This window comes from Pempheris klunzingeri, chromosome 3 (genome assembly GCF_042242105.1).
Source record: "Pempheris klunzingeri isolate RE-2024b chromosome 3, fPemKlu1.hap1, whole genome shotgun sequence".
Lineage (NCBI taxonomy): Eukaryota > Metazoa > Chordata > Actinopteri > Acropomatiformes > Pempheridae > Pempheris > Pempheris klunzingeri.
This window is the reverse complement of record NC_092014.1, coordinates 10,699,724-10,843,902: the sequence shown is the minus strand read 5'-3', so window position 1 is coordinate 10,843,902 and position 144,179 is coordinate 10,699,724. Positions and strand designations below refer to the sequence as shown.

Sequence of the window (144,179 nt, the reverse complement as noted above, 5' to 3'; positions counted from 1 at the left end):
TGCATGAAACCACATGCCTATTCTCCGGTTGCTTTCCTCGACTCTGGGCCTTGAGAAAGCACTTTATTTTCCCTTACCTAAAATGGTCTGGGGTGCAAAAGAAGCTCTGATTCACACATAGCTGGCTGTGTTATTTTTAATTTATTGGACAAAGCCTCAGCTGTGGAAGTCATCAGAGAGATTCTGGTGGTTCAAGCATACTCTAATGCAGCCTGGACTTTGTATTAATAGTTAAAACTCAACAGCACAATCAGATCACCAAACCAAACAACATTTAGGCCTCAGTAACAGTCAGCTCTCTGAGTTTCTCACTTTACTCTCCCAGTGTTTTCAGTGGATGTCTACAGTGAACAGGATGCCTAGAGGCACCGCATTGAAGATGTAAAGGTTCAGGAGCATTAAGTGCAACAAAATCCAAACAAAATGAGGTGGTGTAATTGCATGGAATACTAATCTTCATTAACATTTTAGTCATTTCCATTTGGGTATTGCAAGTGGTACAAATGCATGCATATCAAATAGTTTGTAATGTTAATTTTCACCTCTCATATTTATTTTTACTTATCATGCAGTAATGTGGACCACAGGGGAGCCTATTGTTTAATAGGAAGGGCAGATATAATTTCAGCACACTGTGTTAAGACACAGGGAGTTGCATCTGGTGAATGGTCAATATCCTCGATCGATGCTGTTCAAATTTGGGATGCCATAGGGCCTGACAGCTATGAATTGTATTATTTTGGGTAGAGTGAAGAATGGATGGAGTGGGATTGTTATGTTGTGGGAATTTAAGCCCAATATTTATTTTCTGTACATACACGATTTAGAGTGTGGGGTATGAGGCTTTTCTTTTGGGTCAAATCACTGCAGGCGCATAAAACTTTAGTTCCTAAATTCTATAACAACTCCACATATAATTTAGAAATATACAATGCCGGCTACGTAAGGGATTCTTTTTGGTTTTATTACTGCAGTTTCTGGCAAAACTACAGTACATGTTTGATTGGGCATTGTGATAAAATAATGATGAGCGAGTTCGTATTTTCTCCATCTTCAGGAAAAAGTTCATCTGTTTAAGAAGGGAAATAAGACTGAAGCATTCCAATATGCTCTAAATTGGGAAGGAAGACAATTAGACTGGCTTGTGGCTGTCAGTCAACCCACTGTTGCAAGGTGTTCTATGAGGTGAAATCAAGCAGACGAACTAGGGGAGAGGTGGTGTAGTGAGATGGAGAGGCCAGGCAGCCAAGAGGCTACACTAGAGTAGCCGAGTGCTGGGGAGGGAAACACCATTGTACTGTTCGTTTGGAGACATTCTGTCAAAGCCGGCCCAGGCTGACACCTTGGATCACAGTTTGATAGACGGAAGAGCAGCTCTCACTGACTAGGTCCTATTAAGGTGGATGTTTTCAAAGTTTGGGCCTGGCACTAGGGAAAAAATAGGAAGGACACAGAGGGGAAGTGGAGCCTGAGTGGAGCTGACATGCTTCAAGACCCTCTTCCCCAAACGCGCAGTCGGGGGTCAAATCGCTTTCCTTCCTTTGCCCAGACTGGCTTGGTGTCCAACTTACTGAATGTCTAATGGAGAGAGAGCTGGTGATAGCCACACAATGCTTCACAAACACACCCAAACACACACTCGAACAGTCGCACATAGATATTATCAACATGCCAAACTACAAAGCATGCATGGGCGCGTGTTAGCACGTGCTCGCAAGCGTTCATGCACGCATAGATGCACATAGCTGCATATGTAGTTTTGTATTCTATAGCGAGAAGACAGAGCTGTGTCCAGTAGGATTAGTGTATGTTGGTTTCCGTGCAAGACTGTTTGTACCCCACTGCAACCCCCTCTCCTGGATCAATGCCCTCCCGCTGTCACAGTGCAGTGAACGGACAGAGGCAGCCAAGAGAGGCCTGCTAGACCTACAGAGGCACAAAAGCATTGAGAGGTAGTTTGAGAGGTTGCGGAGGGCGGTGGACGGTGGGGGCAACGCTTGAATGTGTGTGTATGCGCACTGCTAGTCGTCAGAGAGGGGCGAAAGCAGACACACTGCACCTTGACCACCTATTATGAAGCTCTTTGCCGCGATGTCAAGTGAAAGCAAGTTAATTGGGTGAAGCTGTAGAGCATGTTAGGGCGGTGGTTGAGGGCTTGCCGGCTTGACAGTTGAGTGTCAGCGGGACCCAGTCAAGTGTGGCTGAGAGACAGAGCCCTGTCACCGGGCCTAAAGCAGGGCCGCTGGGGCTGTTAGGGAGAGAGACCAACCCCTCCCTGCACGCACGCACACACACACACACACACACACACTCACACAGACAAACACCACACACATAGAGCCAATTACATTCACTCATCCCCTCTGGTGCACGCCCACACTCTGTCACAAATGAAGATTATCTTAGAGAGAGTTGAATAATTACCTTTTTTTTTTTTTTTTTTTTAAGTTAAAGACTTTTAAACATGGTTTTAAACATTTAACCTGATGAAAGAAATGTGTGTCCCAACTCCAACCCTTCCTCCAGCCAACCGCCGCTGCCACACTGGCTCCACGGCCGGGTCTCTCTTTCATTCTATATCCTTCTTTACACAACTGCTGACTGACAACCCTTCTTAACTGTATTGTACTACTGTGTCAGCTCACTGAACAAGTGTGTCGCTGAGCAGCGGCTCGCTCTCGTTCTCCGGCTCAGTGGGTGTGTAGCCTACTGTGCTGCTGGGTTCGCTCACTGAACGACTCATGGACTCATATGCACTAACATGCAGGTGCAGACGTCCAGGCTACCAAAACAAAGAACAGAGATGCTCAGATTACAAGACACACAGTGTGACTTCATTCTCTGACCTGGACACCGTTGCTCCACTAAAAAAGGCAAACAGCTGTTTAATGCTGTATTAATGTCATGAATGTCATATATAGGACTTGGAAATTTTTTTTAAATATATTTTCTAAGAAAGGTTTGCACAGCTCATGGTGCTTATGGGATAGAAATAGAAAAAAACATTTTGGTGTATGTTAGTTATTTTTAATCCGTTTTATAGGATTATTTATAATAGCTATATCTGAAGAAATACTCCTAATATCGCCAATGAAAATTCCTTGAAAATTCTACGTGTCTCTCAATTTTTTCTCAATATTTTCAAATGATCAAATTGCTATTTTGTATGGCAACTTAATTAATTTATATCCTTGTTATAATGGTTTTATTTTAAAATATATCTGTCAAACACAACCCTTTTCTACAGTTACAAAACCCTAACTGAATCCTACATTGACTATATTGAACATTATGCCCATTTAAACGGATTTTCTCTCAATGTATTCTCTAATTTAAAGGAAATGAGTGGGGGACCTGACAAGTTATTGACAAACCTGAGCAGAACTTAACAGAAGAGGCCCCAAATATTCACCGTTAAGCGATTCCCCGGGGATGATTATAGAGCAGATAGTGTCGGAGGGTTGTGGGATGCCCATTTATCTTCCTAAAGCTCACATTCAATCTCCATCACACTGTCAGATGGAAATGAGACCCTCTCTTTTGTACCATTCACACCCTCAAAAGTGCTACACTGTGATCTCTCTCAGTATGACAAAAAGACCCTAATTAGAGAAGATTGAATGATAGATGAGAGGAATAGGGCCGTGGCCCAGAGATCATTGTGTTTTATACCATGATATGTCTATGGCTGTAATATTTGTGCTGGGCAGTGTGGGAATCATGGCAGCAGATCCCCTGCCATGGGTGTCTCAACATACTCAACGATCCATAATGTAGGCCTTATGAAACTGATGGGCCAGAACACAGTCTCTATTCTGAAAGGCACAAAGCATTTGACAAGGTTGTTAGGACTTTGTCTGGCCACAGTCACCGATTAGGCTAATCCTTTGCATTCGTGTAGGTATCAAGCAGTTCAGAAGTATAGAATATATGTTCACAGCTCTGCCCCCAAGTTAAAAACTACATGCTTTTTCAAGGTGTTCCCTAATATTCACTTAAGTCATAAAGTGATGAATTAATGAAATAAATCTATTTTTACCCAAATGTCGGCAATTGACTTTAGAATAAGGATATTTGGGATATTAGAGATCAAATCCACCCCTGCAGCTAGACACAAGCCCATTGACACTGAATGAACCACCACTTGCCTCAGGTAGCTCTTAAATAATTATGTTAATTTGATTATCCCACTAACAGTACAATATTTACGAAGTAACACATCTCACAGAACCACACTGCTGAATTTAGGTAGGAGTGATCCTAAAAATATTTTTTGAAACAAAGTAGTTGGATAAGCTTCATTGGACAGGCCCTCTAATTGGTCTTTGGCACTTCCTGAGCGTTTCATATAAACCATGCAGCTATCCTTACATTCCTCACGAGTATCACCTAAAACCTGAGCATCAGCTTAATGCAATCAGATACACTTATAAAATCTAATTCCTCAAACATTTCTACCATTGTCCAAATGTACGCCCCATGTCTAACTCTACTTCATGACTCCCTACTTCTCTACTAACAGCTTTGTAAACTGCTTAAAGGACCATTACGTCTCCTTGCTTCCTCTGTCATAATGGGTTAAATGTGCTATAAGAAGTTAAGTCAAGCAGTTAAGTTAAAAGGCTATAAGCAGTGAAGTAATGAACAGTACCTCTGTGATAAAATACTTTTTCATTGCCATCTCTGAATTCTTTTATTTTTTTTTTTTAAATCCAGGTATTAACAGAAACAACTATAAATCAACATTATGTAAAAGTGCATTCACTTCAGTATGCAGAATATTGTATTGTGCATTGATTATTTCAATCACCACAAAACTACAGTATTCACAGTACTCCTTGGAAATTTTATTCAGATGTGTCATTGACATTACATTATAAAGCTCATTATTAGGGATATTTATTACATAAAACTTGATATTTTGTAGATATTTGTTATTCTAAGTGTCAGTAGTTGGCCTTGTTGCTCAGTTATTTGTTTGATTTTAATTTTAGTAGTTATGATATCCTGCATCACTCCTTGTCTTAAGGTGAGTTTACGATCGTGGCATAATAAAAGAAAATCATCTACTTTAAATTTACTGAAACTAAAACTGAAACCAAAACCCCACTGAAACTATATACAGTACCATATGACAATGTAATGAATTGGTAGAAAAGGTAACAAACAATGATACAATATTGAGGTCACTATAATTGAATATTAACAATGTTAAACAGTTTTTTTTAACCATCATTACTAATGATGAGGTTGCACAAGATTTAATTTGATAAGCTTACGCTGTAATTACTGGACGACTTATATTTAGACTACTGTGCTGTGTTATTTTCTTAATTACATAACAATTTTAAACATTCGAATTAATGTAATTATACAAAAGCTGTGATGTCACAAGAGACCCAATGTATCTATTTTCCCCAATATTTTGTAATTAAAAAAAAGATAAGTTTGGGGTCTAATTTTTTAGAAGTTCCTAACAAAGAAAAAGGGGTGAGAAAATCAATAAGCCATTTTAGTCTCTATCTATCAAAGCGGATTCCTTCTTGTCTGTTTTAAAGTGGGGATGTGGCACTTTAATAGGATAGCGCGAGGCTGTTTGAAATGTATGCCAATGATTCCTGTCATTTCATGGCAGCCCGGCCATGGTTCACTGAGCGCCCACTTCTCCCCTGTCAGCTCGACTGAAGACAAGCATTTAGTTGCAAACTTTGAGCAGGTTGCGCAAACCAGAAATGATGTGACTGCTACTTCCAATCCCCATCCTTCTCTTTCATGCTGCAATGCCACTGGCGGTCAAAGAAAGGGGAGAGGAGTGCTTTCCCTCATTTAACTGAAGAACATGCTGATTTAGTAAAAACCTTAAAGGTGAATAGACTAAAAGGGGGTTGAAATGACAAGAAAAGACGATGGACAGTAGAGGAGAGGGTGAAAGTACGAGAAGTAAAAGGAGGTAGAAGCTCAGAACAGATGAAGTCAAAGGTTAACAGTTGACCTCTTGTGCCATATGTCTGTCTACCAGCTTTGCTGCCTACTTTGATAACCTTGTTGCCATTATATTAATTAAACTAAACAACCAATTTAGGTTTGTATACTCTCTCGTGCTGTTATACCCAGAGATCACCTTTCATTTCTCATGCATGGCCAGCAGCATTTTCCAGATATTGATATAATGTCGCAGCCACGCATTTTTTTTTTTTAACAACTCCTGTGTCTAAACACTGGGCCAGTAAGTCAGTATCAAGTAGCCCTGCTGGCTAGCTGACAGTTTGTGTGCATCAAGGCCACGGCCCTGTATTTTCTGCCTTGTAGCACACCAAAGTAAAATCGCTTGTCAGGCCGAGGTGTCTGTGAGCTGACAAGATGCCCCAGTGACATTTCAGCTCGAAAGAGCAAGTGTCTTGCAACCGAGTGGTCAAATATCAGAGAATAGGTCAAGCAGGGCGGAGCTGAGTGCTATCCGGAAGGCCAGTCTCTACCAAACGCCAAACGCCCCCTTGACTTTGACAAGTGGGACTGCTGGGGGGTCAGTGAGGGCAGCGAAGGGGCGGCTGTGCGACGGAACAAAGTGATGTTCTGTTGGGCATGGCCAGACAGTGTGCACCTTATTGGCTTCAAAAGGGAAAAGACATTGACATTGATTAATCTTCTTAACCCTCTTGAACATGAAGAGAGTGGTGGGGAGCTTAGAGTAGAGGGGGTTTGGCAGCCCCATAAGATGGGCCACTCCAGTGGTTTGTACGGAGCATGGCCCCCTGAAATGTACTCTGACATTCATTAGAATATCTTTGACACCTATCATGGGGGAGCCAGCAAGGCTAGAGGAGGAGAGCAGTGTCTCCAGTGATCACAGTCACCCCCAAAATCTTTTAGATTTTGTCATGTGAATGAAATCACTCCTGGATAAACATGGAAGTTAATCAAGAGAGGACATAATGCCGTACGTCGGCTTTACCAACACATGGCTTAGTGTTTATGATGCATACAGTTTACTTTATTGCAGTTTAGTTAACTTGAACAACATGAATTAGAACAGAAACTTACATGAAGTCTGGTGAATTGTGCATAGATATGGTTGGATTTTTGGCGTCCATTCACACTGATGCAAGTAAGTTGTCGATGAGACAAAGAAGCACCTGAAAATAGTGCATGCCTTTGCATACAGTAAGGTGTCAATTCTAATGGCAAGTTGTTGCTCTAAATACATAAAGCCTCTACCTTTAGCTTATGCCTTTGTGTTTTGTGTTTTTCCACTGTTTTTCTGTTTTTGTTGAATTTTAATGGAAACAGAAAGAGAGAAAGAGAGAGAGAGATAGAGAAAGAGAGAGAGCATGTGTCAAAGTCTTGACAGCCATCAAGGCAATACGGCAGTGCTGACATAAATATTTAACACCGAGGGGCAACCTACAGCATGTCATGTCACGGCCGTGATTAGGGTGAACGGTGACCCCCTCTCATATAACATGGTTTCATGTTGGAGAGTGGCGGGGGGGCATGTGTCAGCGCTTCATAGGCTCCCTATCAGAGGACGGACGATGCTCCCTTTAACCCTCATTTCCATGAAGCCATTCCTTTGGAACAGTGTTCCCCATAGGTTTCGACTCCCTACCTGCTTATTCTCCATCTCCAGGTGGTGCAGAATGAGCTGCCGCTGAGACTACAAGATCAGGCCTGTTCAAAGTGTGTTTACGTGTGTGTGCGTGTGTGTGTGTGTCACTCTACTTGACATCAGACCTCTTAAGAGCCTGATGGTGTAGGTCCAGGGAGAAGAGCTGTTTATCATTCAGCCAACATCATTTGGTTGTTTCTCATCGATTGGTTCAAAAATGTTTTTCCAATGTTATGTCATTGTTTGCAGGCCGTCAAGGGTGAGCCCCCTGTGAATAATTCCAACCTTTAATTGGAAAGAAATCCATACATGGAACTTCACTTGCACACAGGATCACAGTACCTTGAAGAAACAATTACAAAGCATAGAGAGGTAATCAATGGCTAAGCCACGCCATGAAATGTCACCAGATGAAAGTGATATGGTCCTGTAGTATTAGCATTTATTAATGGCTTTTTTCCGAAGTATGGAAGGAAATAAAGTACACTTAGAGCTAGCACGAAAGGCAGTGAAGATTGAAGCATTAAAAATATATATGTGTATGTAAATTAAACCTCATTTGTAGTGCGCAGAACCTCAGTTAATGAATTCACCTTAGCAGCTGGTGTCTTACAGCACTTTCTTTTTTACCCTTTAACCTTCTGGTGTTTATACAGTGCTTCTTCTAATCATCCGTTTAAAACATTTGAATGATAATAGAATTGGCTGACACAATCATATGCAATTATGTATTCTCTAAACACACCTACAGCCTGATAGAGAGGCAGGAAGACAAAGAGAGAAAGAGAGCGATAGTAATGAGCTCTTTTTTTTTTCTGAATCCTTGCAATGCAACAGGCCACAGCTGCATTAAGTTAAAATTTATTCAAGGTTTATTGGGGTCAGGCCTCCCCACTGTAAGTCAACATGTTCATCATACTAATATGTTAACCTCCACTATTGATTTGTTACTCTGGTTGCCCCAGAAGAAAATGGATAATGCTAAAATGCTAAAAAAACAAAAAAGTTAGTATTCATCAAAGGATCTGCAAAACACCAAATAAAAAAGTTTATCACTTATCAAACTGAGACATATTCTTCCATATAAACTGTGTCTGTATTAAAGACAATAAAAAACTGCAAACAAAAGAGTTACCTCTAACTAGGTAAAAGCCTTGTGATTTGATGGCAAAAACATAATAATATGTTTGTCATAGTCAAAAAAAGTAGGACAGAAGCACTTGACACTATATAATCTACCTTCAGCACTTGGGAGTTTACTCCTTTTCCAGTAGGCTGAGCTGATAGCTCTTCCGGTAGATGACATATTACACCAGTCCTGTGGTCATGCCCAGGCTCCATCTCTCCAGTTCTTTGTTCAGTCACAAATCATTCTGTGGGCTCCCTTAAGTGCATCTGTGTTTGTTAAGTGCCGAGACCATAGACCGTGGTGTTAATCCAATTTGCCCTTAACATTTTTTCGAGCAGTTGCCATGTGGTTGGGTGGTTAAAGGAGGATAGTGACACACCTGGGAGAGAATGAAATAACTCTCCCAAGGTACAGGAAAGGGATGAACTTGAAACAAACAACACAAGAGGGGATGAAGATGGGCCGTGAGTGCTGTTCACCTGTCCCTGTAGTCGTTTACACTCAGACACACACACAAGCACATACACACACACCGTCACATATAGTGAGAGACAAAAGTCTCTGATTAAATTTTAATGGGAAGCCCTTTTAGGCCAGCCCTATTGTCTTTCCCATTAAAGTCTCGGGGATACTAGTATCTCTCTAGTGAACGGTGACAATAGAAGGCCCTCATATGCTTTCCTCCCCACCTCTCTAGCAGGGAGACGGAAGTGGGATGTTATTATTATTTCATGCCTCAGAAGAGTCCAGTGCTCACTTTAGGGCTTGGTCACAGCGGTGGAGCATCCTGCTCAGGGAATGCTCTGAGAGGTGCTCTGAGTGCACACACTATTGTTCACTTCAGGTTCTGTGCCATTTTCTTACATGCCCTCTGAGCGGAAGAGAAGCGTTGTTATTTCAGCCTTGTTTCGCATGGTAAGACAAGAAAAGCATTTAGTGCTCCAGATGAGGTCAAAGGTGGCAGGCAGAGTAATGGACAAGCATACTGTAAAATCCTGTCCACAAGGCCTAAATTAATGCAGCAATATGAAAACAGTAAGTACTTAAATGCCAACTAAATTTTACAACTGTGTTCACAAGCTTTTAAGTACAAAGGCTGAAGTCCTTGTACAAGAGGGTACAAGGGACTTCACAGAAACAGGTGATTCTTTGGTCCCAGTGCATATACCTACATAAAGACCTCCAGTTTCTGGTTGGTAAATTATCTGGTATCCACATTATCTGGTTACAAGTCAACAGCATTTTGTCTTGAGTTTCACGCCCACTCGCCAACCAGACTCCACTTACTGTCAGTGAAGGTCTGCCTCATTAATGTTTTTAACTGCTACAATCGAACTGCCAAATAAATCACATCCTAAAAGACTGAGTCAGGAAACACGGAATGCAATAAAAGTCCGGACAAAACATTACTATGCCAATGAAAAAGTCCCAAGTTACATGTTTACTTATTAAATAGAAGTAATGACAACATCTCAAGCTTGTCCTGCCCTCATCCTTCTGAACTGGTCAAGAGCGCTCCTTCTTTTCCATCAAAGAGCCCCAGTCTACGTTGTCATTTTGTCATGGAGAGGTCGGCACAATGCAGAGAATGGTGGATGGTGCAGACCAAATGAATTGCTCCAACATAATGGAGAACAACTAGTTTGAATAGCGGTTATGCTCTCTTTACCTGAAGAAGAAAACAATGGCAGCTGGTGGCAGCTGGATTCAGCTTGTTAACTGTTGGTGGTGTTATGATTGATTTCTGATAACCAAAGTGAGAATGGAGAGGCAAATGACCCAAATATAGCTAGCTGAAGTTCCTGTGGAGTCCTTCCTTCTCTACAGAGAGCCTTTAGCTTCCAGTAGGCTCCCCAGACAAGATCAACCCATCTGTTTAAGTCTGAGTCTCGAATCAGAAACCAGTTTCATTTTAGCACTGAGGTGTTGTGTGTCGGTATCTCTACAGTGGGGAACTGAAATTCTCCATTGAAGCCTTACATGGAACCATTCTGTGAGTAAAAGTTTGCAGTGTGTTGCATAAATATTGTCATATATTGTAAACATCTAAAACTACAAGATTATCAAATACTTAGTTTGGAAAAGGACTTTTATTTCACTTCAGAAAAGTCCTCAAGTCCTCCTTGGAGTTCCTTTATACTAAGCCCATGCTCCAAAGCATCTGATAAAAGTTTATTGATGTTTACATCTGATTACTTGGGAGGCTATGGAAGGCATTTTGTTCATTACACTACCCTAATAATTGAATTTCTGGAATATGTGGATGGGAAAAGGGCATCTTGAGGTGTAACTGATGGTGTAAAATGGTTTTGTAGTTCTTTATAGAGTTCAGCTGTATGACACTGCAGAGCAATCATTGTGGCTAATGGCTCCTGGTAGATGGCAGTTCATATCATTATAGATTCACTGTCATGTTTGAATTTGCAGACGCCTTTGGCTTTATTCAAATGCGTATTCATCCAGATGTATGAACATGTGAAAGGTGACTCATCAGACCATATTGTCTATTATTCAGCTTCAAATTTGTTCATCTGTAATAAAATGAAATAAAACAAACTAAAATCCTGCTTTGGGCATGTTAAACACTCAAAGAAAATCAGGAAGGAAACAGCAGCTGCACCTTTTATAATCACAGAGAAATTGCCAGAATGGCAGAGTTCAGACTCCTGTCACAGACGGCTCTGATTTGATCAGTAAGGCATTATTTAATTTAAAGTATAAATTGTATTCACTCTTTTTTTATGATATAGATGGAATAGCAACGATGATCTGTCTTTTTTAATTGCAAAGAGCAAATATAAATCGTTGCGATGCGACCACACCTTCAGTGTAAATGCTGAATTATAAATTTATGTATATATTCCTCTCTTACAACCTTTCAGCAGCCGTTGTTTAGGGAGTTTAGGTGTCTGTGCATTCTGAAGACATCTGAGGGTATAATTAACGAAAAATAGACTAGCTGTGACCTTTGAGCAATGTGATTGACACAGATAGACAGTTACAATCTTTTAACCTTCAGAAATGTCAAGATTAACCTAAACTCTGTGGCTGGGCCCGTTGACACCTGTCCTCCCCGTGTTCCCAGCCTGCATGCCACAGTATGAGTCTCCTTATGTTTACTATCACCATATTGATTTGTTTGTGAAGAGGCTATGGTGCTCATTAAATATTCACAGCTTGTTTTTTCCCTTTCACCATCACTTTATTCTAAAAAGCAATTTGTCTCCTTGACTCTTTATAAGTCATGTTCAACTTACAAGTTGTAGAAACATGAAGGCAAATCCTTTCCACCATTAATTTTTAAATCTCTATTCTTTTGAATCTCTAAATCCCTTTATCTCCTTTGGCAGTTAGCTCATTTTGTCTGGAGCAGTGCTTCAAATAATAATGTGAAAAGAGGCCCCTCACACTTACAGTTCTGATAACTATCACTGTCTGTGCAGTTACTCTGTACTCCGAGGTAGTTCATAGGAGGGACTATCCCGTCCACCCTTGTAATTGATTCATAGGATCATGCTATGATTTTCTCCACAGTGAAAATTTCAAAGACTGAAGATATCACAGCCAGAGTCAACTTCATCCACACTTCTGTCAACCAACTCAAAGTTTCCTCATCTTTATTTCAGAGGGCGGCGAAACTTTTGTCTTTTTCTGCTCGTTGTTTGTTGTTTTGTTTCAACCGAACATTGTTAAAAACAGCGGAAAAGTAGCTGAGGCAGATTAAAGCACTCTTTTTTTTTTTTAAAACTTTTTTTCTCATTCTTAATTCCGATGTTCCCAGTAGAGCGGAGACTGAAGTCTTTGCTGCCGTCAGAGTGATTAGGTGTGGCTGCGGAGGCCAGCTTCCTACCCCCGTCTTCAGCAGGTCCTAATTTCATGTGAGTAGCTGAAAGGATGTGTTTGCGTTTATTTGCGCCTTTTATGTCGAAAAACTTCAAAGGGGCCCCTCTCCTCTTCACCTATCATCAATGACAGATAGCGCATCCTGGGAGAGAGAGGGAATCACTATCTTTCTTTATTTATTTGCTCTCCATCTGAAGATGAAATACACCACACATACACCACACCCCCTCCCTAAAAAAAATAAGGGAGCATGGAACTGATATTAAGAAGGCTGCAGGTGAGGGGCGTCCGTTAATATGTTAATGTAATCCTCCTGTTGGGTGTCTCCAATCCCCTGAAGATGGGCAGTAATCAGTTTGTTCCTGTCTGCTGGCTTTCTGGGAGGGAAAGGCGGCACTAATCAGAAGTGGCGTAGCACTCGCAGATGCCAGGCAAAGGGGAGGGGAGCAAGATGACACCTCACGGATTTATTACCCCCCAATCTCCATCCTGAGCTGGGAGAATCCTGCATAAAATGAGCAAAATAAATAAACCTAACCACCACATTAACTAAACATGGCAAATGAAAGCCCTGGAATTCTGAGGCAAGAGACACCTCTGGAGTTTTGTCTTTGTGCTTTGTGCATATGTAAATTATTGTCCTCAGTTCAGTGTTACAGTTTCTTTATCAACTTGATTTCCTCTACTGTGCACTCTAGATCACAATATGATTCATTTTTTCCCCTTGGCCATGATAGAATAAATGAGGGACAGTATAGCAGAGTAAATATAAATATGCTCATTTCATTTTAAACTGGATGTTTTTTCATCCTATTTATTACCGCTGAACTATTTTAACCGTATCTCCATTGCGTTTAGCTGACTGTTTAGGCCAATTAAGTAGTCGACTCTCCATCATAACAGTCACTATGTGGATATACTGTATATGTACAGTATTTTACTTCATTAGTTAGATCATAATTTTGATGTAGTTAAAATTGAGTTGCTGTATACTTTCTCCATGTACCCAGTGGCAACTCCCTGGGGTACAAGAATCCCTGAATCTGCGATCTTGGGTACAATATTACATCTTTGGGGGTATTCCGCAACAATCTTTCCCTCTTTTGTTCCGTTGTTTATGTTTTGTTTGCATTATCCAAAGTGATTTAACCCCACACTATGTATTTTGTTTGTTAGGCCGTGCCCCTAATAAGTTTTGCAATTGAGCCTCACATTAAGGCTTTGACCTTTCGATGTAACTAAACTGGCCTTTTCACCCACAGACATTCACCTTTGACCCCTGTCATTCTCAATACTCCGAGGCAGGTTATGAATTTAGTATTGATTATATCTTGTCTAAAAGATGTTTGAATATTGAGCCCTTTTTAGTTTGTGGTGGATTGAATGGGAGATTACACAGTCAATGAATTGTCTGTGGAATACGCGTCTAGTCGGGCAAATGTTTCATTATACAGGTGCATTAGGCCTAAGATAGTTTCGAATATGTGACTTGAGACTCATCCATTTATTTACCATCAGCCTCATTAATTATCCTTAACAGTTTACTGACAGGCAGAGAGGTATACTGTAATAACACTGTTTTTTTTTAGGAAACAACGTGAAACCCTTGATTTCAAAGTTACCTTTGCACGGCTGAAGGGGTGGTTGCTCTTTGTCTCTATCTGTCCATCTGTTTGTCAATGTGTCGGTCTCACTTTTTCTCTTCTGTGGTTAGTCAGTGAGCTGTGGAGTTCAGCAGTATGTATTTGTAGTGTGTGTGTGCGTGTGCATGTGCGTGTGTGTTTCCGTGTGCTCAGGTCCATGCTACACACACACACACACACACACACACACACACACACACACACACGGTGTGTGACAGGACAGGGCGGTAAAGGTCAGTGCGATGAGTTCAGGAATGACAGGAAACAATGAACCTTCCTAGGTCCAGTAAATTAACCCATGTCACGGGCTGCTCATTCCTACTGATCAATACTGAACACTTTGCTTTCAGAAAATGAGGGTCATCCTCCTTGGGCCCCAGCTTCCCGGGGGACGGACAGGAATGCTGATAAAACAATCACCATAAAGAGTTCCAGACTCACAGCTGAAGAGAGAGAGTGTCAGCGTGTGTGCTAAGAGCCACTTGCTCTCCTCCAACCCCCCTACCACTGCTAGCACCGCTCTGACAGAGGCACGGTCGATAAAGTGGATTTGAGATATAAATGTTTCCCAGAGCCCTCTCCATCACTTTGAGACACCTGCAGGCCAGGGCACAGTGACACAAAGGGAAGCTCTGTTCTACCATCTCTGTCGCCCCATCAGAGCAGCCTGTTTAGAAAGTTAGTCCCAGAATGATGCGTGTACAGCGCTGCAAGTACGGCTCGTAATCTCTGACTGCTTTGGTACTTACTTTTATCTCACGCTGAATTTCCTGAAGTAATTGAAGAGCTAAAAAAGTCCTTTGAGAGCACAATGCTCGGGAGCCACAGGAGTTAGATAAAATGTCTTGAAAACGGAAAAAGTATACACAGCATCCCAAGTGGCAGGCACAGTTTTATCCAACGGTACCTTCCTTTTCAGCCACAGCAGTGGTGTGGCACGAGGGACGGGAACGTGGGTCTGTTGACTGGAACACTGGTCAGCATGTTAGTTCAGAATAAAATGACCCTATGGATTGTCATGAAATATGGTTTAAGGTCCACAGAGGATGAATCCCAAAAATTGTGATCCCTGACTAGCAACTAGCACCACCAGCAAGTCAAAATGTTTATATCTTTTTAACACGGGTGATGACATGATTGATTTTTTTGTGATTAATGACAGCAGCGCAGGCTTGCATGCCGCCCTTAACACTCCAGCTTCATGGTTTTGCTTGTGTGGCGCTGCAATAGCAATACAAAGGCTAAGAGTTATTCATATTATTTGTATGATTGCATTATTTGCAATATGATATAGGGACAGTGAGTGAGCCTTTTTCTGTTCAAGGGCTCTCCAGATAAAGACTAATCAGACTGTTCACCCGCATCAGGGTCGTTACTCGCAGCAGTGTGTCATTGAGCATTCCCACTTACATTATAGTATTCGAACGTTAGCATGTTAGCATGAAGGCTGATGATAGTTGACTGATGAAAGTTGAAAAGTCTGAATGCAGAGCTGAGCTTGACAGATGTCCACTGTACACAAGATAAACCTCTTCGATGTAGATTTTCATTTCTCCGCTTCTCTGATCTGATGTTCATTTTTCTTGTACTATTTTCATACTGAACTTTACTTCTCTCCCCACTAGTAGTGAGCATATAAGAAAACAGTCGTGTTTCTCTTGCGTTCTGGTGTGTAATGAGCATTGCAGACACCCAGGGACTATACTGTGGTTCGTCTTTAAGACTTGTTTCTCTTTTAATGTATCTACTCTTTTGCTCCTCCTTTCTTATTTTTGTTGTGTGGTATTGACATCACAACAGTATACTTTTATGATTTTCTCGAGTCTGGTAGCCTGGCATCACTATTATTTTCTGCCATCTTCCACTCTCACGACACACACACACACACATATGTGTAGAGACTAGACACTTATACAGCCAGCCACCGGTGCCTCCTGACCTCAGCTTGCGGTCGCTGCTGGCTGCCCAAGGCATATTAAAGGCTTAGATAAAGGGAGCTGGAAACTGGTTGGGGCTGGCCCATCGGCCCGGAGAAAGTGCTTGGAGCAGCAGATGCAGTGGCGGCTCAGGGAGCCCTTTTTTCCATTAGGAGTCATTTCCAGGTCCACCCTCAGCCAGTGACAAAGTGGTCTCCGCGTCTTCATTTTCTGCTGATCCCGAGTGAGCCGGAGGGAGGGAGGGACTGTCATCAGTTACTTCTGCCGCCGCCCCCTAATTGCAGCCAACTGTCGATGCGTGCATTTGGACCTTTTTCAGGCCTACATTATTTATTGGGAGAAAAATATTGTATTGATTTTGGATGGCATGGTGAGGTATAAGTGATGTTGCTAAAGAGCTGACAAGACACTCTATAAACTTTTATAACCGTGTCATAGCTGTACTTTGCTCACATAAAATTAACACAGTTGAATATAATGTAGGACAAAGAATAAGTGCGTTGCAGGGAATCACAAACGTGAATTTTCAGTACTGCTGCCAGATTTAACTTCACCCTTTCTAGTTGTCACAGCACTACTGTGACGTCCACATAAAAGCGGCAAATTTGTGCTTTGCAGTTATTGTACAATATTCTGCTCCTAACCAGAAGAACCCACAGAGATATTCAACAGTGTTTCTGAGAAAGCTTTCAAAGTCAGAAGTAAATACCAATCACAGCCCAGTTAGTGAATGGTGTGTTTACTCAATCCGATGTAGGAATGCTTACTGTTGATGTCTGAGAAGACCAATAGTCAGTCACTATTTATAAAACCTATGCCCCTAATGAGTGGTGACACATTCATCCAATTTTCTGAAAAGTTATTTTGTTTTTTCACGTTTTTACTAAATAAACACGGTTGTCCCCAGAGTATCATGAGTGAATTCAAACTTTTGGACCATTTTTGTTTTCAATCTTTTTGCACTGAAGAGACTAAACCTTTCAGTCCTCTTTTAAGACATGCATCTACAGTCCTGTCGATCAGTTGGAGAGTGATACCAGGTTGGAACTGAGCGTGTTTTACCTATTGGCAAAGCAACGCGGTACAGTATGTACTATTTGCAAAAGCTTAATTCTCGTCTGTGTATGAATGTTTTGTGACGTTGGTTTTATTCCTCCTTGAATCTGCATATTACAGGCTTAGACAGTAATGCTTGCAAAGTAGAGAGTATTTGACGTTGACACGGTCATGGAGTAATTAAATGCGTAGACAAGTTAATGAACTAAGAACACATCACCTTTTATTTTTTTGTATTTGTCTGTATCACATACCAGCTTTGTTTTGCAGGGCGTTACGTCAGACTGGCTGCACAAACGCGTTCAATTCTAACTGTATGTGCTGTAGAGATCTCACCACTTTATCAGAAATCTGGCTGCTATTTTTATATTTTCTGAACTCCTCAGCTTTGCACCTTACCCTCTACGTGAGTATGAGTGGTGTTGTTTTTCAGCACATTGACTTGCCATACCATCTAATTCCCTCCAGTTGGGTCACATTATAGAAATGTGTTCATGATCCCTTTCCAATGCAGTGACCTCATTACCTGTAAAGACTCCTAGTAGATGTGTCAGCGCATTAGAGCTGTTTACTGGCGTAGGGGCAATAAGGCACAAGGCCTTATTTTGGCACCAGCTGTGGGCACTCCAGGAGTCCCAAGAACGGTGCAAACAGCCGGAATGCCGCTCTGCATATTGAGAATCGGTCCAGGATTCATAATGAAACACATACATGTGGGGAGTGACACGCATAATCCAACTCTAATCTTTTCAGACGTTTTAACAAGGCTGACAAGTCACATAAAATCAAAGGAACCTCACTATAAAATTCTGCATATAATAGTTAGCAAAGCTTTGTGAAAGATAAAAGACAAGAAATCACATTGTTACTGAAAACACAACTGTTTGCCAAACTACCACTTTCTTTTGTTTTACAATAGTTTTCTAATAAAACAAGGCCGGCTTTCACAGGCAAGGGAGGGCAAGGGCTTTGTAAACCACTTTCTCCCTCCCTTTCTCTCTCTCAATAAAGACCCTGTGCCTAGCATACCTGCAATGTTTGATTCCATGTAATTGAAACAAGGCGAGAGTGGGGCCTTGCCAGCACATGGCCTCACCATTTAAGGTAATGTTTGCACTGCTAAAGCGGTTAATGAATCCAAGTCTTGGGAGCTGGCACAGCGACTCCCCTCACCAGGGCCTGAAAGCGCCTCAGGACGCTGTCCCCTTCCCTTCCACACAGCTGTGAAAAGTTTAAAAAGCCCGACCCCATAACATGAAACGGTGAGGGCGAATACAACTACAATTAAAAAGGGGGGAAAAAATATTACTTTGGCATCCTGAGGTCATTATCCGCAGTTTATTGCCATTTGTACAGTGCTTTTATTTTGCTTTATATGAGGAGGATTGGCCTTTAATTGCAGCGTTTGCTTGTTTTTCCTTGCAGTGTTTTTAATTTCTGAATGCGTGTATGCATTGGGGGGGAAAAAAGCGCGTGTACCTTCAATGACCCCATGAGTTCCCCCAGCAGAATAATGTATCCCATCTTAAACTCTCTGCTCCCGGGATTCTCCACAAAAATCATGACAGGGAGAGAAGGAGACAATAAGTTTCTTCAAAATGTTATACTCATAATTGGTACTAATTTCAGGGGAGATTTGGTAGTCTGAATGTGTTCACTTGCTGACCCTTAAAAGAAAGGCAAGTCTTTCTTTCAGTGTCTTTTTTTTTTCTTTGGAGCGAGACATGAATTGTTTATTCCACAGTGATGTGCAGCACACAGGGTAAATTATAAGTTGATGTGATAAAGATCTCTGGATCACAAGAGATTCAGATTCAAGGGCCAGACCAGAATATTTGAATTTGCTATGGTTTATTTGTTTGATTTATGGAGAATGATTTAAATTCCATCCAAGAGCAGCAGTGCTACATTTTAAATACAGCTTATTTCTGTGATGAAGTGTAACACAACACAGACTCACTGCACACAGGACCAGACCGCATTCGGCCAACGATACAACAATTACATCTGTCCCAGGAATTAAGAGCACATTTGAGACCACAAGCCACAAATACGTTTCAGAGGAAATACTACTTTTCAGCTATGCTACCTTTCTTGTGTGGCTTGCTCTATTGAGCCTTTTGAGAGAAGGGCTTAATCCACTAACTAGACTGGAGAGCACCCTAACTAGTCTAATCCAGGGGCTCTCCTGGGCTCTCCCAGGTACTGATTGACTGATTGGTGGAGATGGATGCTATCTGGTGTAGTGCAACTCCACTGGGCATTTAAATGACATTAACGTTGCTGGATAGGCAGAGAGAGGGAGAGCATTATGAACTATGAATGATGGTCTCCTGACAAATCAGTATGTGCCATGACAAATGCACATTTGATAACACTCTCCAGTTGCTTCTGTCAGCAGGGATGACAAATGTTGCCACTGTGTTTGTCAATTCCTTAGTAGTTTCTGGTTATTTTACATATTTCCTCCATATTTGTTGCTAGTTCATGCTGTAGCCCAAAATGTATTTTTAAGCCCTTCTGAAAATTCAGACAGCAACAATGAAAGAAAAGATCAGCGTCTGGTTTGAGCAGAAAATTATAAAGTTGTTCAAATATTTTTATTATCTGCTGTAATTTGTTAACAAAACTGAATTTCTGATCGATGTATCCTGTCCATACCATACATCATAAGTCACGTCTCAGGTTATTCAAATCTGTTTTTTTTTAACATTACATTTTACATTTTTTGAGAGTTAACTCTGTATAACATTTTGTCATTATCCATAATGAAATTACCCAATATCCAGCAAATAGTGTAAAGCTTGCATGTAAATATTACCAATAATAATCAAATTCAGTCATACTAAATTAGCAGTGATTATCCATAAAGTATTTTTTTAACTCATATTTCTCAAATTGATTATTATGTTATATGATAGTAGGATTTCATGTAACGGTTTGCTTTTAACATTTATGCTACAAATACTATAGCAGCCTACCTTTGAATTATTAACTCTTGATTTCAAAAATAGTGCATTTGAACACTAAGAGCCTTTTTTCAGCAGATATTTCACACAGGTATTCGGAGCTTGAAGCAAATCTAAGATGGGTGGGATTATATCCAAGAGATTCCTCCCTCCAAGATTTCAGTACCTCATAAAAAATGTCTCTATCCTGTGCTCAGAACTCATTAGAAGAGTTTGTGACCACTGGAGTGTGCGAGCTCTCGCAGAGCTCAAATCGTGGAGGCACCACTGATGTAATTAGAGATTGGTTCACATAGCACGTTATAGTGGTCTTTCCTTTGTGGACAAAGCAGCAAGAACAACTTCATCTGGCATTGTAATTTAAAGTAATTTTACTCCCATATTTTTTGCCTGTATTGAAACAACAATTGAGATAATAAAAAGGAACATGTACAGCTGGACCATAATTGAGCAAAGCAATATTGGACCCTAATTAAATTATACCCCTCCTCTTTCATAGTTAAATGATAATCATCACAAAGATTCACATGCCCATTTGCTAATAGATATGTTGAAGTTATTAAAGTAATCAGCTGCAAAGGAAATCCATTCAGAATTGATTGTAGAATATGCTGATTGAGGCATGGTATTATTTGGAGGTTGAGTCCAGTGTGGGAGTGATCATTAAGAGATCCTCCAAATGAATGGGAATTATCCTTATTCTGAAGAGGGGGCTTACAGGACTGAGGGCTTCTCACTGAAACAGACCTTAATTAAGAGCTCCAGTGTTATTATGAAACAGTAGCAAAGACTCTCTGCTACAAGAGGATTCCTTTCTAACTAAAGTTACCCAGATACAGACATAGGCAACTTATATTTTCAACAGGTAAGAAGGGAGGCTGAGCATTACATCAGTTTCAACAATGGAGCAATTTTGTATTTCCAAACTTCAAGAGCAATCTGTCCTTCAGATTCCCTGGGCATGCCGCTTCTCACGGTTAAAATGTTTTTTTTTTTATTTTATTTGCACGCACCTTTTTCTATTGTCTTGATCCGAGTAAAAATCAATGCTGATTAGCTCGGTAATATGATTATATGCATCTGGAATTGATATTTACTCTTAAACCAGTCAATGCCAGTTAGGTATGAAACCATGCATTCCTTCACACTAAATCACATTAATACCTAATCATCCAGAATGAGGGAGAAATTCAATTGGTGACAAACTCAGTTTAAATTACTGGTTTCTTTTCCAGTTTTCTTTTAAAACTAAATATGTTGGAGTCAGGTTGATATTTTTTAGAATAAAAAGCCTCTGCAAATATAATTCAAAAAATGGTGTATGATTCTGAGAATTATTAAAGTCTGCGGTAATTGCAGTTTAAAATAAGCCAAACATCTAACACAATTGTCCTTCATTGCTTTGACAAAATATCATAGTTTGCCTTCTTGGTAGGTTGTAACCTTTGCTGTTTGAGGGCTTTGAGAGAAGAGAAGATGTGTAAAACAACTATGCAGACCGTGTAATTTCACTGACTTATTTAAATAAACTCCAGGTAATTCAATATCAAAATCAACCCAAGAAAACGTCTGAAGTAAACCATTCTTCACATTTTTAGAATATCCATTAAATCAGAGCGAAGACAGTTATTGTTCTTTTAACAGTAGAAGCAACAGCCTGCGCCTCGTTTTTATCTTGCTCTATTCAAACCCTGCAGATAGCAAAGGAGAACAGGGTACAATAGCATTTCAGACCTATCTGCTTTGCATTACTTTACCAAGAAGCGCAGCTACCTTTTAAAATTCACAGGAAGTCCAGACTAGCAAAATGCTCAGGAAGAGGGGGAAAAAAGGCGAGGGTACGCATACAGTACAGTCTAATGAGATCTGTTTTTCTGGCCCATTTTATACCCACCTAATCACACGCTCAAATAGATTCTGTGAAACCCCATCTCCCTTTGAAGACACTCCCACCACTCATGTGATCTGATTAGTATTTAACATGAGATACCAGCCCAGGCCAATTATGAGAGCTGACCACAATGTTCCAGTCATTCGATGGGGTGGAGATTCAGTGAGGTGGAATCATAATTTAGGGCAGTTAAAGACAGACCCTTGGATCAGTGGCTCCCTTAATGCACTGTAAAAAAGGTGGCCCAATTAGTGCCTACCCAAGAGCGCTCTTAGTCTATCCTGGCTTTGCATGTGCCAGTAAAATGATTAGTTGCCAAATCCTGTATGGGAGTTTCTTAATCTTTTGTAGCCCTTCACAACTCTGTTCGTAATTCTAGGGGATGATTGCTATAAATTGCGAAGCTATAAATTGTCTTTGGAATGTTGTTTCCTCGTCTTTTCCCTTTTAACAGCAAACATTGTGCGTGATCATGATATCAAAATAATTTTTGGATGATCAACTGAAAGACTGCACATTTCACAAGATTACATATGTGTCTAGGTCTGAACACGTTACAGAATTTGTAACCTTCTGAAAAAAGACAGAAATATACTCATCTTCTTATTCCGATAAAGGGTCCTTATTAGTGAATAAGAAAAGCAATACATCTCATCAAGTTATGTTGTGTTCTCTGTGAAGAGAATAGTCAGAGATAGTGGGTCCAGAAGAGGGTGCCATAGATCATAATCCAAGCATGCTCTTCCTTTTCTTTTGCCTTCTTCTCTATCCACCGCGGTGCTGTCTGGTAACACACACACACACTCACACACTCACTCATAGATCTGATCGAGTAGGGTAGCACGCTCCTACGTAGCTGCCTATTCTTCTGCAGAGTTCATAACTGTCAGCTCCTAATTCAGTACAGTAGAACAATGTTAATTATCATCAAACAAGGCTGGAGAAAGGGAGGCAGGGGGCCACAAAAGGAAGAGCTATTCGGAAAATAAGAAAAAATGTATTTTAGCTGTGAGGAAAGTAATTATGCTTTTATCCTCAACAATATTTTTTTTTCTTTTCTCATCTTCTCTCTCTGTCTCTCACTCTCGGTCTCTCTCTTTCTCCTCCAAACCAGTGTGTGTACTCTCCCGCAGGACCTAGGTGAGGAGTTATTTCTGCATCTGGCTTGAGGTTCCACCGAGCTTTTACATAATCAAATCAATATTGCTATGATTCACCCTCTGGCAACGACTACCTCGTGCAAGTTTCACTGGTGATGTTTGGCAGCTTACGAGATAAAAAAAGACAGAGAATGAGAGGAAAAAAAACCCTTAGTTAAAAATCTGTGGGCTATTGATTTCTTGCCTTGTTGGTCCTCTCCCTACCACCTGGCTTCTCATCGCCCTCTTTTTCCTCCCTCTCTCCTTTGTTGTGTCCTGTGTGTTCCAGGTGTAATTTTTCAGTCAGGTAAATAAAGAAGTGGTCCGACAGTGAGGTGGGGTTCCAGGCCAAGGAGGGGCCTGAGGTGTGGCGAGGTTTCTGTCTGGGCAAACCCACCGTGCGATCCATCTTGATTCGTTGACGGGCTATAGACAGGAGCAGCACAACAAACGGAATCCTCAACTAAAGCAAATATGACAGCCAAATGTTGAAAAGAGACACACAAAAAAAACACACCCACCGATATCTAAAACACAAAGACTAAGCCCTTGAAAATACTACAGTGAAAGGCAGATCTCGGCACTAGTGTTTCACTCGTTATTGAGCTGGGGTGGTTGAGGAGAGCCGCAGAATGTTACATATCATTACACGGCGCTGGAATGACATGATGAAAAGCAACAGAACTCGCTGCACTCCCAAAAAATCAGCAGCGAGCATCAGAGACAATTCAAACCCACAGTTGAAACAATACATAAAAAGTGTGATTAAGTTTGCAGTATATCTCCACAAGAAAATACCAAGGCTTATCAAAGCCAGCATGAGGGGTGAAACTCAGACTCTCTATAAAGTGTGTTTCGTTTTAGTAGCGTGAAGTGAGCACATTCAGATATCCTCGAAGATGATGCTGTATTTTTTTTTTTTTTTTTACCTTCTTATATCTTCATAAATCATGCCCAAATATGACTTATTTAAAGGTTCACGGAGAGCTTGAAGCTCCTCCAGCCTTTTCATCTTAATACACTTGTGCTGTCTGGACAAGTTCAGTGCAGTCCTGTTAGTTGCCGCACCAGAGCATAAATCCTTCCTCTTTGTCACTTTGATCAGGCTCCCTTCCTTTCCTCAAGTGTCCATGACGAATGTGAGAGGGTGGGGGACAGCGGGTGGAGAGGGAGCACGGGGTGAGGTGACAGGAGACGAAAGGAGGAATGAGAGAGTGAGTGTGTGTGGTGGGGGGGGGGGGGTTGCATATAGCATATATCGCATCGCATTGATTCGGTCCATTTGGTGGACTGAACATGAACCCAATAATCAGATCTTGCTTAAGCACGCGCTTCCTCAGTAATTGACTCTCGCATATTGATTAAGATGTTGATGTGTCCCAGTCCTGCTCCCGTGCTAATGCAACTGAGAATGAGCCTGACCCCCCCACCTCACTTGCAACACTGACACATGACACACACACAAGCAAACACACACACACACACACACACACGTACATGCATGAACAGGCACAATACACATGCACGTACTGACACGCCAACAGAAACACACACGCTGCCGGAACAAGGCTGTCATTGGGCTCAGTCTAATAGATAAAGCTGTCATGCCGATGCTGCAGTGTCTCACAGGGCCAGCAGACCAAATTAGCCAGTCAATAATTTATTTAGAATAAGCAAAGAGAAAGAAACACTGACAGAAAAGTGAACAACACTGGGTGGAAATGGCAGCAACATACAAATTACTGGTGGATTTGATTGTTGCTCTCAAAAGGTCAGCCGTTCAGGTTGGCGTCTATTTTTGTCCTCCTTTACTTTTCTCCCTCCTTGCTTGTTAAAAACATTTTATTTGAGCAGAAAATATGTACCCACCATACAATGGATATTAGATATTTAATAGGCAAGCTTGACACATTGATTTGTTTACTGTACATTGTAACTGTGCATGTACTACATACGTTGTGGGATTTGATGAACGGGTTCATGTAAATAAATAAAAACAGCTAGTACAGTACAGTCCTCTCAGATAAAACAATTATTAAAGTAGCAATATCCACTGCATTTTTAATTTTACTAAAGAAGAAAAATTAAAATTGCATGTGGCAACTCCGAAGCTGCTGTTACTGTGATATAGTACGTTCATGGTTATGATTCTTTGGCACTGTACGCAGACTTGAGAAAGTGCATCCAGAGGTTACATGAGGGCATCCCACAAGATGATGATATTCCACCTTCTCCACTTCTCTTTTTTAGTCTTGCCATCACAAAAGAAGTTTTTATTGATATTACAATTACAGTTAAAACCACATTTCTTTTTTCTTGACTGATAATGAATCTCATCCATTGTCTCACTTTTATATACAAACGTCTGCTATCAGAGTAATTTCAAAGATGCTATAACAACATAAACACACAGTGTGTCCAAGTGGCTTTAAATTTTTTAGCACGCAAGTTTCAAATATTCACAGTGTAAATGTTAGTTGGTCAGTTCATTACTTTTTTCTCCATATATATTTCAGGAAGCTTAGTAGAGCACAAATGTGTCAAAAAACAAAATGTGATTCTTAGTACATTCACAAGGAAGTGCTGTTTTTGCTTCTCATCAAACGCATATTATCATTAAACATTTCATTAGTTATATGGCGGACATATTTGTCCAACATGAAATCGCTTTTTCCTTGAGGGCATGAGCATGGCTAAGCTGCTCTTCTTACACATCCTTCACTGGTGACCCGAATGCTTTTTATACGTGTACATGCTCATTTTTAAGGTTAATTTGTATGTTGTTGTTTTTTCTCTTTTCTGTTTTTGTTATCTGTTTACATTTTAACAGATTGATTTTAACAAAATATAAAAACATTAGAGCATTGACAGAATTGGGTCTAGGAAGGCTAGGTCAGTGGACTGCAGGTTCATTTATAGTTTTGTGGGAAGCTTTTCATTGAGAGCGGAAAAAGAAATAATATTAATTCAGCCTTTGTAATATGCTCTATGGTTATACTTAACATGCAGTTTGCAAAGATCTCTATAGGGTTGGTCTGAGATCCCGTCACTAGTGTCTGCTTGTAACATAATGCCAATAAACAAATGTTAAGATTAGCAAATTACAAATCATATAATGATAATATAAAATGATGCGACCCTTAATCACAGACTGTCATGTGTAACATTTGATATGGATGTGAAACAGTTTGACTCTTTGCACGTAAAGCTTCTGTCTTGCAGATAACTGAATATATTACCCTCACTCTGATATAGTTCATCCACAGTTTCAGTGTTGCTGCTCCTCAGGTTTTGCATATCTCCCATATGGCTATGCTTATGAGCTCTTGAATGACAGTAGTATCTGTTTTTACATTGTGTTGTTGGACAGCGTAGATGATTCTTGATTTCCATCACCTTTGAAAAGCACACAACCACTCACACTTACCAGCACAGCTTCTCAGACTTAACTATTCAACAATGCAGGGTTACAGTGGCAAAGCATACAAGCACTCTTGTTTGATATTAACCCTTATCTTGTTGGGACTGCAAGTCCCATGACAAGAAAAAATGTTGCCAAGGATCTGCTAGAAAAGCTCATTGTGTGTTTGTGCCTTTTGAAAAGCAGAATGCAAGTGTGTATTTCTGTGTGTGTGGCCTTCAGGCCTCTCCTAGCCCGCTCCTGCCCCAATGGGAGGGCTGCCTGTAGCGAGGTGAACCATCACTCTGAACCACCCACCCCCTCCCTCCTCTCTCCCTTACTCCTCCATCTCTCCCAGGAGTGGACCGACACCTCTCCGCTGGCCAGAGGGAAGACCAGCACCTCTCCTGGGCCTCCTTCTATGTCTCCAATCAGCCTGCGCTGCCATGGCCCTAGGGCTGCTGCAATGTGATAATCTCTGCCTTTTGCGTTATGCATTGCCCTGATGAATTCATCTTGTGACCACCTGGCACTCGCTGTTAGGAATTCAAGTGTTGTTTTTGCAGCAGAGGCTGGGGCGAATGCTGTGAGGGACTGTTTTCTGACTGTCAGAGAGACCCTCTTCTCCTCCCTCCCCCTTCTCTTCATCTCTCCTCCTCCAACATCGGCAGAATGTTTTAACCTCTCAGAAGACCCTGGCGTATCTGCTGTTGTGGTGGCAGGAGTGGGATTCTTCACCTCAGCAGGACCTGTGTGGGAAAAAGCCCTGCTTGGTATTTAAAAACGGAAGGGCTTTTTGCTGTAAGACAAATTGAAACGCAGGAGGCTAGAGAGGAATGTGGCTGTCAGAGTCAACAGCTGCTAGTTTTTCGCTATGAATAATCACTGAGGTTGACCCATGGAAGCTGAGGATTGTGTAACACATATTTCACAAAATTAAAGGTCAATGCAAACATGTGGCGAAGCTTGTGCCCCATAACTTTTGACTTTCTTCAAAGCTGCTTTTGTGACCTCAATTAAATTATGGAAATAGAAACTTGAGGCAGACAGAATCACTGTTGTGTTTCAGTGTCGGGTTTTATAATACAGGTTCAATCGAAATAATGAATTAATAGATGCATTTTTCATAAACCTTCAGCAAAAATGTGAGCCCTGATGCTGAAGAGTCCAAATTTAAATACGGTCTCACATGTACACTATGTAGTCACACTGCACTTGAAATAGCTTGTGGCTCAAAACATTAGAATTTCATATTTTCTTCTTGGTTGCTTCAGTGTGTGCATGAGAAAGAGAGAGAGAGAGTGTGTATAAGCAAGAGAGCAATAGAGTGTCCATGTCCTTGGCATCACACCAAATCTATAATTTACACTTTTACATAATTGGACTTTGCCTTTGCTGCTTATTGATTTTGCATCCTCGTCTTCTCATTTTCTCCAAGTGACAGAGCAGCATGGGTAAATATTTTAATAAACCATTTGGAAAAATAGCTAGGCACTTCAACAAGACATGTCCTATGTCTCAGAATGAGAAACACAATGAGAGACCACCAATGTCTGATGGCATACACACTGCAGAACCCAGGCATGTGTCAGTCCTCTTGATTTCACACTCATTTAATCGTATTTCGTTCGAGCCAGGCCAGGACACTAAACAGACATGGTTCTCACCACTGGGTCCATGAACAAGACATTTTTTCAAACCCTCAGAAATGTATTTTTCCACAAAATGAAAATAATCAAATGAAGGTTCACTTTGTTTATTATGCCTCGTTATGTTGTGCTGTAAGTGGATATGATAAATTGTGCTATATACCAGGCGTGCTTGCCAGGAAAATCTGATAAGAGAAATATTTACCCCCAGAGTTCTGCCCGTAAACCATCAGTGATGGATGACCAAGGACAGAATACGACATTAATTTGCCAAACAGTGTAATTTTCACCCCAAAATCCACAATGAAATGTCCCCTTTGTTTCCACACAATTCTGAAATGCTCTATATTTGTAATTTCTATCTATTGTGTTTTTTAAAGAGTTTAATACAATATTATGAACATATGTCTAAAATTGTACTTTTTAAATAAATATAGTAATAAAATGGTTTAGAACCATCAGGTCTAAAAAAAAAACAGTGACAAAACCACAACAACAAAGGCAGTTTTCACATTTGACATGCTGTCAAAAGAAGTTGCAAGAGACAGATTTTAAATAGTGTTAAAGTCCCTAGTTTTGTAGTTTCAGCACTAAGTCATCTAAGACTCAGACAAGTATGATACATCTTAAGGCCAAAGTTCCAAGATGAAATATTAATCAGAGAGAGGTAGCTTGCCAGGCTGCTGTCACTCTCCTATCATCCACAGGACTTTGGACTTGTTAGCCAGGTAGCTACAGGCAAGGCCCCATGGCAGAAACTATACAAGGAGTTGCTGAGTGGGCAGGTGTCTTTGTGAGAAACCTCTCACTTGTTTTCCTGGACTAACTGTTTGTATTGCTGTGCCTCTGATCATGAAGGGTAACCTTAATCGTGGTGGGTGAAGCCAATCTTTGTGAGCTGTCATTAAAACGGCCCCCACGGGCATGGTAGTGCGGTAGTAATTTTGCACTCAGGGCTACTGAAGTCGCCATCTAAAGAATTACTCCTTTTTTTTCTTCTTCTCAACAAGCTGGCTTCAAATCTCTCCCATCTTAATCCTCAGAACAGTGTTTGATTGAACATGACAGCACTGTAACTAAACTTGAAAGGGGGATCAGAATACATGCTGCTGTTGTGACTTTTTTGGAAGTAGCATCAGCTACTTTTCAGAAGGTTGAGGAACCACAATTTGCTGAAAGCTTAATGCTGAAATAGATGCCACACACGATTAAGTGTATCGAGCAGATCAGGGATCAGACGTCCCATCAAGGTTACTGCAGTCCGCTGACTAGTTGCCTCTGGTTGTCCCAAGACCAAGGTTGAAGCACAGGGGAGATCGCACCTTTGCAGTTGTTGCACCCAACACTAGAACAGGTTGCCTTTGCATGTTAGACTGGCCCTTACACTGCCTGTTTTTAAATCCTATAGTATTTTTATTCCTTGGCTTCAGTATAAAAGTTGTCTTTCTTTTACTGGTATTATTGCTTCTACTATTTTATTTTCCTTTTGTCTTTTAAACTGATCTTTGTGTTCTTATTGTGTGGCTTTATGGTTTTTCTATTCTGATTGTACCAGCACTTTGGTCAGCTGTTGTTTTTACATGTGCTGTGTAAATAGATTTGGATTGGATCGGAGAACAGCAAGGGCTGCCATTTTGTTCATCTTCTTGTTGGATTTAGTAGCTACTGTTTTCCTTTGTTGCCTCACGTTTGAGGCGGTGTAGAAAATAAAAGTAGAAGCTCAGGACCAAACTGTGATGGACTTGGGGCAATTATACTTAATTGGGTGCGATTGGTTCCCTTTAAGCTTGTCCACTCGCTTCCCAGTTGAGACCAGTTGTGACTTGGCTGGGAGTGACGACTGGAATAACGCCATTGCTCCTGGCATCTGATGAACTTTCACTGAGCACTGGCTCGCATGGTTTCTCCTTAACCAACCCCCAGACACACTGTGACTACTGCTTTAATGCTGCCTAGTTCATAGTTACAGCTGCGTACCTTTGGAAAAAACTAGACCAAGGAATACCAATTGAAGGATTTATTAAAATCAACGCAGTTTAGTTTAGTAAAGGATCTATATATTAACAAAATATGATAGATCAGTGATCTTTATGAACAGCATACATTTCAAAATACTGAATTTGGCAAGTGTCTATGTGTGCATTAGATCAGGACAGAACAAACTCAGTATACTGCTGATTTCTAGTAATCACCCACTACATTGTGCGTTCTCATTTAGGGTCTTCCTCCTGCTCCTCCATGCTGCTGCAGACTAATAAGCTTGTCCTGTAATCACGTTAGCCGCCCTGTCGGCCCCAGCCAGGGGACCTAATTGGGACAGAGCCTTGGACAAAGTGAAAATTAATAACTTTTGTCAAGCTCCTGGCGCATTGTCTTATGAAGCAGCGCAGGTCAATTAGAAAGCGTGATACGATAAGGTCCAAGCAGCAGAGGAGAGCTGACTCAATTAGGACAGGGACTGGACTGGTGAGCTGGGAGTCAGAGAGGGAGACGGAGGGAGATTTCATCCCTAAACTGCACGTTAATGTGCTGCAGAAATGGACTGTTAGTTGCATTTAAATGTCTTTTGTAAGTTAAGGGGACATGGCATCATACAGATCCACTGGAGACATGTACTATCTGGAAACATTTTTCAATCTCCACACTAAACAAGATGTAATGGTTTTAAGCAGCTGCCTTACTCTGTGTGTGTGTGTGTGTGTGTATTTATGTGTGTGCATGCACGTGTGTGCGGGTGTGTGTGTGTTTGTAGAGAGCTTGTGGAGCTGTCACTTAGATAGACTGTTCCCATGCAAGCTGTACAAGCCCCTGAAGCATGTATCAGTGATGCGCATCAAAGGAATTGTGTGAAAGCCTTTATAGTTATAATAGATGGGCAGACGCCAAAGTGGAAAACTCTTGATGTTTTCCCATCCCTCTTTTATTTCTCCCTCCTGAAAATGATGTGTGGGACCAAGTCCAGGAAGAATGTCAGCGAATCAGTGGCCAAGCTTACTGGAATCAACTGCTTCCTTTCTATTTTACACCACCACATCATTAACGGTTTGTTTGTCGTTAAGCTTTATTACGTAGCCCACGACAGAAACATGGAAAGCTTCAAACTTGATCTGAGCATGCACACTGTCTCTCACGACTGCCTCCTTCCTCCCCCTACATGTGCTAATGATTCAGACTATCTCAGGGCTGCCACAACACATGTAATTTAATTATCAGCTTTACTTTGTGTCAATAGTGTCTGCAAAACACAACCAGCTCAGCAGCAGCCAAGAAGTGCAGGGCTGCAGATAGTTTTCTCCGGGGAGGAAGAACACACTTATCTTTGATTCAACATATTGTCCCTGTGTTTCCTCTCATCCCAGTACCTGCCTCCCATGTTGATTCCCGTTGTTCAGATACTGATCTTAACCTGTGTCAAGTTTTCTCTGAGTGTGACACAACCTACTGCTGCATTGTTGCACTTGTGTTGCAATATCTTTGGACCATGTGTGGCAGATAGCTGGCCTGACTGATGGTATCTGGGCCAAATTTTCAAATCTTCTTTCAAGCTATTTCCAAAACTGGAGGGAAGTTCTCAGGTGACCAGCACTGAAGTAAATGGCTCAAAAATATATGAGTGGGAAGCTAAGGGCCATTGACAAGGTGTGGCATGGCTATGATACTTCATCTACTAGCACTAGAGTACAATGCCACTCTGCATGAAGTCACACCCACAGCTATGGATGGCTCTCTGTATTATGGGAGAGGGTACAGTACCAACACTGTAACAGGTAAATTGTGGGATGCACTGTACATTGCCTACCGGGAAATAGCTGTCACCATGGATACCACAGACGCAGTGCTCACTCTGCTTTTGTTTTATACCATAGTGTTTCCAGACAATTTGTAACATTGACACATGGCAAGTGAAATGCATCTAGTGACAAAACATTTTTATCCAAGCGTTCCACTATACTAATGAAAATCTATTAAAGGGTTACGCCCATGACCGAAACATTATTTGACACAGTAACTAGGCAGAACTTAATTGTATATGATGCCTTGATCTGACACTTGCACCTTTGCTTGAGGGTAGTGGGGTATCATACTGTGAATAAACACTGGAGCAGACCCATTGCTGAAAGATTCTTTTTCTATTTGCAGGCACTTAATATGCTGAACCATACAAGCAAATGTGCAAACAGAGACAGATAGTGCAGGGCAAGGCCAAGTGGCCAGACAGAACGGGATTGAGCACACAACTTCATACCTTTGCTGTGCACTTGGGCGATTAAACGATAGTGAGTTGATTAGAAGTGGAATGAACTGAACTGAATTGTGGTGTACTAAAGTGGATTGAAGTGAATTCAATACATTGATGTGAGTTTGACTTGTGAGAAATAAGCTATTCCGAACAGTCAATTAGATATGGTGTTACTAAAAATGTTTGGCAAACCACTGGTATGTTGTTGTACAGTAGTCCCTGTTCTAGAGGCACTGCTGAAGCTCCTTATCCAGCACCATGAAACCGATTAAATTGCCAATACATGGTCACATAATGTGATACTGTACGCATCGTGCTGTAACATGAGGCAGATGTCTCAATCTGTACTTTCCAAGTATCCCAATTGTTAGCAATTCAATCTTGGGCTAACCTAGTAAGCCGTCCCTCCTGCCACCACATTATTGTTTTCTCCCATCACTGTTCCTTCTCATGGAAGTTTCAACTCCCTTTCATACAGGTAATGCACACAAATGGGCCTTTAATACTATTCACAGTCCCATCCTACATTCCCTCGCTTTGTCATCAGTTTGCCTTCCCTTTAAATGCATTTCTGGACCTTAAGCAACACTTTATTGTGGCGTGTTATTTTGTCCAATTGGATTAAATGGACAGTAACTAGGAATCCATTTGAACCTGATCCTTGCTCAAGCTTCCCCAGCCAACTCCATTAACTGTCATACTTGTCCAGAAGCTCTCCTGTGCAATGGCCAAATGTGTAAGTTGATGCATCATCAATAACAATGCTGCACAGTCTTTAAAAAGTAAAACCTTATATTTTACATCTTTCCACTGAGGCAGCAGATCAAATCAGCAAAAGCGCAAGCCCTGCTCTAATATGTTTAAACACTGATGAGACGCAACTCTAGACTCCCCTGAATGGGACCACGGCACTCTCGCTCTCAGTGTCTCAGCGTAAAGTGGTCTCATCCATGAAGTTATGAGTGTAGATACAGACACTGGTGCTAGTTTACCCACATTAGAGGCCCCTTATCAGGGCTTTCGAGACCCAACCCCTTCTCACATCTCCATCATGAAATACTTTTCTTTCTTATGGAGTTGTTTCCCTCATGGAGCTTTGAGAGGGGAGAGGCAGAGACTCGGGCGTACGAATCCCTGTGGTGCATGCTGCTCTTTGGGCTTATTCCATGGATCTCCCCCCGCTGCCTGTTGGGACTCTCTCTTGATGCTGTGGAGTAAGAGGACACCAATGCCCTGAGCAGCCTCTCAGATTTATTGAAACTTCATGTCCCGTCCCGGTAGCTCATTTGTCAGGAGACCTAATTTACACTGGCCCTTAAGACTAATTGCAAATTTGCGAAAAAATGCTGATGTCGTTGGAACTGAAGAGGGCTTTTCTGCCCCTCCCTCAGTGTCCCTTGCCATGCATTTGCTAATGTGTTTCATCTGTAGAGCATAAAATAGACACTGTTTCTTTCCTGTGTGTGCATGAGGGGGAGAGAGAGAGAGTGGGAGAGTGCAAAGAGAGGCCGACAGTAGTAGGGTGTGTGAGAGAGAAAACGCTCCAAGATAAACCCCTAATGGGACCACTAACAAACAGGAAATCGTGACAAAAACACAAACATTATTTACTGTTTAATTCAATTCGGGAGACCAATGCCCTCCCATCTTCCATATCAAGTCATCAAGGCCAGAAACAAACCCCAAGACATCAGGCCACATGGCATTGTCTATATTTGGCAACCAGCAGACACCACATGACAATTAGCAGTACAATTATCTCAGGCACTGGGTAGCTCAATGTGCAGATGGCAATTGCTCCTAATGAGCGGACTTCTTTCAAGGCAGAAGATATGCATATGAAATATAAAGGGATCTATATTAAACTGCAGTTGTATGCATTTATTTTTCCTAAAATTGCATATTTCTACATTTCAGCTCTGTATGTATTACATCTGTCTCCATACAGACTTGGCATGACCGCATATTGTTTTATGGAAATGTCATAAAAGAGCAGATTCCTGAAGGTTCTGCAAATATTCTCCTTAAATGTTTCAGGCAGTAAAAAAAAAGTCTGAGAATAAGGAAGATCTGTTGTTAAAGAAAGATCACAGTTTCACCATGACCGTTAGATTACATTTCATTTATATGTTTTCCAACAATAATGTTTATATCCTTAAGAGGGTGTGAAGTATTTTGGGCTAAATGGCAGAGATGTGGTGTGCTGTAGTTTTGAGTGCTGTGCAGATGTGAGTACAGAGCACATGCTGCTTGATTTGAGGGATAATATGCAACCACATGACTCAATCAGGAGATCTCCTCCCTTCATCAAGGTTTTGACACATTCAGCATACTTTGTGGCCGTTTGCACATGCAAATATTTAGAAACTGACAGATTCTTGTCATGGAGAGCATGTTTCAGGAAATCTCCTCTGCATGTGTGCACACTTTTTAAGTGGAACCGTGTAAAATTTTGAGTTGTGGGTTTCCAGTAATTTTTTTTTTTTTCGCATCTCTCATTGATTTGCCTTTAGTCCTTGCAAAAGTCCTGAAAGACGTCTTGCACAAATACAGCACACTTTAAGACACACAGAAAAACCTCCTTCCTCTTTTCCTAACATGTTTTGATGAAGTAGTTTTGGCACAGCGGTTACACACATGCACAGAGCAAAAAAAAAAAACTGTATAAGGGGAGTTTGAAGGGCAGAGCAATTATCTGATTACAAAAAACATTATATGTCAAAAAGAACAACAACATGTAATTGGCTTGGTGTGTTAGAGCTGCAGAAGGCCAGATGTAGAAAGGTGTGCATGCCTGTCAATGTAATGGCTAACAGCTTGACCACATAGTCCATAAGGCCTGCACCAGGAGGGCTCAAACAGCAATAAAATCCAATGCTAGCATTTGTTAGTACTAGACACTCCAGTTTGATTGGTAAAATTCACACTCTAATGGGCTTATAAAGGATTTCTTGGGCCCAGAACAATGAGCTGGAGGGCTAGAGCAGTGCCAGGTCATGGACACCCAGCGATTCACAACATCCCCCCCTTCTGGGCATGCTTAGTTTCCCCCATATCCACCAGTTACCCTCTGCAGCTCTGTTTAAAAGCCAGTCGGGATGTTCCAAAGGTATTTAATAGTGGTGGTGGTGGAGGTGGGGGGTGGGGGGGATTTCTGGACCTCCCACACTCAGGTTCAACCTCAGAGCCATGGCTTTTCTGTTTCGCCCCACCCCGTCTCTGCATCTCTCTCTCTCTCACTCTCTCTCTCTCTCTCTCCCCAACCATATGTGTAAGTGTGCAAAAAAGGTCTTTAACCAGGGGCACCTTTCTTATGCACCTTGCCTCATTGCTCCCCTTTCTGGTGAAGACAACACAGAGGGATAGAGAGCCCACACATAGGGAACACATTTACCCAGGCAAAGGGCCAGAGCATTGCATTCCCATGGACCTGCTAGGGGAAAGAACTGCAGAGCACATTTTACGCGTAAATATTCAGAATTGGATGTGGCACATCCTCTCTTTTTTTTCTTTGTCCTTTTTTTTTTTCTCCTTTCTGTTTCTCATGTCTCATCCCCCTCACTCTAATCAGGCTTCCATGTTTTGACTGACCATGTTGGCCATGGTGGCCAAGACAGGAGTAAAACAAAAGCAGAGAAGGGCTTTGGATCCATTTGATTTTGATTTGTATTGCATCAGGAATTCAGACTTACATTTTATGCCTGTTGTGCGCAAAGACAGCCATCTTTACCTCATGGTTCTGATATTCGGGGGTATGCAGGAGGAGTGCACTCCCTCTGTGAAACCATGTGTTTCTGCATGTATTTGTTTTTGTATATTTGTGTATATGTCTGTCGAAATGTCAGTTGTGACTTAAGGCCTTAGGGCTTGTTTTGTTTATGTCTTATGTGTATAAGATTTGTTTCCTCTTGAGGCCATTGTGTGTAGTCTCATCCCCAGTTCTCCTGAGATACTGATCTCTATTTTCATCTTTTACACATGTAACTGGCACTAATGACTGCTCTGTTCCAACTGTACACATACGACTTCATTTATTTAATACTGCTTGCCTAAAACCCTCCATCAGGACCCATCTTTGGCAGATGTCTGTCAGTTGTTTGTTGAGGCTATCAGTCATATGTATTTGATGTAAGGCTGTGTTTAATACATGCGGCAAAACCAATTGGCCACTAGGACCAACAAAAGTTGAACTTGAGTTAGTACTGTATTTGAGTGAATGTGAATGTCTGTTTCTGTTTGTAATAGCAATTTAGTGGAGTGTTTATGCGATCTCAATCTTGGTGTGCGTTTCTTTCTCTTCCCCAGTGGTGGTGATGGTGGCAATGGTGGGATTATGGAGTGGGTGTTTGCTCCTTTTCAACAGTCTCTCCACATGGCCTCCTGCCTCCTTTGTCTTTTTATAGCCTCCTTCTGGGAGACGCTGCACTCTCCCCGAATGCAACACAAGCCAAAACACCTCTCAGTTCCTTCGCCAGAGCCCGTTACCGAGGGAATACTGCTATTCCTCCCCTACTTTTCTACACACACCTTCTCTCATCTCTCATCCCCCCACCTCCAGTCCCTCTCTCTTCAGCCTGGGCTGGACACAGATTTTTGTTTTTGGAGCATGAGCATCAGGGTGATATGTGAGTCATAGCGTTGCACCTGAAACTCAAGTCTTGGGTTTCAAGTATGACAAGTTAACCTTACGTGATCTTGAATTATTATAGTCCCCTTTCAGTCACATTCATTTCATCAACCTCATTTTGCAGTGGAGAGAATGTGGATCATTCTTTGCACTATGAAATCGTTCAGACAACTTTGGTGATTTATCATAAAAGTATGCTGACCAGTATGTCCTGTATCCCATAGTCTGCTCAATGTAATTTACTGTTGTCAGCTGTCCATCATTGTTTGAGAGAGAGCTTCTCTCTAAAAATCCAAGTGGTTGTGAGCATGATATAAAATGTTACCTCAAGATAATTTTGATGTTAAAGAAACACAGCAGTGATATTGTCAGTGCCGGTGGGGTTAATTTTTTTCCACCAATTGTACAGTAGCACACATTATGATTCTACATTGATTTCCTACTTTCTATATAGTATGAGAATCAACATGCAGAGACTTAGGACAGGCAATCCATCTCAGAGAAAGATTTTAGGCCTTTATTTTTTTGGTTAGGCAAAATTAGCTTTATGTTGTTACATAGTTGTGAGCATGGAAACTTCGCTTGGTAATGTGTTCATCGATGCACCAACGTCCACGTACGTGTTAATGAGTATTACATTTGTGTGCTATGTTAAAAAGTTAAAGCCATGCCTCCTACAGAACAAATGGTGAGAAAATGACCTGAGTCATTCCTTTTGTTAGAACGTAGAGCTAGACTGATAAACTGGCCAAACCAGTGTATTGGCTGATATAACCACAAAAAAGGATATTTTTTAACTTCCAGATATGGATATCTGTATTGGGCCTAAAAAAAATCCAGTATCAGCTGGGTTACATCACAAAGGTTATTAGTTGAAGGTGCACTTTAAAATCGTCGCGTGTGTTGGGACACTCGCATGCAGTCACTAAGTACTGTGAGACGACTTCATAAAATAATAAGTAATATACAATAACGCTCTGTTAAATTAATGAATGTAACAAAATGAATGGAGACCAGTGGCTGCCCAGTGTGTGCAAGAATAGGCTACAGCCCACCGTGACACTGCACAGAATGAGAAGACTTAAAAAGAATGGATGGATAGGGGTAAGTAAGTAAATGTAACACCATAGCAAAATGAATTTAAAAAAGCTATTGCTGCCCAGAAGTTTGACAATGTATCAAAAAAATAATTTTGTGCCTTTGAAAGCGGTCAACATGCAGTAATATCAAGTATATGTGTAATTAATGGGCTGTAACAAGCCTCTACGGCTGAAATGCAAGTCTTTTAAATGTTTTCCTTTGTTTTCCACACAGGCCATATTAACCACAAAAGCCATTACTTAGGTTTGGTATTTCATGTGTCTATAGTTTAGATAACTTATTGCCCCTGCCTCTGTGTGCTGGCAGCTTTGCACACCCAGCCCATTCCTAACCGGCCCTGGCCTTCTTCCTGTCTCTGTCCCTCACCACACCCAACCTGCACCCCTGTGTGGCATCAGACTTACAGGCGTGCCACTACACTGACATGGTCGTTTGTCTTCTGACCGCCATGGCATATGGAGAGGGCTGGCATTGCACAGATGTCCACTAAGTGCTGATGAAGGGAGTGAAGAATGGATGTGCTGGGAATGAGAGGATCTTTGCCGGTGCTGCTGGAGCCTGGTACTGCTCTGCCCTGCTGGTGTTATTAACTTTACTGTACTGGGGAGGGGGGCAATGAGGCTATTCAATAAAGTATGTGTTTCCAGATATCTTGGAAAGTGAGCGAGCATATGTTTGCCTTTGCTCTCTCTCTACATCTGTCTGTATCTCCCTGCTTCTATCTGTAATACGTGTGTGTGTTAGTGCAAGCGAGTGGGTGCTGCCTGGTGGAGCTCTAGTGTACTGAGGAGAAGGAGGGTGTGGATTAAAGCTGTAGGTAGAGCAGAGAGAGCCTGAAAAGAATAATTTGCAGCTTAAGGCCAATAGCTTCAAAGTCATGAATCCTCATGGGTGAGCCAGCCAGGCTCTGAACCTGTCAATGGTAACTTACTCCTCGGATAGCACGCCAAAGACTTCAATAATGACATCACCCAGGCATGGGGGTAGAGGATGGGAGCTGGGGTGGGGGTAAGGGAGAGCTGAGAGACAGGCCAGCTTTCAGGGGTGCAAGCGCGGCCCTTCAGAGTACTTTGGAGTCCCACTTGACGAGTGCTTTGCAGCTGCCTGATACTGGCCATGTTGTTCTCCGCGCGGATTGGCCACAGAAGCCACCAGGGTGGCTTATCAGATTTATTGAGGCTTAGCGGTTGACGTTCAGAGTGTGTATGTGTGATGAAGTGTGTGCGTGTGTGTGTGGAGGAAGGACCGGGTGAATAGGGAAAGGGTCATCCTTCTAACAATCCACTCGTCCCAGTTAATTTAGACAGCACCCTGGGGTTTGACAGTGAAAAGGCAAGACTTTGCACCACCCCTCACTGGAGTCCTTAGGACTTGAGCCCAGCAAAGCACTTATGTAGCTTCTCACACAAAGTCTACCTTTTTTTCCCCCCTCTTAATAATGCTGTTGTAGTCATAGTCGTGAGGTGAAATTAAATTTGACAGAGCTGTATTTATCTCACCATGTAGATCTACTGTATTTTATACTATGGGCAACATGATCAAATTCTGTACTGTCTAATACCACAGTCTGTCTGCATCCAATTGGTAAGTTTACCACAAACTAATAGGATGTGGATGTGTTACCTTGAATCGTGGTGTTCTTGGAGAAGAAAGAGTGCACCGCAATCTTGTCTCTGTCAGATTTCCCAAGCTTAGGTTTCAGACACACACTTCAAAGTCCTTCTAATGAGTGGAAAAACATTGCCGGCTCCTGCACGACATTAAAGAGTGCCATTTTTTTGTGTGCGTTGTATTTCACAAGCTTTCCCTTCCAAATGTTAGCAACTCATTTTCACCTCCAGCACAAACAAACAGTAAAGTATCACCTATTGTAGCCAGTATCAAAGGCAGCATTTGTTAACAATAAAATGCTGGTTTGAAATAACTCCAACGCAGATTTTTGTTCTCAGACTCTGGCCAACATTTTTTATGCCACAGAAATCAAAAAGGGGAGAAATGGCTTGGAGAAAGAAGGCAATATATAAAGCACGTCAGGGAACTGCCAGACAAACTACACGTAACATACTTCATTTTTATTTAATTGCTCAATTGCAGAGGCTTTGTTCTTGCTGCTGTCATCTCTTCAGTTATTTTTCCATTTTGATCGGCACTGTGTTGTTTGCAGAACTTGGCCCCTATTAAAAGCATATCGAATTTGGGACGTGCTTCCCAGCCTCCGTAACAGATATGGAGAATCGATAAGAGCATAACAAGGCTGTGACAGAATGGCCCCCACCCCCGCTCTTCTCATGTCTAAAAGGATGGCTGTGTGACAATGGGTCTCGCTCACGCTCCTGAGATCCTTTCCAGGACAGATCACATTATCTGTTGGGTGGCATAAGCGGCCATTAACCCTTTGGTGACACTGTGGGCAGTGCATGGTGCCTAAACAGGGTGTTTAATTAAGAAGTTCCAGCCAGTGCGTGTTTAAATACACCAAGATCTGAACGCACTAGAGTGTTATGTTTCTGTTACAAGTTATTTTGACAGCAAGTTTCTGGCCTCATCAGTATCTGTTTCTCCACGGTCTCAGTCGCCTCGGCCGCATTTAGCTCCCTCAGCATCAGTACCAATTCCATTTAGGGGTAAAAATGTAAAATTCCCCCTTGACTCATTCCCAGGTGGTGTTTGTGAGGGAGAGAAAGAGAGGGATAGCGCAGAGAGACATACAGAGAGAGACGGACAGGATAAAAAATGAGCAGCGGGGTTTGTTCAGGTTCAAGATGCATTGTGTCTGTTGGCAGCTTGTTGGGCCAACATTGTTTGACGTTCTACCCCTAGTGCGTTTGTGAGCCTTTGAGGGCTTTATGGCTCGGTGTGACTCTGCCGCCAATAGGTTCCAGATGCCGCCGGTGTGGGAACCGGGGAGTGGAGCAAGAGGGGAGACAGGGAAGAAGCATAACCAGGTGTGACCTATTGCAATCTGGGATGTTCTCCATGGATATTCGGACTAATATGAGTATGTATGTGTGTGTGTGTGCGTGTGTTAAAGAAACAGGGGAATGAAATGTGTTCTCAATCTGACAATGGACAGACAAACAGACAGGTAGACGGTTTTGGACACACAAAAACACTTATGCTTTAAAAATGCTAACTTTTTTTTGTTAACTGCATGCTTCAGTCCTTTAAGTAGCCCGTGCACACATACTCTGCCAAGGCACGGAGTTCATGGTTTGAGTCGCGTTGTTCAGCACATTTGCTGCTGGCACCAGTGAGGTCCAACATATGGCAGCACTCTGAGCCTTCAAGCCTGCCGTTGGGGCTCCGAACAGAACCTTCCAGCTCCACAGTGGCCTACTGTAAGGGAAAATTGTCAGCAGGACCATTTAAGGTCCCAAACCACAAGCACTGATAAATGTCTGCATTTCTCTATGTAATTACCTTCAATCCGGTGTCCCTTTTCCAAGAGGCCAGGAAGGAAACAGCAGAGCTTAGAACAGCAACAAAGCTAAACTGGTGAAAAAACAGAAATGCTCTAAATGCTGGCTACATGAAGTATGATTCTGCTGCGTGTGTTTGAAAAAAAAATAGGGGTGGGAAGAGGTGGAGCTGAGGACAGCCAATGTGTTTTTAATTTCAGAAAAGGTAAAATATACTAGAGGGGAAATATGCATTGGCAAAGTCTACGGTCAGTGAGGACAGCATAAGTTGAATGTCAGTTATCTAAGTACATCGCAGGTTTTTGCATTTTATTGTTTATATCAGTGTGGTCACAACATATAGACCTTATATGAACAAAACAAACACTGAAAAACAAAAAATGTGCATGTTGTTTGACACGCTGACATTATTTTCTTGTGGTATATATGTGAACTGTTATTAAAAGTTCTTGGGTTTTACCAAAAGCAGCTAGTCATGTGTGCTCATACTATTTAAAAAATGAAACACCAAAATATAGTTTCAATTCCTACATGATCACACAGTGGGGTTAAACATCACCATTTTATTATATACAAAGTTGATGAGGAAATGTGCCTGCACCATCTTTGACAAATTTTTATAAGATTGTAAGTTTGTTTAAAAAGCTTGCAGGGATTTTGGAGTATGGTAATACTGAGCAGAATTGTTGTGGGTGTGGGTTGTCATGTCATTTTTGAGACACTGGCTGGGAATCTTTTGTTTTTGTTGTTTTCCTTTTTTGTACAAGGCAAAACACTAAACCGTGTCGTGTTAGTCAGAATGACATATTAATATTAGGAGCCTTTATTCATATGAATTTTAGAATAGTTGCAGAGTGCTATCTTTGGAAAAACTTTTCCTGTATAAGGTTTTTTATAGCAAAATGGTGCCTGCTACTGTTCTCATAGGGCTGCTACTGTTGTCGATAATCCCCTCCTCTTCAATCCATCATCTGCAAAGTAAACACAGGCCACCCCCACCTGTGTCTGACTTAGAGGGGTGAGGGCCCGTTAACCTGCTCACACAGGCCACTGGCTTGGGCCGCAGATTCCCCGCCTCTCTGTTTAGATTATTTCCACGGAGGCGGGTGACTCTCTTGTGTCACTGATAAGAGCGCAGTAGGGTGGTGGCAAGAGGGTCAAACCACAAGGGGAATAAAAACTCAGGAAAATACCGGAAAAAATATCTTTATCCCCTGGAAAAAGTACTTTTCCCCCCAAACTTCTTCACCATGGCGCAAGGCTATTACACTGATAGAAATTCTTCTCCCTCCTCGACAGTCTGGCCCTGAGTACGCAAGGGGCCAGAGTCTTAGCCACATCTCAAGCTAATTTACAAAGATCCCGAATTATTCTCTTATCTTGGGCTTTAAAGGTTGTAAGGTTGATTAACAAGGCTCTGTCCTGTTTATCAGTTTGGGGCTGGGTGTGGAAAATAGCCTGCGATAAGTGCACAGACCATTAAACATTCTATTTCCCCTAATATTTGTCGGCAACCATCTGCTTAACTGATCTCCCTTCACTTTAATTAAAAGGGATTCCCGTCTTGTTGGGGTCATTATGTGCTGGCGGACGCCAGGAGAGGGGTTTGTGATGAGTTCAGCGTTCCCTCTGTCCCTGGGTTGCCAGAGGGCTTTTTTCATCCTCCCTTCCACCCTCTTCTGAGTTAACCCTTTCCTGTCCTGCTGCACTTCCACCTTGTTATTTAGCGGGTGAAGCAGGCTAAAGAGTTAGTAAGTCCAACAATTCTAAAAGCGATCCAGTGTCTACTGGTGCAAACTTTTCTTTTCACTAGGGAAGTGTATAGATATTCACACTATCTCCCTCAACTCCGCAGCGTGAGACCATGGCTGTAATGGTTTGATTTGCCCAACACTAGTTGGATCGATGCGGCTGTTTACAGTTTCTCCCTCTCTCATCCCTTTTGTCTTTTTTCTAATTTAGTGTTCCCAAACCATGGACAGGGGTCTGAGTCTGTCTGCTGTGCTTGCATCTTGGCCCTCCTCCCCACTCTCCATCACTGTCCATTGATGTTTTTTCCCTCTCTTTCTTTTCTACTCTTCCTCTCTCCTTCCTTGGTTGGTCTTGGAAAAAGAGCTGCATGCCTCCACACTTCTGGACAAGACTGATGGCTCGTCAATAGCATTAGCCAGCATTGCAGGCCTCACTGGTGTAGAACCAAATCAATAAGGCCCAGTAAAAAGTCTTATATTTGTATGCGGTCCATCCCAGCCAAGGCTCATGTTACCAGATGAGTTTTTATAAGAATTCAGGAGTCACCATCTATTTTATTCCCATTTAATTTCACATTTCCTCTGCAATTCACTAACATTTATAAGTGCCTCTGTTCACAGTCATCCAGTCTCTTTCAGAATAATTATGTATTGTACCCTTCAAAAAGTTGAAAGAAATGTCTCTGTTCATTGTTACATTAAATATGGATATTTAAATTTAGCAGCTCTGGGATAAAGCAGTGACATATAAAATCTTTTCTGCTGGTTCCCTCTAAATTCTGGTAATTTACCTTCTAATTATACTGTGCAATTACAATCAGTTAGTCCTCAATGAAAATTGATTTCTGCTTTCAGTGCAGTGCCTGGTGTGTGTGTGTGTGTGTGTGTGTGTGTGTGTGTGTGTGTGAGTGTGTGAGTACATACATTTTAAATGACTTTCACATGTTGGAAGAAACAAAAATCAAAAATCACATATGGGAATTTGAGTATATATGGTTTACCTATAGAATTGTTTGCCTGCATCTCTCTGACCTTCACATACTCACTCACCTGTATTGACTGACAATTGTATACAAAAACACATACTGACTATATAAATGTAGTGTAAGTATTAGAAACTGCTGCAATGCTCTCTGTGTCATATCACTAGGGTCACTACTTCATATTTCCTGATATTTACTATTATATATCATATATTTACTATTGATATGACTGGCAGTTCATTCTCTTCCTTTGTGCAGTTTTTGTATCTCAGTTCCAGACCTTAAAAGCTATAATTTTCATTTGCATTAAAATCACATAAACAATTGGCATTAAGAAGCAGACTTAAACATCATATTATATTATATTGTATTGTAAACTATCTTCAAATATTTTGTTCTATCAACTTAAATCTATCAGTTAAGTGTTTTGCCTTCTGCTTTTATGCTTCAAGTTCAAGCATGTGTACACCGTGTAATATTACAGTTTTACATAGAGTAACATGCTGTCTCAGTGCCATGCTATAAGTAGTTACCTCAGTAGATATCACCTTACAGCCTGCTTCTTCTTCATCCCTGTGTTTAATGATATTTGCTTCTTCTCTCTGCATTGGAATTGGCTGTTTTTGACAGTACTTGTTTCCTCCGACAGTGAAAAGAAAAGCAGGTTTGTTTAACTGGTTATGGTACGTGCTACATGTAGACATTTGCAGCCGAATGGTGTTTTGCAGGCGCCATTGACTTTGTTTTGAATTCTTAGAATAACCTCTGTAACATGTTGTTGTGTCTCAGTTTCACTGTTGCTTGGGGTTGGAGAAGAGAGCAGTGTCCTATATATTTGTCCTATATATTGCACTTGCCTGTAAATGTGAAGGTGAATGCGAGGTAGTGATTTGTCTTTTTCTCTGTGAGGCACTGGTCTACAGAGGTTTACAGTGCTTGAGGAACCAGTCTGATATTTTATTGTAAGTCAGACATAATAAACACTTGTTTGCTTTGGAAACTTGATTCTGAAACATAGCATTTGAATTTAAACATTCAAAAATAAAACACAGAACCAGCAAGTCACTGACAGACACAGGCTCTTCAGTGCACTGACTCTAAGGTCAGACAGATGGACTTATGGACATCTTTGCCCTGTCAACCTCTCCACCGCTGGCAGCACCCTTTCCAGTTCAGACACAACAAAGCTCGTCCAGGCTGGCTCTCTCCCTCTGTCTGTTTGTCTGTATGTATTCTCCGACAGCAAAGCGCTCTGCCTCTCAAAGGTCAGTGGAGGGCCGGTGTGTTTGGCAGGCCAATCGATGGCCCGCCGCCGTCAGAAACGCGCTCAGTTATGTAGCATGGAGGTCATCCTAGTGGTGGCCAGCGCCCGCCGCTTCCCTGGTGGGAGGTCGTCGCCAAGGAAGTGTGTGTGTCGGTGTGTCGGTGTGTCGGTGTGTCGGTGTGTCTAAGATGGGTGGCTGAGGATGTCTGTGAGAAGTGGGGGGAGTATCTTTTACTCACCCTGCATATAATCAATACCACCAGTGCTATTATTCTGAAAGTGTGTGTGTGTGTGTGTGTGTGTGTGTGTGTGTGCGTGCGTGTGTTGCGCAGTTATCAACAATGACAGGGGATCAAGGAACTGGTGTGTGACAAAGAGGAATGGTGTCTAATTCAAGGTCAATAAGGCCTGTGTCACTCCTGCACTTTCACAGAGGGGAGGGAGGAGGCATTATGTTCCTGTTGGTTACCAGAGCAAACATGACATCCCTGCTGGAGCTCATATCAATTTGTAATTTGACCCCCAGTCAAAGCAAATGATGTCAACACAGGTCGCTTTTGCAAAATGACCCTGCATTTGTCCATTGTCAATATCTGCCTTCAGTGTCACATCACTGTTCCATTGTTCAACCATTTTCTCTTTGACTGATGTTAGAATTTATAGATGTAACATTCTTAACTTTATGTAGAGTAATATACGACAAAATTGGTGGTTTGCTAGTACTCAAAACATTCATCCATTAATCCATTAGCTATACCACTTATCCTTAGATGGTTTGGCGGGGGCCAAACTGTACTGGTTGCCAGTCAATCAAACGGCTGTCACAAAGAGAAAGATTACCATTTACACCTACATTCACGTCTACGGGTAATCTAGAGTCACTGGTTAACCTAACCAGCATGTCTTTGGACTGTGAGAGGAAGCCGGCGTATCTGGAGAGAAATACAAACCCCACACAGAAAGGCCCCAGCCAATCGGCCAGTCAGCAGGTTCAAGCTGTAACCTTCTTGAAGCTTTTTCATTTATAAAATTTTTAATACATTTTACACATTTCTGTTTTTCAGAATATTCTGTGCTTTATTATACTAAAAATTTAAGCCAATGTTAAGTACGTGTAGTGAATATTTTACCCCAAACATAGAGCCTTCACCGGTGAATTTAATTTAATTTCAGCATATGATCAGACAAAGGTGCTGTATGTCCTTTGTTTCCTCCTTTAGTGACCATCTTACTAATTTGCTAAGACCAGCAGCACCTTCTCCTCATGCCAGTACATCTTTTAATAACTCTATTAATCTAATCGTCCACTAATTGGTCAAGATAGCCTTTTCCCTTGTGATTTTTATCATAAGGTAATTAAAGAGCCCAGTAAAACCTGCTGAAATCACAGTGTCTTGTTAAAATGGCTTGATTGACACATTGTTTCGGGGCTCGGTCATTTTTTTACTTTTTTTTTTACGCCATAGCTTAAATAAAATTTTCAAAATAACACACTGCAATGATTATTTACCACTTATTAGGCCACTGTAGGTCCAGGTCCTTCACATTAAATAAAATATGATGACAAAATGCCAGTGACTGATAAATCTTTAATATAAAAATTGTACAAGAATTCTGATACAAATTACAAGAGGTATTTGGACAAAATATGAATAAAATTCCATTTACATCCCAAAACCCTTATGCATTTTATGCAAAAACCATAGACAGTTATGATACAGAAACAAATACAAGAAAGGCAAAAAAGAAAGAAAAAAAGAAACAAGAGTCTTTTAAAAAGAGGACAGTTTTTTCCTCCTGTCTGCAAATGGGAAACACCTGTTTAGGTAACATACAGTATTCATGAGGCTTCCAAATCACCATTTTGACACCAAAGTGTTGTTCTTTGCAGAGTGACTGTGTAGCCATGCAACGCTGTCAAGTGCCAGTGCCATAACACAGACTTTTTAAGACACAGACACAAATGCATTGGATACATAAAAACACAAGTGAAAACAAAAATCTAAATTCACCAGGTCTTCAAGCTTATTTATACTTCAAGACTGTAAAATATAATTGGCACAATGGAAAACATTAGATGAATTTACAGTATTTTTTTTTCAGGATTATTGACATTTCACAGGTTCCAGTTCAAATTAATGAGGGTATTTCTTTTGGAACGTAACACATGAGACTGAAGCATCTATACAAACCCACGTATGTGTATTTTTCTACTGTCTGCATATTTCTTATGATGTCCCGTCAAACATTTTAATCCCACTTTGTTCAATGAGCTACATTAACTGGACAGTTTGCATGCAGTGTCACCTCTCGTCCTCACTGCTTACACCTATTGTACTCACTCACTCACTCACTCTGTGACATGAACAAAACGGACAGTGATTAACAGGTCAGCTGCTTCAACTGTTTGCCGTCCCCTTCTCCCTCTGTGTGCTATGTAGAATTACAGAATAATTGATGCCTGACTCTCCTCTAATCAAATATTAAAGATTCACTCCAGTGGTTTGGGCCAAATAGGTGCTCTAAGTGACATATTCCTGCGGATCAACAGCCCGGTCACTAGGTAGCAGAATGCACCTGGGCCCATGTGGTTGGAGAGGCAAAAAGACAAAGACTGGATTGGGGGCTTTCTCCGATGAGAGGGGGAAATTGGTGGTCATTTCTCAGAGGAGAGGAGAGTGTAGAGGAGAGGGGAGGAAATGAGAGGGGTGGCTCGATCGCTCTCCAGCAGGCAATCAAGAAGAAACTGGCGATGAGTCCTGGGGAGTCCTGGCCCTGCTGCTCTCTTGCTCTCTCCTCTCCCTGTGTTCCTCTCCTTCTCCCCTGCCTTGTTAAGTGACTGCCGCAAGGCTCCAGCCAAACCACTTTCTAAGCCCAGTCCCTTTCCACCATCTCTCCCTTCTCTCTCTCTCTCTCTTGCCGTCTGTCTCCGTGGCTATGCTAGACAGTTGTTTGCATGTTTTCTCAGCTCTGTTTCCAGCTTCTTGCAGCTCTGAGCTCTGCTGGCATGACCAGCGCCATGCAGGACTGATGAGGAGCCCGTAGGAGGTAGGAAAAGGGTGTTATAAGGGAATCTCGTCTATGATATTCAGTTTTCTATCTTGCACACACAAGTACACTTATAGAGAGGTCATGCACTGCAGCGGCTGTATGAGAAATGGACAGAAAGGAACAGGAAATAAAGAATGTTTTATAGTCTGAAAAACACGACTGAAAACTTAAGATGACTTTTAATATGTTGGGTATGCACAACTCTTAATTCTAGAGAGTTCAAATCAATCTGTGAGCTTATGTTATTTAATAGATTCTCTTAATTAGTCACTGTCCTTTTTAAATGAAATGTCTGAAATCATTAGTTATTACATATGTGCTATTACTAATAAGAGCCATGGACTTCCCATGCCTGACTTAATGCTAGCTCACACCAATCTCCATGATGGAATGTACGTTTTCTGTGTAGTGGCAGCAGCTGTAATGTTAATGCTAGATGGAGAGCTTCATTTCCTGTGGTGAGGATACTCTTTATTATTCTCTGCCCCTATCTCTGCCATCACCAGAGGTTAACAAGTCATCTAGTTCTTGTCATCCTTCTGGCCTGTAAGTAGGAAGCGTGTGTGTGTGTGCAGATGTGTGTGCTTGTATGGTTGTGTGTTAGAGAGACAGCTGTCAGCAGGGTTCCTGGAGTAGCACTTTTTTATTTCTGCCAGAGCGAAGGCCGGGGGGATTGAATGAGTGAATGAGGCAGCAAGCGCCTCAGTGAAACCCACTCCTGGGAGAAGGCAGGGGTTCCTCTACTCAATTTTCCCTTCACTTGGGATAAACAGGCAATTACCCATCCCTTTTTCCTATGCCATGGCCGTCCGGTGAACTTAAGCATACACTATTAGTGTGTGTCCCTGTAGGACCTGCGCTGTGGGGTGTGGAGGTGGTAAGTGAGTGGCGGGTTGAAGAAATGGGTAAGGCGGCTGTTAAATGACTGTGCTCTGACAGACAAAGAGAAAAGCAGAATCAGAGAAAGGAAGTGAATTGAATTGAGTCACCAGTGACCCTGAATAAGAATGAGCACACATAGAAAATTAATGGATGAATTGAATTCAGCTAAATTGAATGAGTCAATTGAATTGTTCAGAGCACACAATCTCTTTCCTTCTTTTTCTCTTTCTGTCAGTGTCACGGTCTTGTCAGCAACCTTGGCGCCTGGCAGTGTAACGAAGTGACAAGTGAGTTATTAGACAGAAGAAGCTGGAATGGCAGGGACGCCTCCAGGTAACGGAGAAGCAGCACATTTTTAATGATCGTTGCTGTCATCCTTTCCTCCCTAGTCAGCCTTCCACCTCCGCAACCTTTCCATCAGCCTCAGCTCTCTTGTCTCGCTCTCTTTATTTCTGAGAAGAGAGGACTTAAAACTGCATGTGTCATATAGGTGCAGTCTTAAAAAAAAGGACATGAAATATTTTACTAGAATAGGTCATGTCTATATTCCAAAATGGCTTAAGTAGGAAACAAATGAAACTCAACATTGTTATGGATGTATGGTGTTGTGAATACTGTACAGCACACCACAAAACACTGCATATTTTCCCTCTGTGTGTAGCACCAGTCAAGTAAGAGAAGATCTCTTTGTATAGTAACACATGACATTGCTAATACATTGATGAAGAAGTCAAACTGAGGAACAATCTCTACTTTTTGTCTTTTTACAAAAAATATTCTTATACTGGACAAAAACAGCTCCATGAAGATATGTCACCCACCAATAAATACCCCTTCCCTTGGCTACTTTGCCCAGTTACTGGAAATACTTGTACCGTGAGACAGTCGTGGACATGTTAAAAATGGCTGCTGCCAACAGCCAGGAAAATGGCAACATTTTTCATAGAATACATTTGCAGCCGACACTCAGCAATGGAAACCAATACAAAAAATATCACAGCAAAAGATTTAAGACTCAAGTGCATCATATCAATCCAATGGGGCATGATTTAAGTACAATGTCACACTGAAAGAGCTTTTCTTAAGCAAAAACTGTTGTTTTGGTCACAGTTGAAAGACTATTTTCATCTTTTTTTCCCAGTTTTTTCTTTTTTCAAATCTATTGGACAATCATTTTTCATTAAGATTCCTCTTGTGAGAACAAATGTGAGTTCTTGCATTGATAAGTTTGTTTGATAATGTCACAATAATGTCATGCTTTACACAGACTACCCCACTAAACCTCTGAAGTTATTGTGATCATACCTGGCACTCATACACAAATGAGGAGAGACTGTATCTATATTTAACTCATTTGTGTTTGTGAAACAGCAGTTTATATTCAGTCACCTGGGTTGGTTATGAAGCAAGACACTTTGGAGACACTTTCTAAATACATTGTTTAGCGATGGGGGAAGATCTCAGGTTTTGGCAAGATGTTGTGAAACTGTGTTTGAAACTAATCACGTGCAAAAAGAAACTGGCACAAATATGTTGACGGTACTGTCATTTCCCTTGGCACTGTAGCCATCATTGACCCCAAACAACACCTAAACTTACCATTGCAAAAGTCCTCATTATAATAATATTACACATCCCCTTGAATAGATGCAAAGTGCAAAAACTGAATTGGTATACTAAAGCTCATAAACATAACAGACAAAAAAAATCAATAGAAATACAGAGGATGATATCAGTGTAGGAGCCTAAAAAAGCATGCCGGCAACCTCTGAATATCTAACAAGTAGATAAAACAAGCCACATGATATTCTTTTTTTCCTAGGACTCAGTTTAAAACATGTCTTTGAAGCTAACATAAATGAGTCAAGCTAGTAAGATGCTACCTCTTTCTTGCCTATAGCTGGAAGTATTGTACTGGACTGTAACATAAAACCATAAAGAGAGAGAAAAAAGAAGCAAACAACCATCAATACAACTCTTTTACACCAAAAGCCTCTTGGGACATTATTTACAAATGACGCTTTCATGCTTTTGTAAGGGGTTCATTTAAAAGCTATCATTACACAAATACAACAAGATTTTCTTTTTTTTTTTTTTCAATACTATCATTTCTGCAGGCAAAGTCACAAATAAGAGTTTGAATAGATTCTTTGGAGACGGACATAAAAACAAAGTGGGGAGACGTCAGAAAGGAAAGATGGAGGGGCTTATGAAAAAAACAACTGGAGTTTTGTTATAAAGCAAACTCCATGCTCAAGAGCGTCATCCTGTTTTTCCAAAGAAGGAAAAGTCAAAGGTCACAATAATAAATTGTATTTAGAGTCAATGAATTTTATAGAGGGACATAGAAATGTCTTGAAATGACTTACAGAGGACGGGCAGGAGGCATACAGGCATTTAGCTTGTATTTGATGGCCCTGGGCTGGGGTTAAAAGCTAATTTGAGGAGGAATAAGGATGAGGAATGAAGGGAGGAGTGGGCAGATTGACAGCAGGGTAGAGTAGCAAGTCATTATTCAGTCTATTATTGTAGAGAAGGGCATGTTTTTATGGAGGTTGGGGTTCTGAGAGTGTCGGTTACGGCTGCGCACAGAGCTGAACACCATGTTGCAACCGGGAATTTTGCACTTGTGCATCTCGCGCAGGTGCACAGTCTTGTAGTGCACACGCAGGGTCCCTTTGTTGCTGTACATTTTGTGGCAGATGTTGCAGAGGATCCCACCGCTGCCACCGTTACTGCCCCCAGTAGATGAAAGGAGAAACGGTGAGGAGGAGGGTTCCAAGCCCTCACCATGTCCTTCTCCTCTTAGTTCTCCAGTCTCATCCCGATGCCCCCCTGCAACCCGCCTATCAGCACGCTGGGTGCAGTCCTCCCCCTCACTGTTGCCCTCCTCCTCTTCCTCTTCTCCCTCCTCCTCCTCCAGGTCATCCAGTAGGATGCCTTCATCGCTGCCCTCATCTGACTCATGTGAGGAGTGGATACTGCTGCTGGATTGAACACTGGATGTGGTGCTCAGGTCCAGCACCATATAGTCGTCTGGCTGGCCCCGGGAGAAGCCGTTGGTGTGGTGGTTTCTAAGGTTTTGGTTAAAAGGGTGGGGATACTCGATGCTCATGGGGGAACGGACACTGTGGTTTAGGCCGGTGGGCCCAAGGCTGGCGCCTCCGATGCCCATCCCGGCCATAGGGTCCAAGCCCATGTGGTGCCCGGCGTAGATCTTGGCCAGTAACTCGGCTCGCAGGTCCTTGGGCAGTGGCGTGAGTTGGGGGTCCAGGACAATGTCGTCCAGCTCTTTGGTCAGCAGTTTGCGGTGCAGGTTGATGTTGGAGCTGTGCCTAATGTGGAGAGACAGTAATAGCTGTAAATCAGATGGCTGCCAGTGTATGTGGGAAGTAGATTATCTCTCAAACATAAGGTAGCCACAGTGTTGAAATACATGTGTTCGTACTTCCAATAGGTCATTTTTATTGTTAAATTATTTTACCTCTATTAAATGATACCAGGCTATAAATATTACGTTTCTAAGACCCATTACATTGGTTGAAGTACACATACGGTCACACAGAGACAGAAATTCACCAAGCAGCTCCCCTTGAAAAAGTGCTCTAAGATCAGAGACAGAGAGAGAGGGAGAGAGAGAGAGAGAGAGAGAGAGAGAGAGAGAAAGAGAGAGAGAGAGAGAGAGAGAGAGCATCCTGCTAGTGTTTACCACTGTCAGCATGTCTGCACTGCACAGCCCTCAAATCCAATAGACTCTGACTCAATTAAATACTCCACCATATTGAATGGGAGTTTATCAATTGATTCGAGCTGTGGTAATGTGATAATCGAGGGGAACTGGATAGCATATTAGCACTAGGCCCTGACAGCATTATCGCATTCGTTCCCTATTGGAGGTGGCTTAATCGAGCACCTCAATGAACATGTCTTTATGTAGCCCTGGATTTAATTAAGATGGGCATTTTTTCCCAAACAAAAAGCAAATTGTATCACACAGTGTGCTACAGCTAATGAAAGAAACTAAGTAACAAGTGCCATGCTTAAGCCAGGATATGATTAGTGAGGATTTCAGCTAGCATACAAAGCCATGCTAAAGGATGCAAGGTGAAATGGGCTTGAAAAATCGAATTCAATGCTTTTTCGCTCCAATTTCACAGCTGCCAAGTCGGACTAAGAAAAAGGGGACCCACGGCACACATGTCACAATAAAACTGCATAACACAGAAAGGAAACTTAAGCAACTAATGACCGATGTCAGATACGACATACACAAGGCCCATTCCTCTCATATCAGGTCAGCACTTACATCAAATAAGAAAAATATGCAAAAACTGAGTGCCTTTAATGTGAAGGGTTTCCATGCAGGGAGGGCACATGTGTGTAAAACAAAACAAAAAATTAAAAAAAAGAGGAGAAAACGGTCATCCTTAGCAGGACGGGCAAAAATGGAGTCACAATGGATAGTAGAGCTTACCAGCAGTGGCAGGGTTGATGCAGTCAAAAAGGGTCCCTTTCCTTTAATTATTTACTTCCCTATCCGACATTGTCCTGCAAGAGGTAAAAATACATTCATTTGAGGGACCCTTTTCTGTGAACCAGGCAACCAGGAGCCCGTCCACTCAAGCATCGTCAGCATTGAGGAGAGAGAGCGTGGCAAATCGATTGGCCGTGGCTGTCACTTGCGAGTGTGTGTCTTTGCACGTGCTTTTGACCGTTTGTGTGTGTGTGAGGCGAGTTGTGTGTGTGTGTGTGTGTGTGTGTGTGAGAAAAACAGAAAATATACTACTTCCACATAGTGGGACTTCGATCAAAAGGACTATATAAATCCTTTGTTCTTTTTTATCCTTTGATAGTACAGTTGCACCCATATGGTGTTAGCTTATGGCTAAAATATGGGAGTCATGATTCAATGTCTGTGGCACTGCATCCCGGTCTAGTCAAATACATGTGTGGATGCTTGGCTGTGAGAGGTCAGAGTGTTTAAAGATAGTCTGAAATGTGCCTTAATCAGTGATCAATACATATGGAAATGGGCACAGTTTCTGTCAGGTTTCAACAGGCTTTGATATGAACAAGGGCCACTTTTGCTCAATTAAGCCTGAAATTCAGGATGCTGTTGATGATGCTCAGGTAGGCAGGTCCTTTGCAACATGTCTCCATCTCTATAACAACACCTTCTCACTGCTAATAAGCTCTAAGTTAACCATGTCTATCTCAGTTTTAGATATTAAAGTCAAACATGCTAAATATCATGCGGTAAGTAGTCTGCACTATATCTACAGTAGCCATTTTAAAAATGCTCAAAATGCACACCACATTGTAAGAATATTACAACAACAATATTTAATGAAATATATTCACATTTGCTACTTAAGTGTTTTTATCCATTTTACATATATATGAAAATAAAGTCAGATTATGATATATCATTAGTAACCAATGGTAAATTATTTAATCTGAGGGGCTAAAAAGAAGAAAAACAGTCCAGTTTATGGTCATTTGCATAAACATCATTATTTAACTCCAATGTGTTGGCGATGCATTCTTTACCTAAATAATCAAAACAAAAATAAGTCAGCTGAATCCACACACAAGTGCATCATGCACTCACCCCTTCATTTATCAAATTTAGACTTTCTGCCCCATTTCCCACTCCCCTTCATCACTTGACTTCAGTATGCTCTATCTTGCCTCCCCCAAACCCAATTCCTTAGTGCACCCCCTAACTCCCCCACCCCCACCCCCTTACTCCATCTCTACCTCCCTGTTGGCCAGTAATGTGGCTGGCAAACCAATTTGACAGTCATCTTTGCCCAAAAGATGGGGGAGGCCTCCAGAGAGCCCATTTTTGACTGTGCAGAGGAGGCAGAGCGAGTGTGCGCCTGTCCCAACCGGCGTTAATCATCTTTAAGTTTGTCTGATGGCCCTTGCCCTTGTTTGTGTGTCTGTGTGTATACGTGTGTGTATGATGTCTAAATGACTCATAATGTGTAAATGAGATTGAAGGCTGAATAGTATTAAACTGACACAAGTGGTTCTTTGTCTTTTCTGTAATTTGGGGTGTGTTATGAGGTTTTAGGTGTGGGAGGACAAGAGTGCTAGTAACATTTATCACTCTCTGTCACTGGTACATCTACTTTGCATTGTTTCAGGCTGTTCAACAGCATAGGCTAAAAACAAAGATATAACATAACATATCACATTAAAAACATTTTTATTAACAAGTTATGATTTAAAATTAGATGAAATTTCTTGTAGTTTCACAACTATTCTATTGATGGCATGTTTGCATGGGCATGTATACATTATTTATCTAAGAAAGAAATTATTCCTTTTACTCTCCTCAAAATACATAACAAGGAACCTGTTAGGATAAACCAAAGGGATTCTGTGTTTTAATCAGCAGATTTTTTTCACTAGGGTGAGTGGCTTTTGCTAACATATTCTCTCTATGAGCAGCGTGCCCTTTGTTTATAAGAGACAAACAGAGAGCTGATTACGAGCTGGGCCCACATGCCGTGAGGGGACTGAGTGAGAGAGAGTGAGGGAAGGAGGGTGGAGGAAAGAGACTCTCCAACATAATTAACCTTCACTCTCTCCATTTGCAGTGGCCCGTGCAGGGACCACGGGCTGCGTTCTGCTGCACCATGGGAATGTGGAAGAGGGAGGACACCTACTTGCTGTAGCGACATAGGAGCATGTTAAAATGTTGGAGGGAAGGTTAAAAAAAACAAAAAACAGAAGGATAGGATGATAAAAAATGAGATAAGAAAGGCAAGTCCTGTCAACGGTTTAAAAAATATGATTAACGAGGCCAATAATGGTGATGATTACTGGTACGCGCGGTCTTTCCAGCAGTTAATCATGCAGCTTCTTCCACACTTCTGCAGACGCTGCTCGCTCCCCACAATAAATATGCAATCGTTTACCTCCGTGCAACGGGCAGCCAAGAGGCTGGGATAAAACACCCCACTGTAAAACCACAATACACACACACTCTTAAGTTGTTCTCTGTCTTACACTCAAAAACACGCACACTCCATGCTTATTCACGGGCACATTAAATTATCCTTTTCTGTATTCCTGAGTGTGTGTATGTACAGTATTCATTTGCACTTATGTGTGTGTGTGTGTGTGTGTGTGTAAAACCCTACAGTCTTATAAATAGAACAACGATTCAAACAGAGCAAACACCAGCGATACTTTTTTCCGTGGCAGTACATTTACAGTGTGTCCTACTCTGACAATGTCATTGGCTCTTGGTTGTTTTTCTCGGTAGATCAAATGACCTCTCCTCCTTTTTCTTCTTCATTTTGATACGGGAGCTTTTGATGCTGGTGTCTGATGGGGTGTTTATGTGCCTTTGCCTTTTCACTCAGTCAGTGGGCTAATCAGATATGCAGAGGTACTTGGACTGCTTGAACAGCTGCTCGGGAAGTATTTACAAAAGGAAGCTGTGCAGGGCTGCATATTAAAATCAACAACAAATTACTTCTGCTTTAACTTCCCCTTTAACTAAAGTGGATGTTATTATTCTAATGGTTCTTTTTTATTTTAAAGAATGATTTATTCAAAGAGAATTATTTTGTGTTAAGTGCATGAACCATAGGAAAGAGTTGCTTGTTTGTCATTACTCACAAGACTGCTGGGAAAAATAAAGTTGAATGAATAGAGTCTGATTTACCTAATTTACTCGTAATAGACATTATTTTATGCAAATATCTTTTTGCATAAAGTTTCTTAATCTTATCAGTGCCAATGCTCCTATGAAAACAACTAAATTAGATTTCCAATTTATTGCTACTATAACACTCAAACATACATTATGTCAGAGGATTATCCAGGGACAGATTTGATGAGAGCCTGGCTTTTGTATTGACTCATCTTAAAGCCCCAGGATGCTATGCAATGCCCTTCTTTCTGTTGTTTTTCCCCGGTTTGAACCATAGTAATATGTCCCATATGCTATCAGGAATTTATCCCCCACAGAAAAAGTATGGAAACAATAGTGTGCTTAGGTCTCACCCACCCAGAGCTATGCTATATGAAAGATGCATTATGTTCAGAGCAGCAATTGTCCCTCCTTGCAACAAAGTTATCTCTATCTCCCATATGTTCTGCCACTTTATGTGTTTGAATGCCATTTATATGCTGGTGGTGCTCATCATGTAGTCAAACTGTCACACACATACGCGCGCACGCACATATCCGAGCTGACACAGGAAGAGCATGAACATAGAAAGAGCTCATGTTAAGGTGTTAGCTTTTTTTCTATGCTCTATGGTCTCCTCTGTGCCTGGCTAAAGCACTTCACTCACCCCTTCTGGCTGCACACTTGCCTTTCTATGCCATCTTTCTCCCCTCTCCTATTCTGATTATAAATTTGTCTTCACACTGTTCCCATCTCATTTAGTTTTCCATGAACCATCATTGGGTCATGACAGTAGATTCCAGTATGAAAGGACTAATTACATAACTGACAAAAAAGCCATACAACTGCAGCTTTGAAGCTGTAACTGTTTGATTTGCAATATCCACTGTAGCACCAATATGAATCTGATCAGTATCTGCTGATTATCGATGGAACTTTACTCAGCATGAGTTTCAGGAATGTTTTTTTTTTCAGCTTATAGAAGTCTTCCGTGAAGTCAATGTTTTATCATATTAAATTAGCGTGCTATAGAACTCTTCTTTTGCTATTTAAAAATTCAGACAAGGCAGGTAATTGTTTATATCCAACAACTGTTTTACAGCATTAGGAAACTAAAAGCTGAAAAAAATGTCTCTGTTATGTATTTGTACGTACCGCTGTGTGCTTGCATCCGTGTGTTTGTGTGTGCGCGTGCATATGAGTACAAGTGTGCGTAAGTGGATGTGCATACGTGTGCATGCAAATGTTACATAGCAGGCCAGTCATGCCTAAGGCATTCTCTTTTCTTGAAGTCTTGTCAAAAGAGGGATGCCAACATAGACACCAGTGGCAGTACACCACACTGAGGCATTACGTGCTGTTATAATACTTGCTGTCATCTTGCTACTGTTGGCACAGCTGCATCAGATGAACAGCAGGTTTGCACCTTCACTAACACTAACTTGTCTAAGTCCCAGAATGACATGGTCTATATACATGTGGCTTATGAACAAACAGTGGTAGGAACAGATGCCATCAGAACAGCAAATGTAATAAAACACTTTGTGTGGAAAAGGAGCAGTGAGTTTGGGTGGAGGGAGAAAATCCTGGTGGAGGAGCAGATGATGACACTGTAGGTTGCAACTTGCCCCTTCCTTAACTTACTCCCTTAGCCCCTTACTTAGGAAAGTATCACTTGTCGTGGATGTGACAAGATTAATCTTTTTTTTTTGAGGAGTGGGAGTGAATTTACAGTTTGCATCAAGGGCCATTTTACACTATGTGCCTGTTGTGGCAAATGATTATTTACATGACTGGCAAAGGGCATTTCACCAAACCAGAAATGTTAATCCTCTTTCAAGACTGAAAGAGAAATTCTACCCATTAGACATGAAACGATGCTGGCTAATTTAACACTTAAAAGTTCTCCTGTCATGCAAAAAACAGTTGTTTGTTATGGCATCAATCTGCTGCCAGTGCCGCTACAGTATATATATCCTGCAGAGTGAGTGTGTAGGACTGATATGTGCTAACAAGCCCAGGTGAGTATGGCTAGCCTCACCTCCTAATGCGCTAATAAATGCAGTGGTTTGACAAACCACTGTCTATGTTAATATATTCGCCTTCACCTCCCTGTGACAAGGTGAGGTAGTGAGGGCAGGTAAACAGCACACTGCAGCTGCAGGGTTGATTAAATGTGTGTGTATGTGTTTCTCATCCTGACACCCTACGCCTCTGAACTTTGACTTGACAAGGAGCAGATGTCCCTGAATCAATTTAGTGTTGAATTAACTTACAGATGTTAAGTGATAGCCTATCCAGGTAAATGTCACACAGTAATGAAATACTGCAGCTAATTCTTATTTTAATATGAAATAAAAAGGAATCACACAAAATGGTCTGTGCTGTAGATTCATGTTGTACCATAATTTTGGTTATAATATAATGAGATGAATTAAACATTTCCATTGAACCTACCTGTGACTGTCACAATTACATTGAAATAAAATGGTTACATTGCCAAATTGTAGCACTAACCTGTCTCGGCTCCGCCGGGAAGGGAAGGCAGCGTTGCAGCCAGCCACAGTGCACACATGCATCTCTTTGAGGTGCACATTCTTGTAGTGCAGTTTCATGCTATAGGAGCTCTTGAAGCTCTTCTTACACACATAGCAGATCTTGGGGTCAGGACTTGAGCATGGGTCTCCCTCTGGTGATTGAGAAGAAGGGAATTTGGGTGGGCTGGCACCATAGCCCATCGAAGAGATGAAGCTCTCGTGCAGAGCAGCCATGCTCGCAGCGGCAGCAGCCGCTGCAGCCATGCCTCCATTATAGAGGCCATATTGGCCCATGCAGAACATGTCATAAGTAGGATCGTTGAGTTCTTCCTTGATCTTGATAGGGTGTTGATGAGGGGAGGGTGAGGAGTGACCCTTGCCTTCCATTTCCTTTCTCAAATGGGCTTCCTCACCACCCTCATCGTCCTGTTCCTTCTCCAGACCCCTTCCACCCCTGATGTGTTTTTGTTGTTCCTCCACATCTATCAGCTCATCACGGTAGAACATCTTGGAATCGGAGGTTTCAGACTCATTTTCAAAGTCTCTCTCGTGGTCCTGGTCCTCAGAGGTGAAGCTGTCCATACAACGCAGCTCGTTGGAGCCTTGAAGATCATTTCCACCCCTGCTGTCACTGCCAGTCCCTTCTCGACATTCATCTTCACTCTGTCTCATCATGCCTCTCAGAGCTAGACCAGGGCTCATCTCATCCTGAGAAGGGGATTGCTGCCCACTACCACCACTATGGTTCCCGTTACCATTGCCACTGCTGCTGTTACAGTTACCATTCATTTTGATACTGTTGTGAAGAAGGGATGACTGGTGATGGTGATGATTATGGTGGAGGTTATCATCCTCATCGTCATCTTTGTCCTCATATTCATCTGCCACATCAATTACTTCCTTCTCAATCTTCACTGGCATGCTAGATTTTCTAGGCTTCTTTTTGGGCGTGGGTTCAAAGTTGCTAGTGGCGAGGTCGTGATTGGTACTATGTGTAGATATTCGGTGGGACATGGGTACTGCCTCAGACATATGAACATTATTGTTAGAAGCCGCAGCAGCTAGGATGTGCTGTTGTTGGTCCATTGGGGTGGTACTGTTAGTGGTGGTGGGCAGGATGGGACTGGTGGGCAGTGACACTGGAGGACTGACAAGGTCTGCAGGGGACAGTAGTGTACGGTAGAATGGGGGCACTGGCTGAACTGGCTGCACTGATTTCAGGGTGGGGAACACCAGTGGGCTTTGCAGGGGTGACTGAAGCATAGGGTCTACTGGTGGAGTAGTGAAGCCCAGTGGTGGCCTGCCAGGGCTGGTGAGTGAGAAGCCACCGTTCTTGGTGCTTGAGATAACAGGTGTACCAGGAGTTGAATTGGCACGGATGAGGTCCTTGTCGCGGTTATTGCGCAGCATTGGCATGTGCAACCGTGGATTGGGATTGGCACTGTGGCGGTTGCGGCTGCGCAGTGAGCTGAAGACCATATTGCAGCCTTCAATGGTGCAACGGTGTTTAATCTTCAAGTGTACAGCATTATAATGTATCTTAAGCGTGCCTTTGTCATAAAAGGTTTTGCCACAAGAGTTGCAGCACACACGACCCTTGCGTGAGGTGGATCCCATGCGCCGCATGCGATGCATCTTGGAGGAAAAAGAAGCATGGGTGATGGTTTTAGAGTGCTCATCCTTCACAAAGTGGTGGTGGACATGGTGGTCACTCAAACTGTTGGGTTGCTGAGACTGATTTTGAGACTGCGGTTGCTGCTGCTGCTGCTGCTGTTGCTGGAGTTGTGTCTGCTGTTGTTGAGCCTGCTGGGTGGAAGGGGTTGGTGAGATGGGTGATGCCCTGTTGTTGGGCTCTGTCTTGGGTTCAATGTTGTTCATGGGTCCTAGAGCTCCACGGCTTGGGCTCTGGCCTGTGCGGAAGGGTGACAGGGACACTTCTGACTCACTGGTGTCCACCTGTTCACCTTGGTTTGGCAGGCTGGGCTCCCGGAGCCGGAGAGCAGACTGTTCCATAGGCAAGCCATTGGGGGGCAAGCCAAGCATGGGAGCAGAGACTGGGTTGATGTACTGGAAGGGCAAGAGGAAGGCTAGGCTGTTGGGGATATTCTCAAAATGGTGAATGCTGGATGGGCTACTATTTTCCAGATGTGTCAGAAGCCCCGGGCTACGGGTCCTGTTGTTGCTTTCAATGAATGTCCTAATCCCGGAGTCTGTCTTGGAGGAAGGAACTGTGACTGCCTGACCTTCCTTCTCCTGAATGGCCATCAGCTCCACAATGGACTTGGTCTCACCAAAGCGCAGGAACTGCTGTAGGGTGATGATCTCCTCTTCTCGGGACATGATGGTCCAGCGATCCAGCACCTTGCCTGCAGCATCCTAGATGCCCCAGAAGAGACGAGAGAGAAGACAAAAATACAAACCATTATTGATTGTGCATAATCAGTGTGGACAAAGGAGAAGATAGAGCAGGGGTTAGTTTGTAAGGGCAAGCTTTTCTGCTCATGAAATTCAGAGGCTCCTGAAGCGACAAGCAACTAACAGAGCTTTGTTGAAAATCTCCCCCCTCCACTGTCCTGTTTTTCTACAAATCAGCCCTGCGAATGTGATCATTAATCACATAGTGATGGAAGTTGGCAGGAGTTTAATTGAGTCTCAAGCAAACAAATCAAAAGCACTGAGGTGGGGAGATTAGCGTGTCTCTGCGACTTCCAACATTGTTGGGATGTTAATCTGTGAGACTGGCAAAAACAGCTTTGTAAAAGATGTGAACTCTTGCTGGGACTCCCTCTGTACACAAACTGTACCTAGGGATATTTATAAAATTGTGAGAGCCAGAAAAAATGGCTAACAGAAATAATAGAATAATTAATGCAAGCCTCTAATCGGACCTTGGTTGGCAAGCATTTTTACTGGTATGTTTTCTATCTCTGAGGCAGTGACATGCTCAAAGGAGGATGGGACTTGTACACCGTGTTTATGGGAATGGCCTTGGACATTCAAAGAGCAAAAACTCATTTTCATTTAAGATTGTGTTTGAGTATGTCCTAACAGTGTAAATGAGCTTGTGGTCCTTTCATTTGGCAGGCTGCATACTTATCATGCTCTTGTATTAGTGAGGCCTAAAGGATGTATAAACCGTGTTACTATTAATCATATCAATATGATAGTACGGTTCAAAGGATGCACAACCAGCATCGCCTTTAATACTGATAGTTGATGGTGGCAGAAATATAACATAAAATGAACAGTATTAACAACAGATAATTTATAGTGCTTGGTATTTCCACTTCCTTGTGATTGGTGAGAAACAAGCTTTACATCCCAAATGATCAAAACTACTCCAAATGGGACGTGGGCAGTATTCCAAATAGAGCTCTTTACTGCCTAGTGCGTCTTATTAACAGCTGAAAAATAAAAAGCTTAGACTCATTGTAAATGTGCACATTGTCAAACATCAATGTCCTCTTGTATGAGCCTACATCTCACAGATGTAGTGATGGCAGAACTGTTAACAAAATTATCCTCATAGAGTAACTGCTGACACTGCTGTTGTTACATAAGATGGTATAGTATGCTTGAACAAGACAGAAATGGGGAGAGAGACAGAGAGACATAGTGTAAATACTTCTTTTCACACACAGGTTCCTGGGGGACCAGGCACAAGTGACATCAAGGGAATAAAGCAAGCGATGACAATTAGTCACAGTGAAATGGTAACATTTCATATGTGCTCCTAGCTGCTGGCATCTATAAAAGATAAATGGCAACTCTGGTGAGTAAAAAGCTGTAAAAACCAACATCACAAAGCACAAAGGGCCTGTAAGGAAAAAACAGAAGATAAATGTTTAAAGAGAGACAGCAAAAAAAGAGATAGTACTGGAGAGACACAGAGGAAGAAGAGCAGAAAAACAGAGAAAATAAAAGTGTGAGTGTTTTCATATCATGCCCTCAGATATACTGGAGAAATAGATTCTTCTGAGACGAAACATCAATAGTCACTGGGGTATTTGTTGTTAAATATACATTAAAAAACATTTTACACTTTCATTCTGTGTGCGCTCTGGAGTTTTTTGCCCGAAGGTATGACTTTAAATTCTAGCTTGGGCACTGTTATTTCATACTGCATGGCCATCTGGGCATTAGTACTTCCATTCCATTTAATTGAAACAAAAAAATGAAAGCAAATTAGAAAGTGAATCTTTAAATAGTTCCACAACCATATTTTTAAGATATTGTAGTTCTAAGAAGTGGATCAGTCTTTTAATATTTTCTAAAGGTAGCCTACAGTTACAACTCTGATTAGAAGCTTGAAAAAATCAAAAGCGATTTAAGTGTATTTCTCTCATGAATGGTGTCTCTGTTTCATAAGCAGTAAATAGCAATACAGAGTACTTAAATTTTTGAGATCATTGGTAGACCACATTAAATTCAATTTAAGCCACTTTAAAACATCTTAATATCAATTTCCCAGCTGCCCCACTTTGATGTTTACTTGTCAATTTGAGATTGAAATAACATTCATGAGAACCACACGCTCCCAAAAAGGATGCCATTTTAATGGGAGTTCCATGAATTAATGCTAGGGATTATTCTGAAGTTTATGATAATATAAACTTGAGAATAATCCAATATAATGAAATAAAGCTACAAGAGCTTTGCAGGTTTATACACATAAACAAGATTGCTTGACCAAAGTTGGTCTCCAAACCCACATGCAGCTATCCAGCCGTGTCTCAATCAGTGACTGAATCAAACAGGGTTTAGACGTGTTTCATTCTCTGCTAGTCCTATCTTGTGCCTCCATTTCCCCACTCACAAAGTCAAACAAAAGCCAAAACACAATGACATAGGCCGAACTGCAACCCATTAGTGTTAGGGAGGGCCAGCCAGCTGTCAGAACAGGTCAGCAGTTCTGCTATGCACTGGACCCTGTCTGAGAGGAGGCTATCCAAGCACTCCCCGTTCACTGGTCAATTGAGTTTTGGAGGTCAGTCAACAAGCGTTTGGGCTGGGGTCGGACCTTGGAGCACGGAGACGAAACAAATTCAAAAATGGAGCAAATCAGTCTAGAAAAGGATGTGAGGGGACAAACTTGATTAAAGCTCATTCCATGTGGAAAGTACTACTGTTTTTTTTATGCCAAGAAGCATTTCAATACACGGCTGCTGCTCAAAAGCTCAAAACCTCATTTATAACAAGTATAATTTGCAATACATCACTTTATGGCAGTAATGTTGAATTCCAGACAGAAAATGTTAATGCAGATAACCCCCATGACGATCAGTAAATGATCAAAGATGAGAAAAAAAGAAGCATGTATTGTATTAGAATGAATATCATAAGTATGTGCTGACACACATTTGCAGACAAACTCAGGCCCCTGTAGTCCTTACTAAGTCTCACAACTCCACTCCCCTGCATTAGCTTTGTGATGCTGTGAGAGAAACAAATATGCCATTAGAAGCACTTTTACAAGTAGGCACTCATCTTCCAATTAGCTTAATGTGGCCCTCTTTCCTCTATATTTTCCAGGCGTGCCCCACCTCTTCTTGTACACTCCCTCCAGTAAAATCTCATTAATCCAACCCTCCCCCATCTCCCCCAGTGCTATGACATATTAGTCTGTCATTATGCATCCCAGAGTCCTTTAAACAATACAGCTAAACCTCTGTTTGCCAGGTTAATGACTATTAGCCAATAATTACAGCAGAGAGACGATGGAGTACCCACTTTATCTGGTGGACAGCCTGCTGCTGTTAGTTTATTTTATATGCTTGCCTTCATGTCTCTCAGAATTAACCTAGCAACGGCTGTATTTATTCATCTCTGCCTCTGCAATGCATTCTTAATTCATGGCAGTCTCTAATACTGTGGCACTAGATGTTGTCTAGTGAGTGTGTAGTGGGGTATCCACCTTGCAAATTGCTGACAATGAGGGTGAGCAAATGATGGCCTTGTCATGGACCGGGGCACCACTGTCAGTTAAAACAAATCAGGCAATTATGCAATTAGCAGGTTATGTGCTGGGCTGTATTAAGAGTCAGAGTGTGCAGCGTTGTCAGGTTGCATGGTGTGCATTAGGGATTAACAGCTTAACATGTATATACTTTTCACTAATCATCAGCTATCATACTCAATGAGTGAGTGTATTTGGTAAGCAGTGGAGAGAGATGCCATGCTAGGCACGCACCAAAAAAGGGAAAATATTAGCTATAAATATTTTGTGTTGACCTGTGCCTGCGTACAGTAGCTCAAATGGGAGATCTTTGACCATCATAGAGGTTGCGTGTATAATGCCTCTGATATTTACATTTTCATGTTAACAAACTCTATAAATCTGTGTAGGATGATGCTACACTGGTTTGACATTATCATAAGGGCAACTCAACCGATCATAAGACAGTATCACTTGCAAAGGGGAGGATCAGTTCTCACAATGGCAAAGTAAACCATGGGAACCACATTGATTCACCAATCACCTTGCAGTGAATGCGATCTCCACTAAACCTCGAGGGACTCCCCATTGATCTCCAGTCCTGCTTTCAGATCCAGTTCCTTAAAAAAAACGCTCTATCCCTGTGTTCGCCACTTCAAGGGAGGTTAAGCAAAAGTTCCTTGTGATCTGAGAAGGTCTTGAACCTTGGTGCTTCCTTTTCCATATTCTGTTTCTCTCCCCACCCCATCTCAGGCTGTATGAATAATGCAGAGGATCTAGTGGCGAGGGGTGCCATGGGGGATGGGTTCACGCAAAGCCCACTGCCTGAAGCCATCACATCAGAGGGCAAGAGCTCCCAAGACACAGGCTGCTCCCCCATTGACTCCCCAGTGGCAGGTCAGAGGTCATGTGTGAACAACCAGCTCTACTTCTTCCCCTGTGATGGACCACAGGGAAATCAGTAGCTATGTCCAGATGTGGGTGGAGGACATTTGTAAGAATCATAGACGTTGAAATTTGCACTTGTGATCATAGTAAATTCCTCCTTTATGCGCTACACATCAAAAGAATACTTTTGGATGTGACCTTGTGTATCCAACTTAGATGTTTGACTTTTTTTAAACTGTAGAAACGTGAACATGTATCTTTATAGCAAGATGGCGATCTACTATACATCGATTGTCTGCTGATATACATGATGACACCAATACATAATTAACAAAGCAACAGAAAAAACGTGTCATTCTATCATCTCAAAGGCAGGCAGAGCAGTATCCCTGTGGACCAATCAGTCACTATTAAATAACCTTGTGGTTGCTTATGACAGGAACAGGCCTTTCATAAAGTAAGCCATCACTTACTGAACTGTACCTTTTTGAAATATGTACAATATGCATAGTTTACAGCTGTCCTACAATGCATCAGATTACAAAAAATAACAAATTGCAGCCAAACAAATAAACAGTGTTATTCAGAAACTTTCCTACAGTCTCAGTGGCATACTCTGGAGAGTATTGTGCAAAGCATACTGGTGCCATCATGTATGTCAGCAGACAGGCTTGATGCCTTTCTGAAAGTAGTCTGATCTTAATAAGAAAATGTGCAGTTACACTTGGGTGGGACAGAAGATACAACAGCTGCTCAAAAATCATGTTGCAGTACATTGTATTTTAAACATATGTTCATCCTTTGCTTTTGTTAATTTGTACATAAGCTTTGATAAATACATCTGGTTTAAAAGCATATGTCACTACACGGACATAAAAGTTAGACTTGCCAAATCCGGATTTACATATAACATGCAGTCACCTGTATTTCCATATAGGTGATTCAATTAAGTCCAGAGAGGATCCCCTACACCAGCTCATATTCCTGATTACAACTTGGAACAATTCTAGTTTGATTGCTACTTTATCATTAATTAACAACCATGCAAAAGGCAGTGCCCTGGTCAATATTATGCTCAATACTGAGAGGAGAGTTGGCTGGGCTCTGGTGTGAGTAAATGTGAAGAGGCCACAGGGCTTATACCGCCAGCCCAGGCACACTGATCAACGAACAGGCTGCGAGATACCCTGCCTTCACCTCTCGACCCGATTTAACTCATGGCTTTGGTTAAAATTTCATGAGTGTGTGTTAGTTGTTGCTAAGGGCGCACTAATCGACTGGAGTGAGATTTATAGTGCAGTTGCAGACTGCAAGGATAGAAGGGGGGGTCAGCGGGTTATTATAGAGGACTTTACCACAGACGGGTGAGTCACAATCTGGCACATCCCGTGTTCCAGGTGGCCTTTAGTAAACAGTTTCCGTTTCTTTTCTCACTGATTTTTTTCATTGTCTGTTTTTGAAAACAAATCTGTCATTTCAAAAAATTGCTCTCCTAACCTCTGATTCATCCAACCCCATGACCTCCAGCACCCCCATCACACCCTTTTTTGTTTTAAAGCTGTCCCTCGGCATCTTTAAAAAGTAGAAAGGACAGTCCTTTGGCCACAACCCAGCAGAGGTGCAGATGGGGCGGCACATGGAAGCCATTTCAGGCCCCGGTGCGCTGCAGAGCAAAGTCGGCTGTTCTCTGAGTTCAGAACCTCTGAAGAACCGCCTCACAGCACTAACATGTGAGCAACGTCTGCGTCTGGACTGATGTATTGATTCCCTGTCAGTTTCCACAAAGCATACACAATAACGTTTGCCTGCCTCACCCAACTGTGCTAAGGAACCGTAGCTGTGGTCAATGTGTAAAACTCAACGGGCTTAGCACTGAGCTTGAGGGGATGCCTCAGAAAAGAGGGCTGGAGTAATAGAAGCAGCAAGGGAACGCCTGATGGTTCACATTAATTGAGGATGATTCGTGTGATCTGCTGGGTCTGGATGTAGCAGCCAGGTCTGTCGTGGGCCTGGGAGACAGATGTGGGGGCCGCTGTGCCCCCTCCAGGGCCAATGGAGAGCAGTGAGGCGGCTGAGAAATGGTCTGTCTGTCCAATGTGTGTGTATTGGTAGAGATGGTGGGGGGGGTGGAGCTGACAACCTGCTTTTCTTTCCCTCTTATATCACATCTCCTTTGTCTTGATTACTATTTTGGCAGGAGGCCGGTGCAGAGAAGCTGCATTAACATATGCTCACAATTTGCTCTTTGGCCACGTAGTTACATGTTTCTACTGTGTCTTGATGTATCTGTCATTTCTGTTCCTCTTTTGTGTAAACCTACTCCTTATCACATTATATCCTTGGGGTAGTAATGGGTAGTAAAACATAATCTTTGCTAAGTAACCGTGCTTAAAAAAAGTGACATTTAGAATGTGATAAAAGCATAAACATGCATTCATTGCTGATGAAAACTTTTGAGTTTTTTAAAACCAATCTGTGAATATAATTTGTTTCTGACTATATTGTACATAAAGTCTTCAATAGCTGGAACCACAGTTGCAAAGATTTGTTAAATTTTTTCCTGTTTCGTCCTCTATACTACCTGGAATGTAGCATTGATCTTCACAAATCAAAATAATCCACCAATCCATCAATTTCACATTACTGTGTAAAAGGAAATAGATGTGAATGAATAATGGATTGTAGTGTAGGTAAACCTTCCAAGTCATTTTGTTTGGTCTAGCTAGAGGTGTCTGTAACACACAGCCACATTGCATTAGGGCAGCTTTTCGACTTTCTCCTGTGCTTTTGCTATGGAGCATGCAGGAGGAAAGAGAATAAGCTAATGGACTCTTTACTTAATGTGATCAGAGCCATTATTGACATGCTGCCAGGAAGATGCAAGACCATTAACTCGAGCCTCTCTCTCTGGTACCTTCCCTCCACCCTGTTCCTTTCCCCGACAGTATTTTACTGTCGGCCTGACTCACATATGGAGGAAGGGCCACTAGGGGGTCTGGGCGCCCCTTAGGAATCTCTGTCCGTCGTGTTAACTAGGAATCTATGATACAAAGTGGCAAATAGAATGTGAGTCATTCATTATAGTTGTGTGTTATGTTACAATATATATATTTGATATATTATATCTACAAAAATTCATATAAGACATTTCAAGAAGATATCAGTGATTACCAAACCAACACGTCTGACACACATAGAACAAAAATGGAACTGTAATTAAGTAATTAGGCAAGTGAATTAGACATTTAAATTGTGTTATGAGCTATTATTGTTTATAAGTGTTTTCGTACAGTCATCAGCACTAATAACAATATTTGAAGTGACACCTAAGACCGGGCTATTTATCAAATAAGTGTGCAGTAGTGTTTGTTAGGAATATTGTTGTTTTACCAAAATGAAACAGTACACTGACAAGGTAAAATGGTCCCAAATTACTAACAGTGCACTACCCCTGTTTTTAAAATGCCTCACTGGAATTGTTGCCTGGCATGTAAGTTGGTTCATTCATCTTGGAGGTGAAGGGTGCCAATGTGGCTGCAGTGTAATTTACCCTACTCCAACCTGTGTGCCAGAACACATCTATCCCTGTGGCCCAGGGGCTCACTTCGCCAGCAGCCCAGAGGATGTTCGTGTTTATGCATGCATGCGTGTGTGATATATGCTTGTGTCTGCGATCATGTGGGTACGACAGGAAGTGGCGCTCAGGTCTCTCGGGGCATGGTTCCAGGACCCAGGGTCTGTCTACTGTCATAAGTTCCAGAATGGTGATTACTTACTGCAAAAATAAACACCATTACCATCTGGTGCTGCCTCTTTGTACTGTAACTTATACACCGAGAAAAGCTCTAGACCATCAAAACACACAGGATTGAGAACAATAACAGGAAAAAATTAGGATCTGCACTGTAAAATTTGTATTTTTTTGGTTTCCCTGTACATGTTTGTGAGCATGTGCCATATAACAACTCAGAAGAATGCCTTTCATTTTGAATGTTCAGATTGAAGTTTCAAACTCAGTTTGTTAAAAAAAAAAAAAAAAAAAAACTCTTGATCTATATGAGGGGGAAGATAGTGAAGAACAAAAGGTTTATCGGGACACATGGTGAGAAAGGTTGGATGATGGGGGTCATTCAAGACCGCTGAGGCCTTGCAGAGCCAGCAGATGTTTGATCTATCTGCAGCACATCTGGTCCTCAACACACTCAATCCATTTCACTCGACTTCTCCTTTTTAGATTTTCATTGTTCTTTACGGTCCACTAAACTGAGCATTTCCCCTTGCGGCCCACAAATATACATTCAGAATTTGTACTACCAAATTTGTGAGCAATTTTTACATATAGGCTTTTGTTTTCATTTGTGATTTGAATTTGTTTTTTTTTTGTTTTTTGGAAGATTTGAATATTTGTCCCTTATCAAACATCTGTAAGGAGGTCCCTTCTTCAAATGGGTTTGAAATTCCCAGCAAAGACCCAACCCCTATGGCAATAAGCAGGCAAATGAAAGCTGTCATTCTCATTGTAGCAGGCCCTGGGAGGGTCGTACAGTGTTTAACAGCTTCATTGTTTTTTTAATGTTGGAAACAGAGAGGGGTGTGTACTGCAAAGGTTTCTGAATTCTGGAGTGCGACGTGACACGAGGACTGTCAACTCCCTGTAACTCTCCATGCAACTTCCTTTCATAAATGTCAAGTCCATGACCTAGCGGCAAATCCCTGGCAGGCTGGGTGGCCATGCTAGCAGGCCGGTCAGCCACACAATGTCTGAGCTTGGCCTCGGTGACATGGGGGAAATGGAGCGAACCGCTGTTCTGTTTGTTCAGAGAAAGGATGCAGGGCCACCTGGAGGCTCAGGTCCAGGCTCACCAGACAAAAACATAACCTATGTGTGTCTAATAGATGCTGGAACAGATTGTGTGTGTGTGTTTGTGTAAATGTACAATAGAAAAAGGTATGTGTTAATGCAATAGAAAATGAAATGGCTTCCTCAGTTTGAGTGCAAATTTAATATGCTTGTACTATGCTAAAAACACTGTAGGCTTGTCCTGATTTAAGCCCATGTGTAATGCAATCTTCCTGTGTTTGGGTCTGGCTTGGTCTGGCAGTGCTGTGCAGAGCAATGCTATTGATCCCTATAGCCTTGTGGTCTGCAGGGTTCCTGTCAGTAAACGCAATGAGCCGGAGCACCTTCCATTCCCCCTCCCTGCCCTGTGTAGCACTACAAGCTAAACAGCCATCACAGAAACTCAATACAGGCAGACTGGGCCCAAGTCGTCAGCTAGCAGCAGTGCCCTACAATGTCCCATGAGGCCGCAGCTAAGTCAATTTAGCGTCAGTGTAGCATCTCACCTCGTAGACCTATTGCCAGCATAATATGTCGCACTAATATGTCTCTCCATATGAATTACAAGGCTGTGAGAGGAACGCAGATGCAATAAGTATGGATTAGCTAATGTCCAGTTCTGTCTGAGTCTTGTTGGGATGGAGGGTAGAGGTAACGGTAGTAATAGCCTCTAACAGGGTGTCTGGCTGTGGCTTGGAGGTGAGATGGGGGCATACAGGCTTCTGGGATTTCCAAGGAGCTTGGGGAAATAAACTTTCCTCTCTGCTGCAGAAGAATAGAGGAAGGAGCGAGAGAGAAAACATTGAAAGAATGATTAGTGAAGAATGAAAGAGATGGAAAGAGTGCGATGGGCTGTTAATGTGATTTTTCTCACTATTGATCAACCTGGAGGGCTAGAGTTGTTTGGGTTAGAGGTCTTGAAGCCCTTACCTTGTCTGCTCTGTGTCAGTGTGTTAATGTGTGAACCCATTGATTTGTATTGTACTTGTATAGTTGCCCTTTGTGTAGGCCAAAGCGCCTAACAGAGGAAGAGTGGGATGGGAGCAGAGCTTGGAAAGAGAAGAAAACAAAAAGGTGGGAGAAGAGGTGAGCGTGTGGTCAAATGGGGGCGTAATTAGGAAACATGTTACCACTAAACTCTATATATTGATCAGGAATGATTCACAGTTACCATATCTTCCCCTTGGCTTGTGTGTCTAGGTGCTTTTAATAATTCATTTTGCATTATAACTCTTGTACATCGCTACCCAGTAAACATTTAGATATATCTGTTTGTCTGATTTCAAACCACTTATAAGCGTTCACCTTTTCACCTCGAAGTTTGGCTAAACTGGATGATTTGATTGATGATTAATAACTGAGAAAGCTGTCTCATTATTTTCATTATTCTGCTTGCTCTGCTTTCACAAAGAAATGCAATTGTCCCGTTTATGAAAAATTTCTGTTCTGTTCACATTCAAAAGAAATTGGAACTGTTGGTTGGTTTTATCTAGCTGCTATCTAGCTGATATACTGAATAAGATCATATACTTTCAGATGAAATGGCATTCATACACGTTCTCAGCCAGAAATAGTCCCAACAAAGAACATATGTTTTTTTTTTTCCTATACCAACACACACATGCACACACAGAGGCCATGCTTGCCATTGGCAATCCCTGCAGGCAGATGTGGGGTGAATGCCAGCAGCCTGCTGAGTGAGTAGGCCAGTGTGCCCTTAGCTCAGTGCTGGGCACTACGGTGAGCTGCTTTGATGTGTGTGTGTGTGTGAGAGTGTGTGTGCGGGGGGGTCAGTGAAACAGCAGAGGGACTGTGTAATCCTCTGACATGCCTGTGGAAAAATACAAGGATCCCTCTGACAGTGGCTGAACTAAAAGCTCAGAGGACCTGTTAGTGTGTTCACAGGTTCATGCGTATAGGACTGACTGCAGGCTATGTGGTGATACTGACACATAAACACACACCACGCACACACAAGTCATGCAGTGACACACGTCTGCGCCCCATTAAGATGCATTGCAGTCTTCAGAGCCAGTCTCCATAGTAAGGTTTCTGGCTTGGTGACACTAATTCCTAAAAGGCTACATCACTGGCAAGACTGTGGTGTAACCATGTATGGTGCAGTCCTCAACTAAGATGGCAAGCTGCGTTGCTTTAGACCCTACTCACACAGAAACACACATTGACACACACACACACATACAGGCCAGTACATTAACACAAACAGTTTGGTTTTGCAGTTGGAATGCGGGAGGACAGGCGAAGAGTTTTGGCTCTGCCCTCTCTATACTTTGCATAATTGCATCTTACATTTCCTTTAGTCTGAAGTGATGTTGAATCCTAAACGGCTATGGGAACTGGGTCTGTTGATCATTACATTTTGGCAGAGTAACCTGCCACATGTGGGAGAGGTAGCAATACAGATAATGTGTGTATATGTCGGTGCAAGTATGTGTAAATGTCTTCATCTCTACAGTATGTGGCCTCTTGAGAAAAAAGCAGGGCAAATTAAAGGACATTAAGCATGTGAATTAGCCACAGGTTTAATGTGAGCTCTATGAAACAATAATCAGCAGAACAATAGTAGACATTTCATCTTCTTATTGTCTAATCGCCCATCTGACTGCTTGTATATTTCCCCTCTTAACCCTTGAGATACTCACTAATGGCCCTCACAATGGAATTATTTACTACCCATGGCAGGGGGGCAAATGGGTCAAATTGTGTATGTGTGTGTGTGTGAGTGTGCGTACTTGTGCCCCTTGCAGTCAGAGTGAATGAAAGGGAATGATGGAATCATTGAAGCACGCAATGACTGAAAGAAGAGGAGAAATGAGAGAGGGGCTGAAGGAGGAGTACTGTGTACTCTAGTGGTGCTTGCTAAAGTGAAAAATCATGCCATGGTGCAGAGGGGCCTGGTTTTGTCCACTGGGAGAAGTGACTACATCTATGCTGGCACTCAAGTGCTCTTAAATACTCTCTGTTTCGCTCTCCGTCTCCCCCCTGCCTCTCTCTATCTATACCCCCTCTTTTCGTCCGTCTCTTTCTTCCTTTCCGAGCTGTCCCCAGGTCCAGTCCAGGTACAAATGCCTATTTGCTGTACAACTCCCACAACATGTTTGTGCCTGCTCGTGCTTGTCCCTAACAGCATGTAAAACAAAAAAAAGGAAAAATGGGCCCTTTCTTTATTCATAAATTGCTCCGCAGAACACAAAAGCCTCCTGAATGGAGATGTCAAAGTGCTATTAGAAATGTCTCTGCTGGAAGAAGTCGCACAGCTTCTTTGTCAATAGGCTTTAATTCACTATGGAACTAAGAACAGTCATGTCCATGTGTGTGTGTGTGTGTGTGTGTGTGTGATGATTCAACTTGGAAATCTGTTCACCTGCATCCTCCTTAGCATTTCACCACAAGAGGTCAATCCTGATTAAAATATGAAAGAATTACATCAATTATATTATAGTTTTTTCTTCTGCATTTGGATAATTTACTGATCCTGTTTGAATTTCTCATGAAGAGCTGTTAATAAATTGTGTGTAATATTACAGTGACACCCATTATTTTAATAAGTGACTGACAGTGGGGGGATCAATTCACAGTTTCACATCCTGTTCAGCTCTAATTGTGTCATGTTGAGACAGAATGCTCACTTCTTGATTTAGAGGTGAGCACTGCGGAGATGAAGGCTGTCTGTATAAAGGGAATCAACAGTGCTGCTAACCATCACCTGCTGGGCTTAACCCTGCAGTTGCCAACACATTCAGAACGTAAAGAGAAACACAATAGCAGACGAGCCTTTCATTCTCACACCTACAGTCACAGAAGGCTTTCTGTCAGCTGTGCAAAATTGCGTATGTGTGTGTGTGTTTGTACAGGGGTGCATGCATCGTAGACATATTTCCCCCCTCTAATTAGCACAAGGGAGTCCTGGGGGCAATCAGAGCTGAGGTTAATGAGAGAGGGAGAGAGCGGAAGAGACGAGGTAGGGGTGCAGCAAGTACTGCGCACCATGCTGCACCGGTGCTACAGTACCCTACACACCCTTCTTATCACGCTGTCACCCTGAAGGGGCATCATCCTTACAGCACCCACATTGATGTTTGGGCCTGTGACATATTGCGTGTGTGTGTGTGCGCGCATGAGAGCGGCTTCGTGAGAGTTCCTCTCTCTGCGCCCTGATGATCCTTCTACCCATCTTTGTCTCGTATTATCTCTCCCTTCACGTCTCTTTTCTCTCTGTAAGGCCCAGATGTGACAGCATGTTTCCCATATCAGAGAGAATTGGTACACTGGGAGAGAAAAAGAAGTGAGAGAGGGAGCGAGACAGAGCTGCCACAGTGGTCTTGGCATCTGTCTGTTCTCAATTGGTGTGCGGCGGTGCTGGTGGGAGAGAAGCACACTCTAGCATATGTCATTGCTGAACATTGCCCAGGCAGTGTGAGCGCTAACGCGTACAGTGAGGCCGTATCAAAGACGATTCGTCTTCTCGGATGGATTCACTTTAGAGGGTAATGATTTTGCTGTTCATGTCAACAAACTATAATGATTTTAAATATCAAAAATATGCACTGGATCTATAATTTCTTTGTCAGATTTTGGCATAGTTTGTCGACTACAGTTCTGCGGTCTTCCACAAACCCCTTCGACACCTGCTGACCACATGGCTGTGCACTGGATCACTGCATACTGTGTGCTGTTTACAGGACAATTTGTATTAGTCTGTGTAGTGATATTTTCATTTAGTCATTGCTTTTGTTGTATCTGTGCACTGTACTTTCAAATCAGAACATGTTTTACTCCAAAAGGACGTGCAGCATTTTAGAAAATATTTTTTCTTACTTTTTTAGTAATAAAAATCGCAAAAATAAAAATAGTCGGCATCTTTTGGGATAGTTAAAAGTAGAGACAGAGAAAGGAAACAGGAGGAGAGACAGAGGAGTGAGAGGTGCAACCTAGTTGGATGTTACAGTTCATTTTGGTTGCATCTAACCACTGGGCCATCAGGATGCCCCGGAAAATAATTGTTTTTTAAATATTTCTTTCATAATTACAACACATACTTTCAGATTAAAAGCTTTCTTTTGTAAAGGTCTTTAAATTATGAACGTGCTTTTAAACATCAAGACTGATAACAGTCCAGTTCCTTGTTAAGAGTAAAATTGATTTTAACGTCAATTCAAATCAAAATGACTATAAGTAGCCAGTTGTCAGTCTTCATTGTGTGCATCTCTTTCAGCATCGTATCCCACTCCCATGGTCTTACATGGTTACAGGCTCCTTTCTCTCTCTGTGTCTAGGTGACCTAGTGCAGACAGAGTGGTGGCTCATGTGGCTGTCACTTCAAACATGATGTGATTGGGGAGGAGGGACAGAGAAGAGGATCCTGCATTATTAAAACGAGTGCTGCCATTAGAGACATTTATACAGTAGAATGACCAGATCAAACCATAGCACAGATACACACACATGCACACAGGTTCACAGATGGACCACACACACACACACACACACACACACACACACACACAGTCTCAACACTGTGGTCTATTAGCCTAGGCAGTGAGTTTTCCATGAAGAAATGACAGGGATTATAGTTACTGCTGGTAAGAGCGCATACAATTAAAAAAAGGCACAGTTTTCAGACATTTTAAGGTTTTCCTGATGACATACGTATATTGTCAGACTTGTATTACAGTTTCCCTTCATTTCACACTCTCCCACCACTGCCAAAACAGGACTTAAGGGTCACATTCATCCAAGCAAAACATTGCTTAAAGATTAAAGATATTGGCTTCAGATGTTGTACATTTTTTGTCTGTCACTATTTCATGTTACAGAGCGAACACAAGTAATTTGCTCCCACGTCTCTGCGCGCAGCTACCTTTTCCCCTTTTAGTCTTCTGGCTTGTTTTTGTATCTCTCACCCGTTAACAATAATGCTTGGGGCGAGCACAGATGTAAGAAGTAACAGCTACGCTAAGAGAAGAAAAGATGAGCGGAAAAAAGATAGAGGATGAGAGAAAGGGAAACAGACGGGTAACGCTGCTCACAAGCATCACTTGTCAATTTACAGCCGTTGCTCCCTGAACCGCACCGTATAAATTTCCAGTGTGACATCCGTTTCTACTGCTTCCAAGCCGACTCAGGCTCCGTCCCACCAGATCTCCTCCCCAGACACATACTTGGAAACCTTAAGTACAGACATTGTGCCAGATGTAGTCTGCCTTTACTTTTATTTATTAATTTTTTCAGGTTTTGAAATGTTGACTTTTTTCTGTATTGGAATCACTATGGGGGAATGAGAATGGATGGGGTAATGTCTCAGAGGATTGCTGCTTTAGTGTATTTGATGTGGCCGCTGCCATGCAGACAGAGCACATGTGTGCACGCACATTTACTCACACGCATGCATGCAGGCACACACACAGGAGTGTATGACAGTAAATCATCGGTGTGATGTGTGTGTGAGTGGGTTGAGGATGAAGAGAAGGGCCAAAGAGCACCAGGGGATGTTGTGTATCCAAAGGATAGAGAGACAGAGAAATAGAGCAGGAGAGAGAGAGGAGCTTGGCACTGCTCATCTTTGAGTGATGGCAGTTTTTCAGGGTTGAGACATGGCCTCCCTTTAATCTCTCTATCCTTAGACATGAAAATGGAAGAAAAGGCGGAAAGGAGGGTGGCTGAGGGGACCAAAGCAGAAACCTTTGTTGGGTCTCGTGCCAGATTGATTTTTACTTTATATCGCTTTTATTTTAAGGCAGACAATAAAACTCACCTTCCTGCCAACGTGCACATAGAGGATGGCAAAAACAGAAATGATGAGTTGTGACTCACAATGGACATGACTTTTGTCTTGACTGGTTTAGTGCCAGCACATGAATTCTTCATTGTTTTTTGAAGCACCGGCAGGGCTTGTAACAAGTATATCTGACCCCTGGCAAGTCCATCTTAAAATTACACCCATATCAAAATAGCCTAAATGACTCGTCCTCAAGTCTCTAACTCATATGAAACGAGGTGTAGGCCTCATAGCCAAGAAAGGAATCTGCAAAGAAAACACGACCTCAGAGGAGTATGAGCTTAGGTGCTTGCACTAATACAAGATTGCGTTATAAATGCAACACCTGTTTCGACTTAAAAAGTAGAGGCCAGTAGCAAGATTAGCGAAACATGCCCATAAAGGGAGAAGGTGGCTGGGCATACGCTCTGATAACAACAGTCTCTGTCCTGTGTTCATTTCAAAGAGCTGAAGGAACTGATGTGGTCATAATGCGGAGGAATTCATTCCACTGTTACACAAAGGCAAACTTCTGTCATTCAGCCAGAGAAAAGTGGCTGAAACTGTCTATTTTTAGCTTCTAAATCATACTGCGCTGAAAGGCGATTGATTTTTTTTTTTTTTTTGCAGAATATGGACCAGTAAAAACCTCTTAAAACATTAATAAATGGCAAGTTGAGCCATAGATGTCACCACTGGCAAACTTTTTCAACAGATGGTACTCCAGCCTCAGGGTTTTTACGGCTAGTAAATAGGTAATGAGATTTCACCTCACTCAACAGGCAAAAGATATATTTTCTACCCTATAATTGCTATAACTCTAAACGTAACACTATGGGAATTTAAGTGAGTAATTACAAAGCTTTGAGACATGTTCTCTTTTCAGAATTGGGAATCTGGGAAATCAATCGAACTCCTTTCCTGAGGGACAATGGGTGTGCAGCTCACAGCACTAAGGAGGCTTGATCTAGGACTGATCTCAGGAATTTTACCACAGTAATTAGGTTTGTCAGCTTGGCAAAGTGGGAAAACGCTTTGTACTGTGTCGCCACAATGGGCTGGATTTTTGTCAGGGATCAAGATGGAGACAGCACGCCCCATACCTAAGCAGGCCGCACTGCTTGACAAAGGTGTGATTCACTGCTTAATGTGAGACACTGCAGCTGAAAAAGTCATTGTCAAATTGTCAGGGCCCTTTGGCACATTGTTCAGTGGCTTGCTGTGATTACATTGTCAGATCACACTGAGTCTTTACGCTGTGACGGCTAGTGGCAAAGACCTTGACAGGAAGTCAGCCAGGAGTTTAACACCTCACGCTACCAGTGGCAGTCTCCTGTTAAGCAGTTAGCAGTGGTTAGGGCTGCAACAATAGCAAATGGTTGCAACACACAAAACTCTGAGCTGCTGCACCAAGAGCTCTGATCTACAACTGGCACCACATAAACACAAACATTACTGCACACATGCACACAGCCACGCGACTGTGGTCTCCCAGTAATAGCTTTGTACCTCTTGGGGCCTTGCGCTGACCGTTCCTGCTCTTATCTTTGTTTATGTGGAGGGTAGATCATCATGTACAAGTGTGTGTGTGAGTGCTTGCGCACAAACCCTTGCAACCGGGTTGTTAAAAGTGCACATGTGAGTAAGAATGCAAGTATGTGTGTGTGTGTGCGTGCGTGCGTGTGTGTACCGGGGAGGTGATAAGGCAGTGCCTGGCACCAAAGTGCCAGTTGGCATTGAGCCTTAGATCCTGAAGATGAGAGTGTAATACTTGGGCGCGTGTGTGTGAGCATACACGTACACACACACATACAGTGTAAACCAGAGGTAAGGTGGAGACAACACAGAGGAGAGCATGCCACAAGTACCTCCTAGTGCATGTGCCTACGCCTGAGTGTGTGTGATGTGTGTTATCCTGCATGCATGTGCCTGTACTCACTGAGGTCAGTCACCTGTAGCAGTCTATTGATCTTCCCTCTTCAGAAAGCCCTGTTGTCTTTGTTGATTACTGCCTTTGCCTTCCAACACACACAGATACACACACAGACTTTCAAGGTAGAGTTGTGGGAGGCTATAACTGCATCTTCTACAACAAAATCCAGGGCTAGAAAAGTCTTCTAGAAATGGCACTTGCAGGCTGAGCAGTGAGTGCTGGGAACTGATGTATCATCGAGTGTTAAACCATCATTTCTGGTGACCCTATATCATATCCTGTCTACGCCTGCGGCACTCAGCCCACAGAGAGCAGTGTGCCAGTGACAGCACGGCTCACTTGGTGGTCCCAGCACTCAGCCACTTACCCATTTAATAAGACAGTCTTTAAGAGGACGAAGCCAAGCATATGCGCGGCGCTGGTAGAGATTTTTCTTTTTTTCCCCCACATTTACAAGAGCCCTTTTTGTTGGAGGCCCAGGGGCTGGCATTCACCGAGGCTGCGTGTGTGTGCGTCTGTTAGGTATCCATTTATTATCCATTTATCACTGCTATTAGTCGCCTTCTCTTTTTCTCTCTCTCTCGCTGCCCTTCACCTTAGTGAAATTCTAATAAACAATCAGGGTTGCACCATGCTGAGATGCCCTGTAATGGGCTCCTAATTAGCCACTCCAAACACAGAGAGCGGCTGCTTCACGCCTCGTTTTCTGCACTCATCTGCGCAAAACTGGATGAATTGATTCCATTTGCTCGCCACTTAATGCACTGATTGTTTATTGGCATGGCTGGGGATAAAAACAAACAAACAGACAAAAAAATGTCTTTAAGCTTGCAACGCATGCTCATACTAATCACCATTAAAAACAGGCTGACCTACGACGGAATTCAACTGACTTTGAAGTTTTTTCAGTTCCCTCTCAAGAGAAGAGCATGTCTTTACTTTCGCACTGAGGCTTTGCTCCTAACCCCCCCACCTCCTCCTTCTCCTCCACTCCTCAACCCCTCTGTCCACCTCTCCACTCCTGTCTGAGGTGAAGTGAAGCCAGACCAATTGGTGGAGGAGAGGCAGCGTCTTTCTTTAGACCACAGACAGAGGAAGTGAAAGCGAGAGTGAGGATGTGTGGAGGGCGTGGGTAGTCATCACCTTCTCCTTACATCTGCATGACAGGTCATCCTGCTTAATAATGGAACTCATGCACAACACGTCTAAAGGGGATAACGAAAAGGGCACCAGAGTAGAGGCATAATAAATGCGGCTATATAACAAGCAAGTGAGCCAGTAAGGTGTTAACTTGTTCAGAAATTGCCAAAATATAGAGTAAGAGACTACATGAATTGGAATTTAAAATATCGGTTTCGAAAAGAGGAGTCACTTAAGTCCAAACTGAGCACCCATTATACTTTTGCAACCATCCCACATTATTTTGTATTCTGTGGTGAACTTCCACAGGTGTCTCGGCACTGTTGGTTCACGGTGGGGTCAGTTAACCTTATAACCACCACCACACAACTTGGAGGTACAGTACCGGCTGTGTCCTTTTTGCCAATGACACCACAGTATCACGTAGAAACACAGGAAGTCAAACACAGCTGGAGCCATTGCTGAAAAACGAGACGGTGATAGAAACGGTGCAGAGTACAACCTCAGCAGTCACCAGTGTGTGGTTCACCAGCATGTGTGCATCTGTGAGTGTGTGTGTGTGTGTGTGAGGTCTTTCACTGTGTGTCACGCTCCTTTCCCTCCACCAGTCTGCCTAGCTCATTTCCTCCACAGGCTGCCTCCCTGCTACTTTATGAGTGAGAGCTTCTACAGCTCTCACCTCAGGACACACTTCAGTGTCTAAATGTTTCCATTTGTGGGGGAAGTGACACACATTCACTCACACAACAGGGCACCTACCCATAACTAACCATCTTGCATACAAGCAGCAGTGAATCATGAAAGTGATTGATTCAAATTCTCGCTTTCTATATGTGTGTGTATGGGTGGATGTATTTTTGGGCCTGTGAAGGCACAGGATGTGTGAGTGTCTGTGCACAATTCTCAAGTGGTATTTAGAGTGTACGTATACTTTCAACTGCTATATTAAGCATCAGTCATAATGTGGGGGAGCAGTTCAACACATTTATGTACTGTATCTGATAGTACTGTTCATTATTTGCACCAGATTTGTACTCGTTTTAGGAGACTTCATATATTGTTCTGCGTTGTTTTCATTCAAAACATTCATTTATTTTTCTGTCTAGAAGTGCTGAGCCCTGACAGTGACTACAGTCCCAAATCACCACTTATACTACTACAGTGATTTCCACCACAGTCACAAACAATTCCGTGTGACAATCAATGCAGGACTAGAATCTCTCGTGCAAATCAATACGGTGAGGTGCTGCAAGACAAACCAGTGCTGCATGAGATCAACACCTTCCCACACCGTCATTAGTGTCGCTGACCTTGAAGTAAAATTCAATTTCCCTCAGCAGCAATAAACCCCTGTAGCCCCCTGAAAAGCCACTTCAGAATTCAGAGGCCATTTCCTCCTTCCAGGGCAGGCGAGACAGGATATTATAAGTTATGAAAAAGGATATATGGAGCGAGGGATGCCGACTGAAAGAGAGGGATTCTGTTTGAGGAGGTAATTATAACATGGCCCTCTTTGAAAAGTAAAGAGGACAGAGCCTGGCAGAGGTAAATAAAAATTCCTGATAAGCAGGCTGGCAGATTTCCAGTTTCAATTAGGGTGCGTGGCTGACTATGAGAGCCTCTCATGGGGAGCTTCAGCTGCACCAGGGCATCAGCGAGGACCTGTTGAGGGAATTCTCCTGAGGCATGGACACTGGGTAAAAAGAGAAAGGCAAATGTGCAGAGAGAGAACGAGAGATCCCATTACACTGATCAGTGTAATGCATATCACATGGAGCAGGCAAGGGAGAGGAAGGAACAGGGTGTTCAGAGGGGATGAGGAGAAGAAGGGCACCCCATTAATACAGGCAGAATATTCCTTTTTATTCTAATTATGACATGCCAGAGGAACTTAGAGGGGAGAAGAAAAGCAGTAGTGGCTCCTTTTCTTCACTTGGATGTGGAGACACCAAGAGGTGGACAGAGATAGCTGCTTTCCTCAGATTTAGACTGAACATGAATAAGGTTGTGTGTGTGTTGGGGTGTGGCGGGGGCCATGGGAAGAGATGCAGCCGGTGAATCAAACCAGCATCTCAGATAAAGCTGTAGGATTGGCTGCGAGGCTTTGATGTCAGCCGTATCATGGGGATTTCAGAGGGAAATGGGTAAGAAGGTGGCGCTCATACACTGTGCGTGTGTAGCCTAGCTGAGCGCAGTTTGATCAAACCCCTCCAAGGATCCCATGGGAGCCCCTAGACCTGACCATGTATGTTAAACATATCATTTTCACTTCCCATGTTTGCCCTGCACAGCATGTTAACTCCCCAATCAGATTTTATTAGAGCACCCCCTGCACATACACATACACACACACACACACACACACACACACACACGCCTCTCACTCCCATACGTTTTGGCATGGAATATTAATGATCTTTAAATCTGACCAAATACGAGGTCACCCGTCGTAACTTAAAATAACATTTTGAAATATATATGTGGCCACCAAGCATGTAATGGATGCATTAAAGGGAGTTCCGTATGTGGTGTAATTACTTAAGTGTCTCTTGAGAAGAAATTGCCGTGAGTATTGGCTCTTCATCACATTCTGTGATACAACATCCATGATCCCGGACTCCAGCATAAGCACCTCCACTACAGGCCTGCTCTGCATGTAATAACATTCAAGCCAAAAATTATGTTTTTAATCTGGTGAATAACTACCTTAATAGAAGACCACGGTGTCCACACTAGCAGGAAAAGATAATACTTGTCTCTCACTGTATACTGTGTGTGTGCAGTTATTAAAACACCAGGTGACGCTCAACGTTTACTATGAGATTATAAAGGGCTGAATCACAGCAAGTGTTTGATTTGAGTAGTTGAGAGAGAGAATAGGAGGGGATCACAGCATCACAGTCTCAAATGTTGTTGCTCTAGCTCTCACTTTAAAACAGCAATCCAAAGATAAACAACACAACACAGCACCGTAGTATAGTTCATAACAGCTAAGACCAGAGTACACACACGGAGAAGACACCCTTAATTCTCTGCTGGAGACATACTGTAGTGGAAGCAGCCGTGAGAGGGTAAGCGTGACCACACACGGCCAGAACGGACAATATAGAGAAGAGACTGATGACAATAAAAGCTAAGACAGTGAAAAAAAAAAAAGGACAAAGGAACGTATGATAAAAGATGTGAATGCAGTCGGGCACAAGCAGTAACGGAACATTTCTCTCTCGTCTCTGCAGTCTTTATATTACCTAAACATCTTGAGAGCTTTCTGACAAAAAGGATCCGTAACATTCAGTCTGACAAACTTCACCTTATGCCTCTGTGTAGCTAAAGAAACAGAAATACACAGAAAGGCACTATATGCTTTTCATCACATGGGGATTTAGAGCAGCGAAAAGATGAACACTAAGAAATAATTTCACGCTCTCGTTTCTTCTATGTGTCCACTTGATAGAATATGCAACAGTGTTACGAGTATGTAAAATCAAAGACAAACTGCTATCCATTATTTATCACTATTATTAATTCTTTTTTTATTAATTTCAAACTTGCAGAACCTTGGGAGGCCTTGCAGAATGTATGGTAAAATTCAGACTACCTTCCAAATTCAATATAAGGGGAATTATTTCCCAAATTCCTGCATACAATGTAACCTGCTCATAACCTTGCTTCTCCAGCTTGAATTCATTTGAGGCTTGGGTTCAGGATTCAAAAGCGAGGGACGGAGGATTTGGCATGGGCAGGACTTGTGTAAGGAGCTGACTGTGAGCTTTGCAAGCTGTGAGAAAAGTGACAGTGAAGAGGCTTACAGTTTCTGCAAACATTACACGATTTTTAGATTGTTTATTGTGATATAATTAACGCTGGATTTAACATTTCATGTTGATAAAGCAGTGCTTTTTTAAAAATATGAAATTACTTATGTTATCAAAAGGTAAGGTTTTAATGCCTTGCTGATAATGCTCCTCTACCTCTCTCTGACTGATCCCCTAATCTGAAATCTCATCCTTTTATCTCTATCTTACTTAGAAGTGAGCGATTGAGAATAAGAAGGGAGAAGACACCCTTAAGAGCACCAGGCAGGACAAGTGTGTGTGTACGTGTGTGTGTGTGTGTGTATATGTGTGTGTGCAAGGGGGGTAAGAATCACCTTGATTCAGTACACCGGCCCTCTTTGAAGTGCTTGGAGCCGAGCACGGCCAGCACAGAGCCAACCGTAAGCCTTCCAGCAAAAATCGAGCCTGACCTCCCCACCAAATCATAACCATATGAACGTAAGAATTTCCACCTTAGGAGAATGCTCTCTCCCCCGTCCATCTCCCAGGGTGAGGCATTAAGTAGTGATAACAGAAAACAGGTTCAGAGAGAAGGGGAGGCACTGGGAGGTGATGGAGGGTGGAGAGGAGGACAGGAGGAAAATAGGGGTTACAAGTGTGCCGTATGGAGGAGATTGGAGAAGGGGATTGTGTCCAAAAAATGTTGTTGCACGGAGCCTGACTACCTAAAATGGAAGTTTCTCAGGCAAGGATCAAGAGATATGGTGCCCTTCACAGTTGACAGAGTGAGAGACAGAAAAACGGAGAGGGGGAGAGCAGTGAGGGGGAGGGAAGGCAAAAAAAAAAAAGAAAGAAATTTTGAAATGTGACTCTAACTCAATAAATACCTTTCTAAACCACTATAGCGAGTCGAGTGGTACCTTTACTAAGGCCTCAGGACCCACCTGCAACTGGAAATGGTTTCCTGTCTTACACGAACGCTGTTGCACCCTAATCCATGTAATTACATCTCATATTCCACATGTGTAAGTACACATGTACAACATTACGATCACAAGTTGCTTTTTTTTAAATAAGAGCACAGCCCTCCTGCGGCCCTCCAATGCTCGGAAAAAACTACCTCCAATGTTCATGCTCATTAGAGAAGCTGTGTGTTTACCAAATAGGTAGATAAATAACCAGAAATTTAAGGAGATTTTTTTACTGCATTAATAGCTTTAAACACACCCTCCTGCCCAGGCATCTGCCACTGAAACAAAGCCTATGTTGGAGGGCCACTGGGGTAGACGAGTGTGATTTTGTGGCTGTGTCTGTGCCCGATAGTTTGAATAAGCATTCCTCCGAGTGTGTGTGCAATTAGGGTTAAGACTGTTTGTGTGTGTACAGTATGTGTGTGTGTGTGTGTGTGTGTGTGTGTGTGGTTGCGTGGCGGTGGTGGGGGTTGTTAGCGGTTCCATCTGGGTCTCCTGGAAGCCGCGTGGAGTCAGGAAAACCACATCTCATAAAAGTGGAGGCAGCCCAATGTTCTACAAGGACAGAACATTACTGAGAATGTCGCTCAGGAAAACCCTGGGCTTCGGCCCATATGTTGGCTGCAAAGGCTGAATCTCTCTCGCTCTCTTTCTCTCTTTTTCTTTCCATTCATTCTCTCTCTCTCTACTTATTTTTCACTTGGTAAGGGATAAGAAAGAGGAAGACAAAATAGACAGCGTGGAGTGTGGGAGACAGAGGCTGAGACAGGGAGAGAGAAACCAGTACTGATAGCAATTCCATGTGTCTATATCGAACAGAGGAGTGAGCAGTGACAGGCTGTGGGACGAGGTGGATTTGGGGGGGCATCTGGTGCACATTGGCTGTGGGTCTGTCTGGAAACAACCATGGGAGAGGAGAGAGGGATGAGTAGGGGGAGGGAGGCAAAAAAAAAAAGGATGAAGGGCTGAGGAGTGGAGAAGGTAAAAGTCCTGCCAAAGTGAAGGGCAAGAAATCCTGGCAACGAATAAACGTGTCTGTGTTGTTCACATAATACTTTTGATTGGACTTGAAGTCAGGGGCATAGGGGAGAAATAGCAGAGAAATAAAGCAGTGTAAAGGGTAGAAAAAAATATTAGACAGAGAGATACACACACAACTTTCTGTCATCACTAGCAGGCGGAAACCTTACCGCTTTAATGTTGGTGATTTCCATGTTTTCAGATTTACATGAGTTCAGAAATTTCTCTGATCCCTTGGATGCACACAAGCCTTTTAAATACTAGAATTAATGTGAAAGATGAGCCTCTAATATAGACTTTGTACATAAAAAGATATTTCAAGGCAACAAGGTGCCAACTACCAAATGCTACTTCTTGCTATTAGTTGTTTTTCATTTTTATTTTTAGGGACGCTTTATATACAGACTTACAGTTAATTAGAATAGTTATAGCTAATATGTGCATGCATTTGTTTTCAAGGTCTGAGGAAACGCATAATTTGTGGTCAAGAAGCGATAACAATTTTACGCATAACAAATCACAACAAGAGCGATCCAATCAACAAAACCTTTTTTTACTAAATAAAGTTGGCTGTTTCACAGAACACAAGCCAGCTAAGAGACATTACAAAGGTCATTAACTAACTTTTAAACTCTTAAAAGTGCGACGACGGGGAGTAATTCTCTTCTGGCTTGTCTGCCATCAAGAATGTGTTTATTGGGAATTTAAACACATCTAGACTCATTACGTTATTGTGCGGCTACGAGGTCGCATTAACACATAAACATGCACACCGCATACATTTGCTATTGTACAAGTGTGTTAATGCTGTATGAGAGAAGCTTGTGGACTGAAGGTCGGGCTGCAAACGGTTTCTCAAAGTTGAAACAAAAGAGGGAGAGAAAGACAATCATTCATTTTAATGATTATGGATGTCCTGCATAATTCTTCGCCTTTACAAGTCAAAATTCCAGCCACATCATAAGCTATTGCGCTTTTAATGATATTGATTAATTTCTTCACTTTAAGGAGCCTATTACAAAGGTAAATTGTAGATATTTAGTCACACCTCTATTATGTATTAATGCTGTTATGCTGTAAATGACGGAGAGGATGGAGAGGGCAAAGTTATCAAAGTATTTATGTTGACATAAATGAATTCCTTCAGTGTATTCGAGCTAGATTAAACTTTATTTTGCAGGATAATCAAAACTGGATCACTAAACTAAACTGGTGACAATGGTGCCACATACCCCTGAATGCATCGGTGCTAATGTGGAAATGTCAGCGTTGAGCGACAGTGATGAGACACAGATGCTTCTGATGTGAATGTACAGTATATATATGAGTAACTGTTCTTGGCTGTTCTTGTACATCGAATAGAAACGTAAGGAATGCGAGTGTTGGCTCACTCTTGCTGTGTGTGCTGAAAAAGGGCAGGTGAGTGCGAGCATACAAGATATCCTAAATATACTCATCGGGATCAAATCGAACCAGATGAGTCTTGGTGATCTAATCCTGCTCAGAACTACCCAGATGGAGGAGGCACATGACGTGGCATCCATAGACAGAAATGCTTACGGACACAAACACAAGGAATATGAACGAGGACAAGAAGTAGGCTGTGGGGCAATTAAAGGTGACTGACTCAGATGGGAGGCAAGGTCAGTAGCTGCCACAAAAACTGGCATTCACTTCACTAAATGATAACACTAACAACAGGAAGGTGCCATGAAGGGGGTGTAATACATGATTTCGGTCAATGAAGCCTGCTGTTTCTAACATGTCTACTCCATAGACTTGCTGGCTATTTAGCCTCCTTTAAATTAGTGCCTCAAATAGAGGGGGAGTGTGTTGGTCTGGTAGACTGCAGAATACTGATAACAAGCTGCATCTGTATTTTTTTTTTTTTTTCTATGTGTTTGGTTGAATATAAGTGGGTGTTTTCCTTCCTCCAGCACTGCATACATTCAGTGGTCAGGCATCAGAGGAGCTGCAGGTATACTCTGTCAGCTCGGTGTCCTGAGTTCTCTGGCGCATCACTGACACCCATACACACTGACACCCAGAAAACACAATGCACCAAACACACACACACACACACACACGCACTCAATGATTTTTTTTTTCTCAGTCTAAACTATCCCATGTTATTGTGACACAATGTGATGTACCCGCAGAGAAAATGCAAGTTATATGGGAGAAAAAGAGTCATGTGTTTTTAAGTACATTTCACAAAATGTGAAATATATGGTAGAGAGAGGCTTCATTAAAACATAATTCAGAATTAATTTATAGCATATCTCTTCAATAGAAATTAACATGATTACTCCAGTGGCCCAACACTTTTATTCAAATCCTGAATCAGTGCGAGTAAGCGTTTGAAAGCCTGACTGCCAGGATCACGGTAAAGTAATCTATCATCAAATAATGTCCCCTGACGTCAATTTCAAAAAGACAACTTATTACCTATCATCTGCAATACTGTTCTCCTCATTTTATCTCTCATTTAACGCGGCATAGTGGTGGGGAACACACCCCTGACATAAAGCGTTGCCCGGAGGCTCGGGTAAGATGATTGAATTTCATAGCTACTTACAGGCTAATAGGGCTGTACAATGACTACTTACTGTCCTTAAGTGACTGGCTGCTTCTCAGCGGCCGCGGCCCCTTTGAAGCCCTTCTGAGGAGATCTAGAGGATTTAGCCAGTAGCGTGACATGAGGCTGAGCAGTTGAGCAACCGTGCTCCCACCAGCTGACTATTAGAACCAGCTGATATAAACACAGAGGCTGCGACTATGGGACTGACAGCGCTCCAAAGGTTACTCCAAACAAGGCCTTTTCACACTGCACATTTGGGGCATTTCATTACGTCTCACAGAGAAAATATTAAGATAAAATGGTGAGAATTTAGAGCTGAAATAGTTAATACATCAAAAATTAAATTAACCAGAAAAAATTTGATAATCAATAAGTCATTTCAGTTGTTTAATAGAGCAAAAATGGAAAATATCCTCCTCAGATCTGTATTGGGTTTTAGACTCTTGGTCGGACAAAAATAAGACATTTGAAGATGTCACCTTGGGTGCTCTGAACTTTTAATAGACATTTCTTTGCTATTTATTTGACATTTAATAGACTAAACCATTAATCAGTTGAGCACAAAGATACTACACAGATTAACTGATAATGAAAATGATAGTTTTTTTAATTAGAAAAATTAAGAAAATATCTTCAGTGTAGGAATATAACAAACTCGGTTAATATTTCTGAATTAAGATTATATCATAACAGGATAGAGATTATATTGTAGTATATTTCTTTCATGTCTGATATTTTAGATATTAAGATTTCTAACATATTATGTTTTCTGTCTCGCACACAAAAATATGCACACAAAATCTTTAATTCTGAATTGTAATCCCAAACTGGCAAAACAGTGTTTACTGTATAACTGTAGTTCCATATAAGTGTATTGTGTGTGTGTGTGTGTGTGTGTTTTCTATAAGACTTTAAGAGAAAGGGACTGGATCTGCGAGCGCTTTACTCACAGAAGCTCTTTCCACATACAAACCACCCTCTCCTCACCATGCTGTTCCACTTACACTCTCGGAACACTAAACTATATACGCATACAGATAAGCACATGTGCACACAACACACACACACACACACACATATATATATATACACACACACATAAAGCTAACCACATGCACATGTTCACTTGCTCTTAACTAATTCATTCAGGAACACTTTGGTTTGGGTTTCAACACCAAAACCTCCATACCTTTGATTGAGAAATGTGTCTGACTGCAATTATATGGGAGGGAGAGGTGGAGGGAGGGAGGGATGGATGGAGAGAGGAAACGCACTACAGTGGTTTTATAGTTTGCTGGCGTGACATTTTTCTCCACTTTTTTTTAATTCCTTTCCTTTTTCCAGCCGAGGGGCATAGTGTTGACAGAGCAGGAAAGGGGGGGGCAGACTGAAGTAGAAGTAACAGCAGGGAAAATGTGAAGAAAATGGATGGGCAATGGGACTGAAGTGGCCTAGATTGTCACTATTCTGCTTTCGATCAATACCTCTCAAAATAACTGCAATGCTGGAGAAATGTGCAGATACACTTGAGAAAATAATGGTAGGGGTCACTGTGGACATTATCCCCACTTTCAAAAATCACCAAAAGATTGCAGGCAAATATAAAAGCACATGCAGAGGTGCATTCTTGTATAAGCAGAAAGTAAACATAGTTAATACTTGGTCTTGACATTTACACTAAACCCATATGATGCTTTACATGTGTTCGGTGCCGTAGCATGCTTGTTGGTCACTGACCTGCAGTATGTAGCCCCTGACGTAGTCTCGGAGGGTCCAGCCCAGGCCGTGCAGGATGTGCAGCACCTCTTCCTGCTTCAGCACGGAAAAGAGGCGGTCGAGAAGGATCTTGAGTCTGACAGGTACGGCTTGGGTGCCGTACAGCATTAGGCTGCTAATGTCGAACACCACATTGGACTGAACAATCTCCACCTGGGTCGGGTGGTACAGGTGCTGGGTGCTGAGCTTGTCCAAAGCTGTGTGGATGACCGCAAGACAAGGGAAGAAAGAGAAGAAAATGCAAACACACACAGGCACAGTTAGTGACTATCACGTTCCTCTCTCTTCTCAAATATACCTTTGGAGGCTGCTGCACAGTCAGCACCATCTGATGATAACATATCAATCCGATAAATAGAATTATCTGCCCATCTTTCTATTTAATCTACTCTCTTGCTCATTCGCATTTACGTTGCCATTGCATCTCTGTTTTTATTTGCATCTTCTGTCTCCATCTTGACCCAAACCCCATTAAATCCACCCTGTTTGGTCTCGGATGGCTAATCAGGTATGTGCTCAATTGCTTTATGTCAATCTGATAAAAGTCAAGGATGTAGATCTGGTTTCAGAGGTAGGAAGTGGGGACATAATTAAGTCAAAGGTTCATCCACCAAAATAGGAAATGTGTCCTGTATTTACATACATTTATATCAATCTACTGCAGTAAATAACATATTAAATTTGTTATCATGATTTTGATAATACTGGTAGTACAACAACAACAACAAAAAATGGAAATGCTATGTAAATTATTACATTATAAAGATACTAATCATACTTAAAATCATGTTAATTTTCCTTACAAGAGACCTGATGCTGTGGGATAAATAATGGTAACTTTTTATTTTTTTCTAACTTCAGCAATGCAATGGGGTAGAGTAGCCTGTGTGTTGTTTGAGTGGCGAAACTCAGGGCAAAAAAAGTCTAAAGTCTTACTGGCTGCTGCTCATTAAGTGTAATTATGAGCGCAAGGTTGGCTTTGTTATTACCCCCTCTATCGCAACCTCAGTCACCTCTTTCTCCTCTCCGGCTGTCTGGGCGACACCTGGCCAACCCTCTCTTTCTTCCTTTTCTGTCTCAGTCCCTCTCTCTTCCCTTACCTCATGCCTCTCACCCTCTCCCTCCCCTCTTCCCCTGCCTGTCTGGGTGACACCTGGTTGGGTCTCTCTCTGATCCTGGGACGGCTTTTTCCTGCTGACGAGGGCTTTGCCTGACAACACAGCGCAGCCAGACATGAACATAATAAAAAATGAAGAACTACTTGTCAGAGTCCCTGCCAATGCCGACATGAAATGAAAAGTGGGGGAGAGGAGAGATGGGTGCCTGACAGTTCAGAGGGAGAGATTAAAAAATAGTCAATGGGGTCCTGTGCGATCCGCTGAAGGGCCCAAGGCCCACTCTTGTGCGGACGCAAGCCAAACAGGTGTTTTCTTTTTTCTTTTTCCCCTCCTCCTTCTCTTTGTACTTTCTTGCCTCCACTCCCTTTTTTTTTTAAACCCGCGTGAAAAACTCATAACGTGTGGTCTCTCGCTTCTCTATCTGTCTTATGGTTGTGTTTTTTTTCTTTTTTGATCTGAGGTGCAAAAACAAGACTTTGAAAGTAACGGAAAAATACAGAGGTAAACAAAAACAACAGTTACTTCTACCGTGGAGCATGAGCAAAAACCGTTTGATTGTAGTACATTCACAATCACAGATAGAGAGAAGGTACTACGCAAAACATATTAAAATTGTGCGATATGTGTGGTGACATCTGTGTTAATTTTCTATGTACAGTACTCTATTCACTGCAGAGCAACAGGATGTCTTTCTTTTGTAAGGATCAGTGACTAAGTTTACATTTACAACATAGAAACACCCACCACCCTAACAATGAACTTACTTACCATGAGCTACCCAGCCATGTTTGCACTGGTCACATGTTCGTAGGTGAATCTTCCCTGGCTGGAAACACTCACATGTGCAGTTCACCAGAGTGCAGCGAATGGCCTGCAGAGACACAGGACAGAAAGAGAGATTAAGCCACGTCAATCACCGCTCAACTACGATAAAGGTTGAAAAAGAGTACTTGTTAACTGGCGATCATGAATAATAGTACTCAGCACAAGGAGAAATCATTACTTTGTTTTGTTATACAAAACATATCAGCAGTTGCAACCACTGCCACAAAGAATAACTCAGCCACCGAATTTCCCAACTCCTGTTTCATTTCAATGTGTGAATCTGCCTCTCTAAACGGTAATTTCCCAGAGTTCATGTGAACCGACAAAGGACTTCCCTTCCTGAAAACACAGAAATGTAACTTGTTTTGACTGAGGCTCCATTACTCAACACTGGAGCTGCACTTAGTCTGACCCCGGAAAGCTTTTAGTAGTGAGAGGTTAAGTGTCCAGACTTGATGAGGGCAACTCAGTGCAGCACAATGCATCGTCTGCGGAGGCTTAAGTCCTCACAAAAGGCCGATAAAAAACTCTTAACAAAAATTCAGGTACGTTTTGCCGGAGGTCATTTGATCCAGCAAGATGTTTCACGTTTTTCAAACAATAAAGGGACTCTACAGCATGGAGAAAATCTATGATATACACAGAAATCCACACAAATGAATACAGTTTCATCATCCAAATGAGCGCAGCAGCTGGGAGACGTAAATTTCACACTGACATGGAGAAACATGAAGAGAGAATAAAAGGAGTGAAAAGAGAAAAGGAAAATAGAACAATGAATCTTAATACGCCTTGGCAGGTCTTTGTTTATCAGACATTTTTTACATTATCAAGATGAATTGATGAATAAAGATAGTAACACCTCTGCAACCTAAACTGCCTAAAGGGAATCTGCAGCTGTAGGAGGACTGGCGCAGCAAATGTTGCTTGTTAAAAAAAAAGAAACCTTGGACCTGTTTCACTCTTAAAACACATACTTATCTTTTCCTAAATCTAATATTGTATTTCCTTAACATTAGCATGTAATATGAGTAAGTTGGCAGCTGATGCTAAAAAAAATCTACAAGTTAATAACTTGGCATAATAAACAGCAAATCCATATAATGTATTTTACTTTTGGCACATAAGTTGTTGAGTCAGTGCTGAATGACTGAAGGTTTTTTCCTATGTGTTAATTCTTTAGGCTGTAAAGAAAAAAAATCTGTAATCACTAAAATTACCAAGCAAAGATTTCAGGAATGCTTAAGGCAGGACATTGGGTGAAGTATACAAGGTGATTACTATGAATAGCTGCCTGTTTATTTTGACAACAAAATCCTAAATTCATCTCTCAGCAAATCCAGTTCTGAGGAAACTCGTCAGATCAAAATGTGAGAGCCCCATCTGTAGAGATACGTGTGTGGGTGTCTGTCAGAAACAAGAAGAGGAAGATAGTGACAAAGAAACTGCTTGTCCTCACACCAAAGCTCAGTTATCAGAGCCTGAAACTTTATGAATTTACAAGCTGCACTAAATATGCTATCTCACATCGTCTCACTGTTATTCTTATAATGCAGTGGTGTGACAATAATGTGACCCAGACGTGCACACATACACAAAGGGTCGTAGGTTGGAGTCCATGTCTGCTCCAACAGCCTATATTTCACAATGTCAAAAATGGTCAATCAGCACTTCCAGATAGAAAAGGATCAGCAGCACACGTCGGTCTTTACAGCGCGCAATCAGCAGTGACAGAATATTCCTGCTCTTAATTTATGTGCTCTCTCCCGACTACCGGCATTGACCCAAGTGCACAATCTGGTGTTTAACAGCGGCAAGTAGCATAACCTGGTCGGTGGATTAGACCAACATCCTGTAATTCAGGATATAAAACTCAGCTCTCTCATAATCTACTGAGGGACCATAAAATCTATCAGAATCCCCCCCTTACTCCCCCCAGATTAGTAATTGGAGGTGTCAAAGTGAACATGGGCTAATCCAAGATTAAACACAAAATTACACCACTTCTAACCGTGTCACCTCACTGCTTGACACTGAATGAGACAGGAGACAGAGATTTTTGACTTTACACCATTTCTAAGCTCTCCAGGTGCAGCCACGGCAATCCTCACAGTGTGTGAGGATTATACGGCATGTGTCAGTTGGAGTGTACATACATTATGCACTGAGCTGACATTCTTATCCAGAGCAACGTGCAATAAGTGAGTTCAGTGTTCCCTTCAAGGGCATTTACGCAGCAGACAAGGCTGTTGATGACCGCTCATTGGCCATGGTTGAGGTCAACACTTTGACTGTTTAGATGGAGTATAGACTCAGAAAGTCTACCCGGCTGTCCCGTCTTTGAAGCAACATCTGTGTTCACACAGCTGTTTGATAGTGCTTCACATTCACATGCAATTAACTATTGTGTGATTTCCCCATGTAAGATACCCACAGCCTCGCCTTCAATGTTGTCAGCAAATTAGAGCTATTGTTGTTTGCTGTGTTTGTCTTAAATTAACACTAAAATGACAATGACACAGATTTGCCAGAAAACCTTCAAACCTTCAATGGAGCTGAAAGAATTTGTTACTATGTACTAATAGTTTTGATTATCTATTAATTTTTTAAATAATCTTCTAATGAAAAATCACTAGTTCTAGCTTCTCAATTGCGAATAGTTGCCATTGGTGGACTTTTATAGACAGACAGTTAATTTGTCAATCATGAAACTGATCAGCAGATAATCATTTTAATCTCGTTGCTTCTCTAATCATGCACACTTTCAACATCACCTTTGGCCACTTTTTTGTTTTTCACCCCACGTTAAATTTCATGCGCAGTTTTTGAGTGAATTCCATTTAGATGGGGTTTTTTTTTTGTTTATATATCTCTCCTTGCATAAGAATTTAGCAAACTCTAATTTAGATCACCCAAATTTAGCACAGTGATGTCACACAACACAACCCTTTTCTAATTACCTCTCTGTACAGCAGCGCCAACAGCAGCAGATGGAAATAAACAATTGGAAATATCAAATGCACCTCTGCTGTTTACGAGCTGGGGTCTGACAGCTGACAAGATAGTTAAGGGGCGTCTAATACGGCAATTAGAGCGTGCCACTGTCTGCGAGGCTGCTGCTGTGACAAGGCGCCCTCTAATCACTGACTTATTACGCTGGCTAGCAGCACCTCTCATATCTGGCCCATTAAGCAGACAGCAGCATTAAGAAGCATTAAAGCAGCAAGCCCCCTCAACTGAGGAGGCACTGACGAGAGAAAGGGGAAGGGAGGGGACGTACTGTGCCTGTTATTTCTTTGGATTAATTTGTGCATTGTTCCACATTCAGTTAGGAGCGTGTAAAAGAGGAGATGTTTGTAATATGACGGCATCAAAATTGATCATACGCAACGAGATGAAAGATTACATACTGATTACAGGATTTTTAAGAGAGGCAGCAGAAGGATGTGTCATAGATGGCCGTCAAAAGCATCATCATCATGGATGTGAGTTTGCCTGCGTGTGTGGCTTGTCAGAGGAAACAAGAAAGACTAAATCAAAGAGACTTCTTCTCATGATTCTCACGTACTCAAGAGTCTGCTTCTGTGGACAGCATGAATCTGGGTTGCATTTGGCCGTGGTTTAACCTGTGTCTGGCCTGGGCTGGGTCAGGGACAAGCTTGGGCCCGGATCCCACCACTACACTCGCACATATTTGTCACAGCAGGCCGGGGGAAGAGGTTGTGTTATCTGAGGCCCAGCCAGATACACAGCATTAGTCACTGTGCTAGCGTCTCGCCAGGGTTTCCTCTTTGGCTCACAACTAAAGAGCACGACGGTGAAAAAAAAGGACAGAGGGGCGTGTGCGAGTGGATGTGTGTGAGACTTAGTAAATCACTAGAAAAATGAGGAGCTAGAGAGTGAAAGCTGTTAGCAAGTGAAGAAAATCCCACAATGCTGTAGCAATTAGACCCGGACAACAGTCAACACTCTCTCGCAGCTGCCATTCTACCACTATAGTCGACAACATCACCTAGCTGGATTTAGAAAACATCATTTTCAGCTCTTATCTGGCTCAAGTGTGTGCGTCTCACTGCTGGGTTTTGTTTAGCTGGAGGCTTGATGTTTCATGGATGTTTTGCTTGGCTCGCAGACCCTGTCCCAGCCCAATTGTATAAACACTGACAGTCAGCAATGGCCAGCATCAGACCGGGGAGGACTCTCAATTAAAAGACTGTTAGTGGGACAGATGGACTGAAGAGATGCAGGGAAAAAGGAGCTGCAGAACAAGATGGCTTCAGCCTGGGCTCTTGTAGTCGTCCAAGAGGATTTTAAACAGACTGCAAAAGACAGACTTCATGGCCAAGGATCAATACTGATACATGCAAATTAATCAAACCCTAAACCCAGCAGCATATGTAGAGATCAACTAAGATATTGCCTTGGCTATTACAAATCCCATGAAACTGTAGAACTGATGGTGATCCTAAACTAATATCCTGTTCAACTGTATTACTACCCTGTCATTTTTCAAGGTTGACGGTGTAACTATATGCCACCGAAAACACCACTAGTTCCTTTCAGCCTCTCTGTATCCTCCCTTGACAGCATACAATTGAAAGCCAACCCAGACAGCTGCTGGATGCTGGGTGGGTATTGTTCCTCATACTTTAATTGAAACCTTTACCATGTTCAACACACAGCCACAGACCACATTTCTTGTTTAGTGAGTTAAGCAAAGCCGAGATTTAAATGAAAACCCCGTGTGTACGTGTGCATATGTGTGCATGTGTGCGCCTCGTCTTTGCAGCAGCAGCTTCAGATTTAAATTTGTCTCTGCTTAGGGTCACTGTAAAACACTGGGAGCATCTTGTCCTCTCTTCCACCCACAAGATATTATCTCATCCATGAGTTAGCTGCTGAAATGCTGTCAATTTCCTGCCAGAAATGTGCAGCCAACGTGTGTAGGAAAAGAGGCACAGCAGCTTTGCGTGTCATAAAACGGGCCCTGGCTGCGTCAGATAGATCAGAACTTCACAGTGTCCATATTAGAAACAGGTGACAAATAAAACACGCTGAATAAAGAAAGTCTTTGTAGTCAGACACAGCACGCCACAAAATACAGGGGAGCAAATACCTCATGCCAAGGCTAATTTTTGCTTGTTTGATTTTGTACATTGGATTTGACTTGAAACAGAGTTTTCTTGCCTTACAAAGTAGTACAAAATAAACAACGATTAATCACTTGTGCACTGACTTCACTGTAAAACCGTTACACCGTACAGGGGAAAACTGTAGTCGACAGAAAAGACCAGTGTCTTCCCTTTGAAATCCCCACAGTGTACGGCCCATCCTGCATGTCAGTTCTGGTTTTTGAGCCCAGCGGCTGGCAGTCACAGAGCCAGAGGTCCCTGTCCTTTGTGCAGCTGTGCGTCTGGGCTTTGACACGGGGCAGAGCGACCAGAGCTATGCTAATGGGAACCAAATGGGGCGTGAGTCCCCGGTGGATTACAGAAGGAGAAGAGAAGCATGTGTTTTCATGTATTCATGTGGAGACCTGGGACCCCTCTCTTTTCTTCCTTTTTTTCCTCTCCCTTCTTTAAGTCAAACAAATGGAAGCAGCCATGTCTGTTGTTTGCACGCACACTTAATTAATGCTTGTTGTGGCTTGACAGATCCTGAGATTCATTGTCAATCAGTAAATGTATCTCAGATCTGATATAATGTATACAAAAGGCTATTACAGTGTTTAGGTTTAGTCCTTTTTAAAGGCATGTTAGTAACTTATTGTAAACCATTTAGTTGAAAAGGACCAGATTTCAAAATGACATTTGGAAATGAAGTGTGCAAGGTAAATAAATATTTAACAAAGACTGGGGAACAATAAAATTCATGTGTGAACATATTGTGTCTGCGAAAATCTGAGACATAACTTTCAGACGTCTGGCTGTGCCTCTTAGTCTTGTTGCACTTTGCTTTCACCTGCTGTTACTGCAGCAGAAGTTTGTCAAATGTTTGCCGTGATGTAGCAAGAACTTAGGTCCTTGAAGGGGTCACAACTTCAAGCCTGTAAGACTCAATGATGGCAAAGTGACAGAAGTTGTAGAGAAAATATAAATTTGTGCAATCAGATTACTGTTGAGGGGTAAAGTCATAGTTTGGCATGTCTCACTGTTTTTACAGTTTCCAGCCCTTTGTGATGCCATCTGTCATACCAAATCCTTTCTTCAACCTTTCGTGAACAGTTTTGCAGAATCTGGATCTGTTGCCTGCTCGCAGTGAGATTACAAACCAGCCGTCATTGATAAGAATCACTGATCAGGAACATAAATCTGGAGTTCATAACTGGACAATCTAAACAGATGAATTGTGAGTGATGATATCTGTCATTCCAGATGATGTCCAGTTTCAACTTTGACCAGAGGTCCAGTTCCGTCTTTTGGTGTTTGTCAGCTATCAGACATGACTCACGCTCTGCACTCCCTCACAGCCACGGACCACAACACCCATGTTATTACTCCAGAATCAAACAAGCGCACAATTCAGCTAAATTTCTGCTTCCAACACTCCTGCTTCTTCTGTGTAGTTTGACAGTCACAGACAGTAAATCTCCCAATGATGAGAACCAACCCCAAAAATTTCAAATCAGATCAGTGACGAAACTTTCAGCCTGACTCACTCGCATGATGAATTGCTGTGCGTGTACTTCAGGACAGTCTTGCTTGTTTATGAAGTGGACAGCTAAAGGACCCAGCTGGCTTTGATATTGTGAAACAGACAGGGAGAGGGAGCATAATATCACAATACTGGACCAAAAACATAACCCTGTGATCTCGTTATCATATGCCATGCTCTGTCAGTGCAGCCTATATAGGTTGAGAGTAGTACCACACTGTTAACAGTGGACTACACTGTCAGTTCAAACACATGAGCATCAAGGGAGCAACAGTTTCTCTCTTTTGTGTAGGTAGCAGGTCCAGGCAGAGGACCCCGGTCAAGGCCCCTGGCCCCTCTCAGCTCTCCTCAAAGCATTCCCCCAGCCAGAGATCAAACTATCTGCCCAGTGACAGACCTCTGGGTGCAGAGATACAACACCAGGTTCAAAGGAGGGTGCTCTGGGAGGCATGGAGGGAAAGAAAGAGAGAACGAAGGGTACGTTGGCGAAGAGGAAGAGAAGTGAGATTGCAAGGGAGCAGGGGGGTGGGTTTGAAGGGGGAGTCAGGCAAGCTGGTGTATTGGAAAGGTGGGGAAGGGGTGTTGCAACAAAGGTGGTGGAGGCAGAGGAAACCTGATGAGGAGAGGTAGGAAGGTAGGGCAGGAAGGTTGAGAAAATGCTGAGCAAAAGATGTCAGGCCAGATCTCCCAATTTTCTACTGTATGGCACAAGTTTATATACAATTTGTAACTAAACTAAAAACTAAAATACTGTGTTAATGCTACAGTTCTGTTTAATGAGCCAGGCTGAATTGGTTTGATCAATACTATTGGATGGCATTTGTGTCGGCCAATAAACTGCTCTATGGAAAGTCCAGAAATATGCTATAGGTTCGTAGTTTCTTCACCAGAGAGGATTTAAAAGGTTATTACTAAACTATGAAATATTCTGCTCAGTCATTCATGATCAAATTTAAACAATCTTTTGGTTGGTTGTTACTAAAAAGATTCTTCAAAAAACAATTTTTTCAATGAATGTACATGCCTTTTTCTATCACTTACTGTATCCTTGGTCTTTATATGTATATTCATGATTGGGTGATTGGGTGGATCAGTCGTTTTGCCTACAAATTGTTGGTTGTTTGCAGAGTCCAAGGTCACATCTTTAATTCACTTTTTTCTTCACCCAAAAGTCTAAAAACTAAACATATTACATTTATAGAGATATAAAACAAAGAAAATCAGGTAATCCTCATATGAAAAGCTGAAAGTTTAAGTTAATTTTGCTCGATAAATGACTTAAAAGATTAATCAATATTTCAAATTGTCAATTAATTTTGTGTTGACATTCTAATTGTTTCAATAATAAAATCAAGTAAAAGCAAGAACAGCTTAGGCCTTTCCTTGTTAAGACAAAAGCTTCCTTATCACCGGCCATTGTGTGGACAGGAAAAGGATTGAACATAAAACATTGTGGTCAATACATAGTAGATCTGCTCTGACTTTCAGCCTATCAGAGGGAGTGAAATGCGCCAGATAAGGACAACTCCTCGTCAGACCTGACACCTGCACTCGCTTGGCCCACTGATCGCCCCCGTCGAATGCAAATATCACAACGACAGCCAGCAGTGCAACAGCACGCTAGGTTTCTGTCTGGAGACTTGAGGGAGTGACATGACCACACAGTGCAACCAGACACATGTTAGAGAGCGGAGAAAAGAGAAAGGAGAGTGGGAGTGAAAGGAAAAGGGGACAGAGAAAATGGGAGGAGTGGTTTTGAGGTGCTCGGGTTGGTGGAAATGGAGAGAGGGGAGAGAAGATGACCAACATCGTCTGGTCTTTACTTCCCTCCCCATCTACACCCTAACACAAACAGAAAGTATTAGTCAGAGCCCAAACATATTGCCGACCCCTCTCTGTGAGGGGACATCTCCATGGCAATCACTGGTTGGCGTGGGCGATGAGACACACACACACACACACGCACGCACGGACACACAGTGCAGGCTTGACAGCAGCGTGACGACAGGAGGCCAGCACTGCTGAGACTCCCCCAAATTGACATTTAGTCATCACACTAGTCTACAGGGTGGGACTCTACCTCCTGAGCTACACACATACAAGCGCCCACACACTCTCCCACATTCCCTCTCATGCAAACATGTACACACACACACACACACACACACACACACACACACACAAACACCCACACTCAGTGAATTCCCCTACTCAAACTAGCTCCCAGCCAGAGAAATCTTGGATGACTTCCTAGATTTAATCTCGCCAATAGCTCTTTATTTTCTTTGACCATTTTTAATGTAAAAAACCTTGCACTAATTGTGTGTAAGCAATCTACAAATTATGTATATGTATTTTTTCAACTAAACCGAACACTACTGTAGACAGATTGGCTGTTTTCCAAGACACACGACTGGGCAATAATATTTGTTTCTTTCCTCAGAGTTTTGTTCAAACAGTGTGTCAGCATGGTGGTTTACTTGTAAACACCTGGGCCTGCACACTCAACAGCTGTGGAAATACAAAACTATGTATAAACTATGCTGAACCAGGCATAATTGCTCCATTCAGATTATTTGCTACACCCATTTACGTCTTACTTATTTGTTGCATCTATGAGATATCACGTCATAAAATGTCACCAGAAGAAGATTGTTGTTACAGATAGGTACATTTGATTTGTGCAATCATTTACCTTAGCCAGCATAGTGAGAAGACTGCTCCTGATTCAGTTTCGTAGTTTCCACTACAGATACAAGACTCCAAGGAAAAGCTGCAACTTTTATTAGTATTTATAGTCTCGGTCAGTAAATGACACAGAAAAATAGGACACAAGACAGAGATACAGAAAGAGAGGGGAGGGTGAGACGGAGAGTATTCAACCAATGGCTACATTACTGCAATGACAAGTGTGTCACTCCCAAAGCCACACAGTGACGGAGAGAAGTGAGGAGTGTCTTTGCATGACTCCAAGTGTGTGTGTGTGTGTGTGCGTGTGGTGGGACAACAAGAGAGAGAGAGAGAGAGAGAGAGAGAGAGAGAGGGAGAGAGAGAGAGAGAGGGAGACGGCAGACCAAAGGAAAGTCCATCTGGGTGTTTTAGTCTTTATCAGTCTTACAAAGTTCACAGATAGAGGGGCTGAAGTGGAGGCTAGACGCTGTTCCAGAGTCACAGGTCACAAAGAAGACACAGAGCTGCTCAGACAGGTGGGACGGAGGGAGAAAGAAAGGAAAGAAAGCAAATGAAAGAAACTCACAATTGCGTGAGGAAAGCAGTGCCAAGCCTCGGTGATTGCCATTCTGCAATCGACCTGACCAAATTGCAAATTCCCTCTCAGGACCCTCTAAGTCTGCTTCATTTGGCTGAAGCCGGAATCCTTATTTCTGCAATTATAAAGCTATTGACTAATTCGACATATGTTAGCGTGTCTTCCCGCCCTTGAGTGCTGGTGTGCCATTGAGTCATTAAGTTTGACAAATTGTGACAGACTTTTTTATTGCCACCCAATCATGAGAAACAAGACTGTGGCAGAGGAGTTAATGAGTGGCATGTTCCTCCTCTTCCTTCTCCCCCACCATCCCGCTCTCGCCCCTCTCCAGCCCTTCCACTAAGAATCCCGCACCCCTCAAATCCCCCTCACCCCTCCATATTTATAATTTTACCACATCCTAACAATAACACGGCCGGTACTCAGCACAAAACACGCGGGCCCTGGCCTAATGAATCTCATGCCTTTACTGCGGTAAAATGGCCAGTAAGTATTACCAGCTGCGACACTCTCCCTCTTTCTCTCTCTCCTTGGCAGTGGCATTGAGTTTGGGAGCGCAGGGGTGAGCGAGAGAGGAAGGGGGTGGGGGGAGTGGTTCAGGGGGGACCAGGCAGACACATCTGAGTGCAGCTGGACCAGGGAGAGAGAGGTGGGGGATGAGAAGGAGGAGAAGTGTGTGTGTGTGTGTGTGTGTGTGTGTGTGTGTGTGTGTGTGTGTGTGTGTGTGTGTGTGTGTGTGTGTGTGTGTGTGTGTGTGTGTGTGTGGGGGGGGGGGAAGTCTCCGTGTTTCCAGCTGCCTTTCTCAGGGGCTCGGTTTTCTCTCCCTCCTCTTGGTTTTTCGCAAGGCCCTTCTGGTCCCAGCTTACTTGAAAAATCACAAACACACACACATACATAGACACACACACGCACGCACGCACGCCCTGATCCACCCCCCCCACACACACACACACACACACACACACCCCCATTCCTCACATTCGGCCATCTTTGTTTGGACAGGGCTCAGGAGTTCCAGAAAAGCTCTCTCAGATGTGCTGAAGTAAGGGAAAAACAAAACAAACTGGCCCTCACACACACACACACACACACACACACACACTGAAAATTTATGTGATCACACAGACACCAACAAGTACTTTGCGCTCACACTGTAGAAAGTGAAGTTCACACACACTCTAGCACGCACATACATGAACAATTTCACATGTGCTAAAGCCAAAATACCAGCTTCAACCAGAGAACAAATTCACAAAGAGATGAAAAAAGTGAGATACACTTTTCTTCATGGAGGTAGGCAGCGGACTATTGAAGGCATGCATTCTTTTACACAGTGTGTGTGTGTGTGTGTCCCAATCCAGGATCACAGCACCAGGGCAGGCCCTGAGCATACCTCGACATGTGTTACCTCTTTGTAATATTGACTTTGTTATAGCTATACGAGTGGGAGAGTAGAGCCAAGAACCCGGACCTTGCAGTAGTGGGGCCCCTGAGTTCACTAGAAAACAAATACCCGAACGAGCCGTGAAAATAGAAAACACAGTACCACAATAGCAATCTACAAAAACAGATTCAAATAAACTGTAAAACGTCCCTCGCTGCTGCCTCTGACCTTTACATTTTCACTCTCTAAATTAAGACTATTATTTGTCTGATTCCATTTCTGCAGCATGTTGCTTGCAAAGCCGTGGGATTTGGCAACTAAGTGAGTCTTGGCCTGGCTTCCTGTCTGAGCTGTGTACTGGACCAACAGTAAAATTCAAAAATCCTCTTCCTCTAAAGCCTTCACTTGCTGTATAATTTCAATTAAATACAAAACTGCTTCTTGGGTGCAAGCTTTTTTGAATTAAATATTTCACAATTATGACTGTAACATGGCCCTTGGTCAATAAAAAGATAAGCCTCTAAATTTGTATTGAAAAATAATGAGGACAAATGTAAGAAACCCTCAAATTTCAGATGACACAAATAAAGAAAACCAAGATAAAGAAAAAGCACACATGCTGAATATTTGATTGCTGTGCAGAAATAAAAGATTGATTATCATTTTCTTGTTCCTGTGAGTGTGAATCCCATCTTGTCTCTTTCCCCAGTGATGACTTTGCTTATACATTTGAATAATGAAGGCAAGTCATTTGAATATTCCCTCTGTATTAAAAAACTGATGTTTTTACACGATGCAGCAATATTAGCCATGTTAATTGGGCTCTTTGGACTTTCCCAATAGAAAGGCTAAATTAATTACTTATGTCGACAAAATGTCAGACACACCGATCTAATAACTACAACTGTTTCCAACAGTGTTGTTTTGTGTGTGCCTTTTTTGTTTGTGTGTGTGTGTGTGTGTGTGTTTGTGTGTGTGATTGTGAATGAACTTAAAAACACTGAGCATCCAGTAGCCAGAGTTAGCTCTAATGAACGAGATGGGAACAAAATGCTTTGACATCCTCTCCATGTTTCATGGGTGGCTCTTGAGAGTCCTCCAATATTCATCCCCTCTTCTCATACTAATCAGCCAGTACAGTATTGACTGTTTGTGCTTGCAAAGGGACTCGTGCTAGTGTGTGCCGGAGCTATACAAACACCCACACATACACACATTTTTTTTTTTGTGCCCAAACGTGCAAATCCACACTCTACTTTGTAATTAAACTTGTAAGAGAAAGTGAATTATTTGCAGGATGTTACGTGTGTGCTTGTGTGTGATGTGTTCATTAATGTGTAGCCACCGCCATAGGGGGCTTTGAAGTTCCACATTTCTGTTAGCTTTTGGCTGTTTTTCAGTCTTGGAGAAAAACTGTATCAGCGCATTTTCCTCAAGTACGAATAAACATTAGGCTTTGGGAGAGGAGGCGATGGAGAGACGTTATTAATATCTGTGAATGTGAGATGATCAGATGGTGTGTGTGTGTGCGCAAACCATGTACACACACACACACTCGTACGTGCGAGTGTACAGCGAGCGGGAACTAACAGAGAGGTCTGCTGATGCCATGTTTCAGACGACCCCTTGAAGTGGAAATGAGCTTCCTCGGTCTTATAACTAGTCCGTTCTCACAAAGTCAGCAAACTCTGCCACCCCTCCAAAGAAACGCAGACACCTGCCCACCCTCCAACATCCCCACCCAGCCCTGTGGTCAGCATGCAGTATGAATTCACCATCGAGACCTAAGAAACGGAAATGGGTCTATTTTATTTCATCTGTTTTTGTCTTTGGATGGATGGAGGGGCTTCAGAGTTCTCAGGTGGCTTTTGTCCTGACTTTCAAAGACCTGCAGCTCACAATGTCAACAGATACAGGTGCCATTTTTTTGTTAGTGCAAAATTATTTAAATTTGAAGTATTGTTACTGTCTGAAATTATAGTTGCAACCAATGATATTTTCAGTATTGGTAGAAATAGCTTCTTTTTTTTTAAATAATTGTTTGATTTTATAAAATGTTCCCATAAAAATCCAATAAGATTCAACATATTTAAAATCCAACAATTACAGCTCTCAGAAGCTGTAACCAGAAAATGTATTTATCTTTAATAAATTACATAAGTGATTATTTAAATGTCGCAATTGAAATGTGATTTATTTTCTGTTGACTAATTAATAATCAACAAATTTTTCCATCGCGGTCTCCAGCCATACTCCCTTGACAGATTCCTTTAGGACTCACTGAGTCACTACAAGAGCTATTTCTATTTAACCCAGGCTTAAAAAACAAATTTCTCATTACATTTCAAAGGCGTGTTGTTGTTTATGATCGTTTTTACTTAATAAAAGATGAGCTCAGTCTGGAAATATTTCTATATTTAACTCGTTTCACGAGCGTGTGCGTGTATCCTTTGTCTATCTCTTCTTCTTATATTTATATTATTGCAGTTATTATTATGCTGTGTGTACGCATGTATCTGATGTAGTGTGCATGGACGCATGCTGCTGTTTGAACCTGTGCGAGCACCTGAGGGTCCATCCCCAGCCGTCCTCAGAGCGGGGAGCGACAGCTGTACAGTGATGCTGTAGCGATAGGCATCATCGGCTTGCTAGAGACTAATTGGTCCACAGCGCTCCTCTGAGTGGCCTCGCTAATTAATTAGAAAGGCAGTGGAGCTGAAATTTTTAATCAGGACACCAGGCTCTCCAGCAAGCAGGAAAAAAAGGCACATCACCCCATCATTCCATGTAATCCACCTGACACTGATCTCCCATGTTGTCATGTGAAATGTGTTGTGTGTTTAGGTATTCATATGATCTGACCAGGGAATAAGAAACACATTTATCACAGGGCTTGTTAAATCATTTTAATTCTGATCATTTCAGGAACTCTGTGTCCTAATACCGTATGCATGACTTATATTGGGGTTTAGACCCAAGAGAATGATGCTAAGATGGTCTTTTCCTCTGTGTGTTTGTTGCAGCACATGTATGTATGACTTCAACTGATGCAAATTGTATACTGACTGAGTCTATGGTCCTTACTTGTATGAGAGTTAAGATGTAGAAGAGTGGTGACAAAAATGTTGCTACTGCTGATCAAAACTGCTAAAAAGGGTGTGTTTCTGTGTTTTTACACATGCACTGACATGCCGATCTCTATTTTTTTTCTTTCCTCTTTTTCTTTCACTTTTTTATAATTCCCTCTAAACCGTGAAAGCAAAATATTATTTTTCCTGCTTCCCCCTTTCTGTACTTAACTAACTAAAAGCAGTCACTCAAACCAACACAATCCGGCCTACTGTAAAGAAACTCAAAATCTCAAGCTTGTTTAAAGTAATGATCCCCTGGTTTTGTATTTCTTTCTGAAGAGGGAAAAGATTAATCTAAGGAACAGTGCTTTTGCACCACTTTGGGGGCACATTTGTGTCCCGAAGCTGCAGACGGCCCACCACAATGATTTGTGGTGAAGGGCCAGAGTCTGGGAGGAATCAACCAGAGACCAAAAGACAAAAGGCATGCTAAAATGAGAGCTACGCCGGTCAGCCACTTCACACAGAACACAAGGGAAACAACATGTGTTTATCATCGCATTACTGGGAAGACAAACTACCACCACTGACTGGAGTTACAGGAGCAGAGAGATCATAGCATATGGTCATGAAACAGGAAATTCTCATCTATTTTACACATAGATAACAAGCCTACCGTGGTAGAAAGAATACCAGCAATAAATGGGCTGTCAAACTTTCCTATGAGAAGAAAGTTTCTGAAATGCACATGCATGCACCACCTTTACCTCCTGTAGTGACATTAGCTTTGTGCGGCGTCCTAATCTTTGTGACCGTCTTGGCTTCGCTCGGCACTAATCAGCCAGCCACTCTTATCAGTGTATTGCTTTGTCCAAAATAAACACACACCGCCTTTTTATTGCTTTGTTTTCACAGGTCATTAGGGGAAGGAGAGAAGACGCATTGATTAGTTTTCCAGACCACTGGATTATTGTTGTGTTATGACTATCATCATTAAGTTTCATTAAGGCTGTGGTTGTTCTCGTTTCCAGAAAATGAAGACGTTGCAGGAAAGGCGATTTCGTTGGAGAGCAGACGGTGCGCCACACTGATATGGAAGGTAAGGAAAGTCAGAAAGCTCCCCAGCCGAGTTTTAAGATGAGAGTGAACTCTGACCCTTAAAGAAATTGTATTAAAAAGACTCTGCCCACACTCATATTTCTCAGGCTTCTCTAAAACACTCAGCTACTGTACTACATTCCACATTTATTTGAACTGCATTAAAGAAACTTAATGAAGCAGCATCAGTCCTTGGCCAGGTCCTTTCAGCCAGCTTTGCTCTGGAGCTACACATATGCTCCCAAAGCAAGAAAGAACTGGCTCTGTCGCCAGACTAATTAGCATGTGTTAGCTAGTTAGTGAGAGGGCGGCCCTCTGTGATGTGTACTGAAGTGGAGTAAAACGCCAGGGCAAGGACTGTACTAATGGCCCACTTCCTCCCCACAGGGGCCCTCCCTGCAGCTCCACACGTGCTGGCATCAGTGCAGCCACGGGGCACCCACAGGGCTGCCACACCACCGGGAGCAGAGGCGGGCACACAGGAAGACGCCTGGCTTGGCTGGCATCGTTTTCATGCAGCATTGAGTTCTCTGGGTGTGATGCTCCGCGATGTAACAGCAGGTGACAATGACACTTGGGAGCACACACCACATGCTCGCAGGCAAAGCGAGAGTGACATGCAGGCTAGCAGATCCACCAGCCTATGAAACAGTTCAGACAGCCGGGGCTACGGCGCAAGCGAGCTGCCTGGCATTGGCGAATGCATTATTTACAGGAGGAGCTGGAGCATTAGCAAGCTCTTTGGCACTTGGTTAGCAGGCGTAGGGGGTGAACACGGACGGCAGACGAGTGTAACTCTGTCAGTGTGAGTAAATAAACAGAGGGGACATGGTGTGACAGAGCAAACAACGCGCCACACAGACACAGACACACACAGACACATGCAAACTCATCAGGGAGCCGAGGGAGAGTGGGAGAGAAGAGGAGGGGTGGGTGGCATCCATATTTATAGGGCCTTTCTAGCATTTGTCCCCAGGCCAAATGCTGTGACTACACTCAGCTAATGTCAGAACAGCACTTAACCAGGCATTTCCAGTATGTCATGGGCAGTGGGGAATACGTGGAATAGACACAAGACCAGGGCAAAAAAAAACACAAAGACTAACAGGGATGAAAATGAGAAGAAATGCATTTGTGTCGTATGCGACGATTATGTTCTCCAACAAATACATATATTTCTTAGCCTCTCCCTCACTATTTGTTTTGAAGTGTATATTATGTTATATTTCTGTACTTATTTATTGTTTATGAAATAGACAGATTCACCTTCTGATTCATAGTCATCTGTTGCTCGGAAAGATTTCTCCGTTGTTTCTATTTTCCTAGCAATAAATAGTTCGGGATCCGATCCGAAATAATCTTCTTCCTCCCTGGATTATAAACTGTAACTTGGTGTTGTCTGTCTTTTGGATCTCACCATCGGGATGTATTTCCACATCTCTTAGAAACTCTACCCTCTGGCGTCGAAGTTGCTGTGTAGTACCCTGGCATTTGCACTCCACAGTATATTTGATAGGTCCTGAGAACATGCCAAATTTGATGTTAGAATGAGTACAATGAAGCCTTCTCTGAGCGAGGCAGGGAGAGAAAGAGAGTTACCATTATCTCGTCGAAATGTCTACCCTTGATGCTCCCTCGTTTCATCATACCTGTTGACACCAGCGAGAGTGTTGACCTGTTTTTTTTCCTGCTGGATTTATGAGAGGTGAAAGTGACATGTAGGCTCTTTGCTGGCATGTCATTACTCGTAAAATATGACTGGAATGCAAGGAACGGCCTGCTCCACGTTGGTCACCTGTCCCCACGTTTATCAAGTGTCAGGCCGGGCATTCGCTTGGCATTACGCCCTCTGGCACCCAGGGAGGCTGAGGGGCCCACAGGCCTCACCGGCATGTCCCTTTTCACCACAGACACAAACGCTGTGATACCCCCAAAGAGAGCTAAGTGGGTAAAGTAGCTCCTTTTAGCACAATCTGTCATTATCTCAAGTGGCACGTAATCGTTTTGTGTAGCGAGATCCATTATCCATCCACAGAGAGCAAGGGCTAATTGTGGAGGCTTACATTTATTCATTTGTTTGCTGCCAGTTGTCCCACTATATTTTTAGAGAGGTGCAATAAATGCCAATGTTTGTGTTTCTGTGTTTTTAAATGGTCAGAGCACTTGTGGTGATGTGGTAAAAGCCACAAGGTTTCTTTTGTGCTCCCAAAGGAAGCTGACAATCAACACGAGGCAAGAGATTAAGATGTTAATCACTGCCCCAGTCATTCTTAACACTTTACTGACCATGACCTACTACAGACTGAAAAAAAAATATTAGTAAGGAGTCGATATGAGTTCATGTTTCCAATTAATACACTGCTCCAAATGCGTGAAGTTCTACTTTTTAGGAATTGTGTTCTCAGGGCGAGAAACTTAAGAGGATGTATGAAACCGATTCATTAAGAACTTGTGTGTTTGTGCCTGTGATAAAGGAAACTATATATTGGTAATCGTGATCAAAGGTTCTTTCTTTCTGTCTTTCTTTCTTTCTTTCTTTTGGTGAGTAAGGATAATACTGGTAAAGCCCTTGGATTTGCCACACTGAGACAATGTAACCAAGTGTAATTAGCAATTAGATTTGACCAAATTAAAGCAGACGAACAGAGGCAAGACTCAGCATCAAGGCTACTAAACAGTATTATGGCCAAAGGTGTGCTTAGTCTGTTTTTCTTCCCTTGAAGACATGTTGAAATAAGAGGATTGTGAGCAGACAAAGATGGGCGGAGGGTGAGGAAAGTTGCTTGTTTTTATCTTTGAATGGAACAGTAAGTCAGTATGTCTATTTTTTGTCTAATGATACCCTCTGTACTGCTGAATATTTTTTAATCACTATTTCTGCTTTATCCATAAACAATAAGTCTGTCCCGCTGACATGGCTTTAGCCACAAGGTCTATGGACAACTGTGTTTCCCAGGCTTGGCAATTGAGGTGAGAGAGCCACTTAAACCCCCTTGCACACATATTATTAGCATTACCATATCTGGGCCTAACTGCAGCTGAGGGGAATAATGTGTGTCAGGAGAGTGTAAAATTAGAACCAAAACCAACACTGCTCTCTAAATCCACATCCCAAGTCCCCACTTCCTTACTTATAGCCAAGCTTACAATGTCAAACACTAATAAGCCAGCTAATTCAATTAGGACTCCACTTCTTTGAGATTGCCGAAAAAAGAGACCTTCTGAATAGATTCTCTCACAACTCTACACAGAACTCTTCATCATGAAAAAGTGGTCTTTATTCATAAGCTTCAGTGTACAAGCGAGGAAACTTGCTGCTGAGCTTGTTAGCAAAACACCCTGATCTGAGGCAAGAGATGTGTGACTAAAGCTGGGTCTCTTAAGTGTCTGTCACCCTGATCTAACCCAGGGAGAGCTCTTTGTAGGCTGTATTTTCTCTGTCTGTCTCTGTGCGCTGCGCTCCGGAGTGACTGGGATGAGCCCTGCTGTGTAGCTGCAGGTGACAGGGAGCCCTTTTTGTTGTCAAATCCTGATGGAGCTCCCACATGAAAAACATTTCACTTGAGCTGCTGCTGCTGCTGCTGCCTTCGCTCTCTTCCTTCCTCTCTGTCTCTCTCTGTAGATGTCAAAGGCTACAACTACAGCAGTGATACAGAGACAGAGGGAGTCAATCTCTTACTCCTTTTCCCCTCTCGCTTTTCTTTTTGTCGTTCTCTCATACGATTGCCTTCATCCCCCTCTCTCTCTCTCTCTCTCTCTCTTCTATCGTCTCCTTTTATGACCAGATTTTGCTTTTCTCTGCTCTTCTAATCCACCCCTCTCCTTCCCTCCCCCCTTCCCTCCCCTCCCTCTGGCTTATAGATCTGAGTTGGGTCTCAGGAGGAAAATACAAGTCAAGCCATTGTCATTTCAAACAGCGTGATAACCAGACACTGGGCTGCCCACTGACAACTCAGGGGAACTGGCCGTGGCTTTGACTGTTAGCTCCCCTCTCTCTCTCGCTTTCTCTCTCTCTCTTGCTTCCTGCTCCTACTTTTTTTTTCTGAAAGTGCTCTCTTTCGTTCCTCTCTTTTTCTTCCTCTCTTCCTCTCCAGCTCACCTCCTCTCTCTTCTTCCTCTTCCTCTCCCACCCCCTGCCCCCCAACCCCCCGCAGGAGACTCGGTAGCTCATTGTTGTTTGTTGCTTGCCGCTGCTGTGTCTTGCATCTGCTCCTCTCTTCTCTCCTCTCTGTGCCGTGGGGGGCCGGGGGGAATAGTTGTCTTAGTGTGTGTACCAAGGTCAGTGCTCTCCACATGACAGTTCTCTGCCTCTCGACAAGGCGGGAAATCAATACTTTCGGACTTGTGGCGCTGCCCTCGGTGTAACAACAACACTGCCCAGCACAGAGCGCGGCTCATGCACCTGACACATCCCCAGCCGCCGCTCCAGGCCCTCGCCAGGGAGCCCCTACCACTCTTATTCTGACCCCTTCATATTTCCACTGAGACCCTCTGTTTCACTTTAATACACCTTTTCTCTCTATACTTTTTTTCTGTTCAGGGCCTCCAACAGACTGTATATCAGATTCCCTGTTTTTTATATTACGCAATGCAAGTTTCTGTTATTCTTTCGGATGAACTGCGCCTCTCGTATCTGTTACTAATGTATGTGTGTCTTGGAGAATGATGAGTGCTTCCGCTTTTAAGAGTGTGATTTATGCAGTGATCAGACAGTTGATCAGAGGGGATCACTGAGTAGCAGCTAAATGAGATACATGCCAACTACAGTGCAGCAGAGGATACGTACTGTTACGTGCCCAGACTGGACCTACAAAGTTAAGATGGTGGATGAAAGCGATGTGTCGATGTTTGGCTGGAACAAATAGAGAAGCAAGTGTGCAGGCTTACCAAGGTGACGACGGCCTGAGCATGCTGCTGTTGTTTCCACAGCAAGCCCAGGCATGGAAACTGTTTCGCCACACTGATTCAGTGTTAAGGGTCTATGATTAAATATTTTTTTCAGAATAGGTGAAAACCTAAAAACAATAATAAAGGAGGAGATCAATAAGGCCATATGAATCCACCATTCGACAGGTGTTTTCACTTCTTGTGAACACAAACCTAACCCCCGCATTTAGTCCAGCCAATGACTAAAAAGCATCTGAGATAAGAGCGAGCAGTTTGCCTATAAATTGATCTTTCCCCCGTCACTGCTGTTAATGGAAAATGTACATGTTGCTTTCTCAGAACACAGACACACATAAAGTGGAGCCATGGGCGACATTTTTAAACAGCACTAAAGCCTAACATGCCTCCTTATGCTTGTTCACTGCCAGATAGACACCTAGAGAAAAAGAGAAAGCAATAGCAGTGCGCCCCACACCGATTGTTAAGCCTGCCTCTTGGCCTGCCTCTAATGACGAGAGAGAGAGAGTGTGTGCAAGGCCAATTACAGCCCCCGTCCTTCAGCAGTCAAACAGAGTAAAACTCCCGCTCTCAGCCCCTGTGGAGAGGAGCCACAATCGACCGGAGCCCCGGCGTCTCTCCGAGGGACACATGCAGGCACACACTCAGAGCACTGTGTGCAACTGGACGTCCATCAACAGGGCCATCTCCCCTCATCCCCTGACTTGCTCCCTTGGTTCAGCTGGAGTAAGGAAAATGCATCAAATAAAACAGCCACTTTAATGAATTAGATATTGAGCTGTTCATTAAAAAGAAAAAAAAAATCAAATTCCCTGAAGTCAGCAGGGGATACACAGTACCAGAGTGTAACCTGGTGATGAACGCGACTTGTTTAGAGGAGTCATAAAACACAGGGATGTGATGACTTTACTGAATGTTCGCCAGAAGTGTGCTCAGGAATTAGGTGGCTTCGGTTTCCGCAGTCATCCCTCGCTTCTTTCACCTCTCATACAAATAGCTTGTTGAACTCTTACTTTCTGGTGGCGAAAGGGCATTTGTTGAATCAGAAACAGAAAGATCTGTGATTGTAGTCTCAGCAGATGAAAACAAAAGGGCTGGGTAACTTCTCAGTTTTACATGAAAAAATCCTGGCAAGAGGGAAACTATACATCTGTGCAGGCAGATACTCGTTTTTATTGGCTGAGAGTCCAGGTAGCACTTAAAACCTTTGCAGCAGCCTCTCCCGACACTGCTGACTACAAGTGTTTCTGCATGAACTTAAAATACAAGAAACACATTCCTGGTCCAAAGCAGAGTACATCGCTTTCTGATAAAGAAAAATGAAAGTTCTATCAGATTAAAATATTCAGCAGTTAGTCTATGACAGACCAGTCAATGAAATGGCAGCACTGATAAAAGGGAAACAAAGGATCTATTTTTTCTTCAGTGGTTTTATCTCTGGCAAGCCACCGTCAGCCTTGCTCCCATTTGATGGAGAGATTTAAAGGATGCTGTCCTCGCTCTCTCCTCCTCCTCTGCGTCTCCCTGGATGAATGTGATCTAAACAGCCACATCTCCCTACTGTTTTTTTTCACAGTGACAGCCTTTCTCATGAATTAAAAGAGGAACTCATTGATTTTCCCATTGCTTAAATTTGCAACTTAATCCCCCAGATATGTCTAGAATGTACTGCTCTGTCAATAGACTGCACCGCCGCTGACGAAAAGGCAGCACTGATTCTCACTGGAGAGAAGGGGAAGAAAAGGATGACAAGACAAAGGAGAGGGAGAGAGGCTAGCTTAGTGCTGAGCCTGGTGGTTTCTGGCTCTGGGTTCAAATTCTACATTATGACACACATTAGAAAATGTATGTCACCTATTAACACCGACTCACATGAATTACCACAAGCATAACACATCATCTAACTGAGCCACCGGGAGAATAAAAAAGACGCACAACCGCGCTTTTCCAAAGAGGCAAACACACCACATCATTATGTTTATAAGACTAATAAACCAATCATGCTTGTACATCTGTATAGTGTAACCAGACATCCAGCGTGGCCTTTCAACGATCAAATATCATTATATAACGAAAAGCCAACACACTGGAAATAAGTTGTCTGGGACTGAGATGGAAAAAGCACACTTGTCCCCTCTGAGTGAGGGGTTTGAGGAAGTAACGGGATATCACGACCTCTCCCCAGGAGCAAACAAGGCAGAGAGCCCATGCCCTAATTCACAGTAAGCACCATAATGTTCTCGTCTGACTCCTAATGTAGTCTATAAATCTCTGGTTCTCTGCTCTACATCAGTATAATACGTGGTATTAATAGCCTGATTTGTACAACGAGTGCAGAGCAGTCAATAGGCAGAGTGTTGTTTTTTTTCCTTCATCTCCACGCGTACATGATGAAAACAATCATTATTGAGAAATGTGAGAAATAAGGAATTCTAGGAAGGCATTTGACAGTTTTCTGAGGAATAACTGGACACTATGTGCAGTATAACACAGGGTGACCCTTACAGATTTCACCCTCCTACACTTCGTCTCTGGTTGTAAACCCTATCCCATAGGCCTCTGGGGTGGTATGGCTCCTTGCCAGTAGCTGTGCTGTTGTTGGCAATAGATTTCCTTTGTGGCCTCGGTACTTGTGTAGGCCATAACATGATACGCACAAAGGCCGACAGAAGTACACCAGTGTGCGTGCTCTCTCTCATACACACAAAATCGACATATGCTGCACACTGTGCACGCACATCAACACACGTAATTATGCACAAAATCACAATTCTCACCACTCATCCAGAGAAGACCCGCAGCCTCGTAGGAAACAAGGAGGGGAAAAAAGCACAATGTATCCTTGACAGGGTTCATCTGTTTCCAGTTTGGTGCAGATGCTCAGGTTTTATTGCAGCAGTCTAGTATTTCATGGCAGATTTAGCCAGTGGTTTGGTTCTCCACTCGCTACAGCGCTGATGATGGCACATCTCTTGTAAATTGTGGCACACCAGTAACAGTTTGTTGCTTGATTACACCAACTTTTATCATACACTCATGCGTAGTTTATGTTCCTCTCACTGTGGTGACCAAAAGAAGTGCGGAGTATTCACTGACGTAATACACATACAGTGGAGAACATGGTGTTAATGTACAGGTAGTCCCTGGACCAGATAATTGACCTGTTTGTTCAAACTATTTCAGCAGCACTACTGCTGAGGCTGGAACTTGATATAAAAAAGAGCACATTTAATGCTGGACTCATTTAGTGGTGCGCTGATAATGCTTTTCAGCCCTGTGGTCTTCATGTCAACACTATGTGTTTCCATTTCACCCAGATACACAGTTTTTAGCGAAAAAGAACCACAGGGATTAAGAGTTGTGCCATAAACCAAATTAATGTTAAAAAGTGTGTTCTGAATTTAAACTTTAGTGGTTGTTGATTGTTAGTGATTGTTGTGCTGTTCTTAATGATCGTCTTGAATTATGTCAGTTATAATTACTTCTTATCATTTAAGTTTCTCTTCATCTTCTTCTGCTTTTACAATTATCGTATCTCTACGTTGCCTGCTGTGCACTGCCATGCCTGCTGGCCAGATGTTGCCACAAAACAAATGGTTTCTGAAATTTGAACTTAAAATCGTGACTCGTGTAGTACTTGAATTTCTGTCACTGTAACGTATACCAATACATTTGCTACTTAGAAACTGCATTTTAGAAAAACAGTTTCCGCGACTCAAAATCATTTTCCAAAATACAGATACATATCACTTCATTTAGCTTCCCTAATGCACTTACATACCACACAGTTCAAATGAACAGCACATAATAAATTCAGAACACGCTGTTTAAGATGATTTTCATGTTTACACAGATAATGTAATTCTACACCCTATCTGTGTGTCAATGCCAGCAGCGCGTGCAGGCGATGCCTCTCCGTCTCAAGACAGAAGTGTAGCGTTGAGTGTCTCTTAACTGGCTCGTTTAGTCCTGATGGCTTAAATGATTTCATCACTATTAATGACAGGGACCGTGGCTCCCCGCGACGCGTTGCCAGATGCTCGGGGACCACTGAGCTTCCCGATCTCTTCCTCTCACTCCGAGCCGCCTCTCCTCATCCCTCCTTCTGTGCAGTCTAATGATTGTCCTCTACATGCCCCCTACCATCCTATTCTTTCTATTTTCCTCGGCTGCTGCGGCCTCCTATGGATACTAAAACATGGTGTACAGACACAGTGTAGGCACTCACATCGCATGAGTGCAGGGTCAGTGTGCTGTAAGACTGCAATGCTGTTAACAAGTCATCCAACCAGCATGTAGTTCTTATGAATATCTAGACCAAGTACTGAAAAGAAGAACACACACACACACACACACACACACACACATACTCACTCCCTGTTTCTGTGAGCTATCGGGTGAGCCAACAAATCAGCTATCAGCCCAGTTCCCGAGCCACTGCGAAGGTCAGAGGTCAGATAAAGAAGGTCAGCTGGCACCGGACCAGACCGCCCTCAGAGGTCTTTCCTCCAAATGGAATCAAAAGCCTTTTGACGGCTGCGAGCTATCACCACACTGAGCCCCTGCCTTCATTAGCTTCTTCACATAATTGGTGAGTTAAAATTGAGACAGATGCACGGCCTTGTCTTCAAGCATTGACGTGATTTTCATTCATTTGGATAATGAAAGAATTAAGTACCATTTTGGTCTCCCTTTTTCCCCCTTTCTCTGTCTCCTCTGTCTTGTTGAGCTGCTCTGTTCCAGCTAAGTAATGGTGTTTTAATTCTGAATGTGTGAGTGTGGCTCTGTGCGCGTGTGTACAGGAAACTACTGCTGTTTGATGAATGCAAAAGAGCCTTTGTCTTTCCTGGCATTGTAACCAGTAAGCTTGGTAAGGGTTGCATACGCACAACTTTCACAGCCCTAAATAAATGAGCCCTCAGAACTAAAAGAAAAATGGTCTGCTTCAGGTCTGCTACGCAATCTGAGAATTAATTCTCAAAGAGTACAGTTTGTGAACTGGAGTATATTACAGCGAAATTAGAAATCACTCCTTCAGCATGTGTTTTCACTACATAAAACACAGGTACAGTTTCCTTTCGTTTTCTGCCTTTGGATTTAATACAGTAACTGATTGCTCCTTTTAAGAACTGCCAAATCTCATGCACTGCTTTTTGTTCCACACCGAAATAAGGCTTAAGCTAAAATTTTTATTTAATCAACTCCTTTTACATAAAATAAAAGAACATTAATACCAATTTAATAGCAATTTTTGTCAAAGGTTGTCATTTGTGTGATCGAGTAAAAGGACGCTCTTTCTTGCAGCGGGGCTGGCATACCATACTAGCATTCAGACAAAACTGTGTGTGTGTGTGTGTGTGTGTTGTCTTGAATGTAATGACGTGTGTTTGCGTGTTGGAGTCCATGCATGTGCATGTGTATGCAGTCATAATTTCCCAGAGTCTAAACCTTCATTGATTCAGTTGCTCTTGTCTTCCCAAGAAACCAAGGGAGGATTATGCCTTTAAAACGAGCTTTCTCATTGCAGATATTAGGTCATTAATTTCACAGGCTTACATATGAAAATATTGACTCTTCCCAGACACCCCACTATATCCTCTGTTCCAGTCGCAGCCTTGCATAAATAAATCTTTTCAAGTATGCAACATTGATACGCCATTGATTTATTCGTTTGAGGATCTAATAAATAAGCAAATGTATTGAATTATAGTTTAATTATGAAAGTTCCTGATTGATTTGTATGGGAAAATGTAAGCATTGGCTATAAGCTACAAGATCCATTCAAAACTTCAGAGACAAAACTGGAAATCCTGATTTTAAAATGGTTCAGTGTACTGTTCTGTTGATCAACTATTACTGTGACTGCTTTGCTTTACTTTCCACAGCCCTTCCTGTAACTGTTCCCCTTCTGAGAGCCACTGAAATAAATGATGTGTCTCAGAGATATGCAAAAGAAACTGTATGACACAGTTATTCTTCGAATCCATGCTGACTTGTCATTCCCATAAATTAAATAAATCTCTGAGTCACTGCATAGACTGGGGACCCTGAGGACAAAGACACGTCTACACTGAAATTATCTCTGCCACACACTCAGACACAAAAGAGGCGAACACTCTCAGAATAAGACACAGACTCATCCAGTGGGAGCGGGTGGGAGATGGGTGCAGCTTTATGTCCCCACATAGCGGACGAGGGATGGGCAGGCTTCAGGGAAACAAAAGAGCGGGAAAGAGGGAGAGGGGAGAGAGTGAGAGTGCAAAGGTTGTCGCAGACTAGTCACAGCACAGGAGGAGGGGAAAGGGAGAGGTGGAGGGTAGAGTGCGTTCCAACCTCTCACATCTGTTATTCGTTTGTCCCGAGCTGGGAAGAAAATAGCAGGAAGCGTTCTGGTGGTGGCGGAAGATGAAAAGACAAGAAGATTGAATAAAAAAACATGTGTCGCACATGCACTGCGGCTGATTGGATGTGTCCCATGGATTATCCCCAGGAGGCACTGCCAGCTCGGAAAACACATGGTGGCCACATACGTACACACACACACAAGCAAAATGATGATTCCCCTCATTCATAAAGCAGCTTGGCATACACACCATTCTTCTGTCTACACGGCAGTGTCAGAGTCAGGCCTACTCCTGTGACCTCGACACACTGGTGTCTAAGCAAACCTTTTGGGCCATCATTACTCTTTCCGCTGACTATTACACTGTCTACATCAGCTCACATCTGGGCTTCTGTGCTAAAACACGTTTTACTCAGAAAGCAAAAGCTTGTATCATTTGTCAGCGGCAGTCTTCTTGCTTTGTTCATTACAGACACACCAGGTGTGTACAACAGACGCAAAAATAAAAACAGATGCAACAGTCATCGAAAACGCGACATGACAATGCCAAGTGGCAGCCATTAAAAGCTCGTCACTCGCCCACACGGTGGGACCTCCCATCGCTAATGAGCTAAAATGTGGCGGGACACAGACAGGTAGGAGTAATGCCTCCACAATTATGCAAAGTGCGCGAGTCTGCATTTGTACGCACACGCAGGTGTTTGCGTGTGTGTGTGTGTGTGCGTGCGTGAGTGTGTGAGTGTGCGTGTGTGCCGTGCCACTTAGGGCCCATCCCACAGCTCATTAACAGTAATAAGTGACTGCCGCCACTTCTTTTTTGTCAGTGGGGATGCAAGCCAATCAATAGGGTCATTTCACATCATAACGGCTTACCAGAGCACATTATGGCACTTGTTCATGGCTGGGAATGGCTGCCATTAGTGGCATAGCCAGATTAGATAAGGGCTGGGTGGGTGGGGGGTGAAAGGGAGTGGGGCAGATGGAGAGAGAATTAAAGAGGAAGAAGGAGGGAGGTGGATCAATATATGGATAGTTATGGAGATAACATCACAATAGGGTGTCTGAGACAGATAGCATATTATAGACTCCTGATTCTTTCGACTTGTGGGAATGAGGTAAAGATGTGTGTGTGTGTGTGTGTGTGTGTGTGTGTGTGTGTGTGTGTGAAGAGGTGGAAGGTGTGTGTTTGCTCAAGCCTTGATTTGTATGAGCACTTGAATGAATGAGTCCATTGAGTATGTGTGTGTACAAATTTGAGCATGTGTTATGAGAGGGTATGAATTACAGCGATCGACTCGCAAATCTGCACCTCACTCAGGGTGTGTGTGTGTGTGTGTGTCTGGGGGGGGGTGTGTCTGGGGGTGTGGAGGTGTGTTTGTGCGTGCTTTACTTTGGCATATGCGTGTGCAATCCTGTTTAATTACAGATCAGGCTTTGAGGCAGAGGCAAACAGTGCTATAATTACAGGAAACACCTCCTTTAATATTTTATGGAAATCTACCCCGTGTGTGTGTGTGAGTTGTAAGTTGCACGTATTTATTCAGCGCGAGAGAGGAACAGAAGAAGAAAATCAGGAGAGAGAGAGATGTATATGGAGGGCTTGTTCTGAATGACTTCTGGTGCTTGCCTCATGATCTCACGTCCTTCCTTTCATTCCCTTTTACTCTTCACAGTCTCTCATTTCAGATTTGTGTTTCCAAATGGCTACGCTAAACGCCCTTTTTTCCCCACTTTAGAACTGCTTGCCTCTCAAATATTTATACTCCCTTTTACGGGGGCCAAGAGACAGAGGGGTGAAGAAAGAGGGAAGAGACTTAGATCTATCTATTAAAGATGAGCAACATCTCAAATGCATAAGGAGGGCTCAGAGATGGCAAGGTGTAAGCCATGGCTGAGTACCTAATGATATTCTATGAGGTAGGTTTACTTTTCGATTTACTACAAGTGAGAGGGAGCTGGGAAAAACAGGATATGTTTTGAAAGAGAAAAATAAACATCATATGGGTGTAATAGAGCTAAAAAGGTAATACTAATACTGTTTACTTTATGCAGATTTTAAATTAGTTCTGCCTCTTGTTTACTGTCTAGCTGAACCTTGGTCGCCTATTATATTTTCCAATCCCTCTTAGAAACTTAGAAAAAAGTGTGCATGAGCAGCACCCGGAGACAGCAACAGCTGGAAGTATCTTTATCACAACTGCAAAAAAAATCACAATGTCATGTCATCGAGTGGATGCTGATTTATTTATTTGTGTTTCATCTATTTTTTTTTGAGGAGGCTAAGCAGAGGCCAAGCTGAACACATGTTCCTTCTTAGCCCGCAGTGACACAAATGTACACATGTACACACACAGCCACACACACACACACACGCGCACACAATGGCAATATGCTAACACTCCAACACTAAGCCAGTGCCCCCTACAGTGCCTGATACACTGGGGGACTGGCAGCAAGCTTCGCTGGTAGCATGCTTTACTACTCTTTGATATGCACCAGTCATTAAAAATAGATGGCGAGCAATCATTACAGGCATCAGAATTAATCTAATTAGCCTAGCACACTAGGCCTCTCTGGTATGGGGGGGAGGGGGGTTATTCTGCAAACAGAGCCACCCGGCCACTAATACAGCGTAAGCAGAGAGGGCTAGGACACTACGGGGGCTGTGAGGGGGGGATAATCCGCCTTGACTTATTAATACACGCAAACAAGATTTAGCTCCTCAAAGCAAACAAATGAAGCAAGTGCTAAGAGGAACAGGGAGGAGGGGGAGAAGGGAGGGAGCAACAGAGAGCGACATGAAGAGAGAGCGCAAGATTGAGGGAGAGCAAGAGGAGATAAATTATTTAAGCCTGCATGGACTGTGTGGAGAGCTGCAGCTACCAGTGGTAAAAATGGACTTAGGGCCAGAAAAATTTGTTCTCCAATCCGTGGTTGCACCTTTGTAAACCAATTACTTTTTTTTTTCAGTGGAGATACACTGTGAAGTGGTCTACAACTGCTTTGGTAGAAGCTTCAGCAAGTCACAACATGGATCATAATCTGCTGACTAGTAATCTCCACCAAAAACGCCACCAATATGTAGATGTCTTGCTTACAATAAAAGGGTCACCATAAGGGTCATTGTGGGCAGACGTCCTTTATTGACTCCATGGACGATGGAGTGCTTTGCCCACAACCTCTCTTGACCCCTGTCACACGTGATGACTGCTTCAAGGGGGTTTGGGTAAAAGGCACTGAGGAGCTGGAACCAAGCAGGGGTAGATCCACCCTCCCGTGATTAAACATAAACATAAACACTTACACAACTTCTGGGATCTTCTACAGACTGTTTGTTTGCTTAGGTTCTTAGCAGGCGTTCAGACCAAATATAGCACATGTTTAAAAAAAGGCTAGGCAATGTGTTGGTGTGGACTCACTCATACTGGTGAACAAAATCAAACGCAATTCAGGAAGCGTAGGGTGATGACAGACGCCAAAACACAGCGACAACTGTGACACCTCCACGAATACATTACTTTTGCTGAGTTTTATTCTGGACTTTTTACTGTTGAATTGTTTGCAAGCTAAAATCTGGCAAAATGTGGTCTCACTCATTAGTTCCCTGGACACGACAAGCAGAAGTGGCAGTTGTGGTTATGTGCTCAGACTCGACACAGTGCCAAACTCTCCTCTCAGTGGGTTTGTTGGCCATTCTTTCATCCCAGCTTCTCTAATGCTAGCAGACGGTCATTACCATCTCTTTGATAGAAGGGGTCCCAGCTGTGTTCAGGGGTCTAATACCCCTCAACCTCTGTCCCAGTCTGCCCCTTCTTCCTCCCTCCATCCATCCTTCCATCACTCGCTCACACAGCCAGTCTCAGCACAGTCTGAAGGTGCATCTGAATAATACCCACAGGAGAGGTGTGGAGGGAAGGGAAGAGAGAGAAAAGAAGAGAGAGAGAGAGAGAGAGAGAGAGAGCTAATACCAAATCTCAGATGACCAAACCAAACGCAAGTCTATCAAAAGCCAGCTCAGCAAACACCACTGCCATACTGATGAGGAGGGAGCAGAGCAGGGAGGGAATGTGTAGCGAGGATGGAAGACTTAAGCTTAGTTTATACATCACTTCAGGGAACACTGTGTCTTTTTGGCTGCAGTAGGTTACAGAAAATTATTATCAAAATATCATCATCCACATCTTCAAAATCAAATAGATCACAGATGCAAGTGGTGATTAGCATTGTAGGTGGTCAGTATGTGGACAGATCCCAAAGATATAACTACCTTAAATCTGTGATCTGTAATACCAGAATATAAATACCAGAACCAGAATAGATAGATTTATATTAGCCTCATGTGTAACACGTGGGCTCTGTGTATAGCAATGGACAGTTTATTAAACAAACAAGGAAATTAAAAAAGACAAACATTTGGGAGACAAAAAAAAAACTGAGGAGGAGTGACAAAGACGGGGGGAGAGAGACACGTCTATCTGTTTATGTTTGAATAGATGGTATCGCAGGGTGGTCAAGTGTGGTATATTTTTCAAAATGAAAGCTCCCTTTGCTGTTGTCATTATTTATCACACTATGCACACACATACACACGCACACACACACACACACACAAATGGAAAGAGAATGATGAAAACTGTAGGTGAACTGTAACTGTAGGTGCCCTGCGAAAAGACACAAGCCAGAGAAAAACAGAGACAGTTTCACCAGCACCTCACTCGCACGAAGGACATAATAGCGCTGAAAGCAAAACGACTCAATGAAACAGGAAAAGTGTATTTCTTGGAATCCACTTACACTGAAATTACAGTGACATTCTTGGCAGAGCTTGGAGCACAGAGGTAATGCAATGTACTGTAGCAAAAAGAACTTTTGGGACACTTATCAGGGCAGTGACATGAAAGACCAAACTATTAACATGCAAAAAGAAAAATCACAGGAAGAAATCAGCTCAACCAAAGAATAGAACAGAAAAAAAAATGAGCACTGTTTTCTTGGCAGCATTTACATCCAAATTCTTTCTCTTTTTTTTTTGTCTGTCTTTTCCTCCCTCCTACCCTCCGTCACCAGGTTAAGTTACAGACATGAGGCGAAGGAATGAGGGAGGCAGAGTGGTAACATACGGTACCAAGAGGAGCAAGACGCCGGCCCTCCCTGACATGGCGTGCACTGAGCGAGAACCCCTCCCTGGCCCCCACACACACACACACACACACACACACACACACACACACACACACACACACAGTATGTGGACAGCATATGCACTGTACATATACAGACCAATCTGCCAAATGCAAGCAGATGATATGATTGTGTTCTCCTGAGTGTACACACATACGCACACAGTCTTCTGCTTTACACCCCCCTCACTTCCTTCCTCCCTCCCTCCCCTCCCTCTGTGGCTCACTCTGCATGTGTCCTGTCATATCTCCTTCAGCCCATAATTGTCCCAACTTATGGTGTTTCTTCCTGCAAGCCACAGTTTAGGGGAAGTGAAATCCTTCTAAGTGACTGTCACAATGCATCAGCCTCAGGCGAGGGACGCACGCTCGCTTGCTCCCCCTCCCTTCCTCCTCCTCCCTCCTTTAGTCCCCTGGCTGCCCCCCCACCCCCCCATCCCCGCTCCCTATCCCTCACTTTAAGTGTTTTTCTTGCTGAGATGCTCCACTTGTGCTTTCACTCCGTTTCTCTCTGGCGCTCTGTCTCTTTTTTTTTTTTATGCAGTCACCCTCCCAACACATTCCATATCCTCCCTCTTTCACTCTTTCTTTCTCAATGCACCCACCCTGCATTTAACCTTAGGGGAGAGCTGTGGTCACAACATCACACTGTCATTAGGCCCCTGCTTTGTGACCTGCTCTCCGCTCATTCCTTGTTCTCCTGACTACACCGGCCAGGGGCAGCAGAGGTTGAGCTTGCTTCTACTTCCCGTTTCCAGTGAAGTGACTGTCACTCCTTGACACCCTTTCTCACACAAAAACTCACACAAAGAGAGGGGCTAAAGGAGATGAGTGTGTTTTTTTTTTCTACTGGACAGCCAGTGTGACCTATGTCGTGACCCTGGCATGTCACAACCCTGTGATGCATGTGTCACTTCTCCTCTGCCTCTGACCTTGGTGCTCACATCTCTGTCACTCGAGCAGACTAGACACACACACACACATTTTCTCTTGTTGCGCGTCACAGTGACCAGTCTTTCCTGTCAAACAAATATACTTTCTATTCCAAGTTCATTTTTGAGGGCCACTGTATTAGATATGTGGACTGCAACTAACAATTGTTTATATTATCAATTAATCTAATGGTTATTTAGTCGACTTAGCTATTCATTTTTTAGTCTATAAAATGTCGGGAAAAAAAGGGAAAAATGCGAATCGCGATTCACCAAATCAACAACTAATGATTTTAGCTTTACTGTGGACAAAATGAACTCCAAACATAACTATATATATATATATATATATATATATATATATATATATATTGCAATAAAATGAAATGAAAAAGTCAGATGTCACTGACTGTGCACAATGGGGCCTAACTAAATCAAGCAAATTCAAGAAAAGCAAACAGCTAAAAAACAGCAATGCGGTTTAAACTGGCGAGGAAATATGTGCTTATTTTGGGCCACAATGATGTGCGTGTGTGTACTGTATGTGTGTTTAGGTGATTTTTCCTCGTAGGTGTTTTTCTATTAGCCTTGTCAGGGCCGGGATCGGTGCTTTATTGCGCATTTTATTGGAGCTGTGGACAGATCAGTCGCCCATCAACCTTTCATCGACCAATCATGTACAGTGAGGGGAGGGACCTGGGAGGTCTGGCAGAGACGGACACTTGGCAGAGGAGGAGGGGGGAGTTTGGTGGCCACTCACTCATCACTTGGATGCAGTCCGGCACTCAGTGTGTGTATATGTCTGTGTGTATATGTGTGTGTGTGAGACAAGAAAAGGGTCAGTCACTGGTCACCAGATGGTAACTGTTTGGGCTGGACCACAGCAAGCAAGAAAGAGGGGGACAGTCTCTTTACTTTCCCCTCTCTCTCTCTCTCTCTCTCTCTCTCTCTTTCTCTCTTTCTCACACACTCGCACACATACAACAAACCATGAGAGTGATGGGTGATAATGGAGCAGACACTAACAAATCTGCACCTCTTGGCTACAGACTTTGAGTTAGACTCAGAAAGTAGACAGTCTGTCCAACTTATAAGCCCAAGCATAACACACTAATACATACTCAGCAGACAGAGGGACTAGTGACCCTTACTGTACACTGCTCAGTTTCCAGAGGCACTCATTTGTTGTTAAAATGACATTCACACCAGTGGAATTCACTGTGGTTAGCGTGTAGATGTATAAGCCATTGCTTTGCACTAGAGGACTTGGGTGAGTCTTAAATACAGAGAGCTGAGCAGGACCTTGTCACTGTGTGTGGCCTTACAATGTGCAGGCTACTGCTGCTCTGGATATTAGCTCTTCTGCATGTCTGGCTATTAAAAACTGATCCCCAGCCACACACACACACACACAGACCACTTCCCTTTCAGTCTCAAAGTCAGGGACATAACAGTTTTGGCTGGCAGTATTGTGTGGGCCACAAGAAGAAGGAGAGAAAAACCAACTGTTCTTTTAGGTGAAACCTTCCAGCTGGAGACAGAAAAGGGGGAAAATAGAAACAGGCATTTGCCAGGACAATCAGGGAGAGCAAAGTTGCTCGATCGAGCACTTGTGACCGAGCAAAAGGTGTGTTGGGTAAAGGAGCAAGTCAATCATACAGAGAGAGGAGACAAGAAAGAACAAATTGAAGCAGAAAGAGAGGATTTGAGCAATAGAGTGAAGCAACAAGGAAGGAGTGAAAGAGGAGGAGACGTTAAGAGAGCGAAATTGTAAAATACAGGAAAAAAAGAAAAGAAAGAAAGTAGAGAAGCGCCAGCAGCTGGACTTCTCCTGCTAATTCAGCACTTTAACAAATCAATGCCACTTGAGAAGTACAATCCGCACCCTGAGCTCAGCTAGACGCATCAGTGAGACTGTAGGCGTGCTTGTGTGTGTGTTTTGTGCCTGTATGTGTGTGCACGCCTTGAGGGTTGATGATGTTGGTGTGTGGTCTCCGCAGTAGTCCACATTAAGGTCCAGTAATGTGTTAATTTATAACTCTATCATCCCAAATGCCTGCATTATCCATCTGTGTCACACACTAGGCCTACTATATCTATCATCCAGAGGGGAGAAATGGCCAGTCCGGAGAGATTAAGCCACCGGTCGTACAATTTCTTCTTTTTTCCCTTCTTTCTTTTCCCTTCAGCCTTATCTATTGCATCCTTCCACACCGTTCTCCCTTTGTCCTCAGCTCCCTAGGTCAGGGTGATCAATTAGGGCTTGACAGACCTTTCAGTCCTGGCTGACCACTGGAGCTCTAGAGGCCCTGCAGACATCACAATCTACCCAGAGACTGAGCGCTTAGAGTGGGCTTTATCACCCTCTCTCTCCCCTGGCCCTGGAGGCCTGTACGGATGGCTGTTTGGATATCAGTGATCAGAGATTGAATTACACTTCACCATGACCTTTGTGAACTCTAAGCGTGTTATCACTTACAGCAGATTGACAAAACAGATTGTAATAATAAAGAAAGTAAACGCGTGTATGTGGCTGCGTGTGAGCTGAGAGGACAAAATTGACTCCTTTTGAAAAGACCCTTGACGCATATAAGTCAGTGACACGTAACCCAGTGTGTCATAACACCAGAGGAGCTGTAATTTTACAGGTTTCCACCGCCACTTCTGGGCAATAATGTTGATATTTCCATAAAATATTATGTAGCAGAAAAGTCTACTTTTTCCCTCCTTGACACAATGTATTACGGTTGTCAAAACATGCAAACAACGTACTGTATTTCTTGAGTAAACATGGCTCTGTGTTTGTGTAAGTGTGGGTACGTATTTGTGCGTGTGCATGTATGTGTTTGTCAGTTTGTGTTTGTGCGGGTGGCTCATGCTCTCTTTGTCAGTAGCAGCAGGCACTAATAACACACAGGGGGAAATGATCAATACTCACCCTCTCTATTCAATTTCACAACATCACTACTATCACCGGACACACACACACACACACACACACACACACAAACTAGGGCACACATGCTCACGTAAAATACACCAGTGTGAGTGTAAAACAAAGGGCCCTTGACTAACAGATGTAGCCAGAGGGCTGGCTAAAGCAGGAGAACTGGCTTTGGTGTGAATGCGAGGGATGCATTAATATTTATTTTGTTAGAAATACTCCCCTCTATCCTAGGAGAGAGGTAGTGAACATGAGATATAGAGGCTAAAGGGGGGGTGGGGGGGTTGATAGGAAAGACAAGCAGGCAATTCCACCTTTAAAGAGTGCAACAGTCATCACAAGAGGAGAAAGGGAATCTGCCCATTAAGACTAAGTGGATGTCTATTAGATCATGGAGGTAAGGAGGTGGGCATTTACCATCAGTCCAACTCACAAACAACCTTGCCTGCTCCTGGACCATGCCAACGCCTGTGAGTGTAATACAGAGCCATCATGCTGAGATCATTTAAAGTTCCTCATAAAGTTAATTGAGTGTTTTTTTTTAAATAAATAAATGTCTCTCTAAACTTTAGGAAATTTACTGATTCCCTATTTAAAACCATTTACTCTGAGATTGTCTGCCAGGGACATCACCTCTGCGAAAATGAAGGCAATTAAAAGACTATCAAAGTCACCACCCAGTCCTATGAGATCAAACAAACCCTGTGCCCTCTTTCTACTTCTCTCCCTGTCTGTCCCCTTCACTCTCCCCCCCTCTCTCCCTTCTTCCCCAGTGTAAACCCCCCCATTCTTATCACTGCGGTACAGTTAATCCTCCCTCTCTCCTCCTCCTTCCATCGCGGCGTCCCTCAGGGGGTACGCAAAAGGCTAAAAGGAGGGAGCACATTTGCCACTTGCCTGCGACACATAATACGGAGCAGGCAATCAACTTTGGCTTGACATGTATTTGCTCATCTCTGGGACACACACATGCACACACACACGCATACACACACAAACCCCCACCACTGCTGGGAAATTGAAGGGTGAGGGTTGGGGGTTGGAGGGAGGGGGAGCCCAAATTAACACTTGACATTCAATACGGTCAGGTCCTTAATTGGCCGGGGCCTTCCTGAGAAGGCAATTTTCTATTCCCCAAACTGCCCCCGCACTGCGCCATGTGCCAGTGTCATCTGTGTATGTATGTCTATGTGTTTGTATGCGTGTGTGTGTGTGTGTGTGTGTGTGTGTGGTGTGTGTAAGGGAGAGAGAAATTGCATCTGTGTGTAAGTATGTGCCGGAGAAAAACTGAGACAATGTGTGTATGCATACATCTGCGTGTGGCTGCGTGTGTGTGTTTGAGCCTCGGCCCTGTCCTGAGAGAGGCCCTCTGGTCCCTTCCCTCTCTCTAATGAGGCTGGATGAATTAGCGCTACGTGACATGATTTGAACAGCGGTGCCCCCCCTCCCTCCCCCCTTCCCTCCTCTTTGTCCCCCCCCCCTCCCCATCCCCTGCGCTTTTTTCTTAAAGTAGTGACAGGCATCTGGTGGCCGAAAAAATGCCAGGAGCAACCCCGCGGCTCTCGCCTTTATGCGTGCTGCTGCTGCTTTACACCACGCATATACACACAAACATACGCACACCTAGACATTAAACACACAATCCAACACTTTCGCCTTCCTGCCGTTCCTTTTTCTACTCACTAACACACACTCAGACTCACTTGCACTTCCCCACGGATCCAGTTACAGTTGATGTTATTACAGCTTTCAACCTGAGAGGTATTAGGCTTCCCTTAACAGATCTGACAGCATTTACAACACAGGCAAGTCGACGCCTCTAATCGCCTCTGCGACTTCAGCCTATTACCAATTGATCTCAAAGAGAGCCTCCTCTTCACCTTCTGACTGATGCACAAGCTGTCGGCTCCTTTTCCTCTTCTTTGTCATATTGCGCTATCTTTCTTTACTGCTTCATCCTGTAAACTTGACTGCTCCTTAAATGCTCCCATTTCACCTTTTTCCTGCAGTATATCTCACAGCCGATTTCTTATGAAATTTTTATTATTTATTGTTATTGAGTTATATCTGGTCGCCCATTGATCAGGCACAAAGGTTCACCTTTGCCCTCACGAGGCCCTGCTTAAGCCACAAACAAGATGCTAAATTTATTAGCTTAATGGCTGTGCAGAAAAATAGATGACTGAGGAGATAAATCCCTTGTTGCCATCCTTTACAAATTTAAACTGATCAACAAGCTGTGAAGTAATGGCCTGGATAAAGGAAACAAAAGCTGCAGATTTTTTATTTTTTTGTATTTGGAGGGAACATAGCAAATGGATTAAATGCCATGAAATATTAAATGCCAGTCACAGTCACACACATCATGCAGGGAACGGTGCTCCAACAAAGCACTTATCGCTGAGTGTGTTTCCCGACAATGGAAGAGGCAGCTCGGGCCATTTACAGAGAAAACATCAACATAGAGAAAGCAAAGTGTGTGTGTGTGTATGTGGCTTAATGTGTGCCTGCACACATGTGTCTGTCAACAACACAAAACACATCTTTTAACACACACTGAAAAACAGAGCTTTTTCTTTACAAGAAACCTCACTTTGTCCCATTTTAAAGACCAAAGCCGTGACTTCAAACACATAATAAATGTCACAAGAGGTGGATGGCCGACAATGTGCTGTGCCAGAGGTCATGCATGATGACCTCCCACCCCTGGCTGGTTGCCGAGGATACAGGGTCAGACCAATTGATGTTTATCACAGTAGGCTAATTAGATCATTTGTCAGTTAATTGACATTATAGATTGTTAGAAAGTGAAATGAAATGCTGCTCAATATGTGATCAGCACACACACAGACAGGCTCAGTTCAGCTGTGTGTGTGTGTGTGTGTGTGTGTGTGTGAGGGGGGTCACATTCAAATGAACAGGTATGTTCAGTGACAACACACACAACGCCTCTCCCATCCAGCCCACACACACTGTGGTATTTCACTGCACTGCGTATATACACACAACACTTACTCACAAAAATAAAAGCCACCCAGAGTCTCAGTTTGCCAGAAAAACACGAGCTGTGGGATGCCAAGGCAGCTGCATTTAACAGTGGCCATTAAATGTTATTAATCCAACAGCGCAAACATCTTTACAAAGTCAGCAAAGAGCACAAACAAATGCTTACACATGTTGCTTTAACACTTTGCTCACAAGAAAAAGCAGCTAATGAGTTTAGACTCAAGTTTTTTCAGAGGGTTAAAATGACAACATTGTTAGGAAGCAATTTATACAATCTGTATACAGAAAAGACATAATAGGAGTGTGTGAAATTAGGTATCTATGCCTGTAGGACTGTGTGTGTGTGTGTGTGTGTGTGTGTACGTTGGCTCCAAGCCTGCCACAGCCTGTACCACTAGCCTCCCTTCTCCAGAACCTCCCTGAAATCCTCCCTGGGCCTCTAGCAATCAAATCTCCACGGTAAGCTGGAGACGGAACAGAACAGAGCGGAGAGATAGACGGAGAGTAAAACATGGGAGAGAAAGAAATGAAACAGAAAATAGTGGGGGGGATAAGACTCTCTCATCCTCCTCCTCCCTCCTACTCTCCCTCGCACACACACACACACACACACAGACACACATAAGCCACAGAGTTCAACCTATGCATTAAGAGATGTAACGTGCACACAGGCAAGAATTCACCTCACACGTGAACTGCGGACAGGAAATCGCTGTTACCTGTTGGAATACTGCTTCGGTAATTTGAAAGCACATCAAAAATGTACAATCCAAACAAACGTACACATACTCAACAGTACAGGTTGGATTAGCAGGGGGAAAGAGACAGAGTCAACCGTGAGCCCTGAACAAAATTACCATAATTATCCATAACCATAAATAAGCCTGATGATGATGATGATGGCTTTAACAATAATAATAGCAATTCACCCTGAGTGCTTTTTCAAATAACAGTGACAGCATTAGCCACATCGCCAACAGAAAAATGAAAGGCTCAGTGCTTTGAGAGCTCTTCTTCACTGCCACTGCTGATGGGGCAAATTGGCAGGCAGAGCGAGCAGACAGGGGTCCTTAAGACGGATGTAAAAATAGTAGGCTGTCGATTTGCCCGTTGCGCTGGCGCTGCTCCAAGGAAAACAAAATAACAGGAGTTGAGGAATAACAGGAAAAGGGAGAAGCCGTGGTGAAAGTATGCCCAAGTTCCTGTCACTTAGCACAGGTCGCACCTAATGTCACCTTCCTCTGGATACAGAACGGGAAAGAACAACTACTCACAACAATGTCTCTGCCATATGGTCGTGTCTTAAAATACTACAGGCCACTGCAAAATATACATGTTTCCTATGATTTTCTTTTTCTCTGTTCACCTAAGTCAGTTACATGTGACGGTCCTCTCAGCTGATGGCAATGTCTGGGTCACTGAAGCCAACATGAGCCACTCCCAGCTCTCAACACCCCGCTGACCCCTGGTACTGCCACTTCATACACGCACACACACACACACACACACACACACATACAAGACGCAATTATATTTCAACCCTTTCATAACTGCCTGGACCTTGGTGACAGCTGCTGCATTCCTGCCGTGTCAGTGTGTGTGTGTGTGTGTGTATGCGTGCGTGTGTGTGTGTGTTGCTGCCCTGGCCCTGTGCTTATGTCCCCCTCATTAGCCAGTGGTGGGGTGGTGACATCCTGAGCGACTGGCCCTTCAAACACACACTTCCTCTTCACACCGGCGACTTCTCCCCACTGCAGGAAACCACCCAAAGACAAATAACCAACAGCCCTCTTTTGAAAGAAATGTTAGAAATGAAAGAGGGAAAAACAGTGAAAAGAGTGGTGTTCAGTTGCAGACATAAGCAGAAAAAAAGGAAAAACAGCAGTGGGGGAAACAAAACATAAAGCGAAAAAAATATATATTTATCATCAAACTAAAATAGATCTAATGAATCTGGACAGAAACAACGCAAGCATGCAAAAATATCAAAAGAAGATTTAGACTTTTCCATATAATTTTACATGTTTTTATTCTATTTGTAATATTGTGCATTCTTTTCTCAGAGCAGTTAGGGTCTAATCAAATGGCATCACATGACTACTAAATCACATATTAGACTGCACTGAACGCTTCATTTATTTAAACAAATCAAACTTAAATAAACAATTTTGGTCACACAAGGCAACAGCCGAAAAAAACACCACATGAATCTCCTTAATGTTACATTTCTATTCAGATAATCGCTGCTTTATTGATTATTTTGTCGAAAGCCACTCTGATAATGGCAGTAAATAAAGGAGAACAAAAGAAAATAGCTGTTGTATTCCTTTCCTTTTACATGCACATGCCCACACAAGACTACAAGAAGTCCCTGGGAAAGACTCAGCCATAGTAGATTTCACCACTCAGCCCTCTGATAAGAGCAGAGCAGATGGCTTTGCATTTCTATCGTTCCTCAGCACTCACACACTCACAGAACGCACAGTACACTGCCCTGCCAGACATATGATAAAGAAAGCCTTTTGACTTCCACGATAGTGTCTATGTTCTGTATCCTCCCCGTTATTCGGGCATTCACCATGGCGGTGAGACGGCCGTCTCCTCGGGAAAAACAGGAAACAGCTGACATGGAACCCGTGAGTGATGCTCACATGCTGCTTATTGATCGCTGGTTGCCCCGGGTCTCGCAGGCAGAGTCAGGGTCGGTGCTTAACCATAACGCTGGTCCTGCAGGGCATTACTACACGGCTACAGAGGTTACTGTATGACCCGGGACACACATGATCATGGCCATGTGAGGGGTGGAATATTCTTTTTTTTTGGCAAGATCATGCATATAACATAAAGATAAGAGCAAAATTAGATTTTTTTTCTTAAAGGCTATTAAAGTAGAAGATGCCGAGGCAAAGAATGGAGAATGGGAATGGCAAAGAATGGTGTCTGCATGAGGAGTCGTATTGACGGGTTTCCTTAAAAGTCTGACATCATACTAATCCTTCACAAGTGAAAAATGGTGGAATTAAAATCATGGATGTTGATTTTATCCACATAAATGTTTACTGTATATTTACTGCAACCGTAAAAAAAAAAAAAAAAAAAAAAAAGATAAAATGGCACAAAAAAATAGAATTCTGCATCATCAGATTTAAATGAAAATGAAAGGACATGATCGGTGATGCAAGCATAAAAGAACTGATTTAAGAAAGCCAGTTGAAACAAGTTTAAAGTAAAAATTTTGCGGACGTCATATCTCCCTGGTTGGTTCCTGGGTAAATACGGCGGGGACCACAGCATGAATGGGACCTTGTACATCCTCCTACTCCGTCAAACTAGATGGGTTCTTAATAGTGCACACACACATACAGTAAATATACAAGGAGCTGCAGCCACCTTCCCACTCAATCTTACTCTCCCATTTCTGTGCTCTCTCTTGCAGAAATAATGCTGCCTTCAGGAAACACTCGCATCATCATTGTTGCATATGCACAAAGAGTGAGAGAGGTGCCCGCTGACTGAATGCCACAGTGGCCTTTCTCAGCGCCGCTTATGTTATCTGGACCCTCTAAAGTGGCCAGTAGCATTGTAAAAATTGCTTTAACAACCAACCACAAGTTAACAGTTAGAGACAGGTGCTATCACTGAGGTGTGTTCTGGTGTAGAAGCAGCTTTAAGCCTTCCTCTGTTAGATGCAAGGCCAAACCCAGTCGTTTCACCTTTTTGGAGAAGCACTGTGCTCCTTCTGACACCTGCCTGTTTGTCTCATTATAAGAGCTAATCCTGTAAATGCACTGAACGTGTGCAATGCCCAAAGTGGCCGTCTGTTACACAGGTTCAATCTCAAGAGTCGCTTCTATAAAGTCAGCAGCAGCAGAATAAAACAGTCTGATTTAGCGTGTGGAGGGCTGTTCATAGAGATAGAGCTGTAGGTAGGAAGGATAGTCGAGAAGGAGAGAGAGAAAAGGGGAGCCGAGGTGTGGGGAAAGAAGAGAGAAAGGAAAAGCGAGCGAGGGGAGAAGAAGAAGCAGTGAGAGACGGAGACGTAGTAGAAGAAGAAAAAGAAAAAGTAGTAATGGGGGAAGTGGTGCGTGTCTTTTCTGCAAATCTCCTCTTTCACCTCTGCTCTCCTCCAGCTCTCAAGCCAAGGCCAGCCAAGAGACACTTCACCTCGCACCCACACACACATGGAGCCAGAGCCAACACACAGAAACACACACACACACACACACACACACACTCAGAGAGAGAGGACACACACCCACAAATCTGCACACGCTCACTCCCTCTCATGCACACACACTCACTCATGCACACACACAAATGGCATGAGTATTTAGCCACCCACTCAGAAAAATAAATGGCAAAAGCACAGACACAAGCGCCTTAACACACACGCGTACGTACATGAACTTAAGTGTCAGAGCGCACATATACACACACACACACACACACTTGACACCAGATACATGTACGTATAGGCATCCATATGCTCTGTGTGCAACGACCCATCAAAGACAGACATGGAAATAATAACAGTTGAGTGTAACGACACACACACACACACATATTCACTGACTGTGGATAATTCTACACATATGCATCAAATCACTGGCTCCCAATCCCACACAGCGGTAAGAAGCAATGCATGTGCACCACATATGCAACATGCAACACGCCTGTACCCCACTGTGTAAAATAACATGAGCACACACACACACACACACACACTCACTAACTCACCACTATGGGTGTATCAGTGTGTTAATGGGCAGATTAGCGCGGTCTGTGATCTGCACTGAAGAGGATAATATCAACCTCATTTCTTCAGTCAGACAAAACAAAGCCGAGCATGTTATTCCACAAATATGTCTGTCATCATTCCCTCAGAGCGTACAGCATTCACTCTCAAAGGCTGAACAGAAGCAGACAGGACTGCATAGGCTGCACTGCAGTAACGAAATATATGGCACAAGGTAAAATCAACCCATTTGAAATTGATCCAAGCTAAAAATTTAAACATGACGCAAGAGGTGACAACATGAGAAGGTATTAAGGAAAGATGAAAATGGAAGAACAGAAGCCAGACTTTAGAAATTGAAAGTAGGTAGGGTGGATTTTTTTTTTTTTTTTTAGCTACCATTTTTGTATGATTGATGCCACAACGCCTGTATGCTGTTTAACAATTTGATCCTGTATTAAAAACAGGAGTTAACAACTGATCACTGGACATTTGTTCTTTATTATTATGGTGGAGGGGAAAAATCTAAATTACTGATACAAATATAGGCCATTTTATTTCATTTATTTGCTGCTTTTTAGTTTATTCTGATGCAGTTTTAAGGCTCATCATTTTGCAAATGCATGATTTGAGGAGAAGCAAAAATGCTGCTGGCCTCAAATTTAAAGGAAAATGTAGAAAGTGTCAATATGCATGTGGAAATTTAAAGAATGCAAAAACTTTACAAGTAAAAAAAAAAACCTGTTTATTATTATTATTATTATTATTATTATTATCTAAAATTCTACATTTACTTCCACTTTATATTTCTACATTATGAGCCCTGTATTGACATGTGCTTATAGGAGCCTCCGTGTGAGGTGAAGCAGGCAGCACTGGGAGCAGACAGAAGCCAGGCAAGCTGTAATGCCACTGTACCTCTTCCAGGTCTCGGCCCATAGTCGACCTGTCGCACTTCAAAGGAAGCCGCGTTACAGCACCCTTGCAAAAAAGAAAAGGAAGAGGCTATTTTAGAGGTAGTTTTAGACTGAAGACATACACTGATTTCTTTCTCTTTTTTTTTTTCCTCCGAGGTCTGCTGGAAGCCTGGGTGGCAGCATCAGATCCTCAGGTGGAGGTTATATTGTTTTACGAGCTTTTCTAACCTTGAGTTGTTCCCACATTCCTCCGACTTGAAGCGGAGGAGAAAATAAATAAATAAATAAATAAAAAAAAGAAAGAAAGACCAAGACGAGGCCTACGGCTGCTTTATTGTGGAGGAATTATCCCTGATGAACCAATTAGGCTCGTAGTATCACTTAACTCCGGGGTTTTTAACCTGCAAGGGTCGATATTCATAGCCACGCATGTACAGCAGCGGGTCAATTAAGGCTCCAAATATTATCACTCCGTAATGCCTGGGAAATAATTCAACTCCTAATTAATGCTTGTAATTTTTTTTCTTCCATAAAAAACAATTATGAAAGTTCCCTTTTGCAGTGTTTTGTAAAATATGCACCGACTTCTGAACATTAGGAAGCTGAGAAAATAGGCAGTATTTATCGAATCCATGTCATTGATTTCATTTAAATTGCATGCTGTTCGTGTTGTTTCCTGTTGACACTTGCGTGGATTATGAAGGCTGTTTAATCTCCTGCTACGTGGCTCAGGAAAAAAAAAAAAGTTCAAAGATTAAAAGCCTATTAAGGCCTGTTATGAAAGGTGTAAATTATTCGCTTACTGTGGTGCTTTAATCGCCAGTGTTGGTAATTTCGTTAGTTTAGAGTAACACGCAATAATAAGAAAAAGAAAAAAGCAATTGCATGTAGATATATTATCAGCAAGCAATCCTACCACCACAAAGTCAATAAATCATAAGGAAAAATATTTAATTCACCTTCCTTTTTCATCTGTTTATCAAATTTGTAAAAACACAACCTCTAGCCAAATATTTTGGTGGGGGGGGGGTGTATCATTGCCTTAAAAAAACATCTAGGGTGAATATGGAAATAAATTAACATATTCATTTTGAAATAATTTACAGTTACAGCCGAAATATAGAATACAATAAAATGTCTCGAATGCAGGAGTCAATCAAAAAGGAAATCAATCAGTTCTGAGGTGACATTCGTACTCAATTCTATTTTGTTGAAGTGATTTTCTTCATTCTGAAGGACACAGGTGCTGCTTTTTTATGGCTTTACTGTGCTAAAAAAAAAAAAAAAAACAGCGGGAAGAGAAGAAAGAAAAACAAAGATTCTACCGCAGATCTCCAGATTTATTATTTGGTCATTAGAATATTTGCTGTAGTTTCTTTACCTTCATCGGCCACTGACGTCTAAGCACCGAGAGGACCAGACACCTGCTGTAAACCATGTGCTTATTTATGTTACTATGAATGAGGCAGAAAACAAATGTCTGCATTCACGTTAAAAATGCTATTTCCCCTCATTTCTAAAGTCTTTCCTCGTGTGAAAGTCAAAGGCACTGCCAAATGTTTCGGCTGGGTGATGCCCTGCACTTCACCACAGCCGCATCTGTCCAAAACGCACTGCGCAGAGCACTTTCGCGTCTCTATCGATCAGATGGAAATATAATTTGGCCTAACAACGATAAAATACAGCATCCCTCGTGTCACATAGTTGATCTTTAAGGGAGAGAGGGGAGATTTTGAAACACAAGCCCATAACGCATTTCTCTCCTCCAACACCCCAGGGTGCGCCAGCCTCGGCAAACACAAAGTCATTATCGGTTAGATTCCAAGAAGGCGAGTCTGTCAAGGAACAGGCTTCCTTCGGAGAATTTATGTCATGCCTACTAAACATGGGAAGATGTCTTCTAAGTGGTGCGAGGAAGGATAAATAACAGCGAGTCCCACAGCTGATTATATTGAAACAACGGTGCGCATTTGTAAAAAGGATTGGGGATGCAAACGTGGGGTCCCAGCAGATGCTGAGCGCAGGGGCCCATCCACCTGCTTCATACCGGGAGAGGAGGAGAGCACAGGAGCGCTCTCCCCTCTCAATACACCGCACCCGGCTCTTCCAATTCACTTATCAATACTTTGTATGATCGTTTCTTCAGGGGGAGTTCAAGCACAGGTGGCTTGTAAAAAAAAAAATACGATGCTGCATGCTGCGCATGGACAGTGCAGGGATGCGATTCATTTCGGTCAAAAATGTTTGGTGTAGATTGGTCACAGTTAAATGCAGACTACTGAGTGTTTTTTCATTAAGGTAACATCGGGAAAAGATGCTTTAGGAAATGTTCCCAAAAGTTTCATCGACATGTGTTTTAGTCTCAACACGTCAGTTTCGCCCTCACGATTAGACCTCTGGGATTTAAACTCCACGGGCTGTAAATACCGTCAAGGTGACACAATAAGTTTCTCATCATTTACAGCGCAGAGCCGCGGCGAAGCTGTTGCGCAAGAACCGCTGTGGCCTGCGTGCGTAACAGCGTGTGCATGGTACGGAGAGCCTGCAGGTCCCGCTATGATTAACTGCAACCTAACACCCATCCTCTATCTTTACTGTCTCCCCCACATACACACACACATACACACATACACACGTGCGCGAGAACGGACGTACACGCGCGCAAACACACACACACACACACACACATACGCATGCACAAAACTCCACTCTCACTCCTCTCGCCTCTCCTTTATCCACCGAAACAACAACACCCCCACCCGTCTCTTAAAAATAACTCTCTTGTTCTAACTTGGGGGCTACTTGAAAAGCATTTTTTTTTTAAAAGCTACTGAACATTAGAGAAATTCAACATAACATCCAGGATACCAAGCGAAAAATGTCGGGAGGTAATGTGGACTTTCCTCAGCCGGTGCAGGCTGTCCGTTATCATCACTGCTGTTCCAGGCGAGCCTGAGTTCGTTCACGGCTCCTCTGCTGTTCTGTAGCCGCGCAAGGAGCTTCCTGCCTCGGCCACATGAAGTCAATTAGCCGGTCCCAGAGGGGCGCCCCTTCCCGAGTCTTTATCGGTACTGAGGTTACCAAAACACTGCTATTGCTTGCCTTTAAACTCCACACCGCTCAAAGACCAATTACGGAGACTTAAGCATGTAGGTAACGAATCCGGACAAGGTATAATCCATCAAATGGTAAAATAAATTAGTTATCTGATACTGTGCAATTTTTACATTAAAATGTGTGTTTTTACTAATACACAAAATATGCTATTTTTAGATATTTTATAAAGCAGAAAATGGCTGGATTGGTCAAATTAAAAGGAACACACTCACACACACACACACACACACAGGCTGCATGAATGAAAACACTTTCAGACATGGTGTTTGGAACATCATAAAGACATACACACAACATCAAATCTCATGTATTCAAAGGCGGTGGGGAGGAAAAGTTGCAAAAATGCAATTGCAAGTAAGGATTCTTAATTTGACATATCCCAAACTAAACATTTCCCACAACCCACCCACCCTACCCCTTACATTACATGCACACATCCTACTAACACACGTGCAAACACACACAAACCCTGTCTTTTTCGCACACAACACCAAGAGGTAGTAAGAATCACAACAGCAGACGTATCAGCGTACACCAAGAGAAGGGAAATAAAAGTTTGGTCCTTGAATATAGACTGATAATGTGGAAAGAGGAGAGGAGAGAAGAGACAGAGGGGGAGAGGATGAGGGGGTGAGGCTGAGCTGACGTACCTGCTGGGACATTCTGTAGAGGAGGTTGCTGTCAGTGCTCTGCTGCTGCCATGTCCCCATGAAGCCCGGCTGCTCAGCACTAGGCGGTCTGGTGCTGAACTGCATGGAGCTTTCGCCTGCTCCCTCAGCGCTGCTGCTAACGATGCTAATGCCACCCAGACCACTTCTGCTGCTGCTGGTGGTGCTGCTGGTGCTGCTGCTACTGTGGCTACTGGAGGGGATGCTCGTGCAAACGCCAGCGGTGCCGGTGGGTCCGTTAGCCTTAGTTGGAGGTGGCCTGGGCGGCTCTTGGTCTGTGCTGGGCTCTTGTGGGACTGTGTCGCACTCACTGCCTCTCACATCCAACTCTGCCTCCTTGGACTTAGACAGAGAGAGGGAGAGACAGGGAGGGAGGGCAGGAGGGATGTGGGAGTGTGAAGGAGGAGAGAAGAAGAAAAAAAAAAGTCAGTGAAGGTGGGTTCTTTTGGGGTCTTGTTGCCTTTATTTCGTCTTGTGCGGGTCCTGCTTCTCGAGGAGGATAACAGTGAGAGGGGAGTTGAGGGAGTAGATGTGTGTGAGGTTTCTTGGCAGCTATGGTGGCGAAGGAGTGTGTGTGTGTGGAGTTAATTCGCAAGAAGAGAGAGAAAAGAGGGCTTGCAGTGAATTTCCTCAGGGGCCTCGTCTTGGACAGGGCAAGATGAGCGGAGCACTGGAGGTGACGAGGGATGAGGAGCAGGATGGAGGTGAGGAAGGGGCTGATGAGAAGGTGAGCAAGAATGGAGTGAAAGAAAAAAGAGGGGGGTTATGGGAATTGGCGAGGAGGGGTGCGTGATGTTGCCCGTGGCCTCAGTTTTTGCTTTAATCCATCTGTCAGTCATTTTGTACTTGGACATGGACTCACACAGATACAATAGACCACATGTTTACACACATGCATGCATGCACACATTCACACACACAGATGTACTCGAATATAAAAGAAACGTCAAAAAAAAAAAGTAGGAAAGAAAAAGTTGAAAAACCTGGGAACTGTCATTCTGAATACATGCACACATTAGGATAAAAACAAATCTGTGCAATGCTCTGTAATCTATGTTTTTCTAATGTAAGAACTGAGTCTTACAGAAATTTAGAAAATAAAATCAAAAAATGTGCACTACCAAAAACAGCAAACAAACAACTAAATGTGAAACGTAAACAAACAGTTTCACAGAAAACGTGAATGTCAAGTAAAACAAAATCTATGTTCAAAAATTTACCCCCCAAAAAAAGTGTTTCAAATTTTCTAAATAGTACAAAGTCCCACGAAAAGCGCCATGCAAAGCAAACCGTTGAGGCAATAAAACGCATAAAGGTCTCTTACCATCAATTCTGTGCCTGTCCCAGCAAAGTGAGGATGAGGTGTGGGAGTGAGCCACCAGCTATCCAGCTCTCCCTGCCTCCCGCTCCTCTCTCTCTCTCTCCCTTTCTCTCTCCTTAACACACTCTCTCTCTCTCTCTCTCTCTCTCTCTGTGATCGTGTCCCTCTCTCCACGTCCGTACTGTGCCGCCTGTCCTCTCTCTTCTCCTCTCTCCCTCTCTCTCTCTCTCTCTCTCCCTCTCTCGCTCTCTCTCTCTCTCTCTCTGACTCCTCTGTACTCCGCTGCAGCCGCTGAGGAACTAAACTGAGCGCCTGAGCGTGTGTGTGTGTGTGTGTGTGTGCGCAAGAGAGCGAGAGCATGTGAGAGCGAGCGAGCGAGCGAAGAGTGAAAGAGAGACGGTGGCTCTCTGAGTGTCTGAGTGTGTGTGTGTGTGTGTGTGTGTGTGTAAGGGAGCAAGAGGCTGAGCGTGTGTGTGTCGGGCCGGTGCAAGCTCAACTGAGTCAACTGTGCTGCTCCACTCTGAGATGCTCAATGACATCGTGCTGCACGCTTCCTCTCTTTCACACACACACGCACACACACACACACCCCTCCTCTGCTAGGGGGTAGGAAGGTGGGGGCAAGAGCCATCGCAGAGCAGGAGGAGGGAGGGGTGGGGGAGGTGGGGGGGGGTGTCCCCCTGCCTTATTTCCATTTGCGCTGTGAGTGGCCAGCACGTCTCAGAGCAACTTAGTCCCCCTGAGGGACCATCCCACCTAACACACACGCACACACACACACGCGCACACACACACAGACACACACGCACACAAACATACACACGATGCTTAGTAAAATAACTCAGTTTTATCTTGGAAAAAAAAAGAAACTTAAAGAAAAGCATCACAGTTGCATGCTGTTATAAAGTATTTGTTCCTTTGTTTGAAAAATGGAATATTCAAGATTCAACCCAAATGTTCTTTAATTCGGGCTTCAAGTGGTTCTATTTCTTATTTCTAGGGCAGCAATAAAAAAAAACAAGCAAAATTAAACAACAAAAAAATATCAATGGACTTGTTATATCTCCAAAAGAATCTTGTGCCTTTGTTTGATTTTCACCCTCTCTAATGAAAGACTAATGGAACGCAGGCAATCTGCCACCAGCATGCATACGAACACACACATTCACTGGCACACACACACACACACACACACACACACACACACACACAGGAACACCGCCACCCTCCCTACCCAGCCCCCCCCCCTCCCCCGTGGAGGCTCTCAGATTTTAATTAAGAAAAAAA

General features: G+C 42.7%; 1 protein-coding gene across 1 annotated transcript; it reads right to left on the bottom strand.

Moving 5' to 3' along the window:
• Positions 1–51,658: 51,658 nt before the first annotated feature.
• On the bottom strand, positions 51,659–142,910 carry bnc2 (basonuclin zinc finger protein 2). Its single transcript, XM_070828121.1, has 6 exons — positions 142,896–142,910; positions 141,554–141,913; positions 93,293–93,395; positions 91,368–91,603; positions 59,749–62,144; positions 51,659–52,915 (listed from the first exon to the last, which is right to left on the bottom strand). The coding sequence occupies exons 1-6, from the start codon at positions 142,896–142,898 to the stop codon at positions 52,096–52,098; spliced, it is 3,918 nt and encodes a 1,305-aa protein (XP_070684222.1). The 5' UTR covers positions 142,899–142,910; the 3' UTR covers positions 51,659–52,095.
• Between the last annotated feature and the right edge of the window lie 1,269 nt (positions 142,911–144,179).

Excerpts from the sequence above, each read along its gene's own strand:
- bnc2 (XM_070828121.1), bottom strand. Across the intron at positions 91,604-93,292 it reads ACATGGCTGGGTAGCTCATG|CTTTGGACAAGCTCAGCACC; the intron begins GTAAGTAAGTTC and ends TCATCCACACAG. Across the intron at positions 52,916-59,748 it reads TCCCGGCGGAGCCGAGACAG|GCACAGCTCCAACATCAACC; the intron begins GTTAGTGCTACA and ends TCTCCACATTAG.